Source organism: Chiloscyllium punctatum, chromosome 12 (assembly GCF_047496795.1).
Source record: "Chiloscyllium punctatum isolate Juve2018m chromosome 12, sChiPun1.3, whole genome shotgun sequence".
Lineage (NCBI taxonomy): Eukaryota > Metazoa > Chordata > Chondrichthyes > Orectolobiformes > Hemiscylliidae > Chiloscyllium > Chiloscyllium punctatum.
In genome coordinates, this window is record NC_092750.1 from 113120875 (window position 1) to 113265053 (window position 144179).

A 144179-nucleotide genomic window follows, 5' to 3' on the forward strand; every position below is an offset into this window, starting at 1 on the left:
GTATCATGACTGACGGAGCTACGAGGAACAACGTGGAGCAGTCTGTCTGTGCAGCCTCTGCCCCACTTGGTCATCATGTTAGAGCATCAATTAGGAGACAGCGAGGACTGCGGTTGCTGGAGATCAGAGTAGACAGTGGTTTGCTGGAAAAGCACAGCAGGTGAATCGACGTTTCCGGCATAAGGTATTCATCAGGAATCAGTATCAATTACCTCATTCTGCCCCTTTGTAAGTGCATTGAGGTGGGAATGTCCTCCTACCGTTCCTGTGTAAGTGACTCAAGGGACTGAATGGCTTCTTCCTAGTCTGATTGGACAGGGCCAAAGGCCTGACTGGGTTATCCCTGGTTCCTGTTTAACGGCTCGATGTGCCGACAAGTGTGATGATGCTGCAGCTTTAAGAGGTTATTTTGTTCTGGTTTCTTTTAAGCGAGAGATTGAACGATCGTTACAAAGCTGGTTAGTTAAGACCACTTGAGTAACAGCTAGGGAGGCCATGGGTTTATTTTAATGCAGCCTGAATGAGTGTGATAAGCTCTCACATAATAGGATCTCCGGGTTTTGCTTTGTCAGTAACATCAGAAACTATTGGGGTCTCCACAGAGTTGGAAGCTTCAGTGACTATCTCCTGACAGCTACCCTTGCTGACATTTCTCTTGATGCAGTTTTTAATTTCTGGACTGGAGAGATACTTGTGACATTCTGTGTCTGAATTTTCCTTTTTGCCAAGGCTGTGTTTAAAGGATTTTCCTATATTGGAACAGTTCATTAGTAATAGTTGATGTGGTTCTTTTCGCCCAGATGGGAACTTGTGTTGCAGACGTTTCGTCCCCTGTCTAGTTGACATCGTCACATTCAATCAATAAGCACATCGATCTGGACCCAATATACCGGCCAGTGCAGCGGACAGCTGGAACTGACAACCGGAAGCAGAAGATACAAACCACTATATCTGCCGGAGGAAAGATCACAGAATTGCTTCACAGGAGTCCCCCAAGCCCTGAGGATGTCACCGAGACAGGGACGAAACGTCTGCAACACAAATTCCCAGTTCGGCAAACAGAACCGCAACAACGAGCACCCAATCTACAAATCTTCTCCCAAACTTGAATTAGTGATAGTTCCTAGATCTGTTATTCTGTTATCTTGTCCAATAGAATTACGTTATTCTGAATTCCTCTTTCTTTGGTTTTATTTCATCTTTCGTGTTAAAGTAAATGGCATTTTGCATCACACCGAGTAGTTTGACCAGTCACTCTCTATCTGGAACCGACAGTTTACATTTTCTTTAAAATAAGAAAACGTAAGAGCCTCGGCTACGCCTTCAAATATTGTTGAGGAGCTTTTGTGCGGTCAATCACACTAGACTCCTTCTCTTCATGAGTAATAGGCTGGAGGCACTGAATGGGCTGTCCCTGTCCTTCTCCAATAGTGTGAATGGGCCGAATGTCTTACTCATATTCCTGTGAAACCAGCGTGAGGTGCGGAATGAACTCTTATTTTACTGGGGCAATGTGCAGTGACAGGCAATCTTTTTACATGAATGTTATTGACTCTTTAAAAGCACAAGCCTCAATAGAGTTTGGGTCCTGCTGCACATGGACACAGACCAGTTCAGGACCTGACGGGGGCGTCAGATTATTCTAAACATTGTGGAATCTTCAGTGACCATCCCCACTTCTGATCTTATGGTGGGAAGGGTGAGGGTGGGGAGACATTGATGAAGCAGCTGAAGATGTTTTTGAAGAGGAAGCTACCCTGAGGATTTCCCACAGAGGTGACCCAGGACAGAGATGATGAACATCTTCCTTTGTGCCATGTTTGACCCCAAACACTGGAGAGGTTACTCTGATTCCCATTAAGTCCAGTTTTGTTAAGCTCCTTGATGTCAACAGAAGGCAACCACTGCCTTGATATCAGGGCCAGTCATTTTTACCGAAACCCTTGTGTCAATCTCTTTTGTTCGTATCAATAGGCCATGATAAAGGAGCATGAAGTGTTTTCTTCAAACAGGTAGTATTGAATGTTAGGATTTCTCTCCTCAAGGGTGTTCGGGGAGTTAGATGACTAAACGTATTTGAAGAGGAGGTAGATGGATATTGACCTGTCAGAGAGTTGAGGGCTATGAAAAATTGAGTATGAAAGAGGATTTGCGAGCAAGAGCAGATCAACCACGATCTTAGTGAAGGACAAGACAGGCTTGGGGACTGAACGCCCTGCTCCTGTTTCTGATGTTCTCACGTTCTGTAATTGGAAAGTTAGTGGGTGTAATTTTCATGCATGTGCAATTACTGCATATTGCAGTCAGGAGGCCAGAGGATTCTATGATCCATCACTGGGTGAGGTATGGGGGCTGCATTCACAATGAATCTGGGTCTACAACATGATCAACAAATGAAACACAAGTTTCAGAGACGGGAAGCTCTGTAAAGAGAGATGACGGGCCTCTTTCATACCCAACCTGGGTTTTCCAATTACATTTCCAAAATCACTTCAAAGCGTGGTGACAGCCCTGAAGGGCTGAATGGTCTCCTCTGTTTCTATGCACCAGGTTATAGTTGTAAGTAGCCTCCAACTGCCCCTGCCTAGCAAGTTTGAGGGGCTGAATGGAACATAGGAACATGGGACTGAGGAGCAGGAGTGGGTCATTAGATACTTTGAGCCTTCTCCACCAGACACTAAAATTGTGGTTGATCAAGTTATGGTCTCAGCATTACTTTCCTCTCTGTGTTCAATTATCTGTGCCTCACTTCCCTGTCAAATAATTAACTAACGCAGCTTTGAGTCCATGAGAACATAGAAGCACGATTAAAACTTCCAGTGAAGAGAATTCCGTCGTGAAAGGTCCTTTCAGAATTTTTCATCTTCCCTCTTATAGAATCAGAGAGTCATGCAGAACGGAAACAGACCCGTTAGTCCAATCTGTTCACTCCGATCAGTTATCAAATCTGATTTAGTCCCATTTGCCAGAATTTGGCCAATATTCCTCCTTTATCAGAGACTTTTTAAATGTGTTATTGAACCCCCTTTGACCACTTCCTCTGACAGCAATTTCTGTACACACAATACTCTCTGTTTGAAACGTTTATCTTCAGGTACCTTCTAAATCATTCGCCCTCTCGCCTTCAACCTATGCCCTCTTGTTGTGGACTCCCCTATCCTGGGATCAGAACATGGCTATTCAGAATATCCATACCCCTGATGATTTTATAATCCTCTATTATGTCACCCCTCAGCCTCTGAGGAGAAAGCACCTCAACCTAATCGACTTCTCCCTGAAGCTCAAACCTTCAGTTCTGGAACGTCTGTGTAAATCTTTTCTGCAGACAATCGAATTGTACACAGTATTCTTAAAATGGCCTCACCAACATCCGGTACAGATGCAACATGCCACCACAACCCCGATAGTTAGTGCTCTGACTGATTAAGGCAAATGTGCCAAATGTGTTCTGCACCAGTTTGTCTACCTGCGACTCCACATTCGAGGAACAATGTACCTGCAGCCCTATGTCCCTTTGTTTCACAACACTCCCCAGGACGTTACCATTAAGTGCATAACTTCTGCCCTGAAATGCCTTCCCAAAATGCAATTTATCTAAATTAAACTTCATCTGTCAGTCCTTGCCCCTTTGTCCCATCTAATTGTGGCCTCGTTGTACTCTGAGGTAATCTACGACACCACCTTTCTGATGTAATCTGTAAACTTACTAACTTTCGCCCCGATATTCACATCCAATGATGAAATGCAGTGAACTCAGTACTGATTCTTACAGCACACTGCTGCTCACAAGCCTCAAGTCTGAAAAATACCCCTCTTCCTTCAAGCCAATGTGACTAGCTTCCCCTGTATCCCATGTAACTGAAACTTACTAATCTGTCTGCCAATCGGAATGTTATGAACACCTTGCTGAGGTCCATATAGACAATGTCTACCAAACTGCCTTCATCAATCTTCTTTGTTATCTCTTCATAAAACTCAATCAAATTAATGAGACATGATTCCCCATGCAGGAAGCCACGTTGACTACCCTGATCAGCCCTTGCCTTCCCAAACGTATGTCAATCCCATTCCTCAGAATCCCCACCAACAACCTATCCACCACTGACATCGGGCTCAGTGGTCAATAGTTCCCCAGCTTTTTGGGTCACTGTTTCCTTTTCTAGTCCCACTCCTCCACTGCTCGCAACAAATGTTAAATGTAACCAGGTTGGTGATATCAGTCTCAGACTGGGTCAGTGTCAGTTTTAGGGACACGTCAGGCTAGTTTCTTTAATCTGCTAAAATAGCACGTTTATGATCCAGAGCAATGTTACTCAAACTACGAGGGAAAGATCCTCGATGTTGAGCCGACCGAAGCCTACCTACCCTACACTAGCTCAATAACCTCCATATGCTTGTCCAATGCCCGCTTAAATGACCACAAAGAGGGAGAGTCCACCACTGCTACTGGCAGGGCATTCCATGAACTCACAACCCACTGAGTAAAAGATCTACCCCTAACATCTGTCCTATACGTACCACCCCTTAATTTAAAGCTGTGTCCCCTAGTAACAGCTGACTTCATACGCGGAAAACGGTTCTCACTGTCAACTCTATCTAAACCCCTAATCATCTTGTGCACCTCTATCAAATCTCCCCTAAACCTTCTTTTCTCCAATGAGAAAAGCCCCAAGTGCCTTAGCCTTTCCTCATACGATCTTCCTACCATGCCAGGCAACATCCTGGTAAACCTCCTCTGCACCCGTTCCAATGCCTCCACATCCTTCCTATAATATGGCGACCCAAACTGCACACAATACTCCAGACGAGGCCGCACCAGAGTCTTATATAACTGCAACATGACCTCAGGACTCCGGAACTCAATTCCTTTCCCAATAAGAGCCAGTACACTATATGCCTTCTTCATAGCACTATTTACGTGGGTGGCAACTTTCAAAGATCTGTGTACATGGACACCAAGTTCCCTCTGCTCATCCACACTACCAAGTAGTCTACCATTAGCCCAGTAATCCATCTCTTTGTTACTTCTACCAAAGTGAATGACTTCACACTTAGCTACATTGAATTCCATTTGCCACCTTACTGTCCAGCTCTGCAACTTATCTATATCCCGCTGTAACCTGCCACATCCTTCTTCACTGTCCACAAATCCACCGAGATTCGTGTCATCCGCAAACTTGCTCACCCAGCCTTCAAGCCCCTCCTCCAGGTCATTTATAAAAATGACAAACAGCAGTGGTCCCAAAACAGATCCTTGTGGAACACCGCTAGTAACTGCGCTCCAAGATGAACCTATACCATCAACTACTACCCTCTGTCTCCTTCCAGCCAGCCAATTCCTAATCCAAACCTCTAATGCACCCACAATGCCATACCTCCGTAGTTTTTGCATTAGCTTGCCATGGGGTATCTTATCGAACGCCTTGCTAAAATCCATATACACCACATCTACTGCTTTACCCTCGTCCACTTCCTTGGTCACATTCTCAAAGAATCAATAAGCTTTGTGAGGCACGACCTGCCCTTCACAAAACCATGCTGACTATCCTTGATCACATTATTCCTATCCAGATGTTCATAAATCCTATCCCTTACAATTCTTTCTAAGACTTTGCCCACAACAGAAGTGAGACTCACTGGCCTATAGTTACTCGGGCTATCCCTGCTCCCCTTCTTGAACAAGGGGACCACATTCGCTATCCTCCAGTCTTCTGGCACTATTCCCGTAGACAACGACGACATAAAAATCAAGGCCAATGGCTCCGCTATCTCCTCCCTAGCTTCCCAGAGGATCCTAGGATAAATGCCATCAGGCCCAGGGGACTTATCTATTTTCATCCTTTCCAGTATTCCCCAGGCCTCTTCCCTACGTACCTCAAGGCCATCCATTCTAATCACTTGTGACTCAATATTCACATCAGCAACAGTGTCCTGTTCCTGAATGAATACTGACGAAAAGTATTGATTTAGTGTCTCACCAATCTCCTCCGCCTCCACACACAACTTCCCACTACTATCCTTGACTGGACCGATACATACCCTAGTCATCCTTTTATTCCTGACATACCTATAGAAAGCCTTTGGGTTTTCCCTAATACTACCAACTAAGGACTTTTCATGTCCCCTTCTCGCTGCTCTTAGCTCTCTCTTTAGATCCTTCCTGGCTACCTTATAACTCTCAATCGCCCCAACTGAATCTTCACGCCTCATCTTTACATAGGCCGCCCTCTTCCCTTTCACAAGGAATTCCAATTCCTTATTAAATCACGGCTACCTCACAAGACCCTTTACTCCCTGCCTGAATGGTACATACTTATCAAGGACACCCATTAGCTGTTCCTTGAACAATCTCCACATATCATTTGTGTTCTTCCCTTGAAGCCTATTTTTCCAATCCACGCATCCTAAGTCATGCCTCACCGCATCATAATTTCCCTGCCCCCAGCTATAACTGTTGCCCTGCAGTGCACACTTATCCCTCTCCATCACTAGAGTAAAAGTCACCGAGTTGTGGTCACTGTTCCCGAAGTGCTCACCTACCTCCAAGTCTAAACCTGGCCTGGTTCATTACCTAGAACCAAATCAAGTATAGCCTCACCTCTTGTTGGCCTGTCTACATAATGTGTCAGGAAACCCTCCTGCACACATTGGACAAACACCGACCCATCTAATGAACTCGAGCTATAGCTTTCCCAGTCAATATCTGGGACTCTTTTGACTCCGTCAAAATATTTTAAGAAGGCAGCCTGGACACTAACGTTTCCTTTTTTACGACATAGATGCAAACTGTTTGTTCCAGATGTTGCAACTGGTCAACCCACTCAATGTTAAGCAAAATGCAATCCATTCAAATGCTCCAATTAAAACACAATCAAAGAGAAGAACAATTGGGGAGAGCTTCTCTACTGGAACAACTATGCAAACAATAGATACAGTGCCTTCTACTAATTAACTGCGCTAATACGGAACATCCCATAAACACACCCCCGGCATAAAGATAAATTCAAACACAGAATCTTATGTGCAGTCCTCCAATCCAGGAAGATGCAACTTTCAGAGAGTTTTCAGAGAGAATAGCAACTGGGATCATATAGTGAAACTTCCACCCCTTCTGGAAACCCAAGCAGCCTCTGAATGCTGCAGCAAAAACAAAACGAGAAGACCTGGTCTGGGGAGTTGGCCACTGCCCTACCATAGTTACCAACGTTTTAGTCCAGCCTAAAGGCCTTCTCAGTTATTTACTTAAGCTATTTTCAGATGGCAGTTCGGCATCTCTGTCTCTAAGACGTCTCCTAAAAGAAAAGAGAAAATAACCTTTTTAACGTGACAGCACCGTCACAACGTTCCGTTTGAAAAAAAAACACCGATATACAAAGATGGCCTCCTTTTAAACTCTTTATTCTTCCTGATTTTGTAGACTACAATACATATATGTTGCATTGACACTAAGCATGCAAACATTCACAACCCGATTCTATTTCAATCCGTTTACTTCTGCTACAGAACGTCTCAGTTTTTCTTCATCCTATTCTCGACAACTTGGCAGCAAGTACGGTTTCTTGTCCTGTCATCTGTGTAAGTTGGAATTGAATGTAAGTTGGAAGGCTTTGTAGACTGGAAGATTTTTTCCCTAAAGTCCTCTAAAAATGTTCAGACGTTGTGATCAGTACAGAGATTTGTCTCAGACACGTTATAGGCAATGTAAATGCTGAAATGTTGTAACGCCAACACCAATCTCAAGGCCTCCTTCCCAGTTGTGAAATATTTCTTCTGAACCCTCTCCAGCTTAATAATATCAAGGACAATAATATCAAAGTGAATAGCCGAGGTATTTTCTAAGGGTACGGGAGTCCAAAACTAGTGGACATATTTTTAAGGTTAGAGGGGAAAAATTTAAAACTGACCTAAGGGGCAGCTTTTTCACCCAGAGGGTGGTGTGCCTATGGAATGAGTGGGCAGGGTGACCAGACTGGAAACAGTATTCCAGAAGAGGTTTCACCAATATCCTGTATAACCTCAACATGACGTCTGAATTCTGATACTCAAATGTCTGACAAGTGTGCTGAACATACTTTTGACCACACTATCTATATGAGATGCAAATTTTAAAGAATTATACCGGACGGCCTAGGTCACTGTCCTACAACACTGCCAAATACCCTACTTTTAATTGTATAGGCGCCGCTCTTGTTTGATTTACCAAATCCAATTCCTCGAATGAATCAAATCTAAACACCATCTGCCATTCCTCAGCCCAGTGTGTGATATTACTACCTCCTCACCTTCCCTGTTTAATTTGAAAATTCCCTCCCCATCTCCAGGAGGCCTGCACACTCCGGCCTTGATTTTCACAAAGACCCTGAGCTTGGTTTACCTTGTGTGGTTAGGGGGATGAGGGATTGATTGCAGAAAAGGTCAGTGGGGCGGAGAGGCTGGACAGTAATCAGCGGCCTGGTATCATTTCATGGTTTTAGGAAGAGAGCAGTCACACACGTTTTTGGTGGTAATACTGGTCAGTGCTTTGGGGCCAGAAATTATGCTCTTTCTCCGTCTCTGGTGTTCAGTAATAAATATCTATTTGAGACCCTTCATTGTGCAGAGTGTGTCTGCAGGATTTCTTTCCCTAATATTGTAGATTACAGATAAAGCAATTAAAGGTGTCATGGTTAATTTCGGTAGCATAGCACGTGCACTCAACATCCTACAGTTGAGACAAATGTCTTGCACTTGTTTAACAATACGAAGTGTTTTGTGTAGTTCATAATGGTAACCTGATTATAATAAATCCATACCGAGCTGAAAGCTGGCACTTAACATATGACCCAAAATCTGGGTATGGTAGTGTAGTGCGTAGTGTCCCTGCCTCTGAGCCAGAGCTCTCGATTTGAGTCCAATTCCTGAACTTGTGTGGTAATGTTCCTATCTCTCGACTAAATGGTCTGAATTCAAGTTCTGCCTGTTGCAGACGTATGTCACAGCGTGTCAGAACAGACTGATGAACAAACACACAGGAGAATAATGTTACAGCTTTATGGGTATTGCCGAGTGGTGCTAGTGTCCTGCCTCCGGGCACAAAGGCCTTGGTGTAAAGCCGCAGAAGGGTCTCAGGATGCATCTGAACAAAATGATTAAAATTGTTTTAGAATTCTGACCTGATGGAGACAGATGAGGTGTCAGTATTGAATTTGAGAATTTAGGCCCAGGATGACTGAAAACACAGCCATTCGTGTTGATTGGAGTCACATTTCGTAGCATAAGATGTTTATAAAATCGGAACGTTCATGGATAGGGTGAGTAGTCAGGGTTTTCCCCCAGGTTAGGAGTGTCCACAACCAGAGGGCATTGGTTGAAAGTGAGAGGGGAAAGATTTTGAAGAGGCCTAAGGGGCATCTTTTCACGCAGAGGGTGGTGTGCATATTAAATGAGCGGCCACAGGAATGACGGAGGCTGGAAAAAACTACAGCATGTAAAAGGCATCTGGATGCTGACAGGCCTGCCGAGCTTTTCCAACAATTTCTGTCTTTGTTACAAAATGCATTCATTTTGACACAGGTATTCTGAATACATTAAACGTTTTATTTTTTAATGATGCAGAGATATCTAAACATATCTTCAAATCGACCGAGACCATTTTCTGCTCAGTGTATGGCTCTGTGTATGATAACGGCAATGATGCACCTACAAACATCCAAACATCCAAACACCCAACTCTGGACGGAGCCAGGGGACTTAGTTACAGCATCTGGGTCTGTAACATGAACAACAAATGGAGCAGAGGCTGTAGAGAGGGGACGCTCTGAAACCATGGAGTGAGTGTGTGTGGGGAAAGGGGTCTGCTGGATCCACACCGGGTTTTCCAGGAACAACTTCCCAAGCTCCACTTAACCCAGGAGCAGAGTGTGAGGGGTCCCTGACTGAATAAGGAGCTGGTCACAAAGCGGTGTCGGATCGTTCAACACGACTGCAGCTTCATACCTGGGGGAGGATGGCGCTGCCAGTGGCTGTTAGGGTCACTGTTTCATTCAGCTTCTATGATCCAGAACTTTCCATGCTGGAGTGTTTGATATACTCATCATCTCCCAATATCTCAACATCAATGCCACCATTCGGTGACAGAGAATATATATTGAGGATGAGATGAATGCTTTCTCTCTCAGCAGAGAGGTGACGTATGTATCCATGTTTTCTCAATATAGCAGGATTTCCAGTGATGTACATGCCTGTGTGGGGTCCCCATGTCAATGAGGAGAGCTAGAGGAACTGAAGGAGCTCTCACTACATTAATGTTACAGTGTGCCCATGCACAGGACATCACGTTGGTGAATGCTCACTGTCCTGGCATTATCCAGCTGTGATGCCAAAGGGCAAGTGCTGAAAAACGGGATCAGAATAGTTGGGTGGTTGATTTTGACTGGCTCGGTGGTAATGGGTCCTAGCTATTCGTAAACATCTCAAACATTTGGTTAAATGAATCAATAGACAATAGACAATCGATGCAGGAGTAGGCCATTCAGCCCTTCGAGCCTGCACCGCCATTCAATATGATCATGGCTGATCATTCCCAATCAGTATCCTGTTCCAGCCTTATCTCCATAACCCTTGACTCCACTATCTTTAAGAGCTCTATCCAATTCTTTCTTAAATGAATCCAGAGACTGGGCGTCCACTGCCCTCTGGGGCAGAGCATTCCACACAGCCACAACTCTCTGGGTGAAGTAGTTTCTCCTCATTTCTGTCCTAAATTGTCTACCCCGTATTTTTAAGTTTTGTCCTCTGGTTCGGCACTCCCCCATCAGCGGAAATATGTTTCCTCCTGCCAGAGTGTCCAATCCTTTCATAATCCTATACGTTTCAATCAGATCCCCTCTCAGTCTTCTAAACTCAAGGGTATACAAGCCCAGTCGCTTCAGTCTTTCCGTGTAAGGCAATCCTGCCATTCCAGGAATTGACCTCGTGAACCTACGCTGCACTCCCTCAATTGCCAGAATGTCTTTCCTCAAATTTGGAGACCAGAACTGTACACTGTACTCCAGGTGTGGTCTCACCAGGGCCCTGTACAGCTGCAGAAGCACCTCTTTGCTTCTATACTCAATTCCTCTTGTTATGAAGGCCAGCATGCTATTAGCCTTCTTCACGACCTGCTGTACCTGCATGCTTGCCTTCATTGACTGGTGGACAAGAACACCCAGATCTCTCTGAACAGCCCCTTTACCTAATTTGATACCATTGAGGTAGTAACCTGCCTTCCTGTTCTTGCCACCAAAGTGGATAACCAGACATTTATCCACATTAAACTGCATCTGCCATGCATCTGCCCACTCACCTAACTTGTCGAGGTCACCCTGTAATCTCCTAACATCCTCATCACATTTCACCCTACCAACCAGCTTTGTAACATCAGCAAATTTGCTAATGTTATTGCTGATACCATCTTCTATATCATTTACATATATTGTAAAAAGCTGCGGTCCCAGCACGGATCCCTGCGGTACCCCACTGGTCACTGCCTGCCATTCCGAAATGGAGCCGTTAATCACTACCCTTTGTTTCCTATTAGCCAACCAATTCTCTATCCAATCTAGTACTTTGCCCCCAATCCCGTGCGCCCTAATTTTACTAACTAACCTCTTGTGTGGGACTTTATCAAAAGCTTTCTGAAAGTCCAGGTACACTACATCCACTGGATCTCCCTCGTCCATCTTCCGAGTTACATCCTCAAAAAATTCAAGAAGATTAGTCAAGCATGATTTCCCCTTCATAAATCCATGCTGACTCTGTCCTATCCTGTTACTATTATCCAGATGTGCCGTAATTTCATCCTTTTTAATAGACTCCAGCATCTTTCCCACCACTGAGGTCAGAGTAACTGGTATATAATTTCCTGTTTTCTCCCGCCCACCCTTCTGAAAAAGTGGTCAACATTTGCCGCACTCCAATCCTCAGGAACCGACCCCGATTCTATTGAACTCTGGAAAATAATCATCAGCGCATCCACGATTTCCCGAGACACCTCCTTCAGTACCCTGGGATGCAGGCCATCAGGTCCCGGAGACTTATCAACCTTCAGACCTAACAGTCTCTCCAACACCAAATCCTTGCAAATATAAATTCCCTTAAGTTCAGGTCCTTCAGCCACTGTTACCTCAGGGAGATTGCTTGTGTCTTCCCCAGTGAACACAGATCTGAAGTACCCATTTAATTCCTCTGCTATTTCTTTGTTCCCTGTTTCTGTCTTCAAGGGCCCAATTTTTGTCCTAACCATTTTTTTGCCTTGGACATACCTAAAGAAGCTTTTACTATCCTCCTTTATATTCTTGGCCAGTTTACCTTCGTACCTCATTTTTTCTCTGCGTATTTCCTTCTTATTAATCCTCTGTTGTTCTTTAAAAGCTTCCCAGTCCTCAGTTTTCCCACTTATCTTCGCTAAGTTATACTTTTTCTCTTTTAACTTTATATGTTTCTTTACTTCCCTCGTCAGCCACGGCCGCCCATGTCTCCTCCTGGGATCCTTCTTCCTTTTAGGAATGACCTGATCCTGCAACTTCTGCATTATACACAGAAATATCCGCCATTGTTCCTCCACGGTCTTCCCTGTTAAGGTATTGCACCTTTGAACTTTGGCCAGTTGCTCCCTCATAGCTCCATATTTCCCTTTATTAAACAGAAATATTGTCACTTCCGATTGTACCCACTCCCTCTCAAATTGCAGATTGAAGCTTATTGTATTATGGTCACTACTTCCCAATGGCTCCTTCACTTCGAGGTCACTGACCAATTCTGGTTCGTTACACAATACCAGATCCAGAATCGCCTTATCCCTGGTCGGCTCCAGCACCAGCTGCTCTAAAAATCCATCTCTGAGGCACTCTACAAAGTCTCTTTCTTGAGGCCCGATACCATCCTGATTCTCCCAGTCTACCTGCATGTTAAAATCCCCCATAACAACTGTAGTAACATCTTTGCGACAAGCCAATTTCAGCTCCTGATTCAACTTACATCCGACATCCAGACTACTGTTTGGGGGCCTGTAGATGACTCCCATGAGGGTCTTTTTCCCCTTAGTGTTTCGAAGCTCTATCCACACTGACTCTACATGCCCTGACTCTAGGTCCCCCCGCGCAAGGGACTGAATATCCTCCCTTACCAACAAGGCCACCCCACCCCCTCTGCCCATCAGCCTGTCCTTACGATAGCACGTGTAGCCTTGAATATTCATTTCCCAGGCCCTGTCCCCATGAAGCCACGTCTCAGTTATCCCCACAATATCTTATCTGCCAATTTCCAAAAGAGCCTCAAGCTCATCCACCTTGTGTCTAATGCTTCGTGCATTCATATATAGAATTTTTAATTTGTTACTGCTCTCACCCTTCCCCTCAACCCTTATTTCACTCAACTTTACAGCATGATGCCTTTTCCAGTTTTCTGCCTCCTTGATACAGTTGTCTTTCTTGACTTCTCTTGTTCTAACTACCCCTTCAATTTCCTTTTTAAACATCCAGCTTGTCCCCTCCCCCCCGCTACTTAGTTTAAATGTAGCGGTGTTGCAGCAGAAAACCTGCCTGCCAGAATGCTGATCCCTGATCTATTAAGGTGCAAGCCCTCTCTCTTGTAGAATTTATGGTTACCATAAAATATACCCCAGTGATCCAAGAACTTGAAACCTTGCATCCTGCTCCAGTTCCCCAACCACACGTTCACGTCCATTATCTCCCGGTTTCTGGCCACACTAGCCCGAGTAACTGGAAGCAAACTGGAGATAACCACCTTGGACGTCCTGCTTTTTAGACTTCTTCCTAGTTCTCCGAAGTCTCGCTGTAGTATGTTCCTCCTCTTCTTCCCGACATCATTTGTGCCGATGTGTACCACCACCTCGGGCTCTTCACCCTCGTCGTTGAGGATGTCCTGCACTCTGTCCGCGATGTCTTTCACTCTAGCACCAGGAAGGCAACACACCATCCTTAAATCCGGTCTGCTGTCACAAAAACCTCGGTCAGTTCCTCTCACGATGGAGTCCCCTATTACCACGGCTCTGTGCGATGTCCGACTCTTCCGCTCTGCTTCTGTGGCAACTTTTGATTGACAAACATGGCTGCCTTGCGAACTGGCAGTGTCATTAGACTCTACTGTGTCCAAAAGCTTCAACTTGTTCCTGACAGGTACTTCTCCTGGCGTCTCTTGCACCTGTCTCCTCTCTGCCTTCCTCATCGTCTGCACTCTTCTGCTCTCTTCTGGCATGATTGGTGTAATAACATCAATGAAGGTCTTGTCCAGAAAGATCTCGTTCTCTCGGATGAGCCTAAGATCTTCGAGTTCTTTCGTCAGTGCTGAATCAATTGCAATATATCTCAGTCTGCTGTAGGAGAAACGCATTGAGGAGATCCTCGGCCATGATGAGAACGTCGAGGCTCACTGTGTTGAATGACATACTCCTTTCCTGAGGTTTCTGTGCAATCTTTGTGAATGCTCTGTAAATGTTGTCACAAGCTCTCAGATGTTAGGAATGAGGCCTCTGCAGGGATCGACAGAACCATGTTTCCCGTTCCCTTTTCCGATATCGAGGCTGGTGCCGGGTGTTCTGTCCGGGTTATCCTTTAAGACCTCGGAGCAGTTTAATACAATTCAGTGTCTTGCTTGGCTGTTTCAGAGACCATTGAAGAGTTTATCACATGTCTCTGTGTGTCTGGAGTCACGTTTAGGCCAGACCAAGAAAGCACGGGAGATTCACTTCCTGAAAGTACATTGGAGAAGCAAATTGATGGTTACGATCGACATTGGCTTCACAGTCATTGTTACTGACACCAGATTTTAGACCTCGACATTTTATTAATTGCTTTTAACTTCCACCAGCTGCTAGAGCATTTGTTTGGTCTGGGTTAGTAATCCAGTGACATTTCCACAACAGCATCAGTTCCACATGGGGACCTATCGGAAACCAAACTGAGCAGGTAATTTTTGTGCTGCTTCACGGCTCTGTCAAAAAGACCTCCCACCCATTTGACTGTCGTAATGGAGTTGAGGGGGCCATATTGGTCATAATGTAATTATTTTCCTCTTAATAGACTTGTCATAATAATTTTCCACATTGTCAGATAGATGTCAGACTTGGAAATGGAATGAAATAGCTTCCCCAGGGACACGGCTTGTCGAACATTGCCTATGTCGTACCTACTGTGTTCAGTTGTTTCTTCATGTCACATAGAGCGAATCAAACTGTTTGAAAACTGTCATCTGTGATTCTGTGGGCATCCTGACAAGGTGAGTTGAATCATAAATTCAACACTTCTGGCTGAGTATAGTGTAGATAGGAATCCTTGTCTATTGCCCTGATGTGCAGGGCTGTACATTATTTAGGATAGGGACGTGTGTATGACCCTGTCCTGCAGTGAGTTGATTAATCCATTTATGACTGGGGGTGGCAGGGATGCTGAGCTTCTATCTGATCTGTTCGTCTTGGGATCATTGCGTCCTCTCTATCACATGTTAGTTCTGCTGTTTGGAATGTAATCAGTCAAGTGTGGTCGCTTTAACAGGTTCTCACCAGTTTTAGGAGCACATGGTTCTGACCCTGACATGTTTACCCACATGCGTCACTGAACCATAGTTCAGCTTGATGGTAATTGTAGACTGAGGGATTATCCAGGGCCAAAAGTTAGATTATAGTTTTATATAATTCTGCTTCTGTTGTTGCTGTGGTTTACAGCACCACATGGAATACACGGTTTGACTGCAATATCTCTCATACAGTTCTGCTGCCTGTTTCCCAGTTCACACCGAGATTCATTCACCCATCAGCCACGCACTCAGTGACCTACTCTGGTTTCTGACGTGGTACACGTCCAATTTTATATTCTCATTCCACTGAGGGTCTCTCCATGGTGTCACACTTACAGTTTGTCTCATTCCCGCTTTAATATATTCATCTGAATCCTTTCCCTTCCAGTATGTGCTACCTTCTGTGTTTAGAGTGAATACATCTCCCGCTGTTTCTCTCCCTAAGAGTAAGAGGTCTGTAGTGTCAGTGATGCCAGCCTTACATAGTTTCAGAACCAATGAATTTGTGCATTTTTTTTATCTTGCACTTCCTGGTATATGGCGCTCCAGGTTGGACAGAGGGTTTGAGCAATGTTGACGCTCATCTTTGAAAAACATAAATTGCTGGGGACGTTAAGCAGGTCTGGCAGCACCTGTGGAGTGAAAGTAGAGTTAATCATTGGTTCCAGTGATCGTTCTTCAAGGCTCACAGATTCTTTTTTTGTTCTGGTTTCAGATTTCCGGTATCAACAATTATTTGTTTAATTGAAAATGTGTTTTGTTCATTTCTGGAGAAACACAGCAGATCCGCAGCATCTGCAGAGACAGAGAAACAGAGTTAGCGTTTCAAGTCCAGTGTGACACTTCTTCAGAACGGAAAAGGATTGGAAAAAGGGCTTTTTAATCCCTTGTCAGAGGTAGTGGAAGTGTGATGGGAAACAGTGTGGAAGCGCAATGCCACTGACGAATGGACTTTTGTTTGTTGTAAAAGAGAATCAAATGTAAAATAAGTATACATTAGGTTGTAAAGGGGGGCATTGGGTTCCTTAATTGAGTGCAAGACAAACGATTCATAAACAGGGCAAGTTCAGTGGGAGACCAAGTGAAGGAATGTATGAAGACTTCAGAACAGCCATAAAGGCGTCATGCTGTGAAGTTATGGAATTGAATACCTACTCCTACAGGCTGTAACGTACCAAAGTGAAATGTGAGGTGTTACTCGAGCTGGGTTGTGCTTCATTTGAACATTGCAGCTGCCCAGGACTGAAATGTTAGTATGAGAGCAAGGTAGGTTATTGAAATGGGAAACAATGAGACGGTCAGGGCTCTTCCTGCAGACAGAATGGGAATGTTCCTCAGTGCAGTCTCTGTTTGCTCTCCCCAATTTAAAGGAGACTGAATTGTGAGCAGCAATGACAGGAGATTGAATTGAAAGATTACAAGTGAAATGCTGCTTCTTCTGGAAGGTATGTGTTAGATTGTTAAGAAATGAGGAAAAAGTTTACGATCTTTTCAAATGTCCAACTGTATTTCCTATTATATATAGACTACATAGTTTCGCAACTTGGAGGGAGTAAGCACTACAGGTGCGAGAGGACAGAGTTAATAAACTTGGAGCTTGAGAAACACAGAAGACCAGACAGAATCAGAGGAGCAAAAAGGCAATATTTTGATATTGGACCTTTCGTCAGGACTGGTGAGGGGGAGGGGAGCCCAGAAATGGAGTGATGGGATATGGCAGGGCGAATGGTTGGCATGATGGTGGCGTATTCATGCAGGTATGAGGTTACTGTGCTTGGTCAGTGAAAGGGTGGAGCGGATATGTGAGTGAGAAGATGGGCAGGTGGGTCTGGTCAGGGAGAAGGGACGTGGGATAAGGCTGCGTGTGGAGGGATGTTGAAGCTTCTGCAGTCAATATTGAGGCCATTGGGCTATCAGCTTCAAAGGTAAACTCTCAGGTGGTGTTCCTCTGACAGTGGACAGGCTAAGGATGAGCATGTGCTGAAAATGTGTTGCTGGCAAAGCGCAACAGGTCAGGCAGCATCCAAGGAACAGAAGAGTCGACGTTTCGGGCATAAGCCCTTCTTCAGGAATTCCTGAAGAAGGGCTGATGCCCGAAATGTCGACTCTCCTGTCCCTTGGATGCTGCCTGACCTGCTGTGCTTTTCCAGCAACACATTTTTCAGCTCTGATCTCCAGCATCTGCAGTCCTCACTTTCTCCTTAAGGATGACCATGTCCCCAGATGAGTTGGAGGGGGAATTAAAATGGAAGGTAACTGGAAAGTCGGGTTCGTTGTTGTGTTCAGAGCACTGGTGCTCCATACAGAGCCTGATCCTGCCCCAACAAGCACGTCTCCAACTCCCAATGTTGTCTCTTCTCTATCAGGGAGACCAAAGGGAGTTTCGGGGACATAGTCATGGAGCATCTGCTCTCTGCACGCTTTAACCAACCCTACATTCCAGTTGCCATTCATTTCAATTACTTGCTCACACCGCCCCCGCCCGCTCATCCAGCGACAGATCCATCCTTGGCCTCCTCCACTGTCAGAGTGAGGCCAAATGGAAACTAGGGATCACAACCTGATCTTTCAGCTTGAGAGCTTACAGTTCACTGGTCTCAATATTGACTCACTGGCTTCAAAATCTCTCCACCCACAGCCTTATTTCATGTTCCCCTTCCGTGACCTGACCTAAGCTGTCCCTCTTCCTATTCGCATATCCACTGTACTCTTCCCACTGACCAATCACAATATCCCCTTACTTGCATCCCTTTTCGTCATCCCATCTACGCTTCCTTCAGCCCCACGCGCCTCTCTCTATTTACTTCCCAGCTCCCCTTCCCCGGCCCAGTCCTGATGAAGGCTTTCAGCCTGAAAAGTTGACTTTCCTGTTCCTAGGATGGTGTCTGACCTGCTCTGCTTTTTCAGCTTCATATGTATTGCTATATCGGCAGCAACATATTTTGTTGTGCATTTTATACATTTTACTTTATTTTAGCTGTTTACTGACAAGCGTATCTCAACATTCTCACTACAGGGTCAAGGAAACAGTCTCTTTGTCACGAATGTTCCTGTTTGCTTCGAAATGATTTCCTTTGTTTTCACCGTACTTTCAAGTCTGCTGTTCGCAATAGCATTGTAAATGTAACTCTTGTTATGCTGAAGCTTAATCACACCATGTCCAATGTACTTCAGAACTTCCTTGTTCTTATACTCCACACATCTATTCTTAAACGTAAGGATCCATTAAGTCCTTCTATACAACAGTTTCAACTTGCCTGGCCATTTGTAATTTCCTGTCTTCTGTGTCCCTCTCTCCTTACATTTACCAGTCCTCCCACTCTCCAAAATTTCCAGAAAGCTCACCAGCAATGCCTCCACAATCACCTTTGGCATCTCTTTAGAACTACGGGGTGTTCTCCAACTAGTCTCACTGATTGATCCAACTTCACCTTCCCAAGCTCCTTCTCCTTACTGGTGGTCGCTATACTCACCTCTACCCTCTGACTGTCTTGAAGTTCTAACATTTTGCTGGTGTCTTCCACCGTGAAGATTGTTACAATGTATTCAATTCCTCTGCCATTCCATTGCTTCTCATAACTATTCAAGCTTTATTTTTCAACATTCCTTTGTTTGTTCTTTACTCCCTGTCTTCTTTGTTATCTGTCTAAAAATCTGTTTCAACGTTCTTTTCCATTATTAAAAAGCATAATATCATATTTCACCCTCTGCTGCCATTTGCTGTTGTTAGTTATCCCTGCTGGAATTTATAGGCTGCGTAATCGTCTAGATTCCCATAAATCTTCACCACATTGTACGCATTTTCTTTTACTTTTGTGCTGTCCCTGTTTCGTTATCACGCACGGCTGCCTTGTCTTCCGCTGAATATCTTTATTCTTACATTGGGATGAATTTCTGACGTGCTGCTGAATTATCTCCAGAAACTCCTGTCATTGCTGCTTCACCATATTTCCGTGTTCAGCTCCCCTTTCAACTAACTCTGGCCAACGCCACCCTCCTGTCTTTTTAGTTACATTACTCAATTATAAGCCATCTCATCCAAAAGTGAGCAATAGATGTAAACTGAAAGAGGGACGTTTGAGACTTGGGACACGAAGAACGATTGGAGGATTTATTAACTGGATGGAAAGACAAAGACAGAGAGAATGAATATAGACGTGAAGATGTAAAAATAGAGACGTCTACATGATTGATAGAATTAGATGTGCTTCCCTATTTGGTTTAACAATTCCTGTGTGCAGTGGTCCTTTATGCAGTATATGTGCAACAGATTAATCTGTTGAAATCCTGGATTTGATGCCAGAACATTTATCTCCTTCAATATGAGAGGCACCAACTGTTGACAGAACCCAGCATATGTTTCCTGGTAGAAAATGGATTAGATTAGATTAAATTACTTACAGTGTGGAAACAGGCCCTTCGGCCCAACAAGTCCACACCGACCTGCCGAAGCGCAACCCACCCATACCCCTACATCTACCCCTTGCCTAACACTACGGGCAATTTAGCATGGCCAATTCACCTGACCTGCACATCTTTGGACAGTGGGAGGAAACCGGAGCACCCGGAAGAAACCCGCGCAGACACAGGGAGAATGTGCAAACTCCACACAGTCAGTCGCCTGAGGCAGGAATTGAACCCGGGTCTCTGGCGCTGTGAGGCAGCAGTGCTAACCACTGTGCCACCGTGCCGCCCACAAACAAGTTGGAACACCAGAAGCAGCAATTTATAACAGCCATCCGATAAGAATGAAACATTAGATCAGGGAATGCCAGGAAGGGGCAGGAGGCAGACGGTACATTGAGAGAAGGGGAACAAAACCTCTCAGCTGAAGAGTAAATAACATACTAATATTTTATAAATTTTGTATATCACATGCATCATGTTTGTTAAGTATGTCTCTCTTGTTCATTCTGAATATGTTGCACACATATGAATAATCTTATCTATCTGCACACACGCACAGACACAGACACACACACACACACATACGCACGCACACACCAATGACTGTTCAGCCATTCTATTTGAAATGATTCTGTTTTGTTTACACTGTCATTTGCCATTCCTTCTTCCGAATAAATTATGTTTCTTTCACTGCATTTTATTTTATTCTGTTTGTCAAGAAGACATTGGGGAATGGTGGGGATGTCACTTTACTCCTCATCAGTCACCACAGCCACTGTCTTCTATTCCTTTCTGTTTATTAACCCATGAAAAATACGTACTGTATCTGACCCCTGAATCCCAATAACCAGGTCAATTTTAAACAGGACACTTACTTTTGCGCTAAGGCTACAAAACATCTCAAAAGGAAAATGCATACAAATTGTGCAATAAGATGTTTGCATCTTTACAAACAGATTATAGAATTGCCTTATGTAAACGATAAACAATTAACTGGTAAGAGCGGTGAGAGTAAAATCCAGGGAAATCCGTATTTCTTGTGTATGTTCGGGGCAGTTGTGCCCAGAAGCAGTTTTAATGTTGGAAGTTGTTGTGGTGGAGGACACTTCAGTGTAGTAACAACATCTCGATTGATGCTGTGTAATGATGACTATTCAGGCAGGTTACTATCCCATCCTCGCTATTGTTGGTATTCCTGGTGAGTCGATCTCTGCCCATTTACTAATTCTCTAACCCGTTGTGAATGTCATCATTTTCTCTGTAGTGTATATTTGGCAAAGATCCAAAATATTGTCTTCGCTTTCAATCACAATTTCCATTTCTATACCATGAATTTCATATCCCTCGCTTACAAGCATCTGAGGAGAAATTAAAGTATTCATAACCACCATTACCCCATTTTATCCTGAACTGATTTATATCTCAATATTCCGTCGACCACAAAACCTGCCCAATCCCACTCCCACCTTCACAATATCCCCAGTCTTCACTTCTGCCTCAACACTGTTTCTGAATAAACCATCATCCACATCTTTCCAGTTACAATTCTCTTCGGGCACCTCTTCTCGTTACATATATTTTGATCACAAACTTTTTCTTGCCTCGACTTGGATCTATGTGAGGTGCAAAGATTGAAGACAGTTTGATTCTAAAATGACTATCAGTATAACCTGTAACCTCAAACGAGGGAGAGGACTATGCTATCAGTGACCAGGAAGTGACCGTTTCATTGAACTGTCTTGATTCTAGAACTTTCTGAGCAGGAGTGGGTGTCACGTCCATCATCTCCCAATTGCAGTGTTCTAATGTATTCACACAGTGACGGAATCAATCTCTGCCTGCTGCTGAGGGTAATACCTTCGTCCTGTCTTCATAATGGAAGGTCCGGAAAATCTTCTAGAAATAATATGGGACAGATTGACTTGTAAAAATAAGAACATGATTAGAATTAATAAAGTGAACTTTCTCAAAAACTAATTGAATTGAAGGTTGGCAAGTTACTGCACCAAATGAGTTCCATCCGAGTTTTCAGAGAAGTGGCATTGCAGCTAGTGAATGAGTTATAGAGACAAACAGGACAGAAACAGACGCTTCGGTCCAACCAATCCATGCTCACTATTCCAATTCCAAACTAACTTAATCCCACCTGCCCGCGCTTGGCCCATATCCGTACAAACCTTTCCTATTCATGTACTTATCCAAATGTCTTTTAAACGTTGTAACGACAAGAAAGAAGTATTGATTACCCTCCAAATTTCTTTAGAATCTGCAATTTATCGTTCCTGCAGACTGGAAAGTAATTATTGTAATTCTAAATATTTAAAACCAGCGCGGGAGGGAAACGAAAAAAAAATGGGTACCATGAAGTTAGGTCTGAGGAAAATATTAGAACTTTTTATGAGAAATTTTACAACTCGACGTTTGGGAAATCATGATGTGACTTAGTACAGTCAGCTTAGACTTAGAAACCGGAAATCATCGTTGAGAAACCTGTGGAGTTTGTATTAGTTGATACATCCACAAGAGAGAAAGAGTGCGAGTGGTGTATTTGAATTTGCAGAATACATTTTTTACATTGTTGTTAACAAGTAAGCAAAGGAAGTTGGAGAACATTGGTAAGTTGCAGACGGGGTGATCTGGATATACCACATGGATTGAGAATTGGTCAGTGGAAGCAATACAGTGCTTCTTGCACTTTTATGGATTGAAGGCAGTTACTCATGGGATATCACAAGTTTCAGTGTTTGAACCACAACAATTTGCAAGGCATAGAAATGATTTGGCTATGAGAAATAAACAGAATGCATCTCATTTTGTATTGATTAAATCGTACAAGTTTGAGAAATGTTGTTTATCAAAAGGACCTGAATGTCCTTGATCATGAGTCACCAAAAATAGCACATCCAAGGCGGTAAGTATTGGCATCTTATATTGTATGCTGCCTTTCATTGTCATATGATTTATGTGCAAAACTAAAGCCGTCTTCCCGTATTTGTAGGGCCTTGATTAGAGATTATTTGGAGCACTGTGTAGAGGTGTGATCTTCTTTATAAGGCACGATGTCATTAACACAGACACTACTGAAGTAAGTATTAGCAGTCTAATCCATGAGATGATGACTCCATGAGGAGACAGTGATGGAACTGAGTATTTAATCTGTAGTGCTAGGAGACAAAGAGGGATGATTGCGCTGAAACGTGAGGATTAGCGACGATCACATATTTCTGAAAGAGACACTGTTAGGGTGAGAAATGATTAATTTATTAGATTTATTGTCACATGTGCCTAAGTCCAGTGAAAGCTTTATTTATGAGCAGTACAGGCAGATGACAGTAAGCAAGGACGCACAGATCATAGGGTGAAAAATAAATGTGGACATATGTAAGGCGTGCAGGTTACAATGCGCAGAACATTCAAAAAACATGATCAACATGAACAAGATCTTTATTATTTGGAGTTACAGAGTCCATTCATCAGTCTAATATAGCATCCATGATACTTTATGTGCCTGAATGATCTCTCCCCACATTAATGTGCCATCGGCATGAGGTCCTACAAGAAAAAGGTAGGGAGTTAGGAACCAACTTAATAAAGTAGGACCTCGGAGGATTGCTACCATTGTCAAGTACTAGTCAGTGTAGGAATGATTAAATAATCAGGAAGAATGTGTGGCTTGAGAGATGGTGCAGGAGGGAGGGGTTCCGATTTTTGGGATATTGGGACCGGTTCTGGGGGAGGTGAGACTATTACAAATTGGACGGTCTACATCTGGATAGGACTGGAGCCAATGTTCGATGGAGTGCATTTGCAAACGCTGTTGGGAAGGGTTTAAACTAATGTGGCAGGGGATCGGGTAAAAAATCTGTTTAGTGAAAAGAAAGGAGGTAGTAACTAAAGCCTAAGTAACTCGATAATGAATTCAACATGACTGAGGGGAAGAGGAGGCAGGAAGCGGAGGATGAACACAGAGGAGCTTGTCGTTTTAATGCAAGAACGTAAGGCAGGTGAACGTAGGGCTTGGAATAGTACCTGGGAATATAATGTTATTGTTGTTACTGAACTTGGTTGAGGGAATGGCGTGATTGACAACTAAATATCCCAGGACATTAATGCTTCAGGCGGGGTAGAGAAGAAGGTAAAAGGGGTGGATGACAAGCATCACTGGTCAAAGAAGATATCACAGCAGTGCTGACGGAGTGCCCCATGGAAGATTCGAGCAGTGAGGCAATATGGGCAGAGCTCAGAAAGAGAAAGGGCGCAGTAACAATGCTGGGATTGTACTACAGGCCTCCCAACACCGATCAAAGTACAAATGTGTAGATAGATCACAGAAAGATGTGGGAGCAACAGGATGGTGGTGATAGGAGATTTTAATTTTCCCAAAATTGACTGGGATTAACTTAGTGTTAGAGGTCTAGATGGAGCAGAATTTGTAGGACCATCCAGGAGCGTTTTCTAGAGCAGTGTAGAAACAGTTCAACTCTGGAATCGGCCATGCCAGACCTGGTGTTGGGAAATGAGCCCGTCCAGGCGGTGGAAGTTACAGTGGGGGATTACTTTGGGAATAATGATCACAATTCTTTTAGTTTTACAATATTCATGGAGAAAGATGAGAGTGGTCCTAAATGAAGAGTGCTAAACTGGTGGAAGGCCAACTATAGCAAAATTCGGCAAGAGCTGGGGAACGAGGATTAGGACCAGCTGTTTGAAGGGAAATCTGCAAATGATAGGTGGAAGGCTTTTGAGGAGAGGTTAATTAGTGTTCAGGAGAGATATGTTCCTGTGAAAATTATGGATAGAAATGGCAAGGATAGGAAACCATAGATGACAAGTGATATTGTGACACTAACTAAAAGGAAAAAGAATGAGTACATAATATCAAGGTGAACGAAGATATACGAGGCCTAGGAAGAATATTGTGAATGTAGGACCAATCTGAAGTGAGGAATTAAGAGGTCGAAAAGGGGTCATGAGATATCCTTAGCCAGCAGGATTAAGGAAAACCTTAAAGCATTTTGGTCACATAAAACGCGAAAGAGGGTAGCTAGAGAAAGGGCCCACTCATGGACAAAACAGGAAAGATATGCTTGGAGGCAGAGAAATCGGGAGAGATTCTTAATGAGTACTTTGCATCGATATTCACCAAGGAGAGGGGCTGGGTGGATGTTGAGGTTAGGGATAGATCTTTGATTACTCTTTGTCAAGTCTGCATAAGGAGGGAGGAAGTGGTGTGTTTTCCAAAAGACATCAAGAAAGACAAGTCCCCAGGTCTGGATGGGATCTTCCCAAGGTTACTGAGGGAAGCGAGAGAGGAAATAGCTGAGGCTTTCACGGATATTGTTGCAGCGTCCTTGAACACGGGGGAGGTCCCTGGGGAATGGACAATTTCTAATGGTGTCTCCTTGTTTAAGGAAAAATCCAGGAAATTACAGACCTGTGATCCTGACGTCAGTGGTAGGGATGCTACTGGAGAAGATACTGAGGGATAGGATATATACCCATTCAGAATACAATGACTTCTCCGTGCGAGGTAGCATGGTTTTCTGCAGGTATGGTAATGGCTTACAAACTTAATAGAATTGTTTGAAGAGGTGACAATGTTGATTGATGAGGGAAGGGATATAGATGTCATACAGATGGACTTTAGTAAGGCATTCGATAAATTTCCCCATGGTAAATTGAAGAAGAAGGTGACGTTGCATGCGTGTTCTTGCTAGATGGATAGAAAACTGGTTAGGAAACAGGAGACAGAGAGTAACAATGGAAGGGAGGTTATCAAAATGGAGATCTGTGACCAGTAGTGTCCCACAGGGGCCCTTGCTGCGACATTGGTTTTTGTGGTAGACATAAATGATTTGGAGGAAGGTGTAGCTTGTTTCATTAGCAAGTTTTCAGATGACACTAAGATTGGTGGAGGAGCAGACAGTGAAGGGGACTGTCCGAGAATACAGCAGAATATAGATAGATTGGGGAGATGGGCAGAGAAATGACAGATGGAGTTCAATTTGGACAAATGTGAGGCGATGCATTTTGTCCGATCCAATCCAAGAGCAAACTATACAGTAAATAGTAAAGTATTGGGGAAAATTGATGTACAGAGACATCTAGGTGTTCAGGTCCATTGTTCCCATTGAAGGTGGCAAGGCAGATCAGTAGAGTGGTGAAGAAGGTGTTCGGCATGGTTTCCTTCATTGGATCGGGTACTGAATATAAGAGTTTGCAGGTCGTGTTACAGTTGTATAAGACTATAGTTCAGCCACATTTGGAATACTGCATACGGTCTGGTCGCCACACTAGCAAAACGATGTGGATGCTTTGGAGAGAGTGCAGAGGAGGTTCACCAGTATGTTGCCTGGTATGTAGGGTGCCAGCCATGAAGAAAGATTGAACAAATAAGGATTATTTTCATTAGATAGACGGTGGTTGAGGGGGATCCTGATCCTTGGATGGCGAGGCATATTGAGGATCTGGTAAGGACATTAAAGAAGGCATACATTGGGTTTAAGATATTGGGCTTAAGTGAATCCTTAGATGACTACACAAAGTGTAGAAGCACCCTTAAGAGGGGAATCTGAAGCCTGAAAAAAGGACATGACATGGATCGCTCAGAAAAGGTGAAAGATAATCCCAAGAGGTTCTCTAGTCATATTAAGAGTAGAAGCATGATTCAGGATAGAATAGGTCCCCTTACTGATGAGCATGGCTGTCCTTGTGTGTGTGTGTTTGTGGGGGGTATTGTTTAATGAATATTTCTCCTCCATGTTTAATCAGGAGCAAATGATGCATACTAAGGAAATAAGGAAAACAAGTGGGAATGTTTTGCTCTGCATGCATATTACTAGAGTGGAGGCATTTTCTACCTTAAAGCACAATAGGGTGAATAAATCCCCTGGGCAAGAATATGTCCATTGTCGGATGTTATGGGAGGCTAGGAAAGAAATTGCACAGGCCCTTGCACAGATTTTTGCTTCATCGTTTGCCACTGGAGTGGTTCCATTGTTTAAGAAAGGTAGCAAAGACAAACCAGGGAGCTCTTAGTCAGTGAGTGGAACATCAGTGTTAGGCAAGTTGTTGGAGATGATAATGAGAGACAGGATGAACTAACATTTGGAAATTCAAGGTCTGATTAGAAATAGTCAGCATGGATTAGTGTGCAGGAAATCATGTCTGAAAAATCTTTTAAATTGTTTCAAAGAGATAACCGTGAGAATACATATGGGAAGGACAATGGATTATCTATATATGGACTTTAGTAAGACGATTGACAAGGTCCCATACGGCAGGTTAGTCGGTGAGTTTAGGTGATTTGCGATCCAGAGAGAGCTAGCTAATTGGATTCAAAATTGGCTCAATGGTAAGAAGCAGAGGGTGATGGTTGAAGATTGTTTCTCCGACTGGAGGTCTATAATTAGTGCCACTGGTGTCAGTGCTGAGAACTTTGTTATTTGTTATTTACATAAATGTTCTGCATGTGAATATACAAGGCATGATGAGGGCCATAAGACATTGGAACAGAAATTGAAATATTCAGCCCATCGAGTCTGCTCCACTATTCAGTCATGGTTCATAATTTTCTTAACACCATTCTTATGCTTTCTCGCCATAATCCTTGATCCCCTTGACAATCAAAAACCTGTCCATCTCAGTCTTATATATACTCAGTAACCTGGCCTCCACAGCCTTCTGTGGCATTGAATTCCATGGATTCCCCACTCTCTGGCTGAAGAAGTTTCTCTTTATCTCCGTTCTAAAAGCTGTTCCATTTACTTTAAGGCTGTGCCCTCGGGTACTAGTCTATTTTACCAATGGAAATATCTTCACAACATCTATTCTGTCCAGACTATTCAGTATATTTCAATTAGATCTCCTCTCATCCTTTTAAAATCCATTAAGTAAAGATCCAGAGTCCTCAAAGTTTCCTCATGTGTCAAGCTTTTCATTCCTGGGACCATTCTCGTGAAACTCCTCTGATCACATTCCAAGGCCAGTATAAATCTTCTGAGATAAGGGGCCCAAAACTGCACAACATACTCCAAGTACTCCCAAGAAGTTTACTACATTTATGGATGATACCATTAGGAGGTATCGTTGATAGCGATGAACATTATCAGAAATAATCGAGGGATTTTAATCTGATGGGGAAGTGAGCTGAGGATTGGCAACTGCAATTAAATACAGATAAGTCGGAGGTGTTACACTTTGGAAAGTAAAACAAAGATAGGAGTTATACAGTAAATGGTTAGGTTCTGGGGAGTGTTGTGGAACAGAGGGACCTCGGATCACAAGTCCATATTTCACGGGAAGAGGCGTCACGGGTAGAAAGGGCGGTAAAGAGGGCGTTTAGCATGCCGGCCTTCAACTATCAAAGCATTGAATATAGGAGTTGGGACATTATGCTATCTTTCTGTAAGTCGTTGGTGAGGCCACTTCGAGCATTGTGTACAGGTTTGGTCATCCTGTTAACCTGAAACGAGTGCAAAGAAGTTTGACAAGAATGTTGTCAGGACTAATAGGCCAGCGTTATAAGGAGGGGTGGGTCAGGTTCGGATATCATTCCTTGGAATGTAGGAGAATGAGGGGGTGTTTTTATGGAGATGCATAATATTACGCGGACCATAGATAGGGTGAATGCATCGAGTCATTTTCCCAGAGATTACAGACTGAAAACTACAGGGCATTCTTTTATGTGAGGGGGTAAGATTTAAGAAGGACCGGAGGGCCAGTTTCATTATGCAGAGAATGGTTTTGAAATGTAATGGGCTGCCAGAAAAAGTGGTTTAGGCAGGTACAATAGGAACATGTAAAACAAATGAATTGATACATAGATGGGAAGGGTTGAGAGTGATATGGTTCAAATGTGGGTAATTGGAATTAGTTGAGTGGGCAGCATGGTCAGCACAGACCAGTTTGGGCTGCAGGGCCAGTTCCCATGCTCGATCACTCTATGATTCAATGACACGCCAATCAAGTCAGTGACACAGTGTCACTCCGGCTTATACCAGCCCACACCATGTCACTGTCAGGGGGACACTCCGGGCTACACCAGCCCACACCATGTCACTGTCAGGGGGACACTCCGGGCTACACCAGCCCACACCATGTCACTGTCAGGGGGACACTCCGGGCTACACCAGCCCACACCATGTCACTGTCAGGGGGACACTCCGGGCTACACCAGCCCACACCATGTCACTGTCAGGGGGACACTCCGGGCTACACCAGCCCACACCATGTCACTGTCAAGGGAACACTCTGGGCTATACCATCCCACACAATATTACTCTCGTGGATAGAGCAGCCCACATCATCTCGCCATGCAGTGGCTTCTATCATTTGATTGTCAAAGTTGCAGATCTTATCCACCTGCTTGGTAATGTTCTCTAGGACGTCAGTAATCCCCATCATACACTTGCCCTTTACTATGTAGCAAGCCCGAACCTCTTTGCCGTTTAGGTAGTCGAGGATATACCGGTTTTGCTGAGGGGATAGACGTAATTCTAAGAGCATATCCTTACTTCCTGCTAAGTCCAAACGGTCTCCTTGCCCAAGCGGGTTAGACCATAAATAAGATAGTTTCAATTTGGATGGCTAATAATTCCTGCAGATCCTCCTCAGGAAAACGTGCTGAGAAATGTGTAAGCCAGAAACGGGACTTTACTGTTACCCAAAGAAATACCACCCCTCCAATGCGTGCAGAATACAGGTCAAACTGAACGTTTAGTAGGGAAACCCCAGCCCCATTCCCACGTAGTTGGGCAGGGAACAGTAGTTATGAAAACTGCCCTATCAGCTACAGCACAGGAATTACCTATTTCATTAAGAACAATGAAGTTAGTCACTTTGCCTTGGCTGACAAAAATAATATCCAGGTTTAGTTTAGATAATGGAGGGGCTTCCCAATATGAAGCAGGCCTCTCATTGTGACAACCCTGAAAGTATAGTTAGTCCATAGCTGCAAAATATGGTCGCACTGGGCTCTTAGGGTGAAAGCAATTCAATAAAAAAGTGATGGGTCTTTCAGTAAGAGATGTGATTACTGTCCCAGATTGGTTCATTCCACCCCACAATTGAGAAGATGGAGGTGCTGTTAGGGGTCTCATAGTAAGGTGTGTGCCATTAAATACCACAAAGAGCCTGAATATCCACAATAATAGAGACACACTCCTCCAGTAGGCATATGCATGAGATGTGAGGCGCCACAGGGAAGCAGTAGTAGTTCGTACATTGGACAAAGGCACATGGAATAAACAGTCACATTCACTTAAGTGCTTCCCCATCCTGTACAGTTGTAACAAATTCGATAGGCTTCCCCGGATTTATTATAGGAATTCTACAAGTTAGCAGGTGGGGATAAGTAATAATCAAAGGAAAGATTATATCCGATAAATGCCTAACAGGTATTCCATACTCTGTATTTGGGATTCAGGAGGGGGAAAGGGGTCAAAGAGTCCTTTGCTGATGTGAGGACGTAACGCACCACTTCATGCTGGCTGAATATTTGATGATGACTTTGCAAAAGCAAATTGTTAGTGAAGGACAACATCCCCCCCTTTCTCTTTTGTGACGGGCCGATTTAGGCCTCTTGGAGTAGAGGCAACGCTTACCAGAAACACCGAAAGCACAACTGAAATCAAACTGGCTCAAAACACCTTGACAGGGTAAAGCCCAATGAACTTTTTGATCTTCTTGGTGCAGTTGACCATTGCGGCAGTCATTCTTGGTAACATTCCCTACATCAAAGGAATCAGTTTCTCGGGCACGTAAGGACATATTTTCAGCTTAAACGGTACACAGTTTCTGGTTGTTCAGGATCACACAGGTAAACAGCCCCCTCTTCAGCACTAATGCAGGCGACAACGAGTCCACATAACAGGGTAAGTTCGATCTTCATCTTAATGGTCGTTCTGCATTAATGTCAAACATTAGAAGAATTACGATTCGAAACATGCAGCTATATCATAGTAGTCTGGTTTGTTATCGACTGATTCCGGTTCGTTTTCCAGTTCCCCATCGTCTCCATCTCCATCATCACCACCACCACAGCCACCACCCCCCCCCCCCCCGCCGCCACCCCGGAATGGCCTCATCTATTGACCTTGGAGTGATGAAGGTGAACCCAGACGGAATGCACGGCGACCTTTACAGCAGACAGGCTGGTGTGGAGACCCTGGAAGGGCCCTTGCCATTGAGGTTGGTGGCTGCAGCTTGTCCAAATCATGATGAGAATAAAAGAGTTGGAAATTCAATAACTGGGATATTGTTGAGGGAGGAGAGCAGCACCGACCTTAGAGTGAAGATCTCCCAAACCTTTGGTCAAAGAAAGAACACAGGAGGACATATCCTCAGTCACGTGTTTGAAATGAATACGGGAGGAGGCATCATTCCAATGTAAGAGGACAGCTCGACTTCGGATGGTTTCGGCTGGGGACAAGCAAGGGTTCCCCACAGGAGTTTATTGTAGGTGGAACAATACCAGAGGCACCAACCTCACCCAGGAAAGACCTGTCTCAGAAGTCCATTTGGTAAGTTTAGTTTTCAGAATCTGGTCACCAGGCTCCACGAGCCCTGCAGCCTGTGATCAATAAGCACAATGAAGTTGGTGGTGGATCACAAAATGAGAGCATAATTCCTCATTAATATCTACAATAAAATGGGGGGCATTGTCAGAATGTAGACAAAAGCAAATACCAAAGCAGGTAATAATCTCCTTGAGTAAAATATTTACAACAATTTTAGCAGTAACGTTGGAAGTGAGGTAAGCTTCAACCCACCAAGGAAAAAAAATTAACAATGGCCAAAACATACTTATAGTGCTGACAACTTTGCAACTCAATGAAGTCTTTAAACATCTTTTGCAGTTGGCATTAGTTTGTCAGAGGTCGACTCACACTTGTCAGAGAGCATAGAACATAGAACGTACAGCACAGAACAGTCCCTTTCACCCACGATGTTGTGCCGAGATTTAATCCTAATGTAGAATATAGTAACAACCTATGCACCCCTCAACTCACTGCTATGCATGTGCATGTCCAGCAGTCGCTTAAATGTCCCCAATGACTCTGCTTCAACCACTACCACTGGTAACGCATTCCATGCATTCACAATGTGTAAAAAAAAAACCTCTGACATCTCCTTATACCTTCCTCCTAATATTTTCAAACTATGAGTGGTAATACCAGTCATTCCTACCGTGGGGAAAGTTCTCTGGCTATTGACTATCAGTTCCTCTCATTATTTTGTACACCTCTGTCTGGTCACCTCTCTTCCTCCTTCTCTCCAGAGAGAAACGTCCGAGCCTATTCAACCATTCTTTATAAAGCAAGCCCTCCAGTTACCATCCTGGTAACCTTCTTTGCACCCTCTTCCAAGCACCTGTATCTTTCCCATAGTAGGACGATCAGAACTGGACACAACATTCCAAGTATTGCCTCACCAGGGACTTGTAGAGCTGCAGCAAAACCTCATGGCTCTTAAGCTCTATCTCGCTGTTAATGAACGCCAAAATACCATATTCTTTCTTAACAACCCTATCCACTTGTGTGGCAACTTTGAGGAATATATGTACTTGCACACCAAGATCCCTCTGTTGCTCCATACTGCCAAGAATCCTGTCTTTAATCCTATATTCAACATTCGAGTTCCATTATTCAAAATGCATCACCTCGCATTTATCCAGGTTGAACTCAATCTGCCATTTCTCAGCCCAGCTCTGCATTCTGTCAGGCTGCAGCCTGCATTATCCTCTATATTATCAACGACACCTCCAAACTTTGTGTCATCTGCAAATTTACAAACTCACCCCTCAACCTCCTCATCCAAGTCAGTTATAAATACTACAAGGAGCAGAGGCCCAAGTACAGAGCCCTGCGAGACCCCACTGAACACTGTTGTCCAGGCAGAATACATTCCATCTACAGACACTCTCTGCTTTCTGTCAGCTAGCCAATTCTGTATATACCTGTTTAATGCCTGGAAACAGAGTGTTGATGGAGGGTTGTCTGTGTATGTCTGATTAATGGTTGGTGGTCGGGTGGTGGTGCAGGGTTAGTGTGTGTTTTCTGTACATATCTGTTTAATGACTGGAGACTGACTGGTGGTGGTCGAAGGTTGTGTGTGTATTTCTGTGCATATCTGCTCAATGGAAAGAGAATAGGGTGGTGGTGGAGGGTTGTGTGTGTGTGTGTGTGTGTGTGTTTCTGTGTATCTCTGTTTAATGAAAGCAGATAGGGTTATCGTGGAGGGGTGTGTGAGATTCTGTGTTTATCTATTTAAGGGCTGGAGACAGGGTGGTGGTAGAGGGTTGTGCGTGTGTATTTCTGTGTATATCTGCTCAATGGCAGGACAACAGGGTGGTGGTAGAGGGTTGTGTGTGTGTTTCTGTGTATATGTCCCTAACGCCAGGAGAAGGGTGGTGGTGTGTGTTTCTGTGTATATCTGTTAAACGGCAGGAGACAGGGTGGTAATGGACGGTTGTCTGTGTCTTCCTGCATATATCTGCTTAATGTCAGCAGGCACGTTGTTCATGGAATATTGTGTGTGTTTCTGCATGTATCTATTTAATGGCAGGAGACAGGGTGGTGGTGGAGGGTTGTGCCTGTATGTGCGTTTTTGTGTATATCTGTTTAAGGGCAGTAGGCAGGGTGTTCGTGGAAGGTTGTGTGTGTGTGTTTCCGTGTATAACTATTTGATGACAGGAGACAGGGTGGTGAAGGAGGTTTTAGTGAGTGTGCGTGTGCGTTTCTGTGCATATGTGCTTAATGGCACGAGACAGTTTGATGTGTGTGTGTGTCATTGTCTGTGTGTTTTTTTGTTGTGTGTATGTTTCTGCATATATCTATTTAATGGCAGGAGACAGGGTGTTGTTGGAGGGTAGAGTGTCTGTGTCTGTGTGCTTACTGGCAGGAGACAGGGTGGTGGTGGAGGGTTGTGTATGTATGTGTGTTTCTGTGTATATCTGTTTAAGGTCAGTAGGCAGGGTGTTCGTTGAAGGCTGTATGTGTGTTTCTGTGTATATCTGTTCACTGGCAGGAGAGAGAGTGTGGTGGTCGAGGGTGGTATATGTGTTTCTGTGTATATCTGTTTAATTGCAGGAGACAGGCTGGTGGTGGAGGGTGGTATGTGTTTGTTTCTGATTATATCTGTTTCATGGCAGGAGGCATGGTGGCGGTTGAAGGTTGTGCGTGTGTTTCTGTGTATATCTGCTTAATGGCAGGCAACAAGATGTTCTTCGGGGGTATTGTATCTGTGTGTGCGTTTCTGTGTATATCTGTTTAATGGCAGAAAACAATGTGGTGGCTAACAGTTGTGTGTTTGTGTATTTCAACGTTTAGCTGTTTAATGGAAGGAGACAGGGTTGTGGTGGAAGTTTGTCTGTGTGTTTTTCTGTGCATGTCTGTTTAAAGGCAGTAGACAGGGTGATGGTGTTGAGATGTGTTTGTGGCTCTGTTTATATCTGCTTAATCGCCAGAGACTGTGTGATGGTGGAGGGTTGTGTGTGTGTGTTTGTATGTATATCTGATTAATGGCAGCAAACAGGGTGGTGGTGGAGGGTTCTGTATATGTGTGTGTGTTTATATGTATATCTGTTTAGTGGCAAGAGACAGGGCGGTGGTGGAGTGTAGTGTGCGTGTATGTGTGTATATCTACTTAATGGCATGAAATAAGATGGTGGTGCAGGGTTGTGTGTGTGCTTCTGCATACATCGGTTTAATGTCGGGTGACAGGGTGGTAGTGGAGGGTTGAGTGTGTGTGTTTCTGTAGATATCTATTGAATTTCAGGATACAGGGATGTGGTAGAGGTTTGTGTGTGTTTCTGTGTACATGTGATCAACGGTAGAAAACAACTTGTTGGTGTAGTGTCGTGTGTGTGTTTCTGTGTATCGCTGTTTAATGGCAGGAGACAGGATGGTAGTGAAAGGTCGTGTGTGTTTCTGTGTATAATTGATTTATGGCAGCAAGCAGAGTAGTGGTGGAGGGTTCTCTATGTGTATGTTTCTGTATATACCTGTTTAATTGCAGGAGACCGGCTGTTGGTGGAGGATGGTATGTGTTTGTTTCTGAGTACGTCTGTTTCATGGCAGGAGACATGGTGGCGGTTGATGGTTGTGCCTGTGTATCTGTGTATATCTGCATAATGGCAGAAAACAAAGTGGTGGTGTACGGTGGTGTGTGTATTTCTATGTATATCTGTTTAATGGCAGGAGACAGGGTTGTGGTGGAGGGTGGTGTGTGTGTGTTTTTGTGGATATCTGTTTAATGAAAGGAGACAGTGTGGTGGTGGAGGCTTGTCTGGATATTTCTGTAAATATCTGTTTAATTGCAGCAGACAGGGTGGTTTTGGAGGAATGGGTGTGCGTGTTTTTGTGTATATCTGTTAGACAGGAAACCGGGTGGTGATGGAGAGTTGTCTGTATGTTTCTGTAAATATATGTTTAATTACTAAATGACAGTAAACAAATTGCTGTTCAAGGGGTGTGTGTGTATGTGTGTGTGTGTAATGGCAGGAGACAGGGTGTTGGTGTCGAGCTGGGTGAGTTTCTGTTTAATCACCGGAGAGTGTGTGAGAGGGGAGGTGTGTGTGTGTGTGTGTGTGTGTGATTGGGGAGGTGTGAGGTGTGAGTGTGATTGGGGAAGTGTGAGGTGTGAGTGTGATTGGGGAGGTGTGAGTGAGTGAGAATGTGTGAGTGTGTGAGTGTGTATCTGATTAATGGCAGCAAACGGGTTGGTGGTGGAGGGTTCTGTATGTGTGTGTGTTTCTGTGTATATCTGTTTCAGGGCAGGAGACAGGCTGGTGGTCGATGGTTTTCTGTGCGTATTTCTGTGTATATCGGCTCATTGGCAGGAGAACAGCGTGGTGGTGGAGGGCTGTGTGTGTGTTTCTGTGCATATCTGTTTAATGCCAGGAGACAGAGTGGTGATGTAGGGTTGTTTGTGCATGTTTCTGTGTCTATTCGTTTAATAGTAGGAGACAGGGTGGTGATGGAGGGTTGTGGGTGTATTTCTGTGTGTACCTGTTTAATGGCGAAGGCAGGGTGTTCGTGGAGTGTTGTGTGCGTGTTTCTGTATACATCTATTTAATGGCTGTGAACAGAGTGGTGGTGGAGGGTAGTGTGTGTGCGTGTTTCCGTGTATAACTGTTTAATAGAGAAAGTGAGGACTGCAGATGCTGGAGATCAGAGCTGAAATGTGTTGCTGGAGAAGCGCAGCAGGTCAGGCAGCATCCAAGGAGCAGGAGAATCGACGTTTCGAGCATGAGCAGCAATCAATTTATTGAAGAAGGGCTCATGCCCGAAACATCGATTCTCCTGCTCCTTGGATGCTGCCTGACCTGCTGCGCTTTTCCAGCAACACATTTTCAGCTACAACTGTTTAATGACAAGAGACAGGGTGGTGCTGGAAATTAGTGTGTATGTTTCTGTATGTATCTGTTTAATTGCAGGACACAGTGGTGGAGGAGGGTGGTATCTGTGTGTGTTTCTGTGTATATCTATTTAATGGCAAGAGACAGTGTGGTGGTAGAATGTAGAGTGTCTGTGTTTCTGTGTCTATGTGGTTACTGGCAGGAGACAGGATGGTGGCGGAGGGTTGTTATGTATGAGTGTTTCTGTGAATATCTGTTTAAAGGCAGTAGGCAGGGTCTTCGTGGAAGGTTGTGTGTGTGTTTCTGTGTATATCTGTGTAATGGCAGGAGTCAGGGTGGTGGTCAAGAGTTTGTGTTTGTTTGTTTCTGTGTATATCTATTTAATGACAGGAGACAGGGTGATGGTTCGAGGATTGTGGGTGCATTTCTGTGTATATCTACTCAATGGCAGAGTTCAGGGTGATGGAGTCGAGATGTGTGTGTCTGTTTATACCTGCGTATTAATCCCCTTCTTCAGCTCCCTCCTGGCTATCCTGTATTCCTCCAACGCTCTGTCTGAACCTTGTTTCCTCAGCCTTATGTAAGCCTCCTTCTTCCTCTTTACAAGACATTCAACCTCCCTCATCAACCAAAGTTCCCTCACACGACCATCTCTTTCCTGCCTGACAAGTACATACAAATCAAGGACACGTCGTATCTGTTCCTTGAAAAAGTTCCACATTTCAATGACATCCTTCCCTGACATCCTATGCACCCAACTTATGCTCCTCAGATCCTATCTTGCAGCATCGTATTTACCCTTCCCCCAATTGAAAAACCTACCCTGTTGCATGCACCTATCTCTCTCCATAACCAATGCGAAAGTCACAGAATTGTGGTCACCATCACCAAAATGCTCACCCACTAACAAGCCCATCACTTGCCCTGGTTCGTTACCGAGTACCAAATCCAATATGGCCTCCCCTCTGGTTGGACAATCTACATACTGAGTTAGAAAAGCTTCCTGGACGCACTGCACAAACACTGCCCCGTCCAATCTACTTGATCTAAAGAGCTTCCAATCAATATTTGGGAAGTTGAAATCGCCCATGACTACTATCCTGTGGCTTCTGAAACTTTCCAAAATCTGTTTCCTAATCTGTTTCTCCCCATCTCTGCTGCTATTGGGGGGCCTATAGTAAACACGCAACAAGGTGACTGCTCCTTTCCTATTTCTGACTTCAGCCCATACTACCTCCAAAGGCAGATCCCCCTCGAACTGCCTTTCTGCAGCCATTATACCATTTCTAATTAGCAACGCCACACCCCCTCTTTTTTACCACCCTCCCTAATCTTACTGAAACATCTGTATCCAGGAACCTCCAACAACCATTCTTGTCCCTCTTCTATCCATGTTTCCGTCATGGCCACAACATCGTAGTCCCAAGTACCAATCCACGCCTTAAGATCACCCACCTTTTTTCTGATACATCTTGTGTTGAAGTATACACACTTGAACCCAACTCTGTGTCCGCAAGTATTCCCTGTCAGTGCTACCTTCTCCACAGCCTCCCTACATTCTTGGACATCCTGAAAAACAGCTAACCTACTTGCTGGACTACAAGGATGGATCCCATCCCCCTGCCAAATTCGGTTAAACCCCCCCCGAAGAGTTCTAGCATAACTACCTCCTAGGATATTGGTGCCCTTCTGGTTCAGGTGCAATCCGACCTGCTTGTACAGGTCCCACCTTACCCAGAATGCGGTCCAAATACCTGAAGCCCTCCCTCCTACAGCATCCTTGCAGCCACGTGTTCAATTGCACTCTCTTCCTATTCCTTGCCTCACTGTCATGTGGCACTGGCAACAACCCAGAGATGATGACTCTGTCCGTCCTAGCTTTTAGCTTCCAGTCTAACTCCCTGAGCTCTTGAATGACCTCCCAACCTCTATTCCTACCTATGTCGTTGGTGCAAAAATGCACCACAACTTCTGGCTGCACACCCTCTCCCTTAAGGATTCTGAAGACACGGTCCGAGACGTCTCGGACCCTGGCACCCGGGAGGCAACAAACCATCCGAGAGTCTCGCCCATGTCCACAGAACCGCCTGTCTGTCCCTCTAACTATAGAGTCTCCTATAACTAGCGCTCTCCTCCTCTCCCCCTTTCCCTTCTGAGCCTCAGAGCCGGACCTCGTGCCAGAGACCTGGTCACTGCAGCTTACCCCTGCTAGGCCGTCCCCCCAACATTATCCAAAGTGGTATACTGATTGTTGGGGGGGAACGGCCACAGGGGATCCCTGCACTGCCTGCTTCATCCCCCTCACACTTCTAACTGTTACCCAGCTACCTCTGTTCTCTGGCGTAATTATGTCCCTGTAGCTTCCATCTATCACCCGCTCAGCCTCTCGAAGAAGGCTCAGTTCAACCAACTCCAGCTCCAGTTCCCTAACGCCTTCTGTGAGGAGCTGGAGCTGGAGCTGGCTGCACTTCCTGCAGATGAAGTCGGCAGGAGCATCGGTGGTCACCCCTACCTCAACCATCCTACACGAGGAACATTCTACTGCCTGCACTGCCATAACTCTACACTTAGTCCCCCAAACAAGAACACCAAGTAGCTTACCTTTTTTTTAGGTTAGAGGTGGAGGGAGGGTGGGAGACACTACACGTGTATTGTCTCGGGTTCCTTCTCCACTCAAATAACAAGTACTTACCTTCCTGACCGGCTTTGTGCTCCGACTTCTCTTCCGCCTACCTGCCGCCCCCTCTGCTGCAAAAAGCTGTTTAATGGAAGGTGACAGCGTGATGGTAGAGGGTTCTGTGTGTGTGTTTCTGCATATATTTGTTTAATGGCAGGAGACAGGGTGGTGGTGGTGGAAGTTTGTGTGCATGTGTTTCTGCCTATATCTGTTTAATAACTGGAAACAGGTTTTCGTGCTGCTTGGTGTGTATGTGTTTCTGCATATCCCAGTTTAATGGCGGGATGCAGGGCGACGGTGGAAGGTTGTGTGTGTGTTTTTCTGTGTATATCTGATTATTTGCAGGAGACAGGGTGGTCGTGGAGGGTTGTGTGTGCGTTTCTATGTATATCTGTTTAATGACAGGAAACAAATTGGGTGTCAAGGATTGTGTGCGCGTGTGTGTTTGTGTGTATATCTGTTTAATTGCAGCAGACAGGATGTTCGTGGCGGTTTGTGTGTGTGTGTTTCTGTATAGATCTGTTTAATCATAGGAGACAAGGTGGTCATGGAGTGTTTTGTGTGTGTGTTTCTGTTATATTTGTTTCATGGCAGGAGACAGAAAGGTGGTTTAGAGTTTTGTGTGTGTTTCTGCGTATATCTGTTTATTGACCGTAGGCAGGGTGTTAGTGGAGGGTTGTGTGTGTTTCTGTCTATAGCTGCTTAATAGCGGGAGACAACGTGGTGGTGCAGGGTTGTGTTGTGTGTTTGAGTGTATATCTGATTAATGGCAGGAAACATGGTTTTGGTGGAGGGTTGTGTGTGTGTGTTTCCATGTATATCTATTTAATTGAAGGAGACAGCGTGTTGATGGAGGGTTGTGAGTGTGTGTTTCTGCATATATTTGTTTAATGGCAGGAGACGGGATAGTGGTGGAAGGTTGTGTGCTTGTGTTTCTGTCTATAACTATTTAATAACAGGAGACAGGTATTGGTGCAGGTTGGTGTGTATGTGTTTCTGCATATTCCTGTTTAGTAGTGGGAGACAGGGCGGCGGTGGAGGGTTGTGTGTGTGTGTGTTTGCATATATCTGTTTAATGGCAGGAGACAGTGAGTTGTTAGAGGGTTGTGTGTGTCCATTGCTATGTGTTTCTGTTTAATGGCAGGAGACAGAGCAGTAGAGGGGGATTGTGTGTGTATTTCTGTGTATATCTGATCAATAGTAGGAAACAACTAATTCAGAGCTATGACCCAGGGGCAGGTGTGTGACCCACGACACAAGACTTAAACCATGCCCAGAATTTGAGTCATATTTTAAGTGTCAGTTTTCAGCTCTACATGGATATATTACATTCTGATTAACATTACTGAAAAACACAGGCAACAGTTCTCATTGTTAAACAACTAAAAGATATTAGCCTCAACTATAGGATGACGAGTGCATGTGCTCTGCCATCGAGATTAACAATGAACTTCTTTAATTGCTTGGCTATGATTTCCAGCTTACATAGCTATTATCTGTAATATTCAATATTAGGGCAAGCAATCGTGCAGAAACACTCTGCACTATGAGGGAACTCGAATAGATATCAATACTGAACACCAAAGATGAGGAAAGAGCACAATTTCTGGCCAAAAAACACTAGCCACTATTTCCAATTCTCACATGTGGCTTCCCTCTTCCTGAAATTATTAAGTGATACAGGCATCGGTTTACTTTCCAGCCTCATCTTACCCTCTCCTCCCTCTGCTTGCTCAAAGCAAATCAAGCTCTTGGTCTTTGGGAAACTCAAGGCCTGTGTTTGTAGGCCTTCTGGAGAGGGGAGGGTCTTTTAAACCTGAAGCAGGAGGGTGAAGGGGCAGTAATATCACTCACTGGGCTGAGGTGTGGCAATTCAGTTTAACTTGGATAAATGCGAGGTATTGCATTTTGGTAAAATTAAAAGAAGGGGGGGCTCATGCAATTAATAGTAGTGCATTGGTAGCGTTGTAGAAAAGAGGGACCCACAGGTGCAGATCGAATTCACAGAAGTTTGTGGCACTTATAGACAAAGTGTTTAAGGTTACTTCTTTGCTCAGACTTTTGTGGTTAGCAATTGAGAAGTCATGCTGAGATAGTGCAGGACATTGATGAAGCCTCTTTTGCAGTACTGTGTTCAGTTCTGTTATTGGAAGGAGATTATTAAGCTGAAGAGAGTTCAGAAGGGATATACCAGGATGTCGCCAGGAACACCTCATCTTCTGCCTCGGGAGCCGACAAACACATGGCATGAACATTGAACTGACTAATTTGCAAATCTCCCCTCGACGACCCAGATCCCAGATCCGACCCTCCGACTGAGATCCACCCTCTCGTGGCAACCTACCTGTCCATCTTCCTTTCCACTGATCCGCTCCAACTCCCCACCGACCTCTCACTATCACCTTCTAGCTTCGCCCACCTATCACCAAACTTTCCCCCAGCCTCACCCTCACCACCGATTTATTTGTCAGCCCCTTTACTCCTTCGCAGTTCTGAAGAAGGGCCCTGCCTGAAACGTTGACTCTCTTGCTCCTCGGATGCTGCCTGACCTACTGTGTCTTCTCTACTATCATGCTTTATCTACACTTAATTCTCTAACATCTGGAGTCCCCATTGTCTCTTAGTTACAATTCTCTGTTAACCCCACATGTCTGTTATAACCCCATGCTGTCTTAGATATATATTCTCTCCAGACCATGACCTATAAATGTTCTTTCAATCTCTTACTGACATTGTCATGCCTCAGCAGTAGTTACAGGGTCTCTGTTTCCATTTATAAGCAGAGAAACATGTTGGTGGTCCGATAAACCTCTGGCATTACTTTCATATCCAATGCAGACTGAATGGTTGCACACAATTAATCTACCAGACTCAAAATTCATTCCCTCAGTCACTCTCGCATATCCAATCCAGACTGTGTAAATGTTAATCATTAATTTGAATTTTAATAAAATAGTATTGAATTGAAAGGCGTTGGTTGCAGCTATTTGTTCAGTGACTGTGATTAATGTCGGTCTCCGTGGATCCTGAATGTGTCACTGGAGGGCTTGCCTCTTTTATTAATTAAGGATTCCGTTTAATGTGTTATCCCATGGAATGAGTGGGAGCATCGCCGACAGTACTAACAGGGATCAGCAGCTCCAGAGAGACAGGGAGGAGAGATCAGAATCTGAGAACATTAGACTGGAATGATCCAACATGGACAGGAGTTGATCCAGTAGTCTTTACTGGCTTTCCAAACCTTGGGTATCATTAGTATGGCGGATCTATGATGTGCTGATGGTTATTCAAGCTGGTTACTATCCCATCCTCGCTATAGTTGGTGTTCCTGGTAAGGTATTCTGTCTTTTAAAGCAGGTTACAAAGAATTGTTGTTCATGTTATTAAAATTAGGAAAGGTGGAAGTCATTGTTTTCAGCTCCAATGAAAAATTCCTTTCCTTAGAAATTATAATGAGCAAATCACTACTTTCAAATGACTCACCAGTATGCGAGGAGAAACTCGAAAACTCCATAATCCTTCTAGCCCTGAACAGATCTATTTCTCCATATCCCCCCCCCCCCACTCGCTAAATCTGTCCAATACCACCATCATGATACCCCTACTCCTCCTCAGCCACAGTGCACCTTCTGAGTAAACCATCATTTGGGCCTCTGTTAAATCCGGAATCACCTGTTTCAAGCCCCTTCTAACCACATGTCAATCACAAAATAATTGCCTTTGAAATGTTTAACTTGTTCTCTGCACAGAAACTGTCTGACGGCAAGATAATGCATCGTGCTCAAGTCATTGACTCATGATCAAGAGCCACAGAATAATAATCTGTTAATATGAAGGAAATTTGTGGCTTTGAAGTGAAACCGTCTTCGTTAAGTATAAAAAGCCAATCAGCTTGCCTCATGTCCTTTAGTGAAGGCAATGGGTCATCCTTCCCTGATCAGGTCTCTGTGTGACTGCAAACCCACAGCAATGTGTTTTACTTTTTACTGTGCTGTGGAACAGCTGAATCAGCCATTCAGTTCAAGATAGGCTTAATAGGCTGGCCTGACCTGTGAGGGAAGAACAAAAGGAAAGATAACTCCCTTCCTCTGCCTGTTTCCCATATTCCTGCAGCTCATTTCCATTCAGGTGGTGACCATTCCTTATTTCAAGTGCATTCTTTCATAGCCTATTCCCTGAGTGTGATGTTCATCTCCCGCAGCAACTCTGCTGTTGGCTTTGTTGATGCTCACATATAGATGTTAGGAGCTTTTAAATTCCACGTCAGGCGCAGTGTAGCGAGAAGGAAAGGCTTTTTATGCCATAGGAAAGAAACGGAGATGCCTCAGTGAGGAAAAGAAATTATTGTGATCAAACCTAAGAGTATTGTTGAGGCAGTCTTTGGGACATTGTGGACAGACTGTCTTTCCTTTTTAAGAAATAATCGCCCTGCCACAGAGAGAGTGCACACGTTTTTCACCAGACCAATCCCTGGGATGGTGGGAAAATGAGGTGTGAATGAAGAATATTCTTTAGCGCTGTGAGAGAATACAAGATGATTTCATTGAAACTTAAGAGGAATGGAGAGCCTCTCATGATATTCAGAACAGATGTTGATACGGTGAAAAAATCCATGGCTTGTTTTTCTCGAGCTACAAGACCCTCTGAGGACGTTCCCCTCACCCCACCCCCACTCCCTATATCGATCAGGGAGAGAGAGAGAGAGAGAGAGAGAGTCAGACTTTGAATATAGTGCATTTGGTTTGTTATCCTACACTGAACATCACGTGATTCAAACTCCAGCTTGAGATGTTGAATGAGCTACTCTTTTAACTGTGTCTGACAGCACTGTTACATGAATGTTACCGACACTTTAACAGCAAAGCTTGAATGCTGCCCGGGTCTTACTGAACACGGACACAGGCTGCATCAGGAGCTGATGGGAGAAAAAATGTTCTGAACATTGTGTAACCCTCAGTGACCATCCCCACCTCCGGTCTTATGTTGGGGAAAGACATTGATGAAGCAACTGAAGATGTTTGTGCTGAGGAAGCTACCTTGAGGATCTCCTGAAGAGACTTCCCGGAACTGAGAAGATTTTCGGCCCCCACCCACATGTATCTTCCTTTGTGCTCTGAAAGACCCCAGCCAGTAGGGAGGGGACACCTGATTCCAATTAAGCTCAAATAAGATGGCACTTCCAGTCAAATTCTCAGACATTCTCAGTCAAATACTGCCTTGATATCAAGGCTATCCACTCTTTGCTGAGCCCCTGTGTTCCCCTCTTGTTCATATCAATAGGTGATGGTGTCTGTATGGGGAGTGTTTTCCTCTCACAGAGAGTAGTGTATGTCAGGAATTATCTTGTCTCGAGAGCTAGGGGTGCTACATCACTGAAAGTATTTAAAAAAGGTGATAGATGGATTTTTGATCGACCAGAGAGCTGAGAGGATGTGAAGGATTGGACGTGAAAGATGAGTTAATATGAACAACAGATCGGCCATGAACGTATGCAATGTCTTGATTATCCGAACGACCTGATCCTGTTCCTTATGTTCTCGTATAAAGTAGTTACAAAGTTAATGGTTGTAATTTTCCTGCATGTTCTGTTCTTGAACGTTCCAATCAGAGAGAGCAAAGTACTTTATGAGTCATCACTTAATGACGTCTGGGGGCTGAATTCGCAGTGAATCTGGGTCTGTACCATGACCAACAAATGAAGCACAAGTTTCAGAGAGGAGACACTCTGTAAAGAGACCAGAGTTGTCTTTCCAACCCAGCCTGAGTTTTGAAGTAACATTTTCCAACCCACACCAAACGATGTGTGACAGCCTGGAGGGAATGAATGAGATCCTGTGTTACTGTGGACCAGGTATTTGGAGCAAGATGCCTCCGTCAGCACCAATGTAGGAGGTTTGAGGGGCTGAATTGAACATAGGAACATAGGACTGAGGAGCAGGAGTGGGTCATTAGACACGTTGTCAATGGCACTAAGATCGTAGCTGCTCTGATTGCAGTTTCAGCAGCACTTTTCAATCTGCATACAATTTTCTCACATGCGCTTGTCTGTCAAATGTTTGAGTACAGCACAACTTTGAACAAATGCAAACATCCAGGCACCACAAACGTTTGATAAAGGGAATTGCCACATAAACAGTCCAATAAGAATTTCTCATTCATGTTCCGACAAACGTTAGAGGGTCACTGTGTCCTTATCCAGTCCCACTCCTCCACCGATTACGACAAATTTTAAATGTAGCCAGTTTAGTGTTATGGCCAATTGTATAGGACTCAGACTGGGTCATTTTTGAGAAAAATGTGAAATGCAGGAAGTTGAATTCACAACAAATGGTAAAAGATAGAGTGTCCTAAATGTTCTACTGACTTTGAAATTATTCTGCTCACATAAGCTGCTGGTAATGGGATTTATTTGTGGAATAGTTGGATTTGGCTGAACTCCTTTTGCTTCCAGCAGTGGAGAGATTCCAATGAGTCCTCACTAGGAATCCTTCACAAGTGGTGAAGATAACTCAGGGATTTTATTGTCTCACATTTTGCTATCAGGTGGACAAAGTAAGAGAGAGAGATCAATCAGCTGCTGCTTTTCAGGCAGGGAACATTTTCCTCCCTCTCTGTGTTGAACCATACAATAATGTCAACTGAACATCAAGCTGGGCCATGTGTGCTCTCCTGGAGCATTCTCTGGAAGAGATGATAATGGACGATATGAAGGTGCATCATCGCTGTTGTTGTACACAGTGTCTTTCATTAGGAAGAAAAGTCCCTGTTTTATCATCTGATGACATGTTTATATGCGTCTGTGTAATTTGTAAATATCGGTCAATGTCTATATAATAGGTGTGTTGATATCAAAACATCTTATTCATAAAATTGTTCTCCAGCTTTAAACTCCTTCACAAGAGGAAACACGCATCCAGCTAAAACACCTTTCAGAAAGTCATGTATGGTTCAAGAAGATTTCTCATCTCAGATCAAAACTGATAACCCACTTAACAAAAGGCCTTCCTTCCAGGAATGTGTGAAGGGAAACATCCATGAAAATCTTCTGAAAGAATTATATCTTTTTTTTATATTTAGGCGATCAAAACTGTGCACAGTGTATCCGATGTGGTCTCAACAATGCCCCGTTCAGATGCAGTAAAACATTCCTCATTAAACGTGATAACTTTTGCCAGAAACAGTATCATTCCACTTACCTTCCAAATGACTTGCTGTATCTGCAGACTGACTTTATATGATTCACCTCCCAGGAACATGGAAACGGCCAGTATCACAGAGTTCTGCAATCTCTCTCCAAATAAATTGTTCGCCATTGTTTTATCCTTCCTGCCACGGTAGACAACTCACCTTATGTTCTTTCTGCTGAAGGGTTGCTCACTAACCTTCCCTGTCTATATCACATTGCAGACTCAGTGCCTCCATTTGACGACATCTTGAATGATCATCTTGGTGATGTGCTAATTGAGCTTTGTGCCATTCAGTTCCCTTCCACGAGATCTTTGATACAGATTATTTGTCATTGATGATCCCACAGTGATCTCCATAGAACTACACTAGTTACAGCTTTGCAACCTGAAAATAAATATTTACCTCTACTCTCTATTTCCTGTTAGTGACAGCTTCCCCGTTCCTGTGTAGCACCTAAGTTGGGTTGAATCGTCTCCTCCTGGCCTGTGTAATGTACTCAACAAGCTGAATTACTTCATTCTCTATTCCTGTGTAACTCCTTCGAGTGGCAGAATGGTCTTCTCCCGTCTCATTGTAACGATCCTGCCTGACTGAAAGGGTGGTCCTTTACCTTGTAACACCATCGAGAGGTGGATTGAGCGAAAACACATGGGATAGGTGCAATAGTATATCTCTGCAACAGCCGCGAGGGGTGGATTGAAGGAACAACACAAGGGTAGGGGCTGCAGGATATCTCTGTGATAACCTTGAGGGGTGGATAGAGGGAACAACACATAGGGTAGGGGCCGAAGTACATCTCTGTAATAGACTCAAGCATGGATTGAGGGCACAGCGCATGGGGTAGGGGCAGCAGTTGGCCTTTTGGCTGCACCATTCAGAATGCTCATAACTAATCCAATTGTGTCAAACTATCCGTACATGGTCTGTTCCCAAGAAACATTGACTGTCCTGTCCAGCAAAGATCAGTTAAGCTCAGCGTTGAACATCTTCAATAACCGAGTATTCACTGTTCCCTGAGGATGAGTACACCACAGATGGCACAACACTAAAGCGAAAGGAATGTCCTTACTTCATTCTGGGACCCGTTATTTTAAACCGTGTTAACCTAACATCAAATCACCACTTCTTTTCAGACATAAGGACATAATAATTAGGAATAAACATAAAGCACTCTGGACTTCAAACCTGTCCCACATTCCCACTGACCCTTTCCAATCAAATATGTATCAAACCCAGCCTGTGCTGCTGTCTCAGGTAGAGAATACCTGATAGCATTACACCACAAGAACATTAAAACAAGGAGCAGAATGAGGCCATTCGACCCATCGAGTCTAAAATTCCGTTAAATTATTTTTATATGTACCTCAATCTTATTCTTCTGCCTTCTCCCTAGATGTCTTGATATTCTTACAAATCCAAAGCATATCGATTTGCGTCTTAATGACACTAGTTTCTGCTCCTCTGGGACTGCGTGTGCCTGTGTATTTGCCTCTGCGTGTGTGTGTATACGTGTGCGTATGTGTGTGCATGTCTATGTGTGTGTGTATATATATATATATATATATATATACACGTGCATGTCCATGTGCTTGTTATCTCTGTGTTTGTGTGTCTATATCTGTCAGCCTGTGTGATTCTTAACTGTCGTTGAGTCTATTTGTATGTGACTGTATATGTCTCTGTGTGTTTCTACCTGTGTGTATGCCTATCTCCTTGTATGTATTGTGCGTCTTCGCATATTGGGGTGTTTACCAATAGTTCTGTGTATTTGTGTGTCTGCATCTCTGTGCAATGAGGTATCTGTGTCCTTTTTTTGGAAGTGAAAGGACTGTCGTTGGAACTGCCAGTGGATTTAAAGTGAGAATTGTCTTTCACTGAACATTGCTCCTTAATCGTTCGGTGGGATATGGATGTTTCAAAATCTCCACACAAGGCGTCCCTGTCCTCTCTGGCTCGTACCAGTGTCCTACCCACTTGGCAAGGGGAGGGGGTGAGGGAATGGATATCGGACATTCCACCACCCGGCTTTGCCTTTCTGTCCTATTCCAGGCTCTTCCTCCCGGAATGGGAAAATGGGAGGCTTGGAGGGAGAGTGGGAATGGGTGACCATGCTGTTAGTGCTGGTGTAGTTGGGCGGAATTGTGAGGTGTCTGGAATTAGTCCAGTCGACAGTTTTGAATCCTTATAGTATTATTAGCGTGGGGGGTACTGCGTAGGTGACAGAGAAAGTGAGGAAGAAAGTTACTGAATTCAATAGTGAGAGTGGTCGTGCCTGAGCCTTATTTGGAGATAGAGCGTGAACCTTGTTCAGGGGTAGGTTCTATAACAGACAAACAGTGTGTGTGAGCGAGCAGAGAGTATAGGTAACTCTTATCCTGACAGAGCGGGGAGGATATCAATGCTTATCCTGTATTGCAGGACATTTCTTCAGATCATCTCAGCGTCGAGGTGAGGCTCCCCAAATGTCTTGTCCAAGTCCGTCACTAAAAACAACACAGACCTGTCCCTCAGCTTCCACAGAATCAGTTTAGGTAGAGCTTACAGATAGAAAGGAGAAGCAAATATTGGTGTGTTATATACCAAACCAAAACGCTAGCAGAAAATCTGAGCATCATATGCTCTGGAAATTAGATATGCAAGTATTGTGGATACTGAAATCTTATTGGATGGTCTCAAATTGCATCTGGACTGCGTTAATTAAGCGACTGCTCATGTTTGAAAAATTAATTCCGTAAGTTCAAGAGTATGTTGTGAAGAAAACTAGAGAGCAGGTTACTTTGGATTTGGAATTATCTGGTCCAAATGACGAATTAATAACCTTGTAATGAAGCAGCTTTTAAGGAATAATGACATTAATAAAGTGCATTTTACCCGGCATCTACGCACAATAGAGAATGCTTGAACTTACTAGTTAAACAACATGGAAGACTGGAGGCTAGAGGGTCAAGATAGCTCCAGTGAATTTGGAAAGTACAATATAACATTCAGTGGGAGACAAGCAATGGTTGTTAGAGTCATAGAGTGCGAAAGCACGGACACAGGCCCTTCAGCCCAAACTGTCTGAACAAAATGTCCATCCACGCTCACCCCATTTCCCTGCCATTGCCCCGTATCCTTCTAATCCTTTCCTATCTATGTATTTGTCCAAATGTCTTTTAAATGTTGTTAATCAATCACTTCCTCTGGCAACTCATTCCATATGCGTACCAGCCCATGTGTGTAAAAAGGTTGTTCCTCAGATTCCCTTTTATTCTTTCTCCTTTGACTTTAAACTGATCTGTGATTTCCCAACCCTGGGGAAAAAAAAACACAGGGTACATTCACTCTATCCATGCCTGTCATGATCTTACAGACTTCAATATGATCCTCCTTCAGCCTCACACACACACAAAACTAAGATGGCCTCGATTGTCCAACCTCTCCCTATAACTCAGTCCATTGAGTCCTTGGCAACATCCTTATATTTTTTTTTCTGCATTCTTTCCAGTTTAATAAAATCCGTCCTATAGCAAAGTGAACAAAACTGAACATAACGCTACCAATATTACCTCAGTAGCGTCCTATATAACTGCAACATACCTCCCTAATTTTGATACTCAGTGAAATACACTGACTAAGGCCAATGTACCAAAAGCTATCTTCACTGCACTCTCTACCTCTAAATCAACTTCTAGAGAACCTGAATTCCGAGGTCCCTCTGTTCCACTACATTCCTAAGTACCCAACCATTCACCATGAAATTCCAACCTTGATTTGAATTTCTAAAATGCAAGAACTTACACTTTATTAAAATCCATTTGCCATTTCTCAGTCCACTTCCCCAGCTGATCAAAATACTGCTGAAATTTCTGAAATTTATGATAACCTTCCTCACTCGCCATGAGACTGCTTATTTTAGTGTCGTCTTCAAACTCATAAATCATGCCTGTACATTCTCATCTAAATCATAGACATATGTAATATGCAGTGGTCCCAGCACCAACCCCTGAGGCATTCCACTAGTCACAGGCCCTCTAGTCTGACCAGCATTCTTCCAGTATCACCCTCTGCTTCCTAACACCAAGCCAATTTTGTACCGAATTTGCCAGCTCCCCCTCAATTCCATGTGATCTATCCTTCCAGAGCAGCGGAACATGTGGAACCTTATTGAGGCCTTACTGGAATCCATATAGACTATGTATACCACCCTGCCCTCCTCAACGTTGCTGGTCACTTTATCAAAGAACTCTAACCAATTTACGAGTCATGATCTCCCATGCACAAAGACGTGCTGAATTTCATGAAGGCCTTTTGCCCAAAACCTCGATTCTCCTGCTCCTCGGATGCTGCCTGACCTCCTCTGCTTTTCCAGCACCATTCTAAATCATACACCAAATCATATCCTGTCTCTCCAAATGCATGTATATCCAATCTCTCTGAATCTTCTCAAGTAACGTACCCACTAGAATTTTAGATTTGCTGTTCTTTAGTTCCCAGATTTACCTTTGTAGCCTTTCTTGAATAAGGGCACATTATTCGCTACCCTCCAGTCGTCAGGGACCTGACCAGCGATGATGGAAAAGAACCAACCAGGGCTCCCGCAATTTCTTATCTATCCTCCTGCAGTGTTCCTGAAGAAATCTGGGAAGTACCAGAAGGTTTTAGAAAAACTGCAAAGTCTGAAAAATACGTCCATTTATTTCAGGTGCAAACACCAAAAAGTGAGAAAGTGACTCAATGATGGTTAACATCACAAATTAGAAAATTTATTAATCATAGGAAGTGACTTCAGAAGAATTCCAGATATTGTGGAAACCCGTGAATTCTCAGAAGTTGATGATCCAGAAAAGGAAGGCCAAGAAACTGATAAGGAAACCAAAAAGATAGTGTGCCTGCTAACAAACAGGAACACAAAGACTGCAAAAATCTACGATCTATATTTCAAAGGAAACAAGATAAAAGCAAGGTCAAATGTGGAAATTTGTAATTGGGAGCAGAGAGGTTATTGTGGAGATCAGGGAAATGGCGAAGAAAATAACCAGTTACTTTGCATCTGTCTTGATGGAGTAATATCCAGGAAATCACCCAGTAATTCCAAGTGACTATATCAGCTTTCTAGACCGAAAGACGTAAAGTCAATTCAAATCAGTAACAAGGTAGTACTTGAAGACGTAGCTGGATTGAGCATTGCTAAGTCTAACGAAACAGATGTACATCCCATCAAAACGTCAGAAATAAATCACCAACAGTAGTATTAATTGCACTGTTGATGACTGTGTTTTGTTTTCCTGTACATTCTACAGAGGCCAGAAACTATTGTGGATAAACGTGAACCAAGCACTATAGATGAATGGAAGGGATCCAAACAGCTACAAAAGGAAGAAGACATAGTGTGGAGAACTGCAGACCAATTAATATACATCTGTAGGGAAACTGTTGGAATCTATTACACAGGATGACATTTTTGATATTTAGAAATTAACAGCAACAATGGAGAGAATCAGCATGTATTTCTGGTCGGGAAATCATACTTGATAAACTTCGGAATTGTTTGAAGTTGTTTCTTACAACATAGATAATGGGGAACCAGTAGAAGTTGCAGAGTTTGGAATTTCGGAAGGGTTTCTATAAGATCTCAGTGAGTCCGTAAATGCAATGAGTGCGAAGGGTATTTGGAAGAACATATGTAAGTGGAAAGTTACAGTTTGGTTTGCGTTCATATAAGAAAGCCAGAACATTGATGTAAAGACATGTTGAAACAGTTTCACAGCGTGTTTATGGGACGGTAGTTGGAGTATTGTGTACAGTTTTGGTGACCGAATCTCAGAAAGAATATGCTGACCACAGAGGAAGCGCAATGGGCATTCTCCAGATTAATCCCTCAGATGATGAGGTTACCTGATGAGAAAACTCGGTCTGTGTTCTCTCGAGATTCAAAAATGAGTGGTGGGTTACAGTGAAATTTTGAAAATTTACAAAACATATCACAAGTTGGAAATAAACAGAACTCTCCCCTCGCTGTCTATTCCACATTAAAGGCAAATAATGGCAGGATCTGGGACAGGCCAGTTAAATCTGCAATAAGGAGGAAATTCATCACTTATCACAGTGGCACGGAAGCCTACTGGCAGGCAAGATTAGTGAGAATTTCCAGATATTCTACAAGAGTGTCCAGCGGAACAGGATAACCAGGGAACAGATCGGACTCATTAGTGATTTGCCAAGTTGCAACCAAATCAACTTTAGTGGTAGGAGACAGAGTGTGGTGGTAGAAGGCTGTTTGTGTTTGGAGGCTAGTGTCCAGTGGTGTACCAAAAGGATCAGTGCTGTGTCTCTGAATATTTGTGATTCGGAGGTTTTGGTGTTGGACTGGGGTGGACAAAGTTAAAAATTGCATAACACCAGGTTATTCTCCAAAAGGCGTATTCGGTGGCACTAGCTTTCGAAGTGCTTCATCAAAGCGCACAACCACCTGATAAAGAAGCAGTGCTTCGAAAGCTCGTACCTCCAAATAAACATTTTTGGAGAATAACCTGATGTTGTGCAATTTTTAACTTTGTCCACCCCAGTCCAACACCAACACCTCTGAATCACAAATATTAAGAGACACAGCACTGATCCCCGTGGTACACCATTGGACACTAGCCTCCAAATAAATAAGCTGGTGTTTTGTGATTTTAAACATTATCATAAAGGATGCAGCTGTGAATATGGACGAGGGGTGGGGGGGTGTCATAAGTAAGTTTGTCTTTGATACAAAGATTGGCTGGTTTGTTGGCAGTGAGGAGGAAGGCCTTATGTTACAGGAAGATACCGATGGAGTGGACAGATGGTCACATCAATACAGAGAAAATGATCAGATGGGTGGATCAATGGCAGATGGAATGTAACCCTGATAATTATGAGGTGATGCACTTTGGAAGAAGGAACCAGGCAGGCAAGGACACAATGAATGGCAGCACAGTAGGAAGCTGAGAGGGTGCTTCTCCACATATCCCTGAATGTGGCTGGACAGGGTAACACACAATTTGAGAAAGCGTACGGGAGTGTAAACACAGCCTTCACACATCGAAGCATAGATTATAAGAGCTATGCAGAACTTTCATTAGCCAAGATGGAATACTGTGTGTAATTCTGGGAGCTTCATTACAGGAAAGATGTGATTGCACTGGAGATTCACCAGGATGTTCCCTGTGATAGAGCATATCAGCGATGGAGAGAGCCTGGATAAGCTCGGGTTGTTTAGTTTGGAGCAGAAAAGGCTAAGAGGGACGTGAATCAGGAGGATAAGATTATGAGGGACATGGATGGGGGTGGATAGATTACAGATGGTCCTTTTAGTCAAAGGGACACACTTTTAAAGTGAAGGGTTTGAGGCTTAGTGAGGATTTGAGGACTGTTTTTCACCCAAAGTGTGCTGCAGTCTGGGATGCACTTCGTGAGAGGGGAATTGTTTTGGTAACCTCAAAACCATTATAAAATACATGGTTATGCATTTGAAATGCCATAAGATTCACAGCAGCGGGTTTTGTGTTGGAAAGTGGGATAATGTAGACCGTGCTGTATTTCCGATAGTACAGAGTCTGAACTTCTGTGATTGTATGGCTGTGGAAGGTCAATCATTCAGTAGCTTAAGATAGGAATTGATGGCTGTCTGAAGAATATCTTATCACCGTGTATATGAGTGAGTTTGTAATATCTTCTGAAAATACATCAATGGCAAAATTAAGAAAAAAAGGTGCAGCTTTCTTACAGTCTGATACCAGATAATTGAGGACAGGGAAATAGCAGATCAATGGAGCAAATACTTCAGTTATGCCTTCACAGAATAAAAAATAAATAAATAAAGTTTCCTCGCAATACTAGGGAACTTTAGTCTGGTGAGAAAAAGGGAATAGAATGAAATTAGCAACTAAAAAGTTTTAGAGAAAATATTGGACTGAAATTAATGGGCATAGACAAAGTCAACAGAGGTTTATGAAATAGGAATCATATTTGAGGAAAATTATGGAGACGGTATCAACGCAATACGATTGGAATCTCAGAAAGATTTTTTGATAAAGCACCAAGCCTATTGTGCAAATTCGAATCCTATGGGACTGGGGCTAATATATGGTCATGGTTTTAGAATGGGAGAGTTGGCAGGAAAGAGTAAGTAGGAACAAAACCATGTTTTTTGAGTGGAAGTCTTGGAGGATATAACAAGGAACGAGATTTGGCATCCAGCAATTCCTAATACAATTCCTAATACACGTCATATTTTTGGTTGAGAGGCTCAATTGCAATATTTCCAAGTCTGCTGACAGCACAAAATGATGTCAGCTTGTGAGTGGATGAGGAGGATGTAAAAATGGTTCTAATGTGTTTGAGACAAGTGGAGTGACTGGGCAAATACCTGGCAGATGGAGAGCAATGGCAGGGATGACAGGTTGTGTACTTTGATGGGATCAGCCTATCATTCGAAAAGTGATTGGTTGAAAAAATTTGATAAATAAATGAACTTAAGCTACATTTTTGTTTATGTCTGCGCAGCCTTCGGAGTCCATGTAGGGTAGTGAGTTCTGAACACAGAAGTCGATAACTGGAATGGCATTTGCACGCTGTATACAGTGTACATAGGCCCATCAGATGGGGAGCTGTAACATTGAAAAGAATCTGGATCTCCCTGTACACCAGTCACGGAAAGCAATATTGCAGGAGCAGAAATTAGGTAGGAAGATAAATGGTTCATTCACCTTCATTTCAGGGGGATTTAGAATACAGGAGTAAGGGTCATTTACTGCAACTTTACAGGGCCTTGGTGGGACCCCATCTCGAACATTGTGCAGTGTTGTGTGCAGTTTTGGTGTCCTTACCTAATAAAGGACAAACCTGACATTGAGGGAGTGCAGTGAAAGATGATCAGACTGATCTCTGGGAAGACAGGTTAGTTGTGGGAGCAGAGTTTGGGGTGACTCGGCCTATATTCCATGGGCTTTAGGAAAATGAGTGGAGATATCAGTGAGATATGTAAAACTCTGACAGGGTGAGACAGATTGGAAGCAGGGGTGATAGTTCACTTTATAGAAAATGGTTCACGAATCGCATTGCAGTCAAATTGCACTGAATAAACAAACATTATCAGAGAATTCCCTTTATATTGATGGGCCGAAGGCACTATAGTTCAAAATGTTTGAACACATTTTGGGATGTGAACATTGTGTGGGGAAAACTGCTTTGAGGAGATGTTCGCCCAGGAAATAGCATGGGGAAAGCTCAATGTGCTGAATGACCTCCTCCTCTCCCGATGTTTCTGTGCAGTCTGTGGGAAAGCTCTGTAAATGTTGTCACAAGCTCTCAGATGTTAGGAAGAATGTCTATGCAGGGTCGACAGGATTGTGTTTCCCATTCCCTTTTCTGATAACGAGGTTGATGCCGGGTGTTCTGTCAGGTTTTATCATTAAAGACCTCAGAGTAGTTTGATACAATTAAGTGTCTCACGTGACCGATTCAGAGACCATGTCTGTGCGTCTGGAGGCACTTTTAGGCCAGATCAGGAAAGCACGGGAGATTCACTTCCTGAAAGTACATTGGGGAAGGAGATTGATGTTTACAATCAACATTGGACACAAGATCACTATTACTGACACCAGATTTTAGGTCTCGATATTTTATTTAACTTGCACCAGCTGCCAGAGCATTCGCCCGGTCTGGATTCGTAATCCAATGATATGTTCACTACAGCACCATCTCTACATGGGAACCTATTGGAAACCCACACTGTCCTGATTATTTCAGTGCTATTTGACAGCTCTATCAAAAAGTATTCCCACCAATGTGACTGTCGTGATGGGACTGAGGGGGTGGTAATTGGTCAGATTGTAATTATTCTCCTATTCAGGGACTGGACATAGTTGAGTAATTTTACTCATTGCCAGGGAGATGTCAGAGTTGGAGCTGGAATGAAACAGTTCCCACAGGGACACGGCTTGTGGTGCAGCACAAGTCTTCAGTCCTATTGCAGGAATGGGGTCAGGGCCCATTGTCTTTGTCGTATCAATAGTGTTTAGCTGTTTCCTCATGACTATACAGCAAATCGAATTGCTTAAAGACTGGTATCTGTGATTCTGTGGGAATCATGATGAGTGTGAGGTGGATCATCCATTCAACCCGTCTGGCTGAGGATAGTGCAGACACCACATCCCTGACTTTTTTCACTGATGTGCAGAGCTGTTCCGATATTTAGGATGAGGATATTTGTGGAGTAATCTCCTCCAGTAATTTGTTTAATAGTCCATTGACATTATTGTTTGGATTTGGCAGGACAACAGAGCTTAGACCTGATCTGTTAGTCTTGGGATCATTTCCCCTCTCCATCAGACATTAGTTCTGCTGGTCAGAATTTAACCAGTTAAGTGTGGTAGCTTTAATGGGTTGTCAACAGGTTTAGGTCCACGTGATTCCGACCCTGCAATGTTCACCCACACTCATCACTGAACCATGGATCGGCTTGATGGTAGTGGTAGACTGATGAGTTATCCTAAGTAAAATGTTACAGATTGTCGTTGAATACAGTTCTGCTTCTGCTGCTGATGTGGTCTACAGCATCAAATGATAACCCAGTTTGAGTTGCAATATCTACAATTCAATTCTACTGACTGTCCCCCAGTTCACACGAGACCCATTCACCCATCAGCCCTGTATTCACTACCTGACCTGGTTTCTGATGCGGTAACACTTGCATTTTCATATTCTCATTCTGCTGAGGGCCTCTCCCTGGTGTCACGCCTCTGATTTGCTACTTTAATTCAATCAATTTAAAGTAATGATTGAAATCATTTCTCTTCCACAATGTCAACTTCTGTATTTGAAGTGAATGTATTTCCCTCTGTTTTTCTCCCTGACCATGATTAAAAGCTCTGTAGTGTCAGTGATGCCAGACCTATGCAGTTTCAGAGTCAAGGAACTTGTCCACCATGCGTTACTGTTCAATTTGCAGTGTACGACACTCCATGTTGGACAGGATGTTTGAGCATCTTTGACATACTTCTTTGGAAATTGTCCAAAAACAGAAATTGCTGAAGAAATTGCAGCATCTTCTGGAATGAATGCAGTATTTATCTTTCAGGTACAGTGACCCTCGACAAAGCTCCCAGTTTCTCAAGCAATTTTAGTATTTTTATTACCAGTATCCATAGTTATTTGCTTTGTGAAAATTTGTTCCGGGCCTATTCATTTCTGGAGAAATTCAGCAGGTCTGCCAGCATCTGCAGAGACAGAGAAACAGCGTTCGCATTTCAAGCCCAGTGTGACACTTCTTCACAACTGAAAGGCATTGGAAACTTGGCTTTTTAATAGCTTTCCAGAGGTGGGAGATAGGTGACAGGGAAAAGAGGGGGTGGCAAAGATAAACCGGCTTTTAGCAGTGGTGAACGAGAAGGTGATATAAAATGGGTTTAAATTAAGGTGTGAATGGGGAAAGGGGTTTTCTCTATTGAGTGTAAGATAAAGAAGACACAATCACACAAGGTCATAGGTAGGCCAGGAGGGAGAATGTTGACTATGTGGCATTATAAAGATCTGGCCATAAATACGTTTTCACTGTCGAGTCATCGCCCCCTTTAGACAAAGGATACCAGGTGCTTCACTTCTTATTGGCACTATTAAGCGTTTCATGCTGCCTTCGTATTGCAATAGGGAGAAAAAACAAATCACAGTGTGAAGTTTGGTAAGAGTGTTGTTTACCTGTCATGTTTACTATAGTTTCAAATTTGCAGTATTTATCTTTAAATGCTTGTTCTTGAAGTTAGTATTGGATGGAGTGTAGAAGGTTGAGGGATGATATTATAGAAGTTTCTAAACTCATGAGAGGTACGGATAGGGTGAATAGCCAAGGTCTTTTCCCCAGGATGGGGGAGTTCAGCCGTAGAAGGCATAGGTTTAAGGTGAAAGAGGGAAAATTTACAAGGGATGCAGGGGCAGTGATTTTACACAGAGGGTGGTGTGGGTATGGAATGAGCTGCCAGAAGAAGAGTGGTCGATGACAGTACAGCTAAAACATTTAAAACACATTTGGACAAACATATGGATGGGAAACATTTAGAGGCATATGGGCCAAATGAAAGCAGATGGGGCGAGCTTAATTTGGAAAACCTGGCCAGCATGGACATTTAGAAAAGCTTCATGCAGGTTCAGAGTGGTTTTGTGAAAGGGAAGTTATATTTTGCTCTGTAAAATCATGTAAAGTATTTCTGGAGATGCCTGAGAATGTAACAAGCAGACTTGATAAAGGGGATCTGGTAGACACCAGGCTTTCCAGAGTTTTTCCACAATGTATTACAAAATAAATGTTCTTACACATGACAGAAGCTCCTAGGTTGATGGAGAATGTATTAACATGTGATGATGATTGCTTCACATATAGAAATCGGAGAGTCAGGATTAATGGATCTTCATGATAAAGGTATATCTGCTGGAGAACCACAGCTATCAGTCCGATGGCATCAGTTATTTACACTCTATACTGAGAGTCTGAAGAAGGGAGCTGAGTATACATCCGACTTCGAGGATGACACTGAGAAGCAAAAGGCAGGCTGTTATTTAATGGAGAGGACTTACAGACAAAGAATAGTACAAAGGGATTGGAGTGTTCCTGTGTATGAAACATAAAGTCAGCATGATGATGCAGCAAGTAATTTGTTGGTTCATTAGCCGGCTTCCAGGAATGAAAGGGCTGTGATATTGAGAATCTGTAAAATGGAGAGGCGATTATTCATTGGGGTTTAAATTAATGAGGAGTGATACTGCTCAAACATACAAGACACAGAAGGGACTTGAGAAGGTAGATACTGAGCAGTTGTTACCATTCTTGAGTGGAGTCTCGAACTCGTTGATATAGATACCGAATATGGAACATCGATTTCTATCTGAGATGCAAAGTAATGTCTTCTCTCAGACGGTAGTGAATGTCTGGAATTCCCTAACCCAGAGCGGTGGGGAGGTATACAAGGAGTTGGCAAGAAAGTGGAGTTAGACCTGGAGTAGATCAGCCATGTTCGTAATAAATGACAGGGCAATCTTGAGGAGCCGAATAGCCTACTCTTGTTCCTATTTATTAATTTCACATGTTATGCTTTTGCAAAGTAACTGGTTATTTTGCCGGAAGTTGTGTTGTGTAATGCTGGATTAGGGTGAGCAGAGGATTTGTTTAAGTTAGCGCTGAGTGATGTATGGGGGCTGTATTCACAGTAAATCTGGGTCTGTAACACGACCCACATCTGGAGCAGACGTTGCGGAGAGGGGAAGCCTGGAAACAGAGATTGGGGGTGAGTGTCACTTCCTGACCCAGCCTGGATTTTCCGAGTACATTTCCAAAACTGCACCTAACCATCGGAGTGGCCTTGATCTGCCCCTGTGTAGCAGGTCCGAAGGGCTGAATGGAACATCAGAACACAGGGCCGAGGGACACGAGGGGGCCATTCGGCCCTTTGACACTACACCACCAGTAAATAAAGTCATGGCTCATCTCATTGTGGTTCCAGCTGCACTTTTCTCTCCATGCACCATTATCCCTGATTCACCTGTCTATGGAAAATCTGATGAAGCCTGCCTCGATATAATATAAAGATTCAGCCATCCCAAACTTCTGGGAAACAGAATTCCCACTTGAATGAATTCCCACTTTGTGATTTTTTTCTCACTCCAGTTGTGACTGAGGATGGAGGGTGTCACTCTTTCCTTTTCTCGTCCGAATCTTCCACTGCTCACAACAAATTTTAAATGTAACCAGGTTTGTGATACGGCCGGTAATAAAGATCTCAGACTGGGTCAGGTTCAGTGATAAGAACAAGTCAGGCAGATTTCTTTAGTCAGCCACAAGTTACTAACAGAACTAACGGAGGAGTATGGTAGATCTGTTGGTAGCACTGCTTCCTCACATCACCAAGGAGCTGGGTTCAATTCCAACCTCGGGAGACCCTCTATGTGGAGTTTGAACATTCTCCCCATGCCTGTGTGGGTTTCCTCCCAGTGCTCCAGTTTCCTGCCACAGTCCAAAGATGTGCAGTTTAAAGTGGATTGCCCATAGTGCCCAGGGATGTGTAGGTTAGGAGGGTTAGTTGTGAGAAATGCCGGGTTACATCGATACGACTGGGGGGCACGTCCAGGTGGGATGCTGTTTGGTGGGTCAGTGTGGACTTAATGGACGGAATGTCCTGCCTCCACACTGTAGAGGTTGTATGACAATGACAATAAATTTGGCCTATACAAGCACCCAGTGGGTACATAAATAATCCACTCTTATCAAGGTCTTGTATGTTTCATTCTCATTCCAAGAGTAACCTGTTCAGGCCTTCATAATATAAACCCTTCACCCCAGGAAGGCGTGAAATGAAATATCTCTAAGCTGCTTCCAATGTAATTATCTCCTTTCTCACATAAGGAGACACAAAAAAACTAATCTCTCACTCAGATCACAATGTTTATAATTGTTTTCTCAAAGTGCTGTGAGTCTGCAGAAATATTGAATATTTTTGAGGCACAGACGGAAGGTTCATAAGTAACAACAGAGTCAAGGATTATCGAGGAATGGGCAGCAATGTGCAGAGTGGCAGGAAATGTAGACAGTGGTATCAAATAACACAGCTTCAGAATCTCCAAGAATGTAATGTAAAATGAAATGATAATATCGATAAAATGTTCAGAGGGAATACAAGATGGCGGCAATCCAGAAGGTCTGGTTTACTGGGCTCTGCATCAACATACGGGCAAAGTGGTTCTCTAACCCACCCCATCCCTGGCATTTAATTAACATTCAACACTAAAAGAGTGATGGAATCTTTATTAATCCCATTTTATCAAGTGGAAATAACAAAACATGGGAGAGAATCGAGTCAGTCCCAACACATGGTGCACCCGTCAGAAGCATCGAGCATGTCTGAGGCTGTAACTGCAACCCACTCTGCTCGTTCCATGGACCCAGTTACTCACCAGGCTTTAGTCACTGAGTTCACCAAGTTATGCGAAATGATTGAAGCCATGATTGAAGAAGGGATGAAGCCACTGCAGTGGCTACAGCCGCTCTCAGCCGTGCTCCAAAAACATGAGCAGCAACTTGACAGCCTTGGAAACAAAACAGACGATGTCAAGAGCCGAACTGCAAGGGCAGAGACCGTGATCGATTCCTCTTGGGAGAGGATCCTCGCCATTGAAAAGCAGGTCTGCAAATTAACTGAACAAGATGACGACCTCTAGAACAGGGGTAGGATGAAGGATATTCACATCATCGGTTTGCTGGAGTGGACAGAAGGTGGTCAGCCGCTGAGCTTTTTCAAGAACTGGCTGCAGCGATTCCTTCACTTCAAAACTGAGGAGAGACGGGTGAAAAGTGACACAGTTCATTGGGTTACGGCGCGGAAGTCAGACTCAGACCAACGCCTTCATCCTGTCCTTGTTCAATTACACAGTTGTGGGGACAAACAGACTAAGGGAATCTTCCAGAACCTAAGGGAAAGATCCGATGGCTTTAATTCACGAGGGTTCCAGTATTATGTTCTTTCAGGACTTTTCAAAGGCGGTGATTCAGGAAAGAAAATCTTTTGATGATATCAAGAGAAGAGTAAGGGAATTCTGGATTCAATATTCGTTACGGTACTCAGTGGTGCTCCGTATTGCTTTCAATCGATCCACGAACTCGTCTGACTCTCCAGAGAAAGCGAAAACTTTGTGGACATTTTAAAGTAAGCTGGATATTTAGATAATCATGTTTCTCTCTTAAAGAAATTTTGCTGGATTTTTCTGCTATTAACCAGTGTTAAATTATAGTTGGGAATGGGTAGAGTACTCAGTTTTAACTTCTTCATTTGTATTACTACTTTTTTATTCTTTCTTTGCTTGTGTCTGGGGTGCAGCCCAAGCCGGAGGGAGTTACAAAGCTAGTTGGTGATGACTAAGTGCCGACCGAAGGGCAGTTCATGCCCGATTTTTTGTTGTTAATTGCCCCAGATTCCAAATTGGTAGCGGGCAGAAGATAAGGTTTGGAGATATGCAAGCCTCCCCAGTGGGCGATGGGGGGTAAATTCCCCAATCGAGTGTCATTGGCATTTTGGATTTTATTTCGTTCTTTGGAATTTTATGTGTTTAGCTTTGGAAAGATTTGAGAGCTTGTTAGTTGTAGTAGTTTTAGTTTGTACAGTTTTTTAGGCCCAATGAGTCTTTTTTTCATTAATGATCAGCGTTGTGTAATTCGATGTGAAACTCTAGAGTTGAAATGTTGCTACAGTGTGTTCTGGATAATGATGTGCTTAAATGTTGTACCTGGAACATTAAGGGGAGCCATCTGCCAGTCAAGAGGATAAATGTACTTTCTCATCTTAAAACAGAGAGGGTGGATGTTGTCCTATGGCAGGAGATGCACCTTAATGACAAGGAACATTTGACGTTATAGCAGGGTGGGTTTGATCGAGTTTATTTCACGTCTTTTAATACTAGGAGTAGGGGAGAAACCATACTAGTGAAGAAGAATCTTCCATTTAAATTACTAGATTGTATTAGACACTCACGGAAGGATCATCATTCCCAAAGTCTTGAACTTTGGGAAATAATACAATATTTTGAATGTTTATTGCCCCCTGGCGCACTGTCTTAAAATCCTGAAAGATGCATTATCCAAAGTAAGTTATCTTGCATCATGGCACATTATTGTAGAAGGAGATTTCGACTGTCTTCTGGCCCCACAGTGGACATAATGTCCAAAGGTCCCCAATTACCCTCGTTATAAAGTAAGCAATTAGTGGGTTAGAGCTGGTGGATACCTGGAGGCAGATCTACCTCACAAGCAGGGATTCTATTTTCTTCTTTAATCCGCACAAATGCCACACGAGGGTTGATCTCTTCCCAATCCCTGCAACAATCTTAGACACAGTGGCATCCTGCACAATTGGGAATATTACCCCAGCATACCTGCCCCAGACTTAAGGTAGAAGTCACATAAGATTATGTTGTATTCAGATGAGGGTCTCATGTTTTTGTCAAATCCCACAGTTTTGGCAGCTCACGTGATGCAATGCATTAAATCACTTATCGCCTTTTCGGGCTATAAGATTAATTTTACAAAGTTTGTGGCCATGCCTATGGGAGGTCTCAGGGAAATACCTCATATTGAAAGCAATTCCTGGTTTCCTCTTAAATAGTCACTGGCGTGGTTTCCCTATTTCAGTATATTCATTGCATCTGTCTTTGATCATTTATTTAACGTGAACTATGTCCATGTGTTTGACAAAATTAAACAAGACCTTCAAAGAAGGGAGGCACTTCCAATATCCTGGCTAGGTCGGATAGCTGTTCTTAAAATGAATGTCCTTCCTCATTTGCTATACCCCGTGTGAATGCTTTCTTTGATGTTTCCCAGACAAATTTTTGGGAAACTTTATGGCTGGTTTAGCTCTTTTATTTGGCAATCGAGGACTCTTTATCAAGCTAAGCAAATTGCAACTACCCCACAGATTGTGGGGAATAGATCTCCCATATAAAATGCTATCAATTACACTCTTTATTATCCTATGTTAGTGTCTGGGCCACTGGGGACTCAGTGTCAATACAGTTAGATATTGAACTCTCTCAGACAATGTGAACCTTTATTAGTCTGTTGTTCTTAGAAAAAATGACAACATTTATGGAGTATTATCATAACCCAATAATTATCAATAAAGTTAAAGCATGAATGACAATGAGTCAGATCGAGGGCAATGCAGCCAAAACCTTGTTTCTTACCCCTACAATTGGTATACCAAGTTGTCAACCGGGGATAATGGATTCCATGTTTAAACTGTGGGAAGCTAGGGGTGTACCTTGCTTCAGTGATTTAGAATTAATAGAATCCCTACAGTGTGGAAACAGGTCCTTGGGCCCAACAAGTCGACTTCGACCCACCCAGACCCATTCCCCTAACATCCTAAATTTACCCTGACTAATGCCCCAACCTACATATCCCTGAAGACCATGGGTAGTTTATCAATAGCCAATTCATCTAACTTGCACATCTTTGGATACTGGTGCTGTGAGGTTGCAGTGCTATCTACTGAACCACAACATTTTATTTCAGGGAGAAAGAATGTCATTATTTGATCAAATAACTCGTAAGTATGGACTACCTAGTAGAGAACTCTTCTGTTTGTTTTTTGTTTTCAGATCAGAGATTTGATTTTAAAAAAGCACACTTTTAACAGACTCTTACAGATCCGATAGAGATAAGCGGGTGCTGAGTGCACTGAATGCACTCTCTGTCAGTTCGCTTTATCATTAGTTGGAGAGTGTGCCCTCAGACGAGACTGTGCAGCTTTGTGATGTCTGCGAGAGAGAGTTGGGGTTCAAAACACCTCGGAGACATGGGAGGATATTTGTGAAAACGTTCAAAGGATTTTGATCTGTAATAGGACCCATTCTATGCAGTTGAAAATTCTTCATAGGGTCTATGTGACCCCAGATGGTCTCACAAAATGCAAAGTGGGATTATCTTCAGCATGTACTAAATGCAGAATGACTACAGGCACTCTTACTCATTGCTTCTTATCTTGCTTCAGGCTTCATCTATATTGGAGCACTGTGTTAGGTGTGATAGAGTGGGTCGAGGCGACTGAATTGGAGATGGACCGGGTTTTTCTTTTCCTGGGCCTGCCCAGGGTACTTTACAGAGATGCACATGAGGCAAAATATATCCTTACTTTCTGTGCTAGGAAAAATGTTCTGTTGTGTTGGATGTTTGAAAACCCCGGGTCTGTTGGGTCGTCGTAGGTTCTTCATGGAGAATATCCCTTTGGACTTTCTCACCAGTGTGGTGCATCAAAAAACAGAGATTTATATAAGACATGGCAGCCCTTTTTGGATAACCACGATACAGGTTTATCTGTCACATTAAGAAGGGATTGTATATAGCCATTACGATTTGGTCTAATGAATCTATTATTCAGCGAGGAAGAATTATGAACATAAAAATTTGTATCAGTTAATGCTCTTGAAGAACGAGAGATATTGTTTTGTTATGCTGACCTGTACTATTTATTCATTATTTATTGTTTAGTTTTGTTTTTTCTCTGTCTATTTCGTGTTGTAATTTGTTTTGTATGTACATGCACATGAGTGTAATTTTGATCAGTTATTTGAGTTGTGTTGTTATTGGGTTATTACAATATTAAAAATCTCTTTTTCAAAAAAATTACTATTTTTTAAAAATTAAAATGCTAACATTGATAGAATAGAGTCCCAAAGAACTTTCCTTAGAGAGACCACTCATGCTGGTTTACCATGAGGGTCACCACATTTAGGGTGATGGGGTGACGTTGAGAGAGCATCTCCTTCATGGTAACCTCAGTCAGTGTGAGGAACTGAACCTGCGCAGTTGGCCTCCCTCTACATCACAAACCTGCCGTCCAGCCAACTGAGGGGCGACAGAGCAACTGTTACAGACAGAAACAGTCACAGGCAAAGGGCAAGAGAAACTTTCATAACAATGAAAAGGGTACAATTCAGATAACGGTCAAGATAACGGCTGAGGGTAAAAACGTTCTCTGCTCGAAATTGTATTTTATAACAAGACGTGCTTAGAAGCTGACTTTGATTTAATATTATGAAGGTGAGTCAGGTGAAATAACCAGAATTTTTAAGTGTGATTGGACATCTATAACAAAATAAAGTGTAGATTTTTGTTTGGTCTGTGTAAAGCATGCTGACCATTGCATGAAAGTATATAACTGATGGAATATACTGTTAGGAGAGTGCATTCCATGGGAAATGCCCACGAACAGACGCTTGAAGAAAACTGGGCTAAAAGTGCCTGAGTGCCATCTGGTCAGTGCCAGCAACCCAGGGAGTTGAATGACTAAACATTCCTGTAGTATGGAGCTGAGAAAACCATCAGATCAGCCGGACCGTATTAAATGCTAGAGCAAGTTTGAAGGGCTGAATCACCTCAGCGTGGTTTGAATTGTGAGTGATTTGAAAAACGTATTTCTCTACTCCTTCCTCTTATGTGTTATACAATGGGGCACTGCCATTTTCTTGAAACTGGGAATTATTTGGAACATTATCTGGAATTTTCCATAATCGGCATTCTCCAGAATATTCTATAACTGTAGTCAGGGGGCGGGGGGCGGGTGGGTGGGGGGTTGGGTATTGAAAACGAGAGAGAGAGAGAGAGAGAGAGAGAGAGAAGGCACTGCAGTGAGCGTGTTGGAGCATGAGCCTTGTTTCGGGGTCGGTGCTGTAACAGATATACAGTGACTGTGAGGGAACAGAGAGAATATGGTGACCCTTACCCTGACAGAATAGGGAAGGTTATTGATGTGTGTCCTGTATTGCTGGGTATTTCTTCAGACCGCAGATACTGCACTGAGCTGGGTGGTGAGCACAGACGATGCTCGGTGGATCTGGTGGTATGGCCCCCTCTGGGAAGGGAATAGTCCCCCTCTGTACTAGCCCATCCACCAAGCCCGCCATGCTCTGTCAACAAACCGTGGTGTAATTTCCCCTTATATGCCATGCTCGGGGTAATCTGTGCAATACAGCACCAACCTGAGAAAGCTCAACCGTGTGCCCATTGGCCTTTTAAAGATGGCACCAGTGCCAGGGATCACGGAATATCCGGAGTACCCGAGCGACTGTGTGTACCTGCAGTCATGATGGGTGGGAGATTCGGGCTGGTATTGAATGAGAGGGACACCATGGGGTGGGGTAGGTAGCTAATGAGGTGAGTTCGATAAGATAGCACCAGGAAACCAGCTCAGCTTTGTACAGACAATCCCTCTGTCACACTCAATGAAAATGAAATTGAGACAAATTATTGTTTTATACAGCTCAATGTGTCGAAAACTCTGCAGTTCTCCCTCCCAGTTGCAAAGCTCCAGGACAAATGCTCATTCAAAACTCTCCATCGCCTGAACTCACACTAATATAGCATTCACTCATAATTCTTCATAATACTGACCCGTGTTGCATGATACTGTCGAAATGTCAGTGAGACGTGATCTCCAATGTACAAAGCCCTCTTCAGTCCTTGTCCTTCCAAATGCATATACATCCTTTCCCTCAAAGTAACCTCCAACAATTTAGTCACCATTGACGTCAGGCTCACCAGTCTATATTTACCTGGTTTTTCGTTCCTTTCTTAAATAATGACACTATCTCAGCAGCTCTCCAGTCTTTTGACACCTCACCTGTGGAAATCAATGATACAGATATATCAGCAAAAGGCTGAGCAATCTCTTTCCTAGCTTCCCACAATATTCTGGGATACAACTGATCAGGTCCCAGGGATTTGTTCACCTTTATGTGTTTTACAATGTCCAACACCTCCTTGTAATATAGATACTTTTCAAGATCTCACTTTGCATTTCTTCATTTTCTCACTCTTATAACTTCCTCCACATTAAATACTGAGGAGAAATACTTGTTTTATATCTTTCCCATCTCTTGTGATTCCACACATAGGTAGCCTTACTGATCTTTAAGGTGCCCTATTTTCTCCATGGTTGATCTTTTGCCATTAAAAGATTTGTACAGTTTCGTCAATACCTCATTAACCCTATTTCTAAAGCCAACCCGCGTTCACATTTTTCTGGCCCGAATTCCCCGTTGACTATACACTTATTGCCCTTATACTCCTCTGGGGATTCACTTAATCTCAGCTCTGTTTACCGGACATAGGCCTCCTTCCTTACCTTGATCAGAGCATCAATATATCTAACCATCCAGCACTCCCTGCACCCACCAGCCTTGCCCCTCTCACTAATAGGAACACGTTGGCTCTGGACTCTCTGGATCCAAGTTTTCATGGCCTTGCATTTCCCAACCATCCCTTTACCTGTGAATAGGGTATTCCAATCAGCCTTTCACAGGGCTCGCCTAACACTTTCAAAATTGGCCTTGTTCACAGTTAGAACTTTAATGTCTTTCCTATTCCACAACTAATTTAAAACTAATATTTATGTGTTACAGACTTGAATGTTAAATAAACATTTCCTGCCCCTCTGTGACAGGCTCGAGAGACTGAATAGGCTCCTCCTGTCCCTCTGTAATAGACTGGAGAGGCTGACTGGCCTCCTCCTGTCCCTGTGTAACAGACCCGGGACATTAAATAACACAGCAACTCATGGAGTATTAGCAGCCGTTAAACTGTATTTGATGGAGGTCCATCCCTTCTCAGTTACAGAAATACAAATAGCACAATGTACTCCAGGTGTCCTCTCAGTAACACCTCATACAGCTGCAGTGACAAATCCTTTTATTTTGAATTATTTTGTTTGCAAACGGTGCTAATGTTCCAGCGTTCCACCTTTTCAAGTAGCAACAGGCAAATATGGACTGAATGCCCTTCTCCTTTCCTTCTGTAAGATGCCCATAGGGACAGAATTGCTTTGGCCTCTTCCTGAGCAGCAGTGTCAGTGCTCTGTATCAAGGTTATGAAAGGATTTGAAAGGAGGGAATTAAAACCAGGAGTATCCTCACACCGGATAATACGTATCATACTTTGTGTTAAGGTATCCAGAAACTTGCCCACCCGACCTTCTTTTATGTAGCCGATCTGTTATTTTATAACTGCTTCCTTTAATAAACAGAGTGGAATATATATAGGGCCCTGCAGTGTCCTGTTAATATACTCGTATGCACGGAAAAAAATGATTAAAAGATTGAAAGATTTATGGTCCATCACTCAGTAGCCCTTCTTCTTTCCATCTCAAAACCAGTAAATCTTCCCTTTTATCGTGATATGAAAAGTGATGTATAGAGCTGGTTAACTGATCCTATTTGTTCAGTGACTGTGATTAATGCCAATCTCCATGGATTCTAATTATCCCAGTGAACGGTTTCCATCTTTTGACGATAAATGGGCGCCATTCAATGTGTTATTCCATAACATGAGCAGGACCATCACCGACAGCACTGACAGGGCTCAGCAGATCTAGAGAGAAGGGGAGGAGAGATCAAAATCTTAGAACATTAGACTGGAATGTTCCAAACATGGATCAGAATCTGAGAACAGTCGACCGGAATATTTCAACAATAGACAGGAGTTTATCCGATTCTATTTGGTATACTTTTGCATTTTATTGGTTGCCCTTATCATTGCAGATCTATTACGCTCTTCGCATTATTCAATATTTTTATTATCCCTTCCTGGTTATCGTTTGTGTTCCTGGTAAGTGTCACTGTCCAGTCGTTGTTTCTATAAACCAGTTATGACTGTATAATACGGTTCGTTCATATAGTCTACACTTCTGGCCACTATTATTGTTCCTGTTGAAACTCTGAATCCAGATATTTACTCTACAGACCACTGCTAACTACATCAATGAAGGTGTTCAATAACTGTCTCCCTCTGCTCTGGCAGTGTTACTCATGGGTCTCTATATTGACCTACTCAGTTTCAGCGGAGAGCCACGATGTATTGCATCTTTGCCTTTGGTATTTAAATATTAAGAGCATGCAGGTCACTGTCTACTATTCTGGTTACAAACACCACCTTTTCCCAGTGTTTTCATCCCATCCCTGGCCAATATCTGCGGCTGAAGCAGACGAGTCATAACTGTGGGTGATCCCTTTGACTATGAGCTGATTCCTGACACCTTGCCTTGACCATTTCTAACTTGAAATACTCATCACTCCACAATGTATCTCACTGGCTTAATCCATCTGCTGTTTGAACCTTGAGCTATGAAATACAGTGTTAATGAAATTCATAATCTGCTGCTGACTCTCCTGGCTTCAAACCTGCCAAAGGAAATCTGATTCGAACACACACCAGACTCCCATCCATCTGTCATTCATGTGCACGCTGATGTATATTGCTGTTGTGTATGGCAATACCTTTATTTTAACATTTTCAAACACTTTACCTCATCTGTCCATGAAACGTCCCTCGTTCTCTCTCTGTCGATTATCGAAAAGCCTGCCAGTTGTTCATATTTAAAATAGTTTCCTTCACGTGTGTTCCTTCTCAAACAATGAGTTTTGCATTCAACCACGCCAATCGCGCACGCACACGCACTCTCTCAGTCTCTGATGAAAACACACACACACACACACAGGCAGAGAGAGCAAACCTTCCCATTGGCGATAGTAATCTGATGTGAGTATAGTTAGCATATGATAGTAAAGTTTGCAATACTCTCATGCTGTGCAGATAGTGCAGTTTACTGAGCAACACACTAGCATGGTGTGCACAGCTCTCCATGCTGAGCTGTCATCTTGTCCCAGTTTATGTTGTTTGTGGTGTTCTGTGAAGCAGATTCAGAATTTGATATAACAAACCATTCCAGCTGATCTGACAATGCCTTTATTCAATGTTTTCATTCTTGTAATTTTACTCTCGCAGATCTTACTTCTCCAGTCAGTCCCACTGCTCTGTCTTTTTCCCCATATTTCCACAACCTCCTCCCAGTTAATTAACTGCCTGTTTCTGTCTTTAATGTGAATCTCTCAGTCCCTCTGTATCTTTCCCTGGCCTTAGGTTTTGTCTCCCTAGTGTATCGAGAGCTGGCATTGTGTAGCTCCGAAATACTGAAATGGTGTGTGTCAGGCTGTTTTTCACTTCCCGGTATGTCCCATGTGATGGTTCATGGACAGGGATGTTTCAGAAGTTATGAGACACATCCTTGTAACTTGGTGTGTACCTGTGGCTGTCCCTCTCAGGTGACCTTGCGATCAGTAACACGAGGAAGCCCATTGAGTAAAGGATTAGGTATCTAAATTGTGTGACAATACTGTCACTTTAAAAACAAAGGTTATTTTCTTTTTTTTAACAAGAGGTCATAAATGTCAAACTGCCGACTGAAAACAGCTCAAGTAAATAACTTCCGAGACTTTTACTGTTTTTAAGAAGTAGTAGTAACAATGGCCAGCTCGCACAGACCAGGCTTTCTAGTTTTTTCCTTACAGCTGTAAGTCACCAGGTGCTTGTGTCCCAGAAGGTTTGGAAGTTTTAGTAAATTATCCCTAGCTGCTATTCTCTCCGAAGCTTCACTTGATGTTATTTCAAACTGGATTGGAGAACTGTATGTCTGAATGCTCCTTTTTACCATGGAGTGTGTTTAGGTGATGTTAGTATATTGGAACAGTTCATTTGTAGAAGGTACTGTATCCATAATTCGGTTAAGGTTTCCAATAGTTAAGTTAATCTAAATTCCTCTTCATTTTGTATGGATTTTCTTTAGAGTGTTTAAATATATTGTGTTTTAATTAATGGTGAGTGGTTTGACAAGTAGCATCACATCTGGAACACCCACTTCACATCTACCTTTAAAATACGAAAAGTTCCGCATCCAAGCTACCTGCTTAAAATAGTTTGAGGCAGTCTGGTTCGTCTATAGCAAACTGGGAACTCTTGTCTGGTAATACCAAATTGGGTTTAGAATTACAATCCCTACATTGTACAAACAGGCCATTCGACCCAACAAGTCCACACCGACCCTCCGAGGAGTAACCTACCCAGACCCATTCCTCGACTCTGTTATTACACATTTACCCCGACAAAGACTCATAACACACACATCCCTGAAAACTACAAGAAACTTAGCATGGCCAATTCACATGACATGCACACCTTTGGATTGTGGGAGGAAACCAGCGAATCCAGAATAAGCTCATAGAGACACTGGAGAGTACGCACTAGGAGGCTATTGGGTTCAAAGGTCGCATATGGTAGCTTTAGTGTCTTTCGTTCCGGATGTTGAATTCAGTTGGTTTAAACAGTGTTTTGTGTATAAATATTCATTCAGTCAGTGAGAGTTCTCTGGCTGTGGAAGAAGTGAAGTTGGGGGTTTTACAAAAAGTAATGAAGGCAAAGCTGTAGGAATTGACAGACGAGCTGCAGTTGGGGTTGTGTTTGTCTGTGAGAAAATGAGAGGTAATTACAGGTATAGCTTGGCAATTACATTTGGTGGAAACGCCATCAGAGTCTTTGGAAATGGCTAGAATTCAATTTCAAATGGGGCACCTTGAACATGAGAAGGAATTGAAACTGTTTGAATTATGATGAAAAGTAAAAATAAAATGAAGAAGAGGAGAGAAAAAGAAAGAAGAAAAGCAGAGTGATTTAACTTGAAAAGTTAGTAATTAGAAAGGAAAGTTGACAAAGAAGGTGGTGATGAAGGTAGATGGTAGGCTGCATGAGGAGGATAGTGAGGATGAGCAACCCTATAGTGGCCAAAGGCTTGATGGGGATCTGTTTAAATACATCCAGACATTATCTAAATTTGACGAGAATGATGGGGGAGCCTTCTTGATTTAATTTGAGCAAGTGGCTAAACAAATGCAGTGCCCAGTGAACATGTGGATTTAGTTGATTCAAACAAAGCTGATAGGTATTTGCATCCCTATCAGAGGCGGTGTATGGGGAGTAGGAGGCGGTGAAGAAAGTCTTCTGAAGTGCACATGAGCTTGTGCCAGAAACTGACAGACAGTGTTTCAGGGATCTAAAATAGCGTCCGTGTTTAAACACAAATTGAGTCTGAAAGGATCAAACAAAGTGATTTTGAAAGGTGGGTAAGGGTATTAAATCAGAGCAAAGCTATGGCACTCTTAGTGAGATTCTTATTTTGGAGAAGTTCAACAATTCACTTCCTGCAGTTGTGAGAACTCGTGTGGAAGAGCAGAGAGTTAAAACGGCAAGATTAGAAACTGAAATGGCTGATGATGATGATGATTGAGTTCAGAAATCAAAGCTGGGTTTCTGTGATGGAGTAAGAAGAATGTGTGAGATCTTCTTAAAACATATCCCTGTGAGAGTAAGGTTTACTGGCATAGGCCAGGAGTAGCAGGTAAAGAGGTTAGAGCATTAAGAGGTACAGAAGTATGTAACTCTCTTATGCTGAGACATGAGGAGCTATGTCATTCAGAGGGACTATGGGAGAGATGAGAAGTGCTCCATTATGTAACGTGTGGTTGGACTGTCCAGTGGAAACATCAACAGATTTATTCCACAATGGGGAAGGAGACCTTGAGCTTGGTGTTGGCGTTACAATATTTCAGCAATTACATTGCGCATAACATACATGAGACAAATCCTTTTCACTGATCGTGAGCCCTTAAAGTTTTTGGAGAAGTTTAGGGAGAAGAATATCAGTATGTTTCGATTGAGCTTATTACTGCTGCCATTCAATTTGAAATTATACAGGTGACAGGGCGAGAAAACCTCAGGTTTTGACACGTTGTGGAGACTTGGATGAAGAAAGATAAAGGCATGCTGTGGCAGGAGCAAAATGACTGAAATCGAATCGAGTTGTGAACATTTGTATGCTCAGAGTCAATGTAATATATATATATGCACCTCTTCCTCCACTACATTGATGACTGTATTGGCGCCACCTTGTGCTCCCACGAGGAGGTTGAGCAATTCATCAACTTCACCAACACATTCCACCCTGACCTTAACTTTACCTGGACAATCTCTGACGCCTCCCTCCCCTTCGTGGACCTCTCCATTTCCATTAATGACGGCTGACTTGACACCGACATTTTTTACAAACCTATCGACTCCCACAGCTACCTGGATTAAACATCTTCCCATCCTACCTCTTGCAAAAATGCCATTCCGTATTCCCAATTACTCCACCTCCGCCGTATCTGCTCCCGGGAGGACCAGTTCCACCACAGAACACACCAGATGGCCTCCTTCTTTAGAGACAACAATTTTCCTTCCCACGTAGTTAAAGATGCCATCCAACGTATACCATCCACATCCCGCACCTCCGCCCTCAGGCCCCACCCCGCCAACCATAACAAGGACAGAACGCCCCTGGTGCTCACCTTCCACCCTACCAACCTTCGCATAAACCAAATCATCCACCGACATTTCCGCCACCTCCAAACAGACCCCACTACCAGGGATATATTTTCCTCCCCACTCCTTTCCACCTTCTGCAAAGACCGTTCCCTCCGTGACTACCTGGTCAGGTCCACGCCCCCCTACAACCCACCCTCCCATCCTGGCACCTTGCCCTGCCACCACAGGAATTGCAAAACCTGTGCCCACACCTCCTCCCTCACCTCCACCCAATGCCCTAAAGGACCCTTCCACATCTATCAAAGTTTTACCTGCACATCCACCAATATCATTTACTGTATCCGTTGCTTCCGATGTGATCTCCTCTACATTGCGGAGTATGAACGTCCCCTACAAGAACACTTTAGGGAACATCTCCGGGACACCCGCACCAACCAACCACACCGCCCTGTGGCCCAACACTTCAACTCCCCCTCCCACTCTGCCGAGGACATGGAGGTCCTGGGCCTCCTTCACCGCCGCTCCCTCACCACCAGACGCCTGGAGGAAGAACGCCTCATCTTCCGCCTCGGAACACTTCAACCCCAGGGTATCAATGTGGACTTCAACAGCTTCCTCATTTCCCCTTCCCCACCTCACTCCACTCTAAAACTTCCAGCTCAGCACTGTCCCCAAGACCTGTCCGACCTACCTATCTTCTTTTCCACCTTTCCAATCCACCTTCCCCCCAACCTATCACCTTCATCCCCTTCCCTATTCACCTATTGTATTCTATGCTACTTTCTCCCCACCCTCACCCTCCTCTCATTTATCTTTCCACCCTTCAGGCTCTCTGCCGGAATTCCTGATGAAGGGGTTTTGCCCGAAACGTCGATTTTACTGCTCCTCGGATGCTGCCTGAACTGCTTTGCTCTTCCAGCACCACTAATCCAGACTTTGGTTTCCAGCATCTGCAGTTATTGTTTTTACCTATGTATGCATTTCAGTCTACTAATAGAGGACGATTAGGAGGTCTAAAATTAATTCATCTTTGTATATTGATGGATCATTTTATTAAAGGTGGAGTTGTGAGTATACTATCACTGTAAAAAGGTTATTTTCTCTTAGGTTGTTTTTGAAGAGAGGTTCTAAAGGCAGAGGTGCAGAACTGCTGTCTGAACACAGTTTAAGTAAATAACTGAGGAGGCTTTTAGGTTTCATTAAATGGTGATAACAATCGAAGGGCGGTGGGCTGCTCTCCCAGACCAGGTTTTCTCGTTTTGTTTTTAGCTGAAGCATTTAGAAGCTGTTGGGAATCCAAGAAGGGTTAGGAGTTTCAATAGCTGCTTTTCTCGCTAGATCTCTGTTGATGTTGATATCTCCTGGATCGGAAAATTGCTGTAAGAATCTGTATTTGAATATATCTTTGTGCCAAGCAGTGTATACCAAGAAGGTACTGTATCTATTGTTATGTAAGTGTTCAAACATATAAGCTATCCCAAAATATTCTTCTCTTTGATTGGCTTTTAACTAAAGCATTTGAATAAATTATATTTTGCTAAATGACGAGTGGTTTGACCAGTCACAACTTATCTGGAATGCACACTTCCAATCTGTGTTTAAAATAAGGAAAGGTTTGGGTCGAAACCGCCTTCTTGAAACATTTTGCGGGGATCTGTAGCCGAGGGGTTTCTGACTCCCTCCTGTTACTGAAACGTTATGGAGGGGCTGGGGATGGTTTGCTGGAGGATGTGCTGTGGGCTGCCTCAGACATTCAGGGAGACCTGAGGATTTGCTGACCCAACTCTGGATGGAGCCTGGGGACTGTAGTTACAGCATCTGGGTCTGTAAAATGAACAACAAATGGAGCAGAGGCTGCAGAGGGGGAAGCTCTGAAACCACGGAGTGAGTGTGTATGGGGAAAGGGATCTGCTGTATCCACTCCGAGTTTTCCAGGAACAGCTTCCCAAGCTCCACTTAACCCAGGATCAAAGTGTGAGGGACACTGATTGAACAAGGAGCTGGTCACAGAGCGGTGTCATCTCCTTCAACACGACCTGCAGCATCACACCAGGGGGAGGATGGTGCTGCCAGTGGCTGTAGGGTCACAGTTTCATTCAGCTTCTATGATCCAGAACTTTCCAGGCAGGAGTGGGTAATATATCCATCATCTCCCAATATCTCAACATCAATGTTACCATTCGGTGATGGAGGATATATATGGTGGATGAGGTAAATAGATATCTTCTCCCTCAGCAGGGAGCTGCCGGGTGTATCCAGTACAGTGGGATTCCCGATGGTGTACATGGCATCTGCAGAGTATCCATGTCAATGGGGAAAGGTAGAGGAACTGAAGGAGCTCTCTCTCTATTAATGTTACAGTATGCCCATGCACAGTACATCATGTTGGTGAATACCCACTCTCCTAGCAGCAGTCACGGCCTCTTCATTCAGAAGCAGTAAGCCATTCCCATCGTCATCGTGTCTCCACGTAGAAAGAAATGAATATATCTTGGATAAAGGCCGTCCCCTTGATGCACGTTTCAAAACACCATCCCCACTACCAATCAACCACATCAAAGTAGTCCATGTTTACGGAGAGCAATGGGGTCACTGGAGTGTTTTGGGAGCTGACGATTAGGGATGGAGCAAAATCTCCCATGTGTGAACAGGTCTGAGTGAACCCTCCAGTACACAGTATCATTAATCCCTGTAATCCCTCTCCATTTCAGTAACATATTGCCTTCCATTATTCCTGTAAATGAAATGACAGGTTATATCATCTTAAATTCCACCTTCCAAACAATTGTGTATTGCCTTTAGCTTTCTGAATCTATTTGCAGACTCTCCACTCTCTCTTGATAATTTATTCTCTTGCTTACCACAGCGACATCACCAAACTCAGCATCTGTATATCTGTTCCATCCTCCTGATCATTCATATAGACTGTAAATAGTTGAGAACCCAGCGCTGGTCAATGTGTGACCCTACTGGTTACGTTTTGTCTAACTGATTGAGACGGATTTATCCTGAGTGCCTGCTCCTGTATGATATCCAGTCCTCCCCAATTCCTGTGCAACACAGTTGAAGTGTTGAATAACATCAAGGAGCATCTGTGAGGAATCCAACCCCTCGATGAGGCTGATGTCAACGCGGCCTCTGTACCACTTTCCTGCCATCTCTCCATCCTAAAACTCTAGTCTCTTTTGTAAATTGCGCCACATTAAAAAAAATCCACTCCACATCTACACTTTCATTTACTTTTCGCATTTTACAGACCTCAATGAGATCTCCTTTCATTCTTATAAACTCGAGAGTATAGGCCTAAACTGCTCAATTTCTCTTCATAAGACAAACACTTTAAATATGGAATCAATCTAATGAAGCTCTTCTGAATTGCCTCCAATGGAAATACCTCATTCTGCAGGACACCCAAACTGTACTCCAGTTGTAGCTTCACTAATGCCTTGCATAGCTACACCAACACTCCCGACTCTATCCTTTTATAAATAAACACTGAAAGTATGCTTGCATTCCTCATTACTTGCAGTACCCGCAAGCAAGTTTTCTGTGATATGCAAGCAGACACCCAGATCCCTCTGCACTTAAGCACTTTGAACTTTCTCTCCACTTAGTTCATAATTTGTCTTTCTATTATGCTGGCCAATTTGAATAGCCCCATATTTACTCACTTTAATTTTCCTTGCCAAATGTTGGCCCGTTCACCCAACCTATCCATATAGTTTCTTTAAATCTCTTGCATTATCATTCTGACGTAATTTCCCACCAATGTTAGTGTCATCTGAAAATGTGATGTCGTATTTTCTATCCAGTCAACCAAGTACAGTAATACTAATGATCGCAAATGAGAACTGAAATCAATAGCACACCACAAATTGCATTTCCCAAAATAAATGACGCATTTAGTCCATCTGACTGCATTTTGTTGGTTAACCAATCCTCCATCCAAACTAATAAATGACTCCTAAACCCATGTTGTCTGATCTTACCACATACTCTGTGGAGAAGCGACATATCCGATGCCTTCAGGAAGACCAGATACATTCCATCTCCAGGAATCCTACTAGGAAGACCAGATACATTCCATCTCCAGGAATCCTACTAGGAAGACCAGATACATTCCATCTCCAGGAATCCTTCTAGGAAGACCAGATACATTCCATCTCCAGGAATCCTACTATCCACCTTGCTTGTCACATCTTTAAGTAACTCAACCAAACACTTCAAACTCGATTTATCCTTTATACAACCATGTTGACTCCGATGGATTGTGGTTTAACTTTGCAAGTATCCTCAACAATGGATTCTAATAATTGTCTTAAATTAAAATAGCTTATCATTACGTTTTAGTCCCAAATCTATATAGTTATTATAATTTCTTCCCTTTCAAAAACCTTTCCGTTTTCTTTAAATTCCTGTTTAATGGGCAAAAGGTTTTAAGAGGTCTACTCCAATTGCTGTTTGAGGCATGTGTGGCTGGCTGGACTCATCATCCTGCTGGTGTACAACCTCAATGGGTTGGCATCTTTCTGCTGTTCCCATGCTGATGTCTCCAAGGCCAGAATGACCTTCTCCAGTTGATGCATTTGGGGGTTGGGGGATTATGGAATCCTCCTGCTGCTGGGTAACATTTTGAGGGGCTGATGGGTCTTTTCATACTTCCCCATAACTGGTGGAAATGCTGAACGGTCTGTGCGTGTATCCCGGAGATGGGACCGAGGGAGTGATTGGTCTTCTCTTGTTCCTGTACAACAGACATGCGTCTGAATTACCTTTTCCTTTCTCATGAAAGAAGTGTCAGACAGTTTTTATCATTATCCAGAATGGATTCCTCCACTATCTGTGTAATTTGCTTCACTTGTTGAAATTGGCTTGGTTGGTCTGAATGGCCTCCTGTTATCCCAGTGTAACAATCTCCAGTCACTGTGTGACCTCATCCAGTTGTTACAGTTTTTATAGACTTGAGGAGGCTGAATGAACTGATCCTGTTGCTGTTTAACAGGATACTAGTGCAGCATGGCCTACTGTTATGGGCTCGAGTGGCTGATTGGCCTCCTTCTGTAAATGTATATCAGGCTCTAGGGGCTTAAAAGCCTCATCCTGTTTTGGTGAAACAGGCTCGAACGCCTGAATATCCTTCTGTTGTTCCTGTCTAACAGGCTGGAGAACGGAATGGATTCCTCCACTATCTGTGTAATTTGATTCACTTGTTGATTGCTTCTATCATCTTTGTTGAAATAGGACTCTCCTTAATTTATGTGAACTCCAACGGCTACTGGGTCAACCTGACCATCGTTTCGTTATAAGCTCGCACCTTCATTGCAGGAATCAGTTGAGGGAACCAACTCTGAGCTACTTCAAATATAACATCATTTTTTCTTCATTGAAGAGATTATACCTGTACACACTACTCCAGATGTGATCTCACTAAGACCCTATACAGCAGCAGTAATGCTTTATCAGCCTGCTGTAAGGTTCCCACCCAGGTTAGAGCTGTCTCAGCTCTCTGGGGGAATACAGAGCATTGTTGGAAAATCATTGTCCTTCTCTACTACATCAGCATAATGGGAGATCTGGAGAAATTAAAGTTTGAGTAGATCATAAAGGATGTGGTGAGATGATCTCTACCATTAATCTCCCCAGAGCCCAAGTCGGACAGATTCCACAGAATCTAGTAAGGTGGAGCGCAAAAACAGCAAGGAGGAGCAAACATTGATGGGAGTTATATATCAAAGTGAAAGCTGCAATACAAATGTTGGACATGTTATAAAACAGGAAATGAGATATTCACATTTGTGTGTACTGCAGTAATAGTGTACTGTTTAAGTTATATCTAAACTGTGTTAACCCAACTGAATGCTAATGCTGGGAGAAATGGATTTCATGCCAATGTGTGAGATGGTTTACATGAACACTATGTCGAGCACTGAGCTCGAGATCTGGTTATTTAGGAATTGGTGTTGAGTGATCAGAATAGCTAATGGAAATTTTTGCTGGAAAGGACCTTTTGGGAGCAGTGACCACAATGTATTGGTTTTCTTTTATGCTGTTTGATTACACGGTAGTTTCATTTTTATTTGAAGTAACCGTTATAAATCTGAGTCATGCAAGCCCTGAAAGTGTGAGGAGATAATGGGGACTACAGATACTGGAGATCAGAGTCGAAGAATGTGGTACTGCAAAAGCACAGTCAGGCAGCATACTGAGACCAGATAAATCGATGTTTCGGGCATAAACCCATCATCAGGAATGAAGCTTATGGGCCAAGGGGGCTGAGGGATAAATGAGAAGGGGGTGCGCCAGGGGGGAAGATAGCTGGGAATGCGATAGGTAGATGAAGGTGGTGTTGAAAGTAATAGGTGACAAAGGGAGACAGAACGCCTCGTCTACTGCATCCATTAAACCCAATGTGGTCTTCTCTACATTGGCGAGGCAGGAGGTCAACCTGTGGATCAATTCAGAGAACATCTCTGGGACAGCCACATTGAACAACTCTATCGCATTGTGGCTGAGCACTTTAAATCCCCTTCCCACTCTGCCAAGGACATGAGGGTCCTGGGCCTGCTCCACCGCCAAACCCGAGCCACCAGAAGCCTGGAGGAAGAAAGGCTCATCTTCTGTCTTGGGACCCTCCAATCACAAGGGATCATAGTGGGGTTCCCCATTTCCCCATTTCCCCTAATCCCACTTTATCCCACTCCAAAATTCCAAGTCAGCACCGCCCTTTTGAATGTTCCTTTGTGTCCACCTTTCTTCCTTTCAATCTGTTCCACCCTCCTCTCTGACTATCACTTTCAATCCCACCTTCATCTACCTATTAGATGAAAGGAGGCAGCTTAGAAAAATGCCAAGTATTGCAGTAAGCCAGTGGATTCAGAGAAATGTAGGACCCAACAAAGGATGAGCAAGAAACTGAGAAGAAAATCAAAGAGAGAAAAAGCGTGCAAACGAAAGAAAAACATGAAGTTTGCTAAAAAGCGTCTATCAATGTATGGAAAAAAATAATAAAAACAAGATCAAATGTGGAACAGTTGGTGTACGTTCAGGATAATTTATTGCAGAGAACAGAGAAATCACAGGGGAAAGAAACAGTTTTTTTTGTGTCTATCTTCATGGAAGAATGTCCAGAAATTCTTCCAGAAATACCAAGTGACCATGGGACTTGTGTAAGTAAAGTCTAAGATCATTCTTATCAGTGTTGGGGTTATCTTTGAAAAGAAAGCTGGATTGAGTATGTATAAGTCTGACAGACTAGATGCACATCATACAAGAATTTCAGAGGAAGCAACAATAGACATGTTGATTGCATCGCGTTTTTTCACTTTATTTTCTGACACATTCCCAAAAGTTATTTAGCCAATCTGGATAAGGCAAAGGTTATAAATATTATCCAACAGTTTAAGAAAGGATGAAGATAGAGAGTGGTGAACTACAGACCAGTAACTTGTCATCCGCAGTTGGGTGTCTATTGGATTCGATTACAAAGAACATGCTACTAGATATATAGACGGTAATAACATAACTGGCCAGGGTGGTGATGTATCGATGAAAGAAAACCAGAAATGGAAGACATCGTTTTAAAATGGTTTCAAGATTATTCTTGGAGACATACTCAATGAAGAACCAATGGATAACGTATAGTTGGATATTCACGAGCTTTTGTTTAAAGAACATGGAGAAGTAGAAGTCGACGAGATCAAGGAGAATCCCACGATATTCTACACGGATAATTAGAATAGAATAATCAGCAAACAGTTAGTGTCCATTAGAAACCAAATGGGCAATCTGAGTGTCAAGCTGGAGAACATTGATGGATTGTTACATGAGACCTTCACATCTATTTTACTTGGGAGAAGGAGGAGGCAGGTACAGAATTCAAGAAGGTGGATGGGGAAGATCTTGAACACATTCATGTAATTTCGAGAAAGAATTTGAGGCTTTGTTCTGTATAAATTTGGACCAATCTCCATGTCTGAATGAGTTGTATCACAGGAGGGTGTTGAGGTCAAGGGAGGAAAGACCCTGACTGAATATTTTAATTAGAATCTGACCATAGGGGACGTGCCAGAGAACTGGAGAACTGTTAATACGATTCCACTTCACAGTAAGGGTAGGAGAGATAGTCCAGGGAACTATAGACGAGCTAGTATTAGATCACTGTTAAGGAAACTACAGGAGAAAATAGGGAATGAGAATATCGAACTCCAATCAGAGTCACAAGGTTTGATCAGGGATAATTATCATGACTTTATCAGAGGGGAGTCGCATCCAATGGATTTGATTGAATTAGTTTGAGGAGATCGATTGTTTAGTTTTGTAAGAAGGTCTTTGAAAAATTTCAACCTGGGAAACTGAAAAATAAAGTAAAATCTCACAATATGAATGATAACTTGACAAGTTATGATGAAAATTGTCTAAGTGTCAGGAGGCAGAGGGTGGTGGGAGAAGGCTGTTTGTGTGACTGGAGACCAGTGTCCCCTGGTGTACCACAGGGATCAGTGCTGTGTCCCTTATTGTTTGTGCCATTCATAAAAAAAACTATAGATTTGAATGTGGAGGGGGTTTGGTACAGAATGGGGGAGATGTGATAAGTAAGTGTATGTTTGACATAAAGATTGGCTGGGTGGTTAGCAGTGAGAAGGAAGGCCTTAAGTTACAGGAAGATTCCTATAGAATGGTCAGATGGGCAAATCAATGGCAGATAGAATGTAACCCTGATAAATATGAGGTGATGCACTTTGGGAGAAGGAACCAGACAGGGGAGTACTCAATGAATGGCAGCACACTGGGAAGTTCAGATTGTGCTTCGCCACACATCCCTGAATGTGACTGGACAGGTTAATGGGCTAGTTAAGAATTGGACCTTGGGTATTGTGTTTCCTAATCAGGGCGTAGATTATAAGAACAATACAGGGCTTTGGTTCGGACAAAATGGAATACTGTATGTAGCTCTGGCAGCCACATTCCAGGAAGGATGTGATTGTACTGGAGAGGGTGCAGAGGAGATTCACCAGGATCTCCCTGGGATGGAGCATATCAGCTATGGAGAGAGGCTGGATAAGCTCGGGTTGTTTACTTTGGAGCAGAGGAAGCTGAGGGGTCCGTGATTCAGAAGGATAAGATTATAAGCGACACGGACAGGGTGGATAGAGAGCCGCTGTTCCTTTTCGTCAGTAGCTCAAGCCAGTACACTTTTAAAGTGAAGAGTTTGAGGTTCAGAGAGGATTTAAACTTTTTTTCACCTCAAGGGTATTGTGTTTTGGGATTACTTCTTGAGAGGGGAATTATCACGAGTAACCTCACAATCATTAAAAAGTACTTAGACGAGCATTTGGAAGTGTAATAACATTTTAGGCTATGGGCCTGCTGTAGGGAAGTGGAACTAATATAAATCGTTCTGTACTGCTGTTGGCACAGAGTCTATGCTCCTGTGAATGTATGGTGTGGAAGGTCAATTATTGAGCAGTTTAAGGCAGGAATTGATGAGTTTCTGAAGAGTATGTTCACAAGGGTGATCAGAGTGAACGGTGACAACTTGATAAATTATGTCAATGTGAGAAAGATGAGAAAACAAGCACAGTTTCCTTACAGATTGAAACCAGAGAATGGAGAATGGGGAACAGGGAAATGGCAAAACTGTGAAGCCACTACTTCCGTTCTGTCTTCACAGAACATTTTGTAACAGTACTTGGAAAATCAAGTCTGGGGTGGGAAAATGATAGAGCGCATGGAACATAGAACATAGTAAGGAAATGGTTTAGGATAAATTATTGGGACTGAAAGTAATGGTCATAGACAACACTAACATAGATTTATGAAATGGGAATTATTTTTGAGAAACAGACTGGCAGACAAATGACAGAGAACCAATGGATGTAAAATACGTGGATTTTCAGAAAAAAATTTTCTTAAGCTCCAAGCCCAGTTTACAAAAGCAAATCTGAGTGGATTGGGGCTAATGTATGGCCATGTTTCTAGAATGGGGCAGCTGGCAGGAAACAGTGAATAGAAATAAACAGGCTCGTCAAGAATCAGCATGACATTGTCTGTAAGGTATGATTCTGTAAAGTATAAGTCCTTCCACATTTAGTCAAGAAACGTTGGGGACAATTAAACAATTCACTGGAGGAAGAGATTCCACAAATAACCCCTTCCACCATGATGGTAAAGCCCAGCCCTTCAGTGTTTCAGATAAGGCTGATGCATTCGCAACAATCTTCAGTCAGAAGTGCTGAGTGGATGATCCATCTCAGCCTCCTCCAGTGGTCCACAACGATCCAGTTACCAGTCATCAACCAATTTGATTCAGTCCACGCGATATCCAGAAATGATCTGAGATACTGGATACTCCAAATGATCCATACTCTGACAATATTCTGGCAACAGTACTGAAAACGTGTGCTCCATAACTTGCCACTCCCCTAGCCAAACTGCTTCAATACAGTTACAACAATGACATTTCCCTGGTTATGTGGAAAATTACCCCAAGTATCTCCAGTATATGAAAAGCAGAACAAATCCTGTCCGGCCAATTACCACCCCATCAGTCTCCTCTCGATCATCAGTAAAGTGGTGGAAGGTGTCAGTGCTTTTAATCAGCACCTGCTCAGCAATACCCTGGTCAATGACGCGCAGTTTGGGCTCCACCAGGGCCACTCAGCTCCTGACCTCATTACCGTGGTTCAAACATGGACAAAAGAGCTGAATTCTAGAGGTGGGGTGAGAGCGATAGCCCTTCAATCAAGGCTGTCTACGACCAAGTGTGGTATCAAGGGACCTTAGCAAAACTGGAATCAATGGGTATCAGAGGGAAACTCCCTGCTGGTTAGAATCATACCTAACACGTAGGAAGGTGGTCATGGTTGATAAAGGTCTGTCAACTCAGCTCCAGGACAAGTCTGTAGGAGTCCCTCGGGCAGTGGCCGAGAACTTCTTCAAGGCTGCTTCATTTTAAGTTCAGCAGTGGGGATGTTTGCCAATGATTGGAGAAAGTTCTGCAACATTTGTGGCTCCTCAGATACTTAAGCAGTCTATGTCCAAATGCGACAAGATCTGGACAGTATCCAGCTAACAAGTGGCAAGTAATATTCAGGCCACACGAATGCCAGGCCATGACCATCACCAATAAAATACAATCTAACCTGCCCCTTGGTATTCAATGGTGTTACTATCACTGAATCCCCCAGTATCAAAGTCCTGGTGGATAATCATTGCTCAGAAACTCACTGGTCTCGCCACATGAACACAGTAACTACAAGAGCAGGTCAGAAGCTCGGAATACTGCGGCGAGTAACTCACATCCTGACTTCCAAATGTCTGTCCATCATCTACAATGCAAAAGTCAGAAGTGTAATAGGAGACTCCCAATTTGCCTGGATGAGTGCAGCCCCAACAACACTCAAGAAGCTTTATACCATCCAGGACAAAGCAGCCAGTTTGACTGTCCCTTCACCCACAATGCTCCATAATCAACGCTCAGCAGCAGCAGCACCAGCAGCAGCAGTGTTTTACTATCTACATGCTGCAATGAAATGATTCACCAAAGATCCTCAGAGACCATCTTCCCAACTCACGACCACATCTATCTAGAAGGACAAAGGCTGCAGATGTATGGAAATGCTGTCATCTTCAGCTTCCACGCCAAGCCATTCACCATCCTGACTTGGAAAGAGATCACTGCTCCTTCAGAGTCACTGGGTCTGAAGCCTGGAATTCCCTCCCTAATGGCATTGGAGGTCAACAGCAGCAGGTGGACTGCAGCGGTTCAACAAGGCAGCTCACCACCACCTTCGCAATTAGGGACAGGACAATGCTGGCCCAGCCAGTGACTCCGAAAAATAAATAAATATAAATTAACAGAGGAAGGTTGCTGAGGTGTCACAGGGATCGTTGCTTGGGACCCAGCTGTTCACAATGCCCTTTAAACATTTGGTTACTGGAATCAGCTATAATCAGCCTGCTGACAGCACTAACGGATGTGGGATTGTGAGTGGGTGAGGAGGATGTAAAAAACACCAAGAAGATTTAGACAAGTGGAGTGAATGGGTAAATACGTGACAGATGGAGAACAATGTGGATAGAGGTGACCGTGTGCTCTTTGGTGGAAATGATAAATTGTCAGCCTACCATTTGAAAGGGATTGGTTGAAACATGTTGATCTACAAAGGGACGTATGCTCCTTTTTGTTGTTTCCTTCTGCATAAACCTCTGAGGCCCCTGCAGCGCAGTGAGTTCTGTAACCAGAAGTCAATACTGGGCATGGCATTGGCACGCTGCCCAGTGTACACAGACCCACCAAGTGGGGAGCTGAAACATTAAAAAGGATCTGCATCTCCCTGTACAGCAGATGCTGAAAGCAATATAGCAGAAACAGAAAGCAGTGAGAAAGATAAATGGTGTGTTGACCTTCATTTCAGGGGGATGTGAGTCCAGAAGTAAGGGTGTCTTACTGCAGCCCTAAGTGCCTGGTGAGATATCATCCCGAACATTGTGCAGTATTGTGTGTAGTTTTGGTCTCCTCACCTAATAAAGGGCAAACCTGACATTGAAGAAGAGCAGTGAAGGATGACCAGACTGATCTCTGGGATGACGGGCTTGTTGTGGGAGCAGAGATTGGGGAGACTGGGCCAGTATTCCACGGGGTTTAGGAAAATGAATGGAGATCTCAGTGAAGTATACAAAACTCTGACAGGGTGAGTCAGATTGGAAGCAGGTCACTCTGCATTGAGATGAGAATAAATGTCTGCACTCACAGACTGGTGAACCTGGGAATTCGCTCGCACCTGGAAACCGAGACATTGATTATAGGTAAGGATTTAGAGACAGTAAAGGGATGTTGGGAGAGCAGGAGTACGGTGTTGAACTGAAGGGCCAACCATCATTACATTGAATTGGGTAGCAAACTCGAAGGACCAAACGTACTACTGCACTTCCAATTTTATAGCTTCCTAAGGTTACTCACATTAACGGATATGTATATGGTGTGGGGTAAGTGCATTGAGGAGACTTTTTCCATGAACTAGAATGGGGGAGGCTCAATGTGTTGAATGACCTACTCCTTTCTTGCTGTTTCTGTGCAGTCTGTAGGAAAGCTCTGTAAATGCTGTCACAAGCTCTCAGATGTTAGGAAAGAGGTCTCTGCAGAGTCGACAGGACTGTGTTCTCATTCCCTTTTCCGACACTGATGCAGAGGCCGGGTGTTCTGTCCGGTTTCATCCTTTCAGACCTCGGAGTAGTTTGATACAAATGAGTGTCTTGATTGGCCGTTTCAGAGACCATTGAAATGTTTATCACATGTCAGGGTCTTTGGAGTCAGTTTTAGGCCAGCCCAGGAAATCATGGGAGATTCACTTCCTAAAAGTACATTGGAGAAGGAAATTCTGTTTACAATCCATATTGGCTTCAAGGTCACTGTTACTGACCCCAGATTTGAGATCTCGATATTTTATGAATTGTCTTTAACTTCCACCCGCTGCCAGATCTTTAGCCTGGTCTGGATTAGTAATCCAGTGACATTTCCACAACAGCACCATCTCCACATGGGGACCTATCGGAAACCACACTGAGCTGGTTATTTCTCTGCTGTTTGCCAGCTCTGTCAAAAAGCACTCCCACCAATTTGACTGGACTGAGGGGGTGGTAATTGGTCAGATTGTAATTATTCCCCTCTTAGGGAGCGGGACATAGCTGAGTAATTTTCCACAGTGCCAGGGAGATGTCAGATTTGGAACTGGAATGAAACAGTTTCCCCAGGGACACAGCTTGTTGTGCAGCACAAGTGTTCAGTCCTATTGCAGAAATGGTGTCAGGGCTCATTGCCTGTGTCATATCTACTCTGTTCAGCTGTTTCTTCATGTCACGTGCAGCAATTGAAATTGGTTGAAGACTGACATCTGTGATTCTGTGGGCATCGTGATGAGGGTGAGGTGTATCATCGACTCAACACTTCTGGCAGAGGATGATGCGGATGAAACATCCTTCTCTTTTACACTGATGTGCAGGTCTGTTCCATTATTTAGGATGGGAATGTTTGTGGAGCCCTCGCCTCCAGAAATTTGTTTAATTGTCCAACACCATTTTATAACTGAACGTGACAGGACTGCAGGGCTTCGTTCAGATCTGTTGGTCAAGTCTGGTAGCTTTAATGAGTTAGCATCAGGTTAAAGTTCATGTGATTCTGACCCTGACATGTTCACCCACACTCGTCACTGAGCCATAGAAGGTGTTGATGGTAATGACAGACTGAAGTGGTCCCCTGGAAAAAAGTTACAGGTTGTGGTTGAATGAAGCTCTGCTTCTCCTGCTGCTGTGGTCTACAGCACTACATGAATACGCAGTTTCGAGCTGCAATATCTGCAATGCAATTCTGCTGTCTGTTCCCCAATTCTCACTGAGACCCATTCACCCATCAGCCCTGCACTCAGTGACCGAACCTGATTTCTGATGTGGAAATGCTTCCATTTTCAAACTCTCATTCTGCTGAGGGTCTGTCTCCCCGGGTCTTGCTTCCAATCTGACACATTCCGCAAAAGCATTTAACTGATCTTAATGCAAATGTTTAATTCACCTGAATCTTTTTCCTTGAGAAATACCATCTTCTGTGTTTAAAGTGAATGTGTTTCCTCTGTTTCTCTCCCTGACCGTGATTAAGACCTCTGCAGTGTAAGTGATGCCAGCGTTATGTAGTTGCAGAGCCAATGAATTCTCTGGATTCCCAATCATCTTCACCACATTGTATGTTTTCTCTTTTGGTGAAATGCCTTATCATTCATGGCTGCCTTGTTCTCCCATGAGTATGTTTCATCTTCTTTGAGTTGCATTTCTGGTATTATCTTCCGAATTATCCCCAGAACCTCCTCCCATTGCTGCTCCATGGTCTTTCCTGCTCAACTCCCCTTCCAATTAACTCTGGCCAGCTCCTCCCGCATGTCTTGGTAGTTACATTGTTCAATTATAACCACATTACATCTTGAAGAGAGCATTAGATATAAACTGAAAGAAGGAGTCTTGGTAGATGGGACACAAAGAGTAATTGGTGGATTTCATAACTAGATGTAAAGGGAGAACGAGAGAGAGGATATAGATCTGCAGATGTGGAAAATGAGAAAACTACATTATCGAAAGAAGTAGATGAACATTTCCCAATGGTTTGGCAATGCCTGTGTGCTGTGGCCCTTGGTACAGTGCGTGTACAACAGAGTAATATGTTCAAATGCTGAGTCTGATGCCAGAATATTTATCTCCCATTATATGACAGACACTAGCTTTGGAAAGAACCCAACAGGCCAATATATTGAAGGGGATTAACTGAAATCATTTGGGACACTAGAATCAAGAATTTGGAGCACTCATCCTGGTAAGAATGAGAGAGTAGAGTAGGGAATCCCAGAAAAGGAGGGAACGTTGAGAGGATCAAATCATGTTTTAATGTTTTATCAATTTTATACATCATGTGCATCATTTTTCGTTAACTGTGTCTCTGTTGTTCATTTACAATGTGTTGTGCACGTGTGAAAAATGCTACTTAACTCCACACAAACATTGATTAAACAGTGTGTATAAAATCACTTTTCGACCATTGAAACTGTCCTGTTGTCGTGTTATGAGGATACATGAACACCAACTGGCCACCAAAAGACATGACGCACTATCAATATGTTCCATACATACAGACAAAGAAAGGTACCACTTTGACTGGGACAAAACACACACACATGCTAAGACATGCAAGGACCTTCTTAGTGGAATGGCGTTCTTACCAGAAGTCCATCAATAAACGCATCAATTTAGATCCTGTCTACATTCTCTTGTTAAAATAACCGGAAATGACATCACCCACTTTAAGAAACCAAGACCTATAAATAGAGAGGTGGGACATACCACCAGCACTTCAAAAGATACTCTCACTGATGATGTCACCTAGTCATGGTGACGAAACGTCTGAAAACAAACTTTCAAGCTCACCGAGCTAACTTGCACACATATGAATTGTTACTTTTTGTTCATTAGTGGAATTTAGGAGTTCTCTGTCACTCACGTTTTAACAGATTATGAAGTGAGGTGAGCTTTTCTGGGTGTGTGGTTGTAATTAACAGAGGGGTTCGACATTGATGTCATAACAGTTTGGGGCCTTGCCGTGTGGCACTTGGACCGACTTGAACAGATTTGAGATACAACAGGTCCCAGCAAATTCCAACTCATTGTAATTAGTGACTTTGATCTTCAACTAAAACCAGTGGGAAAATTCGTTTTATTTTGTTACTTGTGGTTGAGTAAATCAAAAGTGAGGGAAATCGCTTTTAACATTACTAAAGAGGTTCCCAAATTTTCCAAGTAAGTTTAGAAGGACAGAAGGAGGACATTTTTTAGAATTAGCAAATAGGTTGGAATTGAGTTTAACCAGGGAGAAAAGGGAAGCTGAAATTGTAATGGAGTTGGCCAAGCACTTTGATGTATCAGAGAAATAGGCAACTGTAGTGGAGTTAGAAAAAAACTTAAATTGCAAATGTGGCAACTGGAGATAGAAGATAACTAAAGGGAAGGAAATAGAGAGAAGAAAGAGAAAGAGAAGAAAAAGAAAGAGAGAGAGGATTTGAAATGCAGAAGTTGGGAATTAGACAAGAAAGTTTAGTTAACAGGATGGAGATGAAGGGGGAACATAGGGATGTATACAAATATGTTAATAACTTGCCATATTTCGGTGACAAAAATGTCAAAATCTTTTTTATTTCATTTGAAAAAATGGCTAGGCAGATGACGTGTCCAGTGAACTTGTGTGTAATGCTAGTTCAGACTAAGCTGGTGGGTACAGCTGGTGAGGTATGTGCAGCGCTGTCAGATGAGGGATCAAGAGATTATCAAGGTGTCAAATTGGTTATTTTGATTGGTTATGAATTGGTACTAGAAGCATATAGACAGAAGTTCAGAAAATAGAGATGGAAACAGGTCAGTCTTATATTGAGTTTGAAAGAAGTAACCACAGTCATTTTGATAAATGGGTGCTGGCCTTAAAAATGGATAAGACCTGTGAGGCTTGAAGGGAGATTAATTTGCTGGAGAAGTTAAAAGACTCACTTCCAGAGATAGTAAGAATTCATGTGAATGTACCGAAAGTTCAAGAAGTGAGAAGCACGGCAGAAAGGGCAGGTAAATATGTACTGGGGCATGAGATGATATTTAGCTTCTGGCAGGAGTTTCATCCTGTGAGGGATAGAAATTGGGAGAAGGGAAGTTCACACATTACAAAGCGAACAGTAGCGCACAATACTTTACCACAGGTGAAGGAAGAAGCCCAAGGGGGTTGAAAGATGGTGAAAGGCCTCAGGTGTTCTCACTATAAGGGAGTGGAAAACATAAAATGACAGTACCGATGGTTTAAGAAGGGCAGAGGGAAAAGGTGGTTTCACTGGAGTAAGCTGGGACACACCGTGCTGGGCGTTGAATGAAGGCACTTTGGGGAAAGATGTGGTAGAAGAGGCTAAGCCCAGTGGAATTAGTGAAACTGGTAAAGGAGACCCCAAGTAGAGCCGAGGAGCTGCAGGAGAGGGCACAGCCGAGACAAGGGCTGGGTATAGAGGCAGTGCCTGATCTCTGAAAAAATTCTGTAGATAACGTTTACTCAGAAAGAACAGGGGGAGAAGGACAAGAAGTTATAATTTTGTGAGATACGGGATCTGCTCAGTCTCTAATAGATGAGAAGTGAGGCGCCAGAAAAGCACAACAGATCAGGCAGCATCCGCACAGCAGGACAATCGAATATCAGGCAGTAACCCATCGTCAGGAACATGGTGGGGGGACAATGGGGCTGAAAGATAAATACGAGGGGAGTAGCTGAGCTGGTGGGAGGGCCACTGGGAAGGCGATAAGAAGATGTAGGTGGGAGTGATAGTGATCTGTCGGAGGGGAGGGTGGAGTCGGTAGTTGGAAAGGAACATAGCCAGTTAGGGCAGTCCAAGAGGGCAGTGCTAGATTGAACAGTTGAATCTGGGAGAGGTTGGTGGAGGGGAGATTTGTAATTTGGTGAAGTCAACTTTGATGCTATACAGTTTGAGGGTTCCAGCTGTCCTCCCACCGATAGGAGTCCTATCACCCTCCTGTCCGACCTGTCACCATCACACACCACCTGCATCTACCTATTGCCTTCCAAGCTCCCTTCCACCCAGCTCCACCCCACTCTACTATTTATTTCTCAACCTCCTTCCCCCTCCCTTACCCCCCACTTTCCTGATGAAGGATTTATACCTGAAACGTTAACTCTCCTGCCCCTGGGATGCTGCCGAAGAGCTGTGCTTTTCCAGCCCCACACTTTACAACTCTCATCTCCAGCATCTGCAGCCCTCACTTTCTCTCACCCTCTAATCGGAAGAGATGAAAGTTTTTTTCACACTTTCTGGCATGTTAATCAAGAGTGTGTTAATTTATGGAATGGGGACAGAAATAATCATTCCTTTCTGTAACATCAGGATGGAATGCCAAATCAAGATTAGGGAAGTAACAGTGACAGTGAGTAACAGAGTGTCAGTTCCAGGAATACAGTTTGTTCTTGGGAACGATTTAGCAGGAGGCGAGGAGGGTGACGCACCCCTTGTGGTGGAGAAGCCAACAGAAGTCTAAGGAATTGGGGTGTTAAAAGAAAAATACTGAGGAATATTTCCAGAGTGTGTAGTAACAAGATCCCACTGTCATAAGTTACAGCAGGAAGTAAAACTGAAAGAAAAAGACAAATGAGTTGATGTGCAGTGAACTGACCCCCTGTTTGATGTAACGGTGCAGGATAAACCTGAACAGGCAGAGGATCAGGCAGAGAGAGGTGTTTTGTCCAGAAAGGCTCATGGACTTATAACAGATATATACACACACATTCACACACACACATACACATGCACACACACAGAAAAGGAATCAGAATATATTGTTGAATGTTATTAACTTAAAGATAGAATCCTAAAATTAAAATGGAGCCCCCGATAGGCTACTGCAGAAGGGAAATGGGCCGAAGTACACCAGAATGTGTTAGCAGTAACGTACAGTGTTATGGCTAGCACATAAACTAATTGCAGGCGGTCACTTAGGTGTACAGAAGACTCAGGCTAAGGTACAGAAGCATTTCCACTGGCCTGGAATGCACAAGGACATGTTTTTTTTTGTACGTGACATACATCCCAAATGGTAGGTAAGTAACAGGCAGTAATAAAACCAGCACCTTTCGTGCCAATTACTGCATTCGAAGAACATTTCACGTGGGTTATGATTAATTGTGTTGCTCCGCTTCCTAACATAGAAGTGGAAAACTATATTTGCTGACCATAATGAATATGTCCACCAGATTTCCACAGGCAATTCCATTATGGAATGTTAAGATAAAAAGGGAGGTGGAGGGGTTGGTAGCTTTCTTTACTCGCTGTGGGCTAGGCAGTAAGATTCAGTCAGACCAAGGATCTCATTTTACCGCTCAGCTGTTTAAGGAAGTCATGGATAGCTTCGGCATGCAGCAGTTTAAATCAAGTTCGTCCCATCCTGAATCCCAGGGAGCCTTGGAAAGTTAGCATCAGACGCTGAAGACCATGTTCACAGCGTACTGTTATGATTACCAGAATGATTGGAATAAAGGTGTCCCATTATATTGTTTGCCATTAGAGATGCCCCAAATAAATCTACTCACTTTACTTCCTTTGAGTTAATATTCGTACATGAAGTGAGAGGTCCGTTGAAATTAACTAAATATAAATTGACAGGACCGAAGTCGGAAATCTCACTCTTGGATTCTGTGTGTGAGGTGAAGGAGAGAGTAGATGGAGTAGGGGAGTTTGCTAAGTACTATATCTGAATAGTATCTGAAGAGCACAACATAGAGTGAAGCAGGTGGCAGATAAAAACACTGAAACTTTGAGGATATCCCGTGGGGATGACGTATTAATATTGCCACCAGGGGTAGGTAATCCCTTCAAAGCCAGGTTTAGTGGCCCCTTTCAAATTAAAAAAAAATGTGGAGTCAGTTCAGCTATCTAGTAAAGATACTGGAGATGACAAAAAATTTATCGAGTATTTTATATGGATGAATAATGCTCCAGACACATTTATGACTCAGGAACAGAGCTGTGGCCAGATGAACAAATTGTGTAGTTTATCTGTATGATGTGGTGATATTTAGCAAGTGGTGAAAAGCTCACATGTTACAGTTGACAGATCATGTTGAACAAGAAGCAAACTTGCTAATAAACTTAAAGAAAACAGAATTCGCGAAGGCAGAGGTGACGTTCTTGGGACATAACATTGGACATGGGAGGTTGACCCCATCGAACACAAAGTCGAAGGGCTTTGAGGGATTTCCACAACATCCTCGAAGAAAGAGATGCTTCGATTTTTGGAACTGAGTGGATTCTATCAGAAGTTTGTTCCAAACTTCAGCACCACTGATGGATTTACTAAAGAAGAACACAGAATTGTGGTGGACAGAACAATGCCAGGAGGCATTTGAGAATTTTAAAGCAGGATTAATCACCGCATCCGTTTTAGCTACACCAAATATTCTGAGACCCTTTGAAAATTGTGTTTGATGCTCGGGATATCGGGGTCGGAGATGTATTGATACAGAAAAATGATGATAGAACTGAATGGCTATTTGGTTACTTGTCGAAAAAACTCAATATCCACTAGAACAAAGATACAAAATCTCCATTATTGAACAAGAATGATTATGTTTCGCACTGGCCTGACAATATTTTAACGTGTATATGACAAACAAATTGTCGGAGATGGTTTTGGACAATGACAAATCTCTCGCATTTTTTGGAATATTTAAAGACCAGAATATGAGACTATTTCATTGAAGTTTTACCTTCCTGACTTTAAACTTACAAAAGGTACATGCTGCGGCTCCTACAATGTGATAGCAGATGGGTTATCACGGATTTAAAGGAAAAAGTGTAGATAAGATTTAGTGTTATTCCAGTGTTATAATGGTGTGCAGAATTAATTTGAATGATATAACTGAGATAAATACTTTTGTATTTCATAAAATTGGGATTTAAAATTAGAGGAGAAGAAATGTAGTCATCTTTTCATTCTGCTCGTTCACTTTCTTTTCTGAAGCGGGGAGATGTTGTGAAGCCAAAAACATGTAGAGTACTTTAAAACAGAACGGGTTTTGCCGAATAGAAATTAAAGCCACAAATGCCAGCTAAAGGTCAAACTGTTCCACATGTCCACATTAGCTGAGAAATGGATACCTGAGTTTTGGTTGCTGTTTTGACAGCCATTCAAATGCAACCAAAGAGTTTAAATAACGCTCAGTAAACCAGAAGCCAATGGAATTTGAATATTATTGTTTGGACACCTGGTAAGCAACCAAATTATGGGAATTACTATATCATGGGGAGTATACATACCCAGCATTTTGAACACTACAGGGAGAGCTACTGCCATCCAACAGCAGAGCAACTGCTGTAGAGCAGCAGTGCTAACTGGCCATCCCAAACACTCTCTATCAAAGATACATGTTCATCTAAACCTACATGCAATAATAAAATGACCCGGGGAGATCAGCAGCTGAATGAGTGAGCACAGTTGGGAAGACAGAGACTGTGTGCTCTCGAGGTTGTAATGTTTTATATGTGGGCTGTTGGAACAGCATATATTTACAGAGTTGGAGTCAGATGTAAAGTAGCTAAGAAAAGAGGGGCTTGTATTTGTCAATAGTTGTTGTTTAGTGTTCACTATTAAAGTTAAGAAACAAACTTGTTAATTTTTGCTTAAATAATGGAATATAGGAGATCGGTGTCACTCATGTTTTAACAGATTACGAGGTGAGGTGAGCTTTTCTGGGTGTTTGGTTTTAATTAACAGAGGGGTTCGAGTCCACCTTGTAAATGTCCATCCACGTTAGCCCCATTTCCCTGCAGTCGGCCCATATCCTTCCAGTCCTTTCCGATCGACATATTTATCCAAATGCATTGAAATGTTGTTAATGTTGTTAATGTACACCACCCACCCACCCCCCACCCCGCCCCACCACCAACCACATCTGCTGGCAGCTCATCCATGTACCAGCCCTCTGTGTAAAGAAGTGGCCACTCAGGTTCCCTTTTATTCCTTCCCCTTTAACCTTAAACTGATCCCCTCTAATCCTCGATTCTCTACACCTTGGAAAAAGACTGAGAGCATTAACTCTATCCATATCCCTCATGATTTTATACAGCTCTATAAGGACTCCCTCAGTCTCCTACACTCTAAAGAAAAGGTCCTAGCTTGTCCAACCTCTCCCTATAACTTAGACCATTGGGTCCTGGCAACGTCTTTGTAAATTTCTTCTGCACTCTTTCTAATTTCATAACATCCTCCCTATAACAAGGTTATAGAAACTGAATACAATACTCCAAGTGCGGCCTTACCAAAGTCCTGTGTAACTGCAACATAAATTCTCAACTTCTATCCTCAATGTCCTGACTGATGAAGGCCAATGTGCCAAAAGCCTTCTTCACTGCCCTGTCAACCTGTGACTCTACTATGAGAGAACTGTGCCTGTGAAAACCAAGGTCTCTCTGCCCACTGCACCCCTTAAGACCCTCCCCTTCACCGTGAAACTCCTACCTTGATTTGAGTTTCCAAAATGCAAGACCTCACACATCTATATTAAATTCCATTTGCCATTTCTCGGCCCACTTCCCCACCTGATTAAGTCCCTGCTGCAATTTCTGATAAACTTCCTCACTGATCACGCTACCACTTATTTTAGTATCATCTGCAAACTTACTAATCATACCTTGTACATTCTCAACCAAATCATAGATAACAAACAGCAATGGACACAGCCTTCAGTCTGACCATCATCCTTTCACTAAACCCTCTGCTTCTGACCATCAACCCAACTGTGTATCCAATTGGACAGTTCCCCCAGCATTCCACGTGATGGAACCTTCCAAACCAGCCTGCCAAGTGGAACCTTATCGAAGGCCTTACTGAAATCCATAGAGACTAAATTTACAGCTCTGTCCTCGTAAACCTTCTTGGTCACTTCATCAAAGAACTCTAACAAATTTGGGAAGCATGATCTCCCACTCACAAGTCTATGCTGACTGTTCTGAATCAAACCCTGTGTAAGTAATGGGTGCAGTCAATGGTATGCTGTCCTTCATTGTAAGATGATTCGAGTACATGAGTAAAGCCATCTTCCTGCTGTTGTAGAGCCTTGCTGAGAAAGCATTTGGGGCACTCTCTACAGATTTGATCTCCTTTGTAAAGAATGATCTCCTTCCCACAGATACAGATGGCAGTATCATGAGGGTAGAGCGAAGAACCTGAGAGTTTAATCTGCATGCTGTAAAATCTGAAATTGTGACGCTGAAAAATGAGGTGTAGCAGGTATATTTCCAAAAGACACATTGATAGGGTGAGAAATTCCACACTTTACCCAGGATTGATTGGTGTGATTTATTGTCACGTGTACCTCAGTACAGGGAAACACTTTATTTATGAGCAGTGGAGGCAGATCATAGTAAGCATAGCCAGACAGAACATAGGGTGGAAATAGACTTGGGCAGAGTAAGGCACACAGGTTATACTGAACAGGACGTGCACTAGACAAGATCAACATGAGAAAGATCAGCATTATTTGAACACAGAGAGTCGATTCATCAGTCTAACGTTACTTTCCTAATAGTTTATATGCCTAAATTAACTCTCCCCATGTTATTGTGCTGTTGGCGTGTGAACCCGTACTGAACGCCATGTTGTTCACAATCCCCAACATCAGCCATAATACCTTCGATCTGAAACAGGTAGCCATTCCCACCAGCTTCCACCCTGCATAGAGAAAGGCTGGCTTCTCAGAGATGGAAGGTGCCTTGTTGAGACTTCACACAAGACATATGGCTTCCCTCCTCAACACTAGAAAACCATGTTAAAGTCCCACGTGTTCATCATCAGCAACGGAGCCAGGAGGAACAACGTGGAGCAGTCTGTCTGTGCAGCCTCTGCCCCACTTGTTCATCATATTGGAGCATCATTCTGGGGACAGTGAGGACTGCCGATGCTGGAGATTTTAGTAGACAGTAGATTGCTGGAAAAGCACAGATGGTCAGGCAGCTCCGAGGAGCAGGAGAATTTGGGCATAAGCCATTCATCAGGAATCAGCATCAATTACCTCATTCTGTCGCTTTGCAAGTGCGTTGAGGGGGGAATGGCTTCGTACTGTTCCTGTGTAAGAGACTGAAGGAGCTGAATGGCCTCATCCTGTTGCTGTGCAAGTGGCTTTAGGGGCTGAATGGCCTCCTCCTGTTCCTGTGTAAGAGACTCAACGGTCTGAATGGCTTCTTCCTCTTCCGATTGGACAGGACCAAGGGCCTGATTGGGTTACCCCTGGTTCCTGTTTGACAGCTCGATGTACTGACAACTGTGATGATGCTACAGGCTTTGAGAGGTTATTTTGTCCTGGTTTCTTTTAAGAGAGAGAGTGAATGAACGTTACCAAACTGGTTAGTTAAGACAACTGAGTAAACAGCTAGGGAGGTCTTCGGTTTATTTTAATGCAGCCTGAATGGGTGTGGCCAGCTGTCACAGATTAGGATCTCTGGGTTTTGGTTTCTCAGTAGTATCAGAAACTATTGGGGTCTGCACAGAGTTGGAATCTTCAGTGACTATCTCCTGGGTGCTACTCTCTCTGAATTTTCTCTTGGTGCTGTTTTCAATTCCCGTATTAGAGAAATGTTTGTGACAATCTGTGTCTGAATTTTCCTTTCTGCCAGGGGCTGTGTTTTTGGGATTTTCCTATATTGGTACAGTTCATTTGTAATATTTCCTAGATTTGTTATTCTGTTAACTTGTCTAATGGAATTATGATTTTCTAAATTCCTCTTTCTTTGCATCCATTTCATCTTTCCCGTTTCAATAAATAGTGTTTAGCTTCACACCGAGAAGTTTGACCTGTCACATTGCATCTGGAACAGTCACTTTATATTCCCTTTAAAATAAAAAAAATATAGAGTCTAGGTGACCTCCTTCAAATATTTTCGAGGGGCTCTGGTGTGGTCCATCACACTAGACTCCTTCTCTTCCTGAGTAATAGGCTGGAGGCACTGAATGGGATGTCCCTGTTCATCTCCAATAGTGTCAATGGGCTGAATGGCTTCCTCATATTCCTGTGAAACTAGCGTGAGGTGCTGAATGAACTCTTATTTCACTGTGGCAATGTGCAGTGTCAGGCAGCGCTGGTAGATGAATGTTATGGACCATTTAACAGCACAAGTCTCAATGGAGTTTGGGTCTTGCTGCACACGGACACAGACCAGCTCAGGAGCTGAGGGGGGGAAGAAAATGTTCTGAACATTGTGGCATCTTCGGTGACCATCCCCACTTCTGATCTTATGGTGGGGAGGGGAGACATTGATGAAGCAGCTGAAGATGTTTGTGAAGAGGAACTTACCCTGAGGATCTCCCACAGAGGTGACCCAGGACTGAGGTGATGAACATCTTCCTTTGTGCCATGTTTGACTCCAAACACTGGACAGTTTACTCTGATTCCCATTAAGTTCAGTTTTGTTAAGATCCTTGATGTCAACAGAAGTCAACCACAGCCTTGATATCAGGGCCAGTCATTTTTACTTGAACCCTTGTCTCAACCTCTTTTGTTCATATCAATAAACCATGATATAGGAGCAGCAAGTGTTTTCTTCAAACAGGTGGGATTGAATGTCAGAATTTCTCTTCTCAAGAGTGTTCGGGAAGCTAGATGACTGAAAGTATTTGAAGAGGAGGTAGATGGATATTGACCTGACAGTGAGGTGAGGGCTATGAAGAATTGGGTATGAAAGAGGATTTGAGACCAAGAGCAGATCAGTCATGATCTTAGTGAAGGGCAAGGCAGGCTTGGGGAGTGAACGACCTGCCCCTGTTTCTGATGTTCTCACATTCTGTTATTGGAGAGTTAGTGGGTGTTATTTTCATGAATGTGCAATTACTAAATATTGCAGTCAGGGAGACCAGAGGATTTTGTGAGCCAACTCTGGTTGAGGTATGGGGGCTGTATTCACAGTGAATCTGGGTCTACAACATGACCAACAAATGAATCACAAGTTGCAGAGAGGGGAAGCTCTGTGAAGAGAGATGAGGGGCCTCTTTCATACCCAGCCTGGGTTTTCCAATTACTTTTCCCAAATCACTTCAAAGCATGTGTGACAGTATTGAGAGGCTGAATTGTCTCCTCTGTTTCTGTGCACCAGGTTATAGGAGTAAGTTGCCTCCAACTGTCCCTGTCTAGTAGGTTTGAGGGGCTGAATGGAACACAGGAACATGGGACTGAGGAGCAGGAGTGGGTCATTAGATACTTTGAACCTTCTCCAACGGGCATTAAAATTGTGGCTGATCAGGTTGTGGACTCAGCCCCACTTTCCTGTCTATATCCCATTATCCGTGACTCACTTCCCTGTCAAATATTTAACTAATGCAGCTTTCAATCAATGTGAACATAGAGGCACGATAAACTTCCAGAGAAGAGAATTCCGACTTGAAAGGTCCTTTCAGAATTATTCAACATCCTTCTTATAGAATCAGAGAATCATGCAGAACAGAAACAGACCCGTTAGTCCAATCTGTTCACTCCGATCAGATATCAAATCTGATCCAGTCCCATTTGCTAGTATTTGGCCAATATCCCTCCTCTTTCAGATACTTTTTAAATGTGCGATTGTACCCGCCTTCAGCACTTCCTCTGACAGCACTTTATGTACACACACTACTCTCTGTGTGAAGCATTTATCTTCAGGTCCCTTCTAAATCATTCGCCCTCTCCCCTCCAACCAATGCCCTCTTGTTCTGGACTCCGCTATCCTGGAGAGCAGAACGTGGCTGTTCAAAATGTCCATGCCCCTGATGGTTTTATAAACCTCTATAATGTCACCCTTCAGCCTCTGACACTCCAGGAGAAAGCACCTCAACCTAATCAACCTCTCACTAAAGCTCAAACCTCCAGTCCTGGAACATCCGGGTCAGTTATTTCTGCAGAAAACCGAGTTGCACGCAGTATTCTTAAAGTGGCCTCACAACATCCTGTACAGATACAACATCCCGCCACAACTCCTATACTCAATGCTCTGACTGATTAAGGCAAATGTGCCAAATGTGTTCTGCACCACTCTGTCTTCCTGCGAGTCCACATTCAAGGAACAATATACCTGCAGTACTATGTCCCTTTGTTCTACAACATGCCCCAGGACCTTATCATTAAGTGTATAATTCCTGCCCTGGTGTGCGTTCACAAAATACAAAACTTCGTATTTATCTAAATTAAACTTCATCTGTCACTCCTTGCCCCTTTGTCCCATCTAATTGTGGTCTAGTTGTACTCTGAGATAATCTACTACACCACCTTTCTGATGTCATCTGTAAACTTACTAACTATGGCCCCAATATTCACATCTAAATCCTTTACATAAATGATGAAATGCAGTGAACTCAGTACTGATTCTTACAGCACACTGCTGCTCACAAGCCTCCAGGCTGAAAAATATCCCTCTTCCTTCAAGCCAATTGTGACTAGCTTCCTCTGTATCCGTTGTGACCAAACCTTACTCATCTGTCTAACAATCAGAATGAAATACCAGCTATGAAGAGAGTCTGAGTAAGTTCGGTTTAATTTCACTACATAAAAGGAGATTGAGGGGGGACCTGATTGAGGTTTACAAAATCATGAAGGGTATAGCCAGGGTGGATAGAGACGGGCTTTTTCCCAGGGTGAAGGATTCAATAACGAGAGGTCATGCTTTCAAAGTGAGAGGTGGAATGTTTAAGGGGGATACATATGGTAAGTACTTCACACAGAGGGTGGTGGGCATTTGGAATGTGTTGCCAGCATTGGTGGTAGAGGCAGGTACGGTAGATTCATTTAAGATGCATCTGGACAGATGCATGAGGAGGTGGGGAGCAGAGGGATACAGATGGTTAGGAATTGGGCGACCGATTTAGACAGTACGTTTGGATTGGCTCAGGCTTGGAGGGCGAAGGGACTGTTCCTGGGCTGTATATTTTCTTTGGTCTTTGTTCTTTAAATGAACACCTTGCTGAAGTCCATATAGACAATGTCTACCAAACTGGCTTCATCAATCTTCTTTGACACCTCTTGAAAAAACTCAATCAAATTAATGAGACATGATTTCCCATGCAAAAAGCCACGTTGTCTACCCCGATCAGCCCTTGCCTTCCCAAATGTATGTAAATGCTATCCCTCAGAATCCCCTCCAACAACTTACCCACCACTGACATCAGGCTCACCGATCTATAGTACCCCCGCTTTTTGGGGTCACTGTTTCCTTTTCTAGTCCCACACCTCCACTGCTCACAACAAATATTAAATGTAACCAAGTTAGTGATATGGCCGATAATATCCGTCTCAGACTGGGTCAGGGTCAGTTTCAGCAACAAGTCAGGCTAGTTTTTTTAATCTGCTAAAACAACACGTTTATGATCCAGAGCAATGTTACTCAAACTATGATGGAAAGATGAATGGCAAACTGTTTGGGTATTGCAATTATATAATCAATGGTTTGGAAAGGGTGGACGCTAAGAAATTGTTTCCGTTACACCTTAGAATGAGAAGTGGTAAATGCAGAACAGAAATGCGGAAACATTTCTTCAGCCAGAGAGTGGAGGGGCCTGTGGAATTCATTGCCACAGAGAAACAGTGGAGGCTGGGACGCTAAATGTCTTCAAGGCAGAGATTGATAAATTCTTGATGTCACAAGGAATTAAGGGCTACGGGGAGAATGCGGGTAAGTGGAGTTGAAATGTCCATCAGCCATGATTAAATGGCTGAGTGGACTCGATGGGCCGAATGGCCTTACTTCCACTCCTATGTCTTATGGTCTAATATTTCCCTTTCTAAACACAAACACACAAACACACAAACAAACACACACACATGCAAACACACACACAAACACACACAGATTAACAAAATTTCTGCAATTTAATTTGAAAGAACTTTGTCCAGATATTAATGGAACTCATGACAGAAGTAAAAATTGAGATTGTCCAAAACGTTATTCTGCTTCTGAAGATATTGTACACACACAGCTGCTAGCAATGGGATTTCATCCTGGGAGAGTTTGGATTTGGCTGAATTCCCTTTGCTTTAGGCACTGAGGAGATTCCAGTAAATTCTGGTCAGGATCACCCAAAGTGCAGCACAGTGGGCAGCACTGCTGCCTCACAGCACTAGGGACTTGGGTTTGATTCCAGCCTTGGGTGACTGTCTGTGTGGAGTTTGCACATTCTCCCCTTGTCTGTGTGAGCTTCTAATGGGTGATCCAGTTTCCTACCACAAACTGTGTAGGTTCGGTGGATTGGTCACGCTAAGGTGTCTGTAGTGTGCAGGGAATTATAGGTTAGGTGCATTAGTCAGGGGTAAATATAGGGAAAAGGGTTGAGAAGGTTGGTATGGACTTGTTAGGCCGAAGGGCCTGTTTCAACACTGCAGTGATTCTATAAAAGTAAAGATGACTGTAGAATTTATTTTTTAGCTTGCACACATTGCTGTGATGAGGAACAATGAAGGAGAGAGAGTGCAATAGGCCATTCCTTCTCGGGCAGATTACATTTTCTCCCTTTCTGAGTTGAATCACACAGTCATGTCATCCTCTCCCAAACTGGACCATGTGAGGCCTCCTTGTACATTGTCCAAACTGTGTCTCCATCACATTCCCTGTTCCATGTAGGTGCATCATTGCTGCTGTCATACACAGAGCCATACCCTTCGCAGAAAATGGTCTCGACTGATTTGAAATATGTTTACATGGCCCTGCGTCATTAAAAAATAAAATATTTAATTTATTCAGAATACCTGTGTTAAAATGACTGCATTTTTAAACAAATGCAGAAATTTCTGGAAAAGTTCGCCAGGTCTGTCAGTACCCAGATGCCTTTTACATGCTGTAGTTGTACCAGCCTCCACCACTTCCTCTGGCAGCTCATTCGATATGCACACTATCCTCTGTGTGAAAAGGTGCCCTTTAGGTCTCATCAAAACCTTTCCCCTCTCACTTTCAAACAATGCCCTCTAGTTTTGGACGCCCCAAACCTGGGGAAAAACCCCTGACTACTCACCCTATCCATGGCCATTTTGATTTTATAAACCACTACTGCTGCGAAATGTGACTCCAATCAACACGAATAGCTGTACTTTCAGTCACCCCGGGCCTAAATTCTGAAATTCAATACTGACACCGCTCCCTTATCCATCAAGTCACAATTCTAAATCCATTTTAATCAGTTTGTTCAGATTTATCATGAGAAACTTCTGTGGGATTTACACCGAGACCTTTGTGCCCAGAGGGAGGGACTAGCATCACTCAGCAATACCCATAAAGCTTTAACAGTATTCTCCTGTGTATTTGTTCATCAGACTGTCCTGACATGATGTGACATACCTCTGCAACAGGCAGGAATTAAATCCAGGCCTTATAGTCCAGAGCTAGGAACACTAACACACATGTTCAGGAATTGGAATCACATCCAGAGTTCTGGCTCAGAGACAGGGACACTACCCACCACACTACCATACCCAGATTTTGGGTCATATTTTAGTGCCCACTTTCAGTTCGGTGTGGATGTATTATAATCAGGTTCCCATTACTGAACTACACAAAACCCTTTGTATTGTTAAACAAATGCAAGATATTTGTCTCAACTGTAGGATATTGAGTAACGTGCTATGCCATTGATTAATTGCTATTATCTGTAGTCTGAAATATTTCGGAAAGAAATCCTGCAGACACACTCTGCCCAATGAAGGGTCTCAAATGGATATTTGTTACTGAACAGCAGAGACGAAGGAAGAGCTTAATTTCTGACCCCAAAACACCGATCACTCTTACCCACCTCTCACGTGCAACTCCCCTTTTCCTAAAACCATGAAATGACACCAGGCCGCTGATTATTGTCCAGCCTCTCCTCCCCACTGACTGTGTCTGCAATCTGTCCCTCCTCCCCCTAACCACACAAGGCAAACCAAGCTTAGGGTCTTTGTGAAAATCAAGGCCGGAGTGTGCAGGCCGTCTGGAGAGGAATGGGCGTTTTAAAATTGAAGGGGGAGGGGAGGTAGCAGTAATATCACACAACGGGCAGAGGGGTGGCTGATGGAGTTTAGTTTGGATTAATGCGAGGCACTGGATTTGGTAAATCAAACAACAGCAGGACCTATACAATTAAAAGTAGAGCCTTTGGCAGTGCTGTAGTACAGAAACCTAGGCCCTCAGGTTTAATTCTTTAAAATTTGCATCTCATATAGATAGTGCAGTTAAGAAGGTGTTTAACACACTTGTCTTCATTGGTCAGACCCTTGGAGTATCGGAATGGGGATGTCATGTTGAGGATGTACACGACATTGGTGAGACCTCTTCTGGAATACTGTGTCCAGCCTGGTCATCCTGCCCGCTCATTCCATAGGCACACCACCCTCTGGGTGTAAAAGCTGCCCTTTAGGTCGCTTTAATGTTTCCCCTCTCACCTTAAACCTCTGCCCTCTAGTTTTGGTCTCCCCTACCCTTAGAAAATACCTTGACTATTCACTTTGATATTATTGACCTTGATATTATTAAGCTGGAGAGGGTTGAGCAGAGATTAACCTGGATGTTGTTGGGAATGCAGGGAGTGAGCGATAAGGAGAGGCTGGGTATGCTGGGACTTTTTTCACTGGAGAGGATGAGGTTAAGGGGTAACTTCACAGAAGTTTACAAAATAATGAGGGGTACAGATAAGCTGAAGGGCTGATGTCTTTTCCCTAGAGTTGGGGATTCAAAACTGAGGGATATTTTAAGGGGCGAGGAAAAAGATTTACAAAAGTCATAAGAGTTAATTATTTTAGACAGAATCTGGCTTGTGTGTGGAATGAACTTGCAGAGAAAGTGGTGAAAGCAGGGACAGTTACAACGTTTAAAGGACGTTTAGATCAGTCCATGGATAAGACGTCAGTTTGGATGGTGCGGTGAGCAGCTGCCCCTCTCCCTCCCCATCTCTGAATGAATCCCTGTTGGTTTTCACCCTCTGCCAATGCCTTGCAGTGGCGTGTGGAGGCCAGCAGAGGGTGGCATTTCATCACTTTAAGCACCACAGAGACTGCCAGACCTGCCCCACACACAGACACGCACATTCACTGACAGGAATTGTGAGGAAATGGCGTGAAGCTCATCTAGTAAGTTAAATGAAACGTAAAGAAATGCTCAATTCGACTCGTAAACTGTTAAAATATGAGGAACAGAGAACTCCCAAATTCCACTGTTTAAATAAAAACATCAATTTATTTTTTCACTCTGAAAGTGAACACTTTACATCAAAAATTCACAATTCTGGGAGCCTCTTTCACTTAACTGCTTATTACCCGAGGAGAAAGTGAGGACAGCAGATGCTGGAGATCAGAGCTGAAAATGTGTTGCTGGAAAAGCGCAGCAGGTCAGGCAGCATCCAAGGAACAGGAGAATCGACGTTTCGGGCATAAGCCCTTCTTCAGGAATGAGGAAAGTGTGTCCAGCAGGCTAGGATAAAAGGTAGGGAGGAGGGACTTGGGGGAGGGGCATTGGGAATGCTATAGGTGGAGGGAGGTTAAGGTGAGGGTGGTAGGCCGGAATGAGGTGGGGGCAGAGAGGTGAGGAAGAAGATTGCAGGTTAGGAAGGTGGTGCTGACTTCGAGGGATTTGACTGAGACAAGGTGGGGGGAGGGGAAATGAGGAAACTGGAGAAATCTGAGTTCATCCCTTGTGGTTGGAGGGTTCCCAGGCAGAAGATGAGGCGCTCTTCCTCCAACCGTCGTGTTGCTATGGTCTGGCGATGGAGGAGTCCAAGGTCCTTGTTGGAGTGGGATGGGGAGTTGAAGTGTTGGGCTACGGGGTGGTTGGGTTGGTTGGTCCGGGTGTCCCAGAGGTGTTCTATGAAACGTTCCCCAAGTAGGCGGCCTGTCTCCCCAATATAGAGGAGGCCCCATCGGGTGTAGCGGATACAATAGATGATGTGTGTGGAGGTGCACAGATACACACATGGGGATGGTAAGGATACAGCATGAAGCTCATCTGGGAACTTCAATGACACAAAGAAATGCTCAATTCACCTCGTAAACTGTTAAAATATGAGGGACAGATCCGCCAACTTCCACTGGTTAAATAAAAACATCAATTTATTTTTTTCACTCTGAAAGTGAACATTTTACATCAACTATTCACAACTCTGGGGCCCTCTTTCTCTTAACTGCTTATTACCCGACTCCAGCTCTATAGCAATATATTGTTTCTGGGTCTGCCATCCTCTCATATCACAGGAGCTTGTAAGCTCTCAGTTCAGAGCAGCATTCACCCTCTCTTAAAGGTACAGTACACACTTTCAACTTCATCACATTATACTCTGATGAAGTGTCCGTGCCCCTGTCGACAAACCGCAGTGTAATTGCTCCTTATCCCCCATGCTCAGGGTAAACTGCGCAGGGCAGCTCCTAACTGAGAAAGCGCAACCGTGTGCTCATTGGCCTTTTAAAGGTGGTCCCAGTGTCAGGGAACGATGAATACCCAGGGTCGCCCGGGAGATGGTGAGTACCTCCAGCCATGATGGGTGGGAGAATCGGGCTGGTATTGAATGAGACGGACACCATGGGGTGGGGTGGGTAGTTCAGGAGGTGAGTTTGATCCGATAGCACCAGGAAACTAGCTCAGCATCGTGCAGATAATCGTTCTGTCAGAAAAAGGGATAATGTCACTGAGACAGTTTTTTGTTTGATTCAGCCCAGTGAATCATAGATTCTGTTGAAACAACTCCCATTTACAAAGCTGTAGAACAAATGCTCAAATATCCCATTTTCCCATCTTTCCTGGGAAGACAGGCTCTTGTTACAGGATGGTATCGAAGTGGCTACATTTCAGCATTCTGCAACCTGGGAACACATCCTTCCATGACACTGTCTCTCAGTCTCCCCCTCTCTGTCTATACCCCAAACCCCTCCCATGTCATGATATTTAAACTGATTCCCCCGCCTGGTCTCTCTGACAGTGATGTTAACACCCACAGCACCCCCTTTGTCAGGGCAACAATGGGGATATGGAGCTGTAAATGGGTGGGAGCTGTACATCCTGTCACTTCCAGCCCGGGCTGCAAGTTTCCCCACACTGGGCAGGGATCTAACACAGTGTTACAGATCAATGTACTGGGGTGGGGTACACAGTTCTACATGCTGGGAGGTTAACTGCTCCTGGGTTACAGATCAATGCACTGGGGTGGGGTACACAGTCCTACATGCTGGGAGGGTAACTGCTCCTGGGTTACAGATCAATGTACTGGGGTAGGGTACACAGCCCTACATGCTGGGAGGGTAACTGGTCCTAGGTTACAGATCAATGCAGTGGGGTGGGGTACACAGTCCTACATGCTGGGGGGGTAACTGTTCCTGGGTTACAGATCAATGCACTGGGGTGGGGTACACAGTCCTACATGCTGGGAGGGTAACTGCTCGCGGTTTACAGATCAATGTACTGGGGTGGGGTACACAGTCCTACATGCTGGGAGGGTGGGGGGGAGAATGGCTCCCGGTTTACAGGGGGAGAGGTGATAGGTCAGAGAGGAGGGTGGGGTGGATGGGGGTAAGGTGATTGACAGGTCAAGGTGTTCCCCAGAACATTCCGTCCCGGACACTCTATAACTGCCATTCCCCAGAACGTTCTGTCCCGGACATTCTATAACTGACATTCACCGGAACGTTCTGTCCCCGACATTCTATAACTGACATTCCCTGGAACGTTCTGTCCCCGACATTCTATAACTGCCATTCCCCAGAACGTTCTGTCCCGGACATTCTATAACTGCCATTCCCCGGAACGTTCAGTCCCTGACATTCTATAACTGCCATTCCCCGGTGCATTCTGTCCCTGACATTCTATAACTGACATTCCCCGGAACGTTCTGTCCCCGACATTCTATAACTGACATTCCCTGGAACGTTCTGTCCCTGATATTCTATAACTGACATTCCCCGGAACGTTCTGTCCCTGACATTCTATAACTGACATTCCTTGGAACGTTCTGTCCCCGACATTCTATAACTGACATTCCCCGGAACGTTCTGTCCCCGACATTCTATAACTGACATTCCCTGGAACATTCTGTCCCCGACATTCTATAACTGACATTCCCTGGAACGTTCTGTCCCGGACATTCTATAACTGCCATTCCCCGGAATGTTCAGTCCCTGACATTCTATAACTGCCATTCCCCGGAGCATTCTGTCCCCGACATTCTATAACTGACATTCCCTGGAACGTTCTGTCCCCGACATTCTATAACTGACATTCCCTGGAACATTCTGTCCCCGACATTCTATAACTAACATTCCCTGGAACGTTCTGTCCCCGACATTCTATAACTGACATTCCCTGGAACGTTCTGTCCCTGACATTCTATAACTGACATTCCCCGGAACGTTCAATCCCTGACATTCTATAACAGACATTCCCCGGAACGTTCTGTCCCTGACATTGTTTGTGAACGGCCGGACGTCAGTGAATTGAACAAATGATAAGATCCCAAGGGAAGAGATCCCGTTCCAGGGAGAAGGAGACACTGTTCCGAAGGTCCCTCGGGCAGTTAAAGGGGTGAATACGTTTTCCCTGCGTTTACATTTCATCACGACACAGGATCGACCACAATTTAGAGCAAAATACAGAAATTCCCAAACTCCGTTTGTCTTCAGGAAACTGGGAGAGAATCCTTCAGGACAGCAACGTTTCCACCTTCCGCATTAGGAACTGGGAAGGAGTGACCTGTGTCTGCTCTCGAGCGATCGAGTGTGTGGGAATGTTCTAGAAACCATCTGTCCTTATGGATGTGTCTCTGTGTGTTTGGGGAGGGAGGGTTTCTTGTGGTTTATGTCACATTTTTGTCAGTAATTCCAACCTTCCCATTTGTTATTCCAGCTCCAATTATTTTAATAAATCCCTGAATACAGGGACACATTTGAAAGTCTCACTGGGTCCCCGATCAAACGGGTCCCTTTGCCTCCAGGCTGATGGATAATGGGTTTGTTTTCCTTCCTCACAGTTAACGTAGTGACCATCTACGTCCTGCTTTATAAAGATTGTGGATTGTCTCCATATGTCAGACGTTATCTGGGGGCCATGGCAGCGGCGGATCTCCTGGTCATTATCCTCGACCTGATCCTGAGACACATTCCCATTGTTTATCGGGAACAGTTTTATTTCCTGAGGGACTCCGTCCCCGTGTGTAATATCCACGCTGTCCTGCTTTATGCAGCCACTGACTGCTCTGTCTGGTTCACCGTCACTTTCACCGTTGATCGGTTTGTGGCCATTTGTTACCAGAAGCTGAAAAGTAAATATTGCAGTGAGAAAACGGTGGCTGTGGTTCTGGGAGCAGTGACTGTGCTGAGCTGTTTAAAGAACATTTTCTGGTATTTTATGCTCGAGGCTCGGTATCGGCTGTGGAACCACCCCTGGTTTTGTGAGGTAAGAGGCGGTGTTGAATACTCCAGTGTCTGGGTCACAATCGAGTTCCTCCACCACATTCTAACCCCGTGTGTCCCATTTCTCCTGATTCTGCTGCTCAATGTTCTCACCGTCAGACACATTTTAGTGACCAGCAGAGCCCGCAGGAGACTCCGCGCTCACACCAATGGGGACACTCAGTCTGACACTGAAATGAGAAACCGAAAAAAATCCATCATTTTACTGTTTGTGATCTCGGCCAATTTCATCCTGTTATGGTCAATGTTCATGCTGTATTCTATATGGACCCGGATGTGGGATATTGGGTATGACTCTGTGAATATCCCTTACTTTGTGCAGGAATTGGGCTTCATGATGCAGCTCCTCAGTTGCTGCACAAACACCGTGATTTATGCCGTGACCCAGACGAAGTTCAGGCAGCAGCTGAAGAATGTGCTGAAATCTCCCTTCACACAAATCCACCCATCCATCAAATTCCCTCATTAAGCAATCCATCCGGGATTTTCTCATTTCAGTTCAGTGTTTCAGCGATGGAGCAGCCTGTCGCTATGGTAACAGACTGAGGGTAGCGCTGGTTTGTCCATCCTTATCCCCCAGGGGGGTTACAGGGAAACATTTCAATGTTTCTCACAACTCAGGGGCCAGTGAGAAAAGGCACCGTCCCATTGACTGTATCCATCACTTCCATTTGTAACCAATAAAAATGTTGATTAAAGCGTGCCGAGCAGCAGAGTGACCGATGTTGTTGTGTGTCTTTGTGTTGGAGAAGCTGAGCTGGAGAGAGAGAGAGACTCAGCCCCAAGTCCTGGTCCTCAGGGAAGGGGAGGACACCGCGCCCTGAGCTCAGGAGCTGGGTTTAACACCCTCTGTCCCCCCACTCCAACCTGGACTCCCCATGTCATCTTCCCCCCACTTTCTACTCAAATCTCTCCCTCTTTCTCACCACTCCTCCTCTTCCCTCTCTCACCACCCCTCCTCTACTCCCTCTCTCCCCCTCTCTCACACACACACCCAACCCCAGTTTCTCCACCTGCCTCCACTCTCCCCTTTCCTCTCACCCTCACTCTCTCTGTCCTGCCGTCTCTGCCTCCCTCCAGCAGTTCCATCTATACCCCATTATCCCCCTCTCCTACATCCCATATCTCCCACCCCCCACCACAGGCAGCCTCACGACCAATCACCCCCCACCCCCCAGTCTCTGGGTCAGAGGAAGAGGGAAGGACCAGGAAAGCAGATTGTGACTGAGGGAGAGGGAGGGAGGGAGAGAGATTCAGTCAGAGACAAACAGAGGGAGGTGGGGACAGAGAGAGATACTGATTGAGGGGGTCAAGAGTGAGAGGGTGGAGCGAGAGTGAAGGAGCGGGGGGAGAGAGAGAGGGGGCAAGGGAGAGATAGGGTGAGATACTGGAGTGCGAGAGAGGGGAGGGAGGGAGGGGAGATAGAGAACGAGGGAGGGAGAGGGCGAGAGAGGGGAAAGGAGACAGGGGAGGGACGGAGGGGAGGGAGAGAGAGAGGGAGGGAGAGGGCGAGAGAGGGGATGGGAGAGAGGGGAGGGAGGGGAGGGAGAGAGAGAGGGAGGGAGAGGGCGAGAGAGGGGATGGGAGAGAGGGGAGGGAGGGAGGGGAGAGAGACGGCGAGAGAGGGGATGGGAGAGAGGGGAGGGAGGAAGGGGAGAGAGAGAGGGGGAGAGAGACGGCGAGAGAGGGGATGGGAGAGAGGGGAGGGAGGAAGGGGAGAGAGAGAGAGGGAGGGAGAGGGCGAGAGAGCGGAGAGTGGAAGGGAGAGGACGAGAGAGGGGAGCGAGAGTGGGAAGGGCGAGAGATGGTAGAGGTTGAGAGACGGGAGGACGAGACAGGGGAGGGAAGGAGGGGAGGGCGAGAGAGGGGAGCATGAGAGAGGAGGGTGAGAGCGAGGAGGGCGAGAGAGGGGAGTGTGATAGACGGTAGGGCGAGAGAGGGGAGGGCAAGAGAGGGGAGACCGGGAGAGGAGAGGGAAGGGAGGGGAGCGCGAGACAGGGAGGAGGGCGAGAAAGGGGGAGGGTGAGAGAGGTAGGTGCGAGAGAGGGGGGATGGTGGGAGTGGGGGGTGCAAGAGAGGGGGAGCGAGGTGAAGGTGAGAGGGATGGAGAGGGAGAGAGAGCGGAGGGCGATAGAGGGGAGGGAGGGGAGGGCAAGAGAAGGGTGAGGGTGAGAGGGGGAGTGTGAGAGAGGGGGGATGGCGAGAGAGGGGAGTGAAGGACGTGAGGGCGAGAAGGAAGGGGAGGACGAGAGAGGGGAGGGCGAGACAGCGGGGAGGGCGTGAGAGATGAGGGAAGGAGGGGAGGGTGAGAGGGAGAGAGGGAGCAAGAGAGAGTAGGGAGGGAGGGGAGGGCGAGAGAAGGGGGAGAGTGAGGAAGGGGAGGACGAGAGAGGAGGAGGGCAAGAGAGGGGGAGAGGGAGGGGAGGCGAGAGTGACGGAGAGGGTGCGAGAGGGGAGTGAAGCGAGGGTGAGAGGAGGGGAGAGGGCGAGAGACAAGGGCGAGTGAGGGGAGGGAGAGGGTGGAGGGCAAGAGGGGGATGGAGGCAGGGGAGGGCGAGCGAAGGGTGGGAAGGGAGGGCAAGAGGAAGGGAGAGGGTGAGAGAGGGGACGGAGGGAGGGGAGGGCGAGAGGAAAGGAGAGGTTGAGAAAGGTGAGGGAGCACGAGTGAGGGGGAAGGCAAGAGAGGGGGAGGGCGAGAGAGGGGGAGAGGGAGGGGAGGGCGAGAGGGAGGGAGAGTGGGAGAGAGGTGAGGGAGGGTGTGGAGTGCGAGAGAGGTGAGAGGGAGGGTGTGGAGGGCGAGAGAGGTGGAGAGGGAGGGGCGAGAGAGAGAGAGGGGAGAGGTTGAGAGAGGGGAAGACGAGAAAGGGGCGGTAGGGAGGGGAGCGCAAGAGAGAGGGAGAGTGTAAGACGGGAGTGTAAGAGAGGGGAGTACGAGAGAGGAGGAGGGCGAGAGAGAGGAGGACCAGAGAGGGAAGGGCAAGAGAGAGGGGAGAACGAGTGAGGGGGACAGAGAGAGGGGGGACAGAGAGAGGGGGACAGAGAGAGGGGGCAGAGAGGGAGGGAGACAGAGAGAAGGGGGACAGAGAGAGGGTACAGAGCGATGGGGGGACAGAGAGAAGGGGGACAGAGGGAGGGGGGCACAGATCGAGGGGGGCACAGAGCGAGGGGGGACAGAGCGAGTGGGGGACAAAGCGAGGGGAACAGAGAGAAGGGGGACAGAGAGAGGGGGGACATAGCGGGGGGGACAGAGCGGGGGCGGACAGAGAGGGGGGTCAGAGAGAGGGGGACAGAGAGAGGGTGGACAGAGAGAGGGGGATAGACGGGGGGAACAGAGAGGGGGGAATAGAGAGGGGGGGACAGAGAGGTGGGGACCAAAGAAGTAGGGACAGAGAGAGGGGTGTCAGAGAGCGGGGATCAGAGAGCGGGGGACAGAGAGAGTGGGGTCAGAGAGAGTGGGGTCAGAGAGAGGGTGGACAGGGAGAGGGTGGACAGACAGAGTGGGACAGAGAGAGGGGGAAGAGAGAAGGGGACAAGATGATGAGGGGACAAGATGATTAGGGGTTTAGATAGGGTTGACCATGAGAACCTTTTTCCACGTATGAAGTCAGCTATTACGAGGGGGCATAGCTTTAGATTAAGGGGTGGTAGGTATAGGACTGATGTTAGGGGTAGATTCTTTACTCAGTGAGTCGTAAGTTCATGGAATGCCCTGCCAGGAGCAGTGGTGGACTCTCCCTCTTTATGGGCATTTAAACGGGCATTGGATAGGCATATGGAGGATAGTGGGTTAGTGTAGGTTAGGTGGGCTTGGATCGGCGCAACATCGTGGGCTGAAGGGCCTGTACTGCGCTGTATTCCTCTATGTTCTATGTTCTATGGGACAGACAGCACGGGAACAGAGAGAGGGGGTGCAGAGTTGGGGGACAGAGAGTTGGGGGACAGAGAGTTGGGGGACAGAGAGAGAGGGACGGGGGCGCAGAGAGAGAGGAACAGAGAGAGTGGGGATAGAGAGAGAGGGCTGACAGAGAGATGGGGGGTCAGAGAGAGACGGGGGTCAGGCAGAGAGAGCGGGACAGAGAGAGGGGGGATGGAGAGAGGGGGAACAGAGAGAGGGGGATAGAGAGAGGGGGATAGAGAGGGGGAACAGAGAGAAGGAGGACAGAGAGAGGGGGAAAGAGACAAGGGGGACAGAGAGGGGGACAGAGAGAGGGGGACAGAGAGAGGGTCAACAGAGAGAGGGGACAGAGAGACGGGGCCGGGGGGCGGAGTGAGAGGGACAGTGAGAGGGGGACAGAGAAAGGGGTACAGTGAGGGGGGGAACAAATAGGCGGGACAGAGAGGTGTACAGAGAGTGGGGGGACAGAGAATTGTGGACAGAGACAGGGGAGACATTGAGAGGGGGGACAGAGGGGAGGAACAGAGAGGGGAAAAGAGAGGGGGGGACAGAGATGGGGTACAGAGAGATAGGGACATAGAGAGGGGTGACGGTGAGAGGCGGGACAGTGGGGGACAGAGGGGGGACGGAGAGAGTGGAACAAAGAGGGGGTACAGAGAGTGGGGGACAGAGAGATGGGTGACAGAGAAAGGGGGACTAAGACGGGGGTTCAGAGAGAGGGGGCAGAGAGTGGGGGGGCAGAGAGACGGGGCACAGAGAGACGGGGGACAGATAGCGGGGGGCTTGGGATGGATACAGAGTGAGGGGTGGACAGAGGGAGGGTGACAGAGAGGAGAGGGACAGAGAAAAGGGGGCAGAGAGAGAGAGGGACAGAGAGAGAGGGACACAGAGTTGGGACAGAGATGGGGGACAGAGAGAGGGGGCAGAGAGAGGTGTGTGCAGAGAGAGGGGGCAGAGAGAGACGGGGCAGAGAGCGAGGGGGCAGAGACCAAGGTGGGACAGAGCGAGGGGGGACAGAGACGGGGGACAGAGACAGGGGGTACAGAGACAGGGGTACAGAGACATGGGGGATAGAGAGAGGGGGGACAGAGAGAGGGGAGACAGAGCAAGAGGGGGCAGAGAGAGTGGGGTCAGAGAGAGTGGAGTCAGAGAGAAGGGGACAGAGAGATTGGGACAGAGAGAGTGGGGGCAGAGAGAGGGGGCAGAGAGAGGGGGGCAGAGAGAGGGGGCAGAGAGCGCGGGAACAGACAGAGGGTGGACAGAGAGAGGGGGGCAGACGGGGGGGACAGAGAGAAGGGGGACAGAGAGGGGAGACAGAGAGGGAGGGGACAGAGGGGGGACAGAGAAGAGGGGGACAGAGAGGGGGACAGAGAGGGGTGTACAGAGAGGGGGGGTCAGTGAGATGGGAGATTGGGGGGCAGAGAAGGGTGTACAGAGAGTGGGACAGAGAGAGGGGGGATAGAGAAGGGGGGACAGAGAGGGGGGTACAGAGAGGGGGACAGAGAGAGGGGGGACAGAGATAGAGGGGAGCAGAGAGAATGGGGGGACAGAGAGAGGGGGGGGACAGAGAGGGAGAGGACAGAGGGGGGACAGAGAAGAGGGGGACGGGAGGTACAGAGAGAGGGGGACGGAGAGAGGGGGACAGAGAGAGAGGGACAGAGAGAGAGGGGGGACAGAGAGAAGGGGACAGAGAGAGGGGGACAGAGAGACGGGGGAAAGAGAGAGTTGGGTCGGAGAGAGTGGGGTCAGAGAGAGGGTGAACAGGGAGAGGGTGGACAGACAGAGGTTGGACATACAGAGGGAGCAGAGAGAACGGGACAGACTGCGCGGGAACAGAGAGAGGGTGGACAGAGAGAGGGTGTGCAGAGAGTTGGGGGACAGAGAGAGTCGGACGGGGGGCAGAGAGAGCGGGACAGAGAGAGGGGGGTTAGATAGAGGGGGAACAGAGAAAAGGGGGACAGAGAGAGGGGAACAGAGAGGAAGGGACAGAGACAGGGGGAACAGAGAGTTGGGACAGAGATAGGGGGATAGAGAGAGGGGGACAGAGGGGGGCAGAGAGAGGGGGGAGAGAGAGAGGGGGCAGACAGCGAGGGGGGACAGAGACAGGAGGACAGAGACAGGGGGTACAGAGACAGGGGGACAGAGACATGGGGGATAGAGAGAGAGGGGGACAGAGAGAGGGGAGACAGAGAGAGGGGTGGCAGAGAGAGTGGAGTCAGAGAGGGGGGTCAGAGAGAGGGGGGTCAGAGAGAGGGGGCAGAGAGTGTGGGAACAGACAGAGGGCGGACAGAGAGAGGGGGTGCAGAGAGGGGGGGCAGGGAGAGGGTGGAAAATGAGAGGGCGACACAGAGAGGGACGACAGAGAGAAGGGCGACAGAGACAGGGGGTAACGTGAGAGGGGGCCGGGGGTGCAGAGAGAGGGGGGACAGTGAGAGGGAGGACAGCTAAAGGTGTATAGAGAGGGGGGCAGAGAGGCAGGAAGAGAGGTGTCAGAGAGTGGGGGGACAGAGAGTTGGGGACAGAGAGAGGGTAGACATTGAGAGTGGGGACAGAGAGGGGGGAACAGAGAGGGGAAACAGAGATGGGGTACAGAGAGAGGCGGGATGGGGGGGACAGATGGAGGAATAGAGATAGGGGAACAAAGAGGGTACAGAGAGTGGGCGACAGAGAGAGGGTCAATAGAGAGAGGAGGCAGAGAGTGGGGGACAGAGAGACGGGTGACAGATAGCGGCGTGCGTGAGAGGGGGACGGAGCGAGGGGTGAACAGAGAGAAGGGGACAGAGAAGGGAGGGCGGAGAGAGAGGGACAGAGAGAGAGGGACAGAGAGAGAGGAAGAGAGAGTGGGGGCAGAGAGAATTGGGACATAGAGTGGGAACAGAGAGAGGGGGACAGAGAGAGGGGGAGAAGAGAGTTGGGGACAGAGTTGGGGGACAGAAAGTTGGGGGAAAGAGAGATGGGGGACAGAGAGAGAGGGACAGAGAGAGAGGGGGGATAGAGAGAGGGCTGACAGAGAGAGGGGGGGAAGAGACGGATGGGGGGCAGAGAGAGGGGGCAGAGAAAGAGGGACAAAGAGAGGGGGGATAGAGAGAGGGGGGAAGAGAGAGGGGGACAGAGAGAGGGGGACAGAGAGAAGAGGGACAGAGAAAGAGGGGGCAGAGAGAGAGGGACGGGGGGTACAGACAGTTGGGACAGAGATAGGGGGACAGAGAGGGGGGCAGAGAGAGGGGGCAGAGAGAGGGGGCAGAGAGAGACTGGGCAGGGAGAGACGGGGCAGGGAGCAAGGTGGGACAGAGCGAGGGGTGACAGAGACAGGGGGGCAGAGAGAGGGCGACAGAGAGAGCGGGGACAGAGAGACGGGGGTTAGAGAGGGTGGGGTCAGAGAGAGTGGGGTCAGAGAGAGAGGGGGCAGAGAGAGGGGGTCAGAGAGGGTGGTCAGAGAGAGCAGGATACAGAGAGAGGGGGGACAGAGAGGAGGGGGGACAGAGAGAGGGGGGCAGAGAGAGGGCGACAGAGAGAGGGGGACAGAGAAAGGGGGGGCAGCGAGAGTGGGGGGCAGCGAGAGGGGGGGACAGCAAGAGGGGGGAGCAGCGAGAAGGGGGACAGCGAGAAGGGGGACCGAGAGAGGGGTACAGAGGGAGGTGGGCTAGAAAGTGGGCGGACAGAGAGTGGGGACAGAGAGTGGGGACAGAGTAAGGGGGGGCAGAGAGAGGGGGCACAGAGAGAGAGGGGGTCATAGGGGGGCAGAGAGAGAGGTTCATGGAGAGCGAGTCAGAGCGAGGGAGTTCAGGGAGAGGGGGACAGAGCGAGGGGTGGATAGAGGGAGAGGGACAGAGAGGAGGGGGACAGAGAGAGAGGGGGCAGAGAGAGAGGGACAGAGAGACAGGGACAGAGAGTGGGGGACAGAGAGAGTGGGGACAGAGAGAGGGGGGCAGAGAGAGAGGGGGCAGAGAGCGGGAGCAGAGAGAGAGGGGGGCAGAGAGAGAGAGAAGGGAACAGTGAGCATGGGACACAGAGTGGGGAGAGAGAGAGGGGGACGGGGGGCAGAGAGAGGTGTTCAGGGAGACAGAGAGAGGGAGACAGAGAGGGGGGACAGAAAGCGTGGGAACATAGAGAGGGCAGAGAGAGAAGGGGTACAGAGAGTTGGGGGACAGAGATGAGGGACAGAGAGAACGGGACGAGGGGGGGGACAGAGAGACTTGGGACAGAGAGAGGGGGGACCGTGAGAGGGGGGACCCGTGAGTGGGCGACAGAGAGAGGGGCGACAGAAAGAGTGGGGACCGTGAGAGGGTGGACCGTGTGTGGGGGGTCCGAGGAAGGGTGCGGGGGGGGCAGAGGGGAGGGGCAGTGAGAGGGGGGACAGAGAAGGGGGACAGAGATGCGGGACAGAGAGGCGGGACGGGGGGGACAGAAAGTCGGGGACAGAGAGAGGGGAGACAGTGAGGGGGACAGAGGGAGGAACAGAGAAGGGGGACAGGGAGGGGTGACAGAGTGGGGGACAGGTAGAGGGGGACAGAGAGAGTGGGACAGAGACACGCGGACAGAGAGAGAGGGACAGAGAGTGGGGGACAGAGAGGAGGGGGGCAGAGAGGAGGGGGACAGAGAGGGGGGACAGCGAGAGGGATACAGAGAGATGGGGTCAGAGACGGGGGTCAGAGCGAGAAGGGGACAGTGAGAGTGGGGACAGAGAGAGGGGGACAGAGAGTGGGGGACAGAGAGAGGGGGCACAGAGAGATGAGAGACATAGAGAGGGGGTCATAGAAGGACAGAGAGAAGGTTTCAGGGAGGGGACGGAGAGAGGGGCAAAGAGAGAGGGGGGACAGAGGGGGGAGAACAGAGAGAGGGCAGAGAGCACGGGAACAGAGAGATGGTGAGAGAGAAACGGGGGACAGAGAGAGAGGGTCATGGTGGGCAGGGAGAGGGGTAACAGAGTGAGGGTCACAGAGAGGGTGGGGACAGAGAGAAGGGCACAGAGACGGGCACAGAGAGAAGCTCACCGAGAAAGTGGGGACAGAGAGAGGGCGACAGAGAGAAGGGGACAGAGAGAGAGGGACAGATGGGGGTGGGCAGAGAAATGGGTAACAGAGCGAGCGGGGATAGAAAGAGGGGGGACAGAGAGAGGTGGGACAGAGAGAGTTGGGACAGAGAGAGTGGGGACGGGGGGGCAGAGAGTGGGGTGACAGAGAGAGGGGGCACAGAGAGGGGCACAGAGAGAAGGTCGCAGAGAGCGGGGGACAGAGAAAGTGGGGAAATTGAGAGGGGGCAGAGAGAGGGGGAGAGAGAGAGGCACAGAGAGAGGGGACAGATGGGGGTGAGAGACATGGGTGACAGAGAGACTGGGGACAGAGAGAGGGGGAAAGAGGGAGGGGGGGCCGAGGGAGGGAGACAGAGAGGGTGGTGTCAGAGAGGGTGGACAGAGAGCATGGGAACAGAGAGATGGGGACAGAGAGGGGGGGACAGAGGGAGGGGGACAGAGGGAGGGGGACAGAGAGGGTGGTGTCAGAGAGGGTGGACAGAGAGCATGGGAACAGAGAGATGGGGACAGAGAGCGGGAGGCAGAGAGTCGGGGGACAGAGAGAGGAGGACAGAGAACAGGAATAGAGAGAGGGACAAAGTGAGGGGCGACAGACAGAGGGGCGACAGACAGCCGGGGACAGAGAGGGGGGACGGGGGGATAGTGAAAGGGGACAGATAGAAAGGAGGGGCAGAGGGGGGGAACAGAGAGAGGAGGACGGAGCGATGGGTGGTTAGAGAGGGGGTGGACGGGCGGACAGAGAGAGGGATGGTCCGAGACTGGGGGAACGGGGCGGCAGCGAGAGGGGGGACAGAGAGAGGGGGGACAGAGAAAGGCCGACAGAGAGAGCGGGACAGTCAGAGGGCGGTCAGAGAGAGGGGGACAGAGAGAGCGGGGTCAAAGAGAGAGGGGTCAGAGAGAGAGGGGTCAGAGAGAGGGGGGTCAGAGAGAGGGGCTCAGAGAGAGTGGGTCATCGAGAGGTGGACAGAGAGTGGGGGACAGAGAGAGAGGGACAGGGAGTGGGGGACAAAGAGGAGGGGAATATTGAAAGGGGGACAGAGACAGAGGAGGAGCAGAGATAGGGAGACAGAGAGGGGGGAACAGAGCGAGGGATGGACAGAGAGGGGGTGGATGGGCGGACAGAGAGAGGATGGTCAGAGACTGCGGGACAGAGAGAGGGGGGCAGAGAGAGTGGGACAGCGGGAGGGGGTCGAGGGGGAAGAGAAAGGGGGACAGATAGAGAGGACGAGCAGAGATAGGGGGACAGAGAGATGGGGACAGAGGGGGGGACAGAGAGTGGGGGACAGAGAGGAGGGGATAGAGAGGAGGGGACAAAGAGGAGGGTGACAGAGAGAGGGGGCAGAGAGAGGGGGCAGAGAGAGGGGGACAGAGAGAATGGGGCAGAGTGAGTGGAGCAGAGAGAGGTGGACGGTGGGGGGAACAGCGAGAGGGGGGGACAGAGAGTGGGATAGTGAAAGGGGGACAGAAAGAGAGGAGGAGCAGAGATAGCGGGACATAGAGAGGGGGAGAGAGTGAGGGGTGCACAGAGAGAGAGAGTGGGGTGTCAGAGTGAGAGGGTCAGAGAGAGGGGGTCAGAGAGAGGTGGACAGCGAGAGGGGGAACAGCGAGAGGGGGGCAGAGTGAGGGGTGGACCGAGAGGGGGTGGACGGGTGGACAGAGGGAGGAATGGTCAGATAGTGGGGGACAGAGAGAGGGGTGCAAAGAGAGGGGGACAGCGAGAGGGGGGATGGGGGAAGAATGAAAGGGGGACAGAGAAAGAGGAGGAGCAGAGATAGGGGGACAGAGAGAGGGGGGTCAGAGTGAGGGGGACAGAAAGAGGGGGTCAGAGAGTGGTGGACAGCGAGAGGGGGACAGCGAGAGGGGGACAGAGTGAGTGGGACAGAGTGAGGGGGTCAGAGAGAGGGGTTCAGAGAGAGGGGGATAGAGAGCGGGGGACAGAGAGAGGGGGACAAAGAGAAGGGGACAGAGAGGTGTGGTCAGAGAGACCTTCCTTCCCCCCCTCTCCTTCCCCCATCTCCTTCCTTCCCCCTTCCTCCGCCGTCCGACCCACCCTCTCCTTTCCCCCCTCGCATTCCCCACCCTCTCCTTCCCCCCAACTCCTTCGCCCCTCTCCTCCACCCCCTCTCTTTCCCCCCTCTCCTTCACCCCCTCTCCTTATGCCCCCCTCTCCTTCCCCCCTCTCCGCCCCCCCCTCTCCTGCCCCTATCTCCTTCCCCCTCTCCTTCCCTATCTCCTTCCCGCCTCTCCTTCCCCCTTTCTTTCTCCCCATCTCCTTCCCCCTTCCTTCACCTCTCCTTCCCCCATCTCCTTCCCCCTTCCTTCACCTCTCCTTCCCCTCTATCTCCTTCCCCCTTCCTTGCCCCCACTCTTCTTCCACATGATCTCCTTCTCCCCCTCTCCTTACCCCACATCTCATTCCCCCCACCTCCTTTCCCCATCTCCTCCCCCTCTGCTTTCCTCTATATCTCCATCCGCCCCATCTCCTTCCCCCCTCTCCTACCCCTCTCTTTCCACCTCACCTTCCTCCCCTCGCCTTCCCCTGTCTCCTTCCCCCTTCCTTTCCCCCACTCTCCTTGCACATCTCCTTCCCCCTCTCATTCCCTCCTATCACCATCCCCCCACTCTCCTTCCTCCCCCCTCCTTCCCCCATCTCCTTCCCCATTTCTTTTCCCCATCTCCTTCCTTCCCCCTTCCTCCCCACTCCTAACCCATCCTTCCCACCACTTCCCCACACTCTCCTTTGCCCCAACTGCTTCCCCCCCTTTCCTTCCCCCCTCTTCTCCCCCTCTCCTTCCCCCTAATCTCCTTCCCACCTCCTTCCCCCATCTCCTTGCCCCCCTCTCCTTCCCCATCTCCTTCCCCCATTTCTCCTTCCCACCCCTCCTTCCCCCCATCTCCTTCCCCCTTCCTTCCCCAAACTCCTTCTCCCCTCTCCTTCCCCACCCTCTCCTTCCCCCATCTCCTTCCCCCTTCCTTCCCCCTTCCCCATATCCTTCCCCCCCTCCTTCCGCCGTCTGCTTCCCCCTCTCCTCCCCTCTCCTTCTCCCCTTTCCCTCCCATCTCCTTCCCCATCTCCTTCCCCATCTCCTTCCTCCCCTCTCATTCCCCCCTCTTCGCCCTCCTCCTTCCCCCATCTCCTTCCCCCTTCCTTCCCCCCACTCTCCTTCCCCTGATCTCCTTGCCCCCCTCTCATTCCCTCCTATCACCTTCCCCCCACTCTCCTTCGCCCCTATCTCCTTCCCCTATCTCCTTCCCTCCTCTCTCCTTCCCCCCTCCTTCCCCACTATCTCCTCCCCCTCTCCTTCCTGCTTCCTCGCACCCTGTCTCCTTCCCCCCATCTGCTTCTCACCATCTCCTTCCCCCTCCTCCCTCCATCTCCTTCCACCTTCCTTCCCACCTCTCCTTCCCCCCAGCTCCTTCCCTCCCTCTCCTCCCCCTTCCTTCAGCCCCCTCTCCTTCCCCCCTCGCCTTCTCCCCATCTCCTTCCCCGCACTCTCCTTCCCCCATCTCCTTCCCCCCTCCTTCCCCCCCTCTGCTTCCCCCTCTCCTTCCACCCTCCTTTCCCACCTCCTTCCTTCCTTCCCCCCTCTCCTTCCCCTCATCTCCTCCCCCCCTTCCGGCCTATCCTCTTCCCCCCTCCTTCCCCCTCTCCTTCCCCCATCTCCTTCCGCTTCCTTCCCCCGTCTCCTTTCCCACTTTCTCCTTCCCCCTTCCTTCCCCCTCCTTCCCCATCTCCTTCCCACTTTCTTCCCCTCCTCCACCATCTCCTTCCCCATCCTACCCCTCCTCTATTTCCCCCATCTCCTTTCCCCCCTCTCCTTCACCCCCTCTCCTTCCCCCTCTCCTTCACCCCCTCTCCTTACCCCCTCCTTCCCCCCTCTCCTGCCCCCCTCTCCTACACCCTAATCTCCTTCCCCCTCTCCTCCCCATCTCCTTCCCCCTTCTCCTTCCCCCCTCTGCTTTCCCCATCTCCTTCCCCCTTCCTTCACCCTCTCCTTCCACCCGATCTCCTTTCCCCTCTCCTTACCCCACGTCTCTTTCCCCCCACTTCATTCCACCAATCTCCTCCCCCCTACTTTCCCCCATCTCCTTCCGCACCATCTCCTTCCCCCCCTCTCCTTCCCCCTATCTCCATCCCTCTCTCCTTTCCCCCACTCTCCTTCCCGCCATCTCCTTCCCCCCCTTCCCCCCCTCTGCTTCCCCCCTCTTCTTTCCCCTCTCCTTCTCCCCCACACTCCTTCCCATCTCCTTCCCCATCTCCGTCCCCCCCTCTCCTTCCCCCCTCCTTCGACCTCCTCCTTCCACCCTCTCCTTCCTCATTCCTTCCCCGCTCTCCTTCCCCCTATCTCCTTCGCCCTTCCTTCCCCCCCACTCTCCTTCCCCTGACCTCCTTGCCCCCTCTCCTTCCCCTATCACAATGCCCCCACTCTCCTTCACCACCATCTCCTTCCCCCACTCTCCTTCCCCCCTCTCCTTCCCCCCTCCTTCGCCCCCTCCTTCCCCCTCTCCTTCCCCCTTACTTCCCCCCTCTCATTCCCCCCATCTCCTTCCCCTTCCTTCCCCCTCTCCTTCCCCTATCTCCTTCCCTGCCCCTCTTGTTCCCCCATCTCCTTCCCCCCTCTCCTTCCCCCATCTCCTTTACCACTATCTCCTTCCCCCCCTCTCCTTCCCACTTCCTTCCACCCCGTCTCCTTTCCCCATCTGCTTCTCCACCTCTCCTCCCCACTATCTCCTTCCCACTCTCCTTCCCCCTTCCTTCACCGCCTCCTTCCCCCATCTCCTTCCCCCATCTCCTTCCCCCTCTCCTCCCTCCTATGTCCTTCCCCCTTCCTTCCCCCCTTCTCCTTCCCCTATCTCCTTCACACACTCTCCTTCCCCCTTTTATCCCACCTTCTCCTTCCCCCTTGTCCTTCCCTCCCCCTCTCGTTCCCCCTATCTCCTTACCACCCCATCTCCTTCACCCATCTCCTTGCCCCTCTTTCCCCCCTCTCCTTCCCCCTCTCCTTCACCCCATCTCATTCCGCCCTCCGACCCACCCTCTCCTTCCCCCCTCTCCTTCCCCACCCTCACCTTTCCCCCCCACCTCCTTCGCCCCTCTCCTTCACCCACTCTCCTTACGCCCCCCTCTCCTTCCCCCCTCCTGCCCCCTCTCCTGCCCCTATCTCCTTCCCCATCTCCTTCCCCCCTCTCCTTCCCCCCTTTCCTTCCCCTTTCCTTCTCCCCCATCTCCTTCACCCTTCCTTCACCGCTCTCCTTCCCCTCTATCTCCTTCCCCTTCCTTGCCCCCACTCTTCTTCCACACGATCTCCTTCTCACCCTCTCCTTACCCCATGTCTCTTTCCCCTCACCTCCTTTCCCCACCTTCTCCCCCTCTCCTTTCCCCCATATCTCCATCTGCCCCATCTCCTTCCCCCTCTCCTACCCCCTCTCCTTCCACCCCTCCTTCCCCATCTCCTTCCCCCTTCCTTCCCCCTTCCCCATCTCCTTACCCCCCTCCTTCCCCCACTCTCCTTCCCCATCTCCTTCCCCCCTCCTTCCCCCGTCTGCTTTCCCCCTCTCCTCCCCCCTCCTTCTCCCCCTCTTTCCCTCCCATCTCCTTCACCCATCTCCTTCCCCCATCTCCTTCCTACCTCTCCTTCCCCCTCTCCTCCCCCCTCCTTCCCCCTATCTCCTTCCCCATTTCTTTTCCCCATCTCCTTCCTTCCCCCTTCCTCCCCACTCCTAACCCATCCTTCCCACCACTTCCCCACACTCTCCTTTGCGCCAACTGCTTCCCCCCTTTCCTTCCTCCCTCTTCTCCCCCTCTCCTTCCCCCTAATCTCCTTCGCCCCTCCTTCCCACATCTCCTTGCCCCCCTCTCCTTCCCCCATCTCCTTCCCCCATTTCTCCTCCCCCCTCCTTTCCACCATATCTCCATCCGCCCCATCTCCTTCCCCCCTCTCCTACCCCCTCTCCTTCCACCCCTCCTTCCCCATCTCCTTCCCCCTTCCTTCCCCCTTCCCCATCTCCTTCCCCACTCTCCTTCCCCCACTCACCTTCCCCATCTCCTTCCCCACCCTCTCCTTCCCCCATCTCCTTCCCCCATATCTCCGTCCCCCCCTCTCCATCCCCCCTCTCCTTCACCCCCATCTCATTCCGCCCTCCGACCCACACTCTCCTTCCCCCCTCTCCTTCCCCACCCTCACCTTTCCACCCCACCTCCTTCGCCACTCTCCTTCACCCCCTCTCTTCCCCCGTCTCCTTCCCCCCCTCTCCTGCCCCCCTCTCCTGCCCCCTATCTCCTTCCCCCTCTCCTTCCTAATCTCCTCCCCCCCTCCTTCCCCCCTTTCCTTCCCCCCATCTCCTTCCCCCTTCCTTCACCCCTCTCCTTCCCCTCTATCTCCTTCCCCCTTCCTTGCCCCCACTCTTCTTCCACATGATCTCCTTCTCCCCCTCTCCTTACCCCACGTCTCTTTCCCCCCCACCTCCTTTCCCCATCTCCTCCCCCCTCCTTTCCACCAAATCTCCATCCGCCCCATCTCCTTCCCCCCTCTCCTACCCCCTCTCCTTCCCCCCCTCCTTCCCCCGTCTGCTTCCCCCCTCTCCCCCCGCTCCTTCTCCCCCCTCTTTCCCTCCCATCTCCTTCCCCATCTCCTTCCCCCATCTCCTTCCCCCATCCCCTTCCTCCCCTCTCCTTCCCCCCTCTCCTTCCCCCTTCCTTCCCCCCACTCTCCTTCCCCTGATCTCCTTGCCCCCCTCTCATTCCCTCCTATCACCATCCCCCACTCTCCTTCCTCTCCCCTCCTTCCCCATCTCCTTCCCCATTTCTTTTCCCCTATCTCTTTCCTTCCCCCTTCCTCCCCACTCCTAACCCATCCTTCCCACCACTTCCCCACACACTCCTTTGCCCCAACTGCTTACCCCCCTCTCCTTCCCCCCTCTTCTCCCCCTCTCCTTCCCCCTAATCTCCTTCCCCCCTCCTTCACCCATCTCCTTGCCCCCTCTCCTTCCCCCATCTCCTTCCCCCATTTCTCCTTCCCCCTTCCTTCCCCATCTCCTTCCCTACCCTCTCCTTCCCCCATCTCCTTCCCCCATATCTCCGTCCCACCTCTCCAGCCCCCTCTCCTTCCCCATCTCCTTGCCCATCTTTCCCCCCTCTCCTTCCCCCCTCTCCTTCCCCCCTCCTTCACCCCATCTCATTCCGCCCTCCGACCCACCCTCTCCTTCCCCCCTCTCCTTCCCCACCCTCCCCTTTCCCCCCATTTCCTTCGCCCCTCTCCTTCACCCCCTCTCTTACCCCCCTCTCCTTCACCCCCTCTCCTTACGCCCCCCTCTCCTTCCCCCCCCTCTATGGCCCCACTCTCCTGCCCCCATCTCCTTCCCCCTCTCCTTCCCAATCTCCTCCCCCTCTCCTTCCCCCCTTTCCTTCCCCCATCTCCTTCCCCCTTCCTTCACCCCTCTCCTTCCCCTCTATCTCCTTCCCCCTTCCTTGCCCCCACTCTTCTTCCACTAGTTAGCACTGCTGCCTCACAGCGCCGGAGACCCGTGTTCAATTCCCGCCTCAGGCGACTGACTGTGTGGAGTTTGCACGTTCTCCCCGTGTCTGCGTGGGTTTCCTCCAGGTGCTCCGGTTTCCTCCCACAGTCCAAAAAAAAATGTGCAGGTCAGGTGAATTGGCGATGCTAAATTGCCCGTAGTGTTAGGTAAGGGGTAGATCTAGATGTAGATGTAGGGGTATGCGTGGGTTATGCTTCAGCGGGGCAGTGTGGACTTGTTGGGCCGAAGGGCCTGTTTCCACACTGTAAGTAATCTAATCTAATCTAATGATCTCCTTCTCCCCCTCTCCTTACCCCACGTCTCTTTCCCGCCACCTCCTTTCCCCATCTCCTCCCCCTCTCCTTTCCCCCATATCTCCATCCGCCCCATATCCTTCCCCCCTCTCCTACCCCCTCTCCTTCCACCCCTCCTTCCCCCATATCCTTCCCCCTTCCTTCCCCCTTCCCCATCTCCTTCCCCCCTCCTTCCCCCCGTCTGCTTCCCCCCATCCTCCCCCCACCTTCTCCACCCTCTTTCCCTCCCATGTCCTTCCCCCCATGTCCTTCCCCCATCTCCTTCCCCCATGTCCTTCCTCCCCTCTCCTTCCCCCCTCTTCGCCCACCTCCTTCCCCCCTCTCCTTCCCCCTTCCTTCCCCCCACTCTCCTTCCCCTGATCTCCTTGCCCCCCTCTCATTCCCTCTTATCACCTTCCCCTTACTCTCCTTCGCCCCTATCTCCTTCCCCTATCTCCTTCCATCCTCTCTCCTTCATCCCTCTCCTTCCCCACTATCTCCTCCCCCTCTCCTTCCTGCTTCCTTGCACCCTGTCTCCTTCCCCCCATCTGCTTCTCACCATCTCCTTCCCCCTCCTCCCACCATCTCCTTCCCCCTTCCTTCCCACCTCTCCTTCCCCCCAGCTCCTTCCCACCTCTCCTTCCCCGTTCCTTCAGCCCCCTCTCCTTCCCCCCTCTCCTTCTCCCCATCTCCTTCCCCCCACTCTCCTTCCCCCATCTCCTTCCCCCCTCGTTCCCCCCCTCTGCTTCCCCATCTCCTTCCCCCTCTCCTTCCCCCCTCCTTTCCCACCTCCTTCCTTCTTTCCCACCTCTCCTTGCCCCCTGTCTCCATCCCCCTTCCTTCCCCCCCTCCTTCCCCTCATCTCCTCCCCCCTTCCTGCCTATCCTCTTTCCCCATCATTACCCCTCTCCTTCCCCCTATCTCCTTCCGCTTCCTTCCCCCGTCTCCTTTGCCACTTTCTTCCCCTCCTCCACCATCTCCTTCCCCATCCTTACCCCCCTCTATTTCCCCATCTCATTTTCCCCCTCTCCTTCCCCCTCTCCTTCACCCCCTCTCCTTAACCCCCTCCTTCCCCCCTCTCCTGCCACCCTCTCCTCCCCCCATCTCCTTCCCCCTTCTCCTTTCCCATCTCCTTTCCCCCTCTACTTACCCCACGTCTCTTTGCCCCCAACTCATTCCCCCGATCTCCTACCCGCTCCTTTCGCCCATCTCCTTCCGCACCATCTCCGTCCCCCCACTCTCCTTCCCCATCTCCTTCCCCCTTCCTTCCCACCTCTCCTTCCCCCCAGCTCCTTCCCTCCCTCTCCTTCCCCCTTCCTTCAGCCCCCTCTCCTTCCCCCCTCTCCTTCTCCCCATCTCCTTCCCCCCACTCTCCTTCCCCCATCTCCTTCCCCCCTCGTTCCCCCCCTCTGCTTCCCCATCTCCTTCCCCCTCTCCTTCCCCCCTCCTTTCCCACCTCCTTCCTTCTTTCCCACCTCTCCTTGCCCCCTGTCTCCATCCCCCTTCCTTCCCCCCTCTCCTTCCCCTCATCTCCTCCCCCCTTCCTGCCTATCCTCTTTCCTCATCATTACCCCTCTCCTTCCCCCTATCTCCTTCTGCTTCCTTCCCCCATCTCCTTTCCCACTTTCTTCACCTCCTCCACCATCTCCTTCCCCATCCTTACCCCCCTCTATTTCCCCATCTCATTTTCCCCCTCTCCTTCCCCCTCTCCTTCACCCCCTCTCCTTACCCCCCTCCTTCCCCCCTCTCCTGCCACCCTCTCCTCCCCCCATCTCCTTCCCCTATTCCTTTCCCCTCTCCTTTCCCCCTCTACTTACCCCACGTCTCTTTGCCCCCAACTCATTCCCCCGATCTCCTACCCGCTCCTTTCGCCCATCTCCTTCCGCACCATCTCCGTCCCCCCACTCTCCTTCCCCATCTCCTCCCCCCCTCCTTCCCCCCTCTTCTTCCCCCTCTCCTTCCCCCTCTCCTTCCCCACCACCTTCCCTCCCATCTCCTTCCCCATCTCCGTCCCCCCCTCCCCTTCCCCTCTCCTTCGCCCTCCTCCTTCCCCTCCTCACCTTCCCCATTCCTTCCCCGCTCTCCTTCCCCCTATCTCCTTCGCCCTTCCTTCCCCCCCCACTCTCCTTCCCCTGATCTCCTTGCCCCTCTCTCCTTCCCCTCTCACAATACCCCCACTCTCCTTCACCACCATCTCCTTCCCCCACTCTCCTTCCACCCTGTCCTTCCCCCTTCCTTCCCTCTCATCTCCTTCCTCATTCCTTCCCCGCTCTCCTTCCCCCTATCTCCTTCGCCCTTCCTTCCCCCACTCTCCTTCCCCTGATCTCCTTGCCCCCCTCTCCTTCCCCTATCATAATACCCCCACTCTCCTTCACCACCATCTCCTTCCCCCACTCTCATTCCCCCCTCTCCTTCCCCCTTCCTTCGCCCCCTCCTTCCCCCTCTCCTTCCCCCTCCCTTCCCCCCTCTCCTTCCACCCATCTCCTTCCCACTTCCTCCCCCCTCTCCTTCCCCTATCTCCTTCCCTGCCCCTCTTGTTCCCCCATCTCCTTCCCCCTCTCCTTCCCGCAATCTCCTTTCCCACTATCACCTTCCCCCCTCTCCTTCCCGCTTCCTTCCACCCCGTACCCTTTCCCCATCTGCTTCTCCCCCTCTCCTCCCTACTATCTCCTTCCCACTCTCCTTCCCCCTTCCTTCACCCCCTCCTTCCCCCATCTCCTTCCCCCATCTCCTTCCCCCCTCTCTTCCCTCCTATGTCCTTCCCCCTTCCTTCCCCCCTCTCCTTCCCCTATCTCCTTCACAAACTCTCCTTCCCCCTTTTATCCCACCTTCTTCTTCCCCCTTGTCCTTCCCTCCCCCTCTCGTTCCCCCTATCTCCTTACCACCCAATCTCCTTCCCCCATCTCCTTCCTCCTTCCTTTCCCCCTTCCCCCATCCCCTTCCCCCTTCCTCCCCATCCCCTTCCTTTCCACCCTTCTCCTTCCTCCCATTTCCTTCCCCCTTCCTTCCACCCCTCCTTCCCCATCTACTTTCCCCCTCTCCTTCCCCACCTTCTCTCCTTCCCCCCATCTCCTTCCCCTATCGCCTTCCCCCCTCTCCTTCAACACCCTCTCCTTCCTCCTATCTCCTTGCCCCTTCCTTCCCCACCTGTCCTTCACCCCTATTTCCTTCATCCTTCCTTCCCCCTCTCCTTTGCCCCTATCTCCTTCCCCCTTCCTTCCCCCCTCTCCTTCCCCATCTCCTCCCCACTTCCTTCCCCCCCTTACCCCATCTCCATCCCGCTTCCTTCCCCATATCTCCTTTCCCCCCGCTTCCCGCCAATCTCCTTCCCCTTCCTTCCCGCACCTCCTTCCCCCATATTCTTCCCCCTTCCTTCCCCATCTCTCACCCCTCTCCTTTCGCTCATCTCCTTCCTACCTGTCCTTCCCACCTCTCCTTCCCACTATCTCCTTCCCCCTTCCTTCCCCCCCCTTTCCCACCTATCTCATTCCCCTCCTCCCCCTCTTCCCCTCTATCCCCTTCCCTCCCTCTATCCCGCCTATCTCCTTCCCCATTTCTTCACCCCACTCCTTCCCCCTATTTCCTTCCCCCTTCCTTCCCCCACCTCCTTCCCACCTCACCTTCCACTTCTCCTTCCTCACATTTCCATCCCCCTTCCTTCCCCTTCCTTCCCCTCCTTCCCGAATACATCCCCCTCTCCTTCCCCCCCTCCTTCCCCCATCTCCTTCCCCCTTCTCCTTTCCCCCATCTCCTTCCCCCCGCTCTCGTTCCTGCCTATCTCCTTCCCCCCATCTCCTTCCTCATCTCCTTCCCCCTTCCTCCCCCACTCTCCTTCCTTCCTTCCCCCCTCTCCTTACCCCCTATCCTCCCCCTTTCCTTCCACACTCTCCTTCCCCATCTCCTACCCCCTTCCCGCCTACGGCCTTCCCCCTTCTTTCCTCCCCACTTCACCCCTATCTCCTTCCCCCCTCTCCTTCCCGCCTATCTCCTTCCCCCTTCCTTCACCCACTCGTTTACCCCTATCCGCCTCAGGCAACTGTCTGTGTGGAGTTTGTACGTTCTCCCCGTGTCTGCGTGGGTTTCCTCCGGGTGCTCCGGTTTCCTCCCACAGTCCAAAAATGTGCAGGTCAGGTGAATTGGCCATGCTAAATTGCCCGTAGTGTTAGGTAAGGGGTAAATGTAGGGGTATGGGTGGGTTGCGCTTCGGCGGGGCGGTGTGGACTTGTTGGGCTGAAGGGCCTGTTTCCACACTGTAAGTAATCTCATCTAATCTCATATCTTTCCCCCTTCCTTCCCCCACCTCCTTCCCCCATCTCTCGCCCTCTCCTTCCCCCCATCTCCTTCCCACCTCTGCTTCCCCCTATCTCCTTTCCCCCTATCTCCTTCCCTCTTCCTTTCCCCCCTTCTTCCCCCCTCTCCTTCCCCCTCTCCTTCCCCCATCTCCTTCCCACCTCTCATTCCCCCATCTCCTTCCCCCCTCCTTCCGCCTTCCTTCCCCTCCTTCCCCATTCCTTCCCCCCTCTCCTTCCCCCATCTCCTTCCCCCACTCTCCTTCCCCCCGTATCCTTTCCCCTTCCTTCCCTCCTCTCCTTCGCCCCCCTCTCCTTCACCACCTCTCCTGCCCCCTCCTTCCCCCATCTCCTTCCCTCCCCCTCTTGTTCCTCCCTATCTACTTCCCCCATCCCCTTCCCCCATCTCCTTCCCACTTCCTTCCCCCTCTCCTTCCTTACATCACCCCCTCTCCTTATCCCCTATCGCCTTCACACCTTCCTTCCCACCTCTCCTTCCCCCATCTCCTTCCCCCTTCCTTTCCACCCTTCCCCCCCACTCTGTCCCCCTTCCTTCCCCCCTCTTCCCCCTATCTCCTTCCCCCTTCCTTGCCCAACTCCTTCCCCATCTCCTACCCCCTTCCTTCCCCCATCTCTCCCCCTCTCCTTACACCCATCTCCTTCCCACCTCTCCTTCCCACCTCTCCTTCCCACCTCTCCTTCCCCATCTCTTTCCTCCCTCCTTCCCCTTCCTTCCCCTCCTTCGCCATTCCTTCCCCCCTCTCCTACCCCCTAATCTCCTTCCCCCTCTCCTCCACCCATCTCCTTCCCCCTTCTCCTTCCCCCCTCTGCTTCCCCATCTCCTTCCCCCTTCCTTCCCCCCTCTCCTTCCCCCCTCTCCTTTCCCCCTCTCCTTACACCACGTCTCTTTCCCCCCACCTCATTCCCCCCTATCTCCTCCCCCCTCCTTTCCCCCATCTCCTTCCGCACCATCTCCTTCCCCCCCTCTCCTTCACCCCCTCTCCTTCCCCTTCCTTCCGCCCTTCCCCCCTATCTTCTTCCCCCTCTCCTTCCCCCCACTCTCCATCCCCATCTCCTTCCCCCCCACCTTCCCTCCCATCTCCTTCCCCCATCTCCGTCCCCCCATCTCCGTCCTCCCCTCTCCTTCCCCCCTCCTTCGCCCTCCTCCTTCCACCCTCTCCTTCCCCATTCCTTCCCCGCTCTCCTTCCCCCATCTCCTTCACCCTTCCACTCCCCCACTCTCCTGCCCCCCGTCTCCTTCCCCCTTCCTTCGCCCCTTCCTTCCCCCTCCTTCCCCCTTCCTTCCCCCTCTCCTTCCCCCATCTCCTTCCCCTATCCTTCCCCCCTCTCCTTCCCCTATCTCCTTCCCTGCCCCTCTTGTTCCCCCATCTCCTTCCCCCCTCTCCTTCCCCCATCTCCTTTCCCACGATCTCCTTCCCCCCTCTCCTTCCCGCTTCCTTCCACCCCGTCTCCTTCCCCCATCTGCTTCTCCCCCTCTCCTCCCCACTGTCTCCTTCCCACTCTCCGTCTCCCTTCCTTCGCCCCCTCCTTCCCCCATCTCCTTCCCCCATCTCCTTCCCCCCCTCCTCCCTCCTATGTCCTTCCCCCTTCCTTCCCCTCCTTCCCGAATACATCCCCCTCTCCTTCCCCCCCTCCTTCCCCCATCTCCTTCCCCCTTCTCCTTTCCCCCATCTCCTTCCCCCCGCTCTCGTTCCTGCCTATCTCGTTCCCCCATCTCCTTCCCCCCCTCCTCCCTCCTATGTCCTTCCCCCTTCCTTCCCCCCCCTCCTTCCCCCGATCTCCTTCACACACTCTCCTTCCTCCTTTTATCCCACCTTCTCCTTCCCCCTTGTCCTTCCCTCCCCCTCTCGTTCCCCTATCTCCTTACCACCCCATCTCCTTGCCCAATCTCCTTCCCCTTACTTACCCCCCTCTCCTTCCCCCATCTCCTTCCTCCTTCATTTCCAGCCTTCCCCATCCCCTTCCCCCTTCCTCCCCATCCCCTTCCTTCCCACCCCTCTCCTTCCTCCCATTTCCTTCCCCCTTTCTTCCACCCCTCCTTCCCCCATCTACTTCCCCCCTCTCCTTCCCCACCCTCTGCTTCCCCCATCTCCTTCCCCTATCTCATTCCCCCCTCTCCTTCAACACCCTCTCCTTCCTCCTATCTCCTTCCCCCTTCCTTCCCCCACCTCTCCTTCACCCCTATTTCCTTCATCCTTCCTTCCCACCTCTCCTTCAACCCTATCTCCTTCCCCCTTCCTTCCCCCCTCTCCTTTGCACCTATCTCCTTCCCCTTCCTCCCCCCTCTTCCCCTCTATCTCCTTCCCTCCCTCTATCCCGCCTATCTCCTACCCCATCTCCTTCCCCCAACTCCTTCCCCCTATCTCCTTCCCCCTTCCTTCTCCCACCTCCTTCCCACCTCTCCTTCCATTTCTTTCACCCCATTTCCATCCCCCCTCCTTCCCCCTTCCTTCCCCTTCCTTCCCCTCCTTCCCGAATACTTCCCACTCTCCTTCCCCCCCCCCCCTCCTTCCCCATGTCCTTCCCCCCCTCTCCTTTCCCCCATCTCCTTCCTCCCGCTCTCGGTCCTGCCTATCTCCTCCCCCCATCTCCTTCCCCATCTCCTTCCCCCTTCCTCCCCAACTCTCCTTCCTTCCTTCCCCCTTCTCCGTACCCCCTATCCTCCCCCTTTCCTTCCACCCTCTCGTTCCCCCCCTCTCCTTCCCCCCTCTTCTCCCCCTCTCCTTCCCCCTAATCTCCTTCCCCCCTCCTTCCCCCATCTCCTTGCCCCCTCTCCTTCCCCCATCTCCTTCCCCCATTTCTCCTTCCCCCTTCCTTCCCCATCTCCTTCCCTACCCTCTCCTTCCACCATCTCCTCCCCCCATATCTCCGTCCCACCTCTCCAGCCCCCTCTCCTTCCCCCATCTCCTTGCCCATCTTTCCCCCTCTCCTTCCCCACTCTCCTTCCCCCCTTTCCTTCACCCCATCTCATTCCGCCCTCCGACCCACCCTCTCCTTCCCCCCTCTCCTTCCCCACCCTCCCCTTTCCCCCCATCTCCTTCGCCCCTCTCCTTCACCCCCTCTCTTACCCCCCTCTCCTTCCCCCCCTCTCCTGCCCCCCTCTCCTGCCCACTATCTCCTTCCCCCTCTCCTTCCCAATCTCCTCCCCCACTCCTTCCCCCCTTTCCTTCCCCCATCTCCTTCCCCCTTCCTTCACCCCTCTCCTTCCCCTCTATCTCCTTCCCCCTTCCTTGCCCCCACTCTTCTTCCACATGATCTCCTTCTCCCCCTCTCCTTACCCCACGTCTCTTTCCCCACACCTCCTTTCCCCATCTCCTCCCCCCTCCTTTCCCCCATATCTCTATCCGCCCCATCTCATTCCCCCCTCTCCTACCCCCTCTCCTTCCACCCCTCCTTCCCCATATCCTTCCCCTTCCTTCCCACTTCCCCATCTCCTTCCCCCCTCCTTCCCCCCGTCTGCTTCCCCCCATCCTCCCCCCTCCTTCTCCACCCTCTTTCCCTCCCATGTCCTTCCCCCCATGTCCTTCCCCCATTTCCTTCCCCCATCTCCTTCCTCCCCTCTCCTTCCCCCCTCTTCGCCCACCTCCTTCCCCCCCTCCTTCCCCCTTCCTTCCCCCCACTCTCCTTCCCCTGATCTCCTTGCCCCCCTCTCATTCCCTCCTATCACCTTCCCCTAACTCTCCTTCGCCCCTATCTCCTTCCCCTATCTCCTTCCCTCCTCTCTCCTTCCCCCTCTCCTTCCCCACTATCTCCTCCCCCTCTCCTTCCTGCTTCCTTGCACCCTGTCTCCTTCACCCCATCTGCTTCTCACCATCTCCTTCCCCCTCGTCCCACCATCTCCTTCCCCCTTCCTTCCCACCTCTCCTTCCCCCCAGCTCCTTCCCTCCCTCTCCTTCCCCCTTCCTTCAGCCCCCTCTCCTTCCCCCCTCTCCTTCTCCCCATCTCCTTCCCCCCACTCTCCTTCCCCCATCTCCTTCCCCCCGTGTTCCCCCCCTCTGCTTCCCCCATCTCCTTCCCCCTCTCCTTCCCCCCTCCTTTCCCACCTCCTTCCTTCCTTCCCACCTCTCCTTGCCCCCTGTCTCCATCCCCCTTCCTTCACCCCTCTCCTTCCCCTCATCTCCTCCCCCCTTCCTGCCTATCCACTTTCCCCATCATTCCCCCTCTCCTTCCCCCATCTCCTTCCGCTTCCTTCCCCGTCTCCTTTCCCACTTTCCCCTTCCCCCTTCCTTCCCCCTCCTTCCCCCATCTCCTTCCCACTTTCTTCCCCTCCTCCACCATCTCCTTCCCCATCCTTACCCCCTCTATTTCCCCATCTCCTTTTCCCCCTCTCATTCCCCCTCTCCTCCCCCCTCTCCTTCACCCCCTCTTCTTACCCCTCCTCCTTCCCCCCTCTCCTGCCCCCTCTCCTCTCCCCATCTCCTTCCCCCCTTCTCCTTCCCCCTCTCCTTTCCCCCTCTCCTTACCCCACGTCTCTTTCCCCCCAACTCATTCCCCCGATCTCCTCCCCGCTCCTTTCGCCCATCTCCTTCCGCACCATCTCCGTCCCCCCACTCTCCTTCCCCATCTCCTTCCCCCTTCCTTCCCCCTCCTTCCCCCATCTCCTTCCCACTTTCTTCCCCTCCTCCACCATCTCCTTCCCCATCCTTACCCCCCTCTATTTCCCCATCTCCTTTCCCCCCTCCTTCCCCCTCTCCTTCACCCCCTCTCCTTACCCCCCTCCTTCCCCCCTCTCCTGCCCCCCTCTCCTCCCCCATCTCCTTCCCCCTTCTCCTTCCCCCTCTCCTTTCCCCCTCTCCTTACCCCACGTCTCTTTCCCCCCACCTCATTCCCCCGATCTCCTCCCCGCTCCGTTAGCCCATCTCCTTCCGCACCATCTCCTTCCCCCCACTCTTCTTCCCCCATCTCCTTCCCCCCTCCTTCCCCCCTCTGGTTCCCCCCTCTCCTTCCCCCTCTCCTTCCCCCCCACCTTCCCTCCCATCTCCTTCCCCCATCTCCTTCCCCATCTCCGTCCTCCCCTCCCCTTCCCCTCTCCTTCGCCCTCCTCCTTCCCCTCCTCACCTTCCCCATTCCTTCCCCGCTCTCCTTCCCCCTATCTCCTTCGCCCTTCCTTCCCCCCCACTCTCCTTCCCCTGATCTCCTTGCCCCCCTCTCCTTCCCCTATCACAATACCCCCACTCTCCTTCACCACCATCTCCTTCCCCCACTCTCCTTCCACCCTCTCCTTCCCCCTTCCTTCCCTCTCATCTCCTTACTCATTCCTTCCCCGCTCTCCTTCCCCCTATCTCCTTCGCCCTTCCTTCCCCCCACTCTCCTTCCCCTGATCTCCTTGCCCCCCTCTCCTTCCCCTATCACAATACCCCCACTCTCCTTCACCACCATATCCTTCCCCCTCTATCCTTCCCCCTTCTCCTTCCCCCTTCCTTCGCCCCCTCCTTCCCCCTCTCCTTCCCCCTCCCTTCCCCCCTCTCCTTCCCCCATCTCCTTCCCACTTCCTCCCCCCTCTCCTTCCCCTATCTCCTTCCCTGCCCCTCTTGTTCCCCCCATCTCCTTCACCCTCTCCTTCCCGCAATCTCCTTTCCCACTATCACCTTCCCCCCTCTCCTTCCCGCTTCCTTCCACCCCGTCTCCTTTCCCCATCTGCTTCTCCCCCTCTCCTCCCCACTATCTCCTTCCCACTCTCCTTCCCCCTTCCTTCACCCCCTCCTTCCCCCATCTCCTTCCCCCATCTCCTTCCCCCTCTCCTCCCTCCTATGTCCTTCCCCCTTCCTTCCCCCCTCTCCTTCCCCTATCTCCTTCACAAACTCTCCTTCCCCCTTTTATCCCACCTTCTTCTTCCCCCTTGTCCTTCCCTCCCCCTCTCGTTCCCCCTATCTCCTTACCCACCCCATCTCCTTCCCCCATCTCCTTCCTCCTTCCTTTCCCCCGTTCCCCCCATCCCCTTCCCCCTTCCTCCCCATCCCCTTCCTTCCCACCCTTCTCCTTCCTCCCATTTCCTTCCCCCATCCTTCCACCCCTCCTTCCCCCATCTCCTTCCCCCTTCTCGTATCCCCCATCTCCTTCCCCCCGCTCTCGTTCCTGCCTATCTCCTTCCCCCCATCTCCTTCCCCATCTCCTTCCCCCTTCCTCCCCCACTCTCCTTCCTTCCTTCCCCCCTCTCCTTACCCCCGATCCTCCCCCTTTCCTTCCACACTCTCCTTCCCCCATCTCCTTCCCCCCTTCCCGCCTACCTCCTTCCCCCTTCTTTCCTCCCCACTTCACCCCTATCTCCTTCCCCCCTCTCCTTCCCGCCTATCTCCTTCCCCCTTCCTTCACCCACTCGTTTACCCCTATCCGCCTCAGGCAACTGTCTGTGTGGAGTTTGTACGTTCTCCCCGTGTCTGCGTGGGTTTCCTCCGGGTGCTCCGGTTTCCTCCCACAGTCCAAAAATGTGCAGGTCAGGTGAATTGGCTATGCTAAATTGCCCGTAGTGTTAGGTAAGGGGTAAATGTAGGGGTATGGGTGGGTTGCGCTTCGGCGGGGCGGTGTGGACTTGTTGGGCTGAAGGGCCTGTTTCCACACTGTAAGTAATCTCATCTAATCTCATCTAATCTCATCTCTTTCCCCCTTCCTTCCCCCACCTCCTTCCCCCATCTCTCGCCCTCTCCTTCCCCCCATCTCCTTCCCACCACTGCTTCCCCCTATCTCCTTTCCCCCTATCTCCTTCCCTCTTCCTTTCCCCCCTCCTTCCCCCCTCTCCTTCCCCCTCTTGTTCCTCCCTATCTACTTCCCCAATCCCCTTCCCCCATCTCCTTCCCCCTTCCTTCCCCCTCTCCTTCCCCATCTCCTTCCCCCTTTCCCGCCTATCTCCTTCCCCCCTCCTTCCCCCCTCCTTCCCGCTTCCCTCACCCCTTCTCCTTCCACCTTCATTCCTCCCTTCCCCATCTCCTTCCCCCTTCCTTCCCCCCTCCTTCCCCCAACTCCTTTCCACCTATCTCCTTGCCCATTCTTCCCCTTCCTTCCCCCCACTCTTTCCCTCCATCTCCTTCCCCCTTCCTTCCCCCATCTCTCCCCTCTCTCCTTCCCCCATTTCCTTCACACCTTCCTTCCCACCTCTCCTTCCCCCCTCTCCTTCCCCCTTCCTTTCCACCCTTCCCCCCCACTCTGTCCCCCTTCCTTCCCCCTCTTCCCCCTATCTCCTTCCCCCTTCCTTCCCTAACTCCTTCCCCATCTCCTTCCCCCTTCCTTCCCCCATCTCTCCCCCTCTCCTTACACCCATCTCCTTCCCACCTCTCCTTCCCACCTCTCCTTCCCACCTCTCCTTCCCACCTCTCCTTCCCCCATCTCTTTCCTCCCTCCTTCCCCTTCCTTCCCCTCCTTCGCCATTCCTTCCCCCCTCTCCTACCCCCTAATCTCCTTCCCCCTCTCCTCCACCCATCTCCTTCCCCCTTCTCCTTCCCCCCTCTGCTTCCCCCATCTCCTTCCCCCTTCCTTCCCCCCTCTCCTTCCCCCCTCTCCTTTCCCCCTCTCCTTACCCCACGTCTCTTTCCCCCCACCTCATTCCCCCCTATCTCCTCCCCCCTCCTTTCCCCCATCTCCTTCCGCACCATCTCCTTCCGCACCATCTCCTTCCCCCCTCTCCTTCACCCCCTCTCCTTCCCCTTCCTTCCGCCCTTCCCCCCTATCTTCTTCCCCCTCTCCTTCCCCCCACTCTCCTTCCCCATCTCCTTCCCCCTCCTTCCCCCCTCTGCTTCCCCCCTTCCATCCCCCTCTCCTTCCCCCCCACCTTCCCTCCCATCTCCTTCCCCCATCTCCGTCCCCCCATCTCCGTCCTCCCCTCTCCTTCCCCCCTCCTTTGCCCTCCTCCTTCCACCCTCTCCTTCCCCATTCCTTCCCGCTCTCCTTCCCCCATCTCCTTCGCCCTTCCTTCCCCCCACTCTCCTTCCCCCCCTCTCCTTCCACCTTCCTTCGCCCCTTCCTTCCCCCTCCTTCCCCCTTCCTTCCCCCCTCTCCTTCCCCCATCTCCTTCCCCTATCCTTCCCCCCCTCTCCTTCCCCTATCTCCTTCCCTGCCCCTCTTGTTCCCCCCATCTCCTTCCCCCCTCTCCATCCCCCATCTCCTTTCCCACTATCTCCTTCCCGCTTCCTTCCACCCCGTCTCCTTCCCCCATCTGCTTCTCCCCCTCACCTCCCCACTGTCTCCTTCCCACTCTCCGTCTCCCTTCTTTCGCCCCCCTCCTTCCCCCATCTCCTTCCCCAATCTCCTTCCCCCCCTCCTCCCTCCTATGTCCTTCCCCCTTCCTTCCCCCCTCTCCTTCCCCCTATCTCCTTCACACACAATCTCCTTCCTCCTTTTATCCCACCTTCTCCTTCCCCCTTGTCCTTCCCTCCCCCTCTCGTTCCCCTATCTCCTTACCACCCCATCTCCTTGCCCAATCTCCTTCCCCTTACTTACCCCCCTCTCCTTCCCCATCTCCTTCCTCCTTCATTTCCAGCCTTCCCCCATCCCCTTCCCCCTTCCTCCCCATCCCCTTCCTTCCCACCCCTCTCCTTCCTCCCATTTCCTTCCCCCTTCCTTCCACCCCTCCTTCCCCCATCTACTTCCCCCCTCTCCTTCCCCACCCTCACCTTCCCCCATCTCGTTTCCCTATCTCATTCCCCCCCCTCCTTCAACACCCTCTCCTTCCTCCTATCTCCTTCCCCCTTCCTTCCCCCACCTCTCCTTCACCCCTATTTCCTTCATCCTTCCTTCCCACCTCTCCTTCAACCCTATCTCCTTCCCCCTTCCTTCCCCCCTCTCCTTTGCACCTATCTCCTTCCCCTTCCTCCCCCCTCTTCCCCTCTATCTCCTTCCCTCCCTCTATCCCGCCTATCTCCTACCCCATCTCCTTCCCCCAACTCCTTCCCCCTATCTCCTTCCCCCTTCCTTCTCCACCTCCTTCCCACCTCTCCTTCCATTTCTCTTTCACCCCATTTCCATCCCCCCTCCTTCCCCCTTCCTTCCCCTTCCTTCCCCTCCTTCCCGAATACTTCCCACTCTCCTTCCCCCCCCCTCCTTCCCCATGTCCTTCACCCCCCTCTCCTTCCCCCCGCTCTCGGTCCTGCCTATCTCCTTCCCCCCATCTCCTTCCCCATCTCCCTCCCCCTTTCTCCCCAACTCTCCTTCCTTCCTTCCCCCTTCTCCATACCCCCTATCCTCACCCTTTCCTTCCACCCTCTCCTTCCCCATCTCCTTCCCCCCTTCCCGCCTATCTCCTTCCACCCTCCTTCCCCCCTCCTTCCCTATCTCCTTCCCCCTTCTGTCCCCCCCACTTCACCCCTATCTCCTTTCCCCCTCTCCTTCCCACCTATCTCCTTCCCCCTTCCTTCCCCCACTCCTTTACCCCTATCTCTTTCCCCCTTCCTTCCCCTACCTCCTTCCCCATCTCCTTCCCAATTCCACCCCCCATCTCTCCCCCTCTCCTTCCCCCATCTCCTTCCCACCTCTGCTTCCCCCTATCTCCTTTCCCCCTACCTCCTTCCCTCTTCCTTTCCCACGCCTTCCCCCCTCTCCTTCCCCCATCTCCTTCCCACCTCTCATTCCCCCATCTCCTTCCCCCCTCCTTCCGCCTTCCTTTCCCTCCTTCCCCATTCCTTCCCCCCTCCTTCCCCCATCTCCTTCCCCCACTCTCCTTCCCCCCGTATCCTTCCTTCCCTCCTCTCCTTCGCCCCCCTCTCCTTCACCCCCTCTCCTGCCCCCTCCTTCCCCCATCTCCTTCCCTCCCCCTCACGTTCCTCCCTATCTACTTCCCCCATCCCCTTCCCCAATCTCCTTCCCCTTTCCTTCCCCCTCTCCTTCCTTCCATCACCCCCTCTCCTTATCCCCTATCGCCTTCCCCCTTCCTTCCCCCTCTCCTTCCCCATCTCCTTCCCCCCTTCCCGCCTATATCCTTCCCCCCTCCTTCCCCATTCCTTCCCGCTTCCTTCACCCCTTCTCCTTCCACCTTCATTCCCCCCTTCCCCATCTCCTTCCCCCTTCCTTCCTCCCTCCTTCCCCCAACCCCTTCCCGCCTATCTCCTTGCCACTTCCTTCCCCCCAATCCTTCTCCCATCTCCTTCCCCCTTCCTTCCCACATCTCTCCCCACTCTCCTTCCCCCATTTCCTTCACACCTTCCTTCCCACCTCTCCTTCACCCATCTCCTTCCCCCTTCCTTTCCACCCTTCCCCCCATCTCTGTCCCCCTTCCTTCCCCCCTCTTTTCCCTATCTCCTTCCCCCTTCCTTCCCCAACTCCTTCCCCATCTCCTTCCCCCTTCCTTCCCCCATCTCTCCCCCCTCTCCTTACACCCATCTCCTTCCCACCTCTCCTTCCCCCCATCTCTTTCCTCCCTCCTTCTCCTTCCTTCCCCTCCTTCCCTCTCCTTCCCCCCTCTCCTTCCCCATCTCCTTCCCCACTCTCCTTCCCCCATCTCCTTCCCCCTTCCTTCCCCCCTCTTCCCCTATCTCCTTCCCCCTTCCTTCCTCAACTCCTTCCCCATCTCCTTCCCCCTTCCTTCCCCCATCTCTTCCCCTCTCCTTACCCCCATCTCCTTCCGCCACTCTCCTTCCTCCATCTCCTTCCCCCTTCCTTCCCCCCCTCTCCTTCCACCCGATCTCCTTTCCCCCTCTCCTTACCCCACGTCTCTTTCCCCCCACCTCATTCCCCCGATCTCCTTCCCCCTCTCCTTCCCCCCCACTCTCCTTCCCCCATCTCCTTCCCCCCTCCTTCCCCCCTCTGCTTCCCCCCTCTCCTTCCCCCTCTCCTTACCCCCCACCTTCCCTCCCATTTCCTTCCCCCTATCTCCTTCCCCTCACCTTCCCCCCCACTCTCCTTCCCCCATCTCCTTCCCCCCCACCTTCCCTCCCATCTCCGTCCCCCCATCTCCGTCCCCCCATCTCCGTCCTCCCCTCTCCTTCCCCTCTCCTTCGCCCTCCTCCTTCCACCCTCTCCTTACTCATTCCTTCCCCGCTCTCCTTCCCCTATCTCCTTCGCCCTTCCTTCCCCCCACTCTCCTTCCCCTGATCTCCTTGCCCCCCTCTCCTTTCCCTATCACAATACCCCCACTCTCCTTCACCACCATCTCCTTCCCCCACTCTCCTTCCCCCCTCTCCTTCCCCCTTCCTTCGCCCCCTCCTTCCCCCCTCCTTCCCCCTTCCTTCCCCCCTCTCCTTCCCCCATCACCTTCCCCTATCCTTCACCCCCATCTCCTTCCCCTCATCTCCTTTCCCACTATCTCCTTCCGCGCTCTCCTTCCCGCTTCCTTCACCCCTTCTCCTTCCATCTTCATTCCCCCCTTCCCCATCTCCTTCCCCATCTCCTTCCCCTTCCTTCCCCCCCTCCTTCACCCAACTCCTTCCCGCCTATCTCCTTGCCCCTTCCTTCCCCCCACTCCTTCCCCATCTCCTTCCCCCTTCCTTCCCCCATCTCTCCCCACTCTCCTTCCCCATTTCCTTCACACCTTCCTTCCCAACTCTCCTTCCCCCATCTCCTTCCCCCTTCCTTTCCACCCTTCCCCCCATCTCTGCCCCCTTCCTTACCCCCTCTTCTCCCTATCTCCTTCCCCCTTCCTTCCCCAACTCCTTCCCCATCTCCTTCCCCCTTCCTTCCCTCATCTCTCCCCCCTCTCTTACACCCATCTACTTCCCACCTCTCCTTCCCACCTCTCCTTCCCCCATCTCTTTCCTCTCTCCTTCCCCTTCCTTCCCCTCCTTCCCCATTCCTTCCCCCACTCTCCTTCCCCCATCTCCTTCCCCCTTCCTTCCCCCCTCTTCCCCCTATCTCCTTCCCCTTCCTTCCTCAACTCCTTCCCCATCTCCTCCCCCCTTCCTTCCCCCATCTCTCCCCCTCTCCTTGCCCCCATCTCCTTCCCCCACTCTCCTTCCCCCATCTCCTTCCCCCTTCCTTCCCCCCTCTCATGCCCCCCCTCCTACCCCCTAATCTCCTCCCCCTCTCCTCCACCCATCTCCTTCCCCCTTATCCTTCCCCCCTCTGCTTCCCCCATCTCCTTCCCCCTTCCTTCCCCCCCTCTCCTTCCACCCGATCTCCTTTCCCCCTCTCCTTACCCCACGTCTCTTCCCCCCCACCTCATTCCCCCGATCTCCTCCCCCCTCCTTTCCCCCATCTCCTTCTGCACCATCTCCCCCCTCCTTCCCCCTATCTCCTTCCCCCTCTCCTTCCCCCCACTCTCCTTCCCCAATCTCCTTCCCCCCTCCTTCCCCCCCTCTGCTTCCCCCCTCTCCTTCCCCCTCTCCTTCCCCACCACCTTCCCTCCCATCTCCTTCCCCCAACTCCGTCCCCCCATCTCCGTCCTCCCCTCTCCTTCCCCCCTCCTTCGCCCTCCTCCTTCCACCCTCTCCTTCCCCATTCCTTCCCCGCTCTCTTTCCCCCTTCTCCTTTGCCCTTCCTTCCTCCCCACTCTCCTTCCCTGATCTCCTTGCCCCCCTCTCCTTCCCCTCTCACAATACCCCCACTCTCCTTCCCCATTTCCTTCACACCTTCCTTCCCACCTCTCCTTCCCCCATCTCCTTCCCCCTACCCTTTCCACCCTTCCCCCATCTCCGTCCCCCTTCCTTCCCCCTCTTCCCCCTATCTCCTTCCCTTTCCTTCCCCAACTCCTTCCCCATCTCCTTCCCCCTTCCTTCCCCATCTCTCCCCCCTCTCCTCACCCCCATCTCCTCCCACCCTCTCCTTCCCACCTCTCCTTCCCCCCATCTCTTTCCTCCCTCCTTCC